The sequence below is a fragment of the Anopheles moucheti genome, chromosome 3 (genome assembly GCF_943734755.1).
Source record: "Anopheles moucheti chromosome 3, idAnoMoucSN_F20_07, whole genome shotgun sequence".
Classification (NCBI taxonomy): Eukaryota; Metazoa; Arthropoda; class Insecta; order Diptera; family Culicidae; genus Anopheles; species Anopheles moucheti.
In genome coordinates this window covers 37,004,152-37,132,185 of record NC_069141.1, presented here as the reverse complement: position 1 = coordinate 37,132,185, position 128,034 = coordinate 37,004,152, and the positions used below count along the sequence as shown (strand labels likewise).

Below are 128,034 nucleotides of genomic sequence, written 5' to 3'. Positions count from 1 at the left end.
GAGGTCCATTAATATCTGTCAACGGGTGGAGTCTCGTTAGACCTCTGCAGGAACCGCTAGTCAACCGCAGTCAACCGAAGGAGTGACAACTTACCAAGCCCATTTTCATCAAATTAACAATCCCATCCCCAGTGGCCAGCCCGCTTCCGCCCGATGCCAGATGCCAGTGAGTGCGACAAACAACAACACTACAGACAGAAATATCACGCAGTCCTGTATGACGCATCGAAAGCTTACACATTAAACACACCTAAGAGGTGTTGTTTCGTGGACCTAACAAGATGCCAAACTGCTCGCAAGGAACATTGCTCTCCTCCAGCCCAACAGCGTGCGGTTTGTGTTTGCTTTGTAAAGGTCTTTGACAGAAGGGGAATGGCAGAGGGAAAGAATGGCACCGGTGTGTACCTTGTACACACAACATGACCCGTGGGTTCCAAACTTTCCTTACCCACACACCCGTGGGCAATGTGTAAGCCTACCAGAAAACAATCCCCGAAAAGGTGTGATCTCCTTCTGCGGCCACTGCTCCTACTGATGCTGTCTGCCCAGCCCGCTCTGTCTTCCTTTTGTTGCCACCGATCGGCTGGGTCGGTCGGGGTGCCTTTATTTACACTTCAGACCATAAACCACTCACCGGAAAGATTTACGACCACTTCCTTCTCGGTGGCTCCGTAGCGGCAGTGTTTGTAAATGTCGTTTTTTGTTTTTGTTTAGTCAAAACTACGGCGCGCCACGATCGCTCGAACGCAGGGCACAGAAGTTTCTCTAGCTTATTTTCGACTTTTGATGTATCTCGATTCCGATTCACACCCGGCACGAGATTCGTTCGGAGGCAGCCACGTACGTGGATTCCATTTTGTCGTCGAGCCTAAGACACTGTTGCCCGCTACCCTTTGGCTTTGGTTGGCAAAATGGAGAGCAGAGCGAAGGGCAAATCGGCTGGGCAACTTCTTGCGCCGATAAACCTATGCGTACCCGTGCGTACCCGTGAGTCCTAAATGTACAATAAACGGATGAATTAAACTATTTATGATTTTATGCCCGCTTTCCGGTACGTAGCTGTAAAACGTGAACCAACAGAAACATTCTACGAAGATTCCTAGAACCCTTAAGAACGGGGGTTTACTTTATGGAACACCAAATGGGAAAAAGCAACGTGGAAATCCTCAAAATCACGCGCAAGCTTATGACTATTTACAATATTGCCCTCGATTAATCAAAAGAATGGAATGGATGGAAATAAGTTGGAATAAGTTAAGGTAATAATAATAAACCTGATTTGAGCAGTATCGTATTTAACTAAACTAATATCACTATCGATATGAACGAATTTATTACTGTAAGTATAAAGTATTATTAAAGTATATATTTTTTTTTAATTATACAAAGTTCTCATAATCTTTACGATTGGTTTGAGTTTGAATTCTACCGCATGTACATCATGTTCAAACACCTGTAAAATATTCAATTGAATATTGACAATTTTTTAATTTAATTAATTAATGAAGTATTTCAAAATTACTGCGTTCGTCTAGACTAGAAATTATACAGAACATAACAGAAAAAGGACTATTTGAACCAAACCTTCAAACTGCAAGTCGTTCTTTTTTTGCATATTACTCTCATCCAAGAATTTACTGATGACTACGTAATGAATGCATATTCTACGTAGAAACCCTTCCTATAAAAACGATTCTACCCATATCGAACGGAGTTACGAGAGCTCCAAGATTGTGCTTATCTTTTTTCACATAATTTATACATTTTCTTATTGCGATCAACTCTTTTGGGGCATCAAACAGCCTCACCATTTCACTGCGTCGAACAGGAAAAGAATTCATTTCCTCAAACCCAGCTTCCCAGATGGTGGACGTAAAGGAAATAAACGTTCCAACGTTTGCCAGCGCTTCGAGTCGTTAAATACACTCATCATTTTCCGACCGAAGCAGTGAACGCAACAACACCATTTGGTAGCCGCTACGGGATCATTTGATCCCACAGCGGTGTTTGCTTACACGCGTGTGTCTTAACCAATAGACACGAATGGCGCGAGCTGCTTTTGACTACGAGCTCCAAAATTCGACATCAAACCCGGGACTTCACCTCGGCTGAGGAAGCACCATTTAGTAGGACATTTCTTCTTCAAACCCCGTTTTTGCCTCCTTATATTGCACCACGGTGAATGGTGCAGAGCGCACGCCCGATTGTGATGCCGCTCGAGATTAAGCCGCCGCTAAATGCGCTATGGTGCAATATCAATAAAGTCCGGCAACCGCAGGGCCAGCGATGGGCCGAGCAGCAGCAACAAAAAATTCAGCGGAGAAAATAAATAATGCCCCACAGCTGCTTATCGGTAACGACATGGCCACTAAACGCTGGCCACGAATCCAGATGACGTGATTTCCTTTTCCATCCGCTATTTCCGTTTTGCATTGCTAGCTGCCAGCGAAACGGTTTCCTTGGTGTGGAACCTTTTGCCCCCCTCAAAAAAAAAAACCCCGTTGCCTGTTTTCGATCGTTTATCTAAAAACAGAGTGCTTCAGTACCCGACGGCTCATACACGGCCGGGCAACGTTTCTCAAGAACACACTCTACAGCGGCTCAATTCCACTTACGATCCACACCGCCCGACCTGGTGCTGGTTTGTTTTTCCCTCCATAAGCAGCCGCTGACCGGATGGGGTTCGCCTGCGTACACCTCTTGGGCGGCGTGAACACTTCAATCTCCAGATGATTACCATCCCTGACACGAAGCAGCATCTCGGAACACTTACTCGGTGCGCACTCTGAAACGAACCAACGAGCAAAAATGGTTGCCTATAGGCCGAGCGAAATGTTTCCCCTAAACCCTGCACACATAGACACTGACGCAATGGCGCTGGGCGGAGGCTGCTCAATCGATAACAAAATAAATACTCTAGTAGCGTAGCAGTAAACACAACACATCTCGTAAAGGCTGCTATAAATATAGACGCCATCTTAACGCTTTAACGCCACCAAGGGGATCCGAAATGGAAGATAAGAAATTAATTATCTCCCCTTTAGTATATTTATAGTTCCATTCAAAACAGGCTGAATAGTTTCCATGTCCAAACAATTCGATGAATATTTCATTACAAAACTCAGCGATCTTTTTAGACGTGGATTTAAATTAACACAAAACATTTAGTTTACTATCAGCTGAAGGTGAATGATTGAAATAATTTAGAACAATTAAAAATATCTTCTATCTTCTATATATTCTTTTATCTAAAGGATTGTTGTCTTAAGGTTGTCCATGTCCTTCTCAGAACATGATAAACTTAGCTCCTGTGACATAAATAAAGTTTCTGGCTGTCATACAATTTGTCATTTTCAGACAAACGTCAAAAGCTGACGGAGCGAACGAGTTACAAAATCGCACCAAATTTAATTTTAAAAATCATGTATTAAGTGATGGTGTTATGGACTAAATTCTGATATTCAGAGAATTTGTTATAGTTTATTATTATTATTTATTATTATTTCGTTAATTTTATCAATATCATTTATTTTAAATTTGCAAATTTTTCTTAGTTTGTTTTCAGTCATAACACAAAACATTTTCGAATTCGAAATATTTTAGTTTTTCGAATTATTTTTGTTTCTTGATGTTAGGTTGTATCCTTGCCATTGCAATGCCAACAACCTCTCAATAATTTGCTTGATTGAGCACTGCAGCCGTTGCCACTCTGTTAACAAACGCAAATTTAAGTGCATACTTTGGCGAATCTTTAATTTTCCCTTCCACTCGCCTTATGCTGCTTTCGCGATCGCTAGTTTTCCTTCCTGACCTCATCTTATCGGCACCCTTTGAAGAGTGCCGCGGCCGGCACGAAGATGAAAGAGCGTCGATAACATTGCAACTAACGCTGTAAACACCTACAGTTACAGGGCTGCGGGCGATCGGTAAGGGTGGCAAAGGAAAATTGCAAACATCTTCCACGATCGTCATCGTGTAATGGGCTTTTCCCGATCATGATCACCATCAATAGCGTGTAATATGACATGCCAGCTCAATAAAAAGCAATCGATTAGGTTACGTTCCAGAAATTGAAACTATGTTCACTTCTTGCCACCATCCCATCCGCTCCACCACCAATCGTCCCTTCCGATCGCGGCAATAGCTCGAGGACCTTCCGAAGGAAGCGCTGCCAACTAATTACGACTGCGGGCAGGACAGAGGATGACTTACGGATGAAAGTAATGAGCATGCCACATTACTGGAGCGACTGGAAGTGCCGGATGGTCGGAGCTAAGTCGGTTTCTTTTCAACTTGTAACCCTTTCGATGAACGTGTCGCCCACCTCCAAACCCCTTATTGGAAGTGGTGCGAAAATGCGTAAACTCAATCGAATCCACAGTTCGAACGTCGCTTCACAGCTCCGGCATCGTATCGCTTTCGATTGGCTGCGAAAGATGCAATTTCTTCGGCCGGGTAATTTATCATGTTTTCGCATTTAACCTTCATTAGCCATCGTGCGGCCTCCTGCTCCTGCTCTTATTGCGTTCGTTTTTCCCCGATTGAATGGGGAGAGAAACTTTATCTGATGATAAGCCGCTTTCGCTTTCCATCGTTGAGGGTAAGCTTCCTGTGCGGTCTCCAGACCGTATCCTAATCAATTGACGCATGTTCTTCCCGTGATCTATATTCTTCCGGCACCAGCGACCGATGAAGGAGCGTATTATGTGATCCTTCCGGCTACTACTGGCAGTTCTGGGGATGGGGGCATACGTCAATCATCACTATCGCCTGGTTTTGATTGTCGTTCGCTGCACCAAGCTAATTTGCCAACGTCTCTTTTGAGCAGTTTTTAGCACATAGCTTGAGGGGAGTATGCGAAGTGTGAAGAAGTAATGAGCAGGTTTGGTTCCATTAACGTACATGCTATTGTAATCGTGCACTTCATTAACGTTACTCTTACAATTAAGGTGTAACGATAGCTTAGTTTCGATTGCTTTTTTAAATACAAAATTTTTAAATGTGTCATTATTTTTTAAGTTTATTTAAATGATATTTACTATTTCCATAATTACCTTTTTCATTTCAAATTTCATGGAAGTATTATTAACAAATGTTATATAGGTATAAGTCTAGCATTGTGCCATTTTTCCTAAAACCTTTCTCTCTAAGTTTTAAAGAGGAAATAGCAAATACTCAGATTTCATATTATGCTTTACATTGAACATTTTAAGTGTGTTAGCCGTTGAATGCAAACAAATAATTTCCAACAAAACTGATTATTAACCAGCCTCACTGGAGCAATTATAATGAACAAACTGTGAAGGTTTATCTTTGTCGGCAGGTTTATCTTTGTCCACTTCTCTGCGGGTGGCCCATCCCGGAAGCAAACTGATTAAATATTATTAAATAACCACAGCGGCAGTTTTCACGAACAAGACGAAAGACCGAAGTCCGATTCATTCTTCACGCAAGACGGAAATTGGAAATCAAAGAACTAGGGAACGCTACATAATCGTACAAAGGTGCCACTGGTGGACACCTTGTCAAATTATAGGGCACCATTCAGCCGCTACCAATAGACACCGAAGCCGAAAAGACGCACGGAAATTGGAAAGTTGGTCAACGGTGTTACAAGCCCTCTCCGATGTGGCCGTTATGAAAGACTTTCCTTTTGTTTTTTTTTTGCCACCTCGACGATTGTTCAAGTGATCGTTTGTAATTATTTAATTCAGTATTCACTCGCTTTTACGGGACACACATGCGGGACAAACGCGCTGAATACAAAAGGTCGGCTTGCTCTTCTGAAGTATAAAAAGAGCACAGAAAAACTGGCCAGTGCACTTTTTGGTCTGACCTTTAGACAACCTTCTTGATTTGACAATTAAACAACGCCAAGAAGCGAACACCTCCTTTTATTCTGCTTCTTCACAATTTCATCACGCAAAACAAACTTGCGCTTATTTGCCGTTGAATGCCTTCCTGCGCTCCCGGCCAACTAGAAAGTTTCATTTGCACGTGAACAATTGAACAAAACCCTGGATGGCACGAGGACATTTCAGCCTCAGCTGTCCATCGTTCGCTTTGGGAGGCTTTTTTTTACGCACAAAGGCGACAAAAATTGTCCTCGAACCAAAGAAAGAACAAAAAAACAAACTCACCCGAAAACAACTGACCCACGTTCTATTGTGCGTAAAATAGTGGAAAAATAATGTAATTATCCTCTGCACGGGTAGCTTCGGCATTCAAAAGCGGTCCCTGTCGGCATTTCTTTTTGCCATTGTTTCGTACGATTGTTTTCCAACAGCAAAGTCCCAGTCCGGAAATAGAAATCAAATCTTGTTTTGAACCGCAAAAAAAAAAACAACCGTTAGCCTAATTAAAGTACATTCTGTTGAAGGACTTGCCTTTTTTATCCTTGAGGTGGTCCTTTGAGAACTTCGCTTCCTGTCTAACCACAATTGATGCGTTCAAATAGAAGGATGTTAGTTGGTTTATTACGTTTTAGACAACATTTTGAAAGTAGAAATTCGGCTTTAGACTTTTTCTTTGTTAAAAGCTATTAAAGTCATAGTATGGCAACGATTATGTTTATATGACATTTTCCAACATTTCCTCAACTACATAAAAAAAAACAGTAGCACTCACTGTGATAGTGCAACAAACAAGCTGACTCAAACACCTCACTTAAGCACAAACAGGCAAAAAGTAAAACAAAAACAAACCACTTATCCAAACCTGTCTATGGAAGGAAACTATACGAGAGGCCATTTCCATTCGCGTGGGCCATGCACGTTGATTGGTTCATACTTTTTTTTTCGCTATAATCTACTTCTTCCATCCATCCACGCAACTCACGCGCACTTCTACTAGCACGAAAAACGCATAAATAATGCTCACTCGCCAAACTATTAATTACGAATAATTTTTCGAAATTGCAAACCTCATCTCTTCATGGACCCAGCCATGACTGGTGGGCTACCCCGGCTACCTAACACGACAGCAACGCCAATCCGGTCACGATCATGCCCGCACAAACGGCACAAATGTATCAAAAAGTTATCATAAGTGCTCACACATTAACCAACACGGACAAAACGGACGGCCTCGACTGATCGAGATGGAGCGCAAGTATATCATGGGCGCCATTTATGAAGCGCCATTTTGAAGCCGCATGCACTTTTATCGGCTTGTTATCAGCTACCGTTTTGTGGCTGTTTATAAACGAACAACCGAAAGATCCTTCCACACGTTATGCGTTGCACTGTAGGAAGTATTAGACATGCACGAACAGTCTTATTATCGAATGCACCTGAGAATAAAACCCTCCCGACAGTGCACGATAAGCACCGAGCGGCGTTCTTACACGTTCAAAACTCTTCTTGGCAGGAAATACAACTGCTATTAAGTTGCCTTCAAGATCCTTAACTGAAGCTGATCGGAACGAGCTTATCGAAAATAAATGACTGTCAGATTAAGAGTTCATTTGCGGACAATTCCCCGTTGCGTGTTGCATTTATACTTCGAAAAACTGAAGCATTATCTGCTCCAATTTCAAATTTTCCTTAATTTGCGTTAATTCCTGTATTTTCAAAACATTCTCCATTTTATCATTTCGTTAATCATTTCCTCTTAATGATTGAGTTCGGTTCTTCCCAATATATGCAAGATCAACATTTGAGGAAGCATGAACTACAAACTGGCTTCAAATGTGCTCATATGTTATATGTTATATATAATAGAACATATGTTTCATATGTTTCAAATGTTGTTTTGTGAAACATATGCTCTGTTAGCCAAGCACCCGAAAGCATTCATTATTGCAACGCATTCTTCCAATAGTGCCCAGAATATCTTATGGAAGCAGGTCATAATTAAAATTCCAGAACAACAGGTGATGGAATATTTGTACTGACTACAACAGAAATCAATATCAAACATGTCATGTCTCTCCGAAAAGTGCGATAATGAAGAAAGAATAGTTTACCAATTGTTTGTTGTATCTATTTATTTTCTCTTTTTGTCTATTTCCCATTATTTGTCTATTTGTCTTCATTTTTTAAGTTAATAAAGAGAAGTAAAACAGCTCCTTGATCAGTTCCAGAAATAACGAATTCCCTGGAGATATCTTCATTACTTAAAATTTGTATCATTTCAACATAACCATGTATCAATTGCCACCCTCAATGCATCTCTACTCCACACGACCCACTACAAAGAATTAATAATTACGCTGGCTTTGTCCGAACCTTTGCCAACTGGCAATTAGCAGGTCATTTAATTACATTTAATTTGCAAGACGCGCGAATCCAAGCGAATCTTCTACAACCAAAGCCAAACACAGCGCTGCAATCGGGTTCGGCTGGCCAGCCATCTAACAAAACCAATCCGTACGTACTAACAATCCAACCAACCAACCGACCAGCCTGCAGTTATCACAGTCACAGTCGTCAGTCACTAAACGCGGCAAATGGCGCCCGACAAGCACCTTCCCGCATTCCCAGCGATTACTGTCTGATTAAGTTATTAGACAGCGAGGTCCCTGTCCCGCCCGATTCCTTACAGAAAAAAGGTGATTCTACCCGGTTTGGCAAAATTACTGTGTCACACTGTTGATTTGCCCAGCCGTTGGACATAAGTAAAACAGCGGGAACATCTTTTCCTATGTTTCTGGAACTCCACTCGCTACTTCGATCTCCACCCAGAGCTTGCTAACCGTCGGGTTAGGGAACGGCTAGAATAGTGCCCCTTATGGTGCCACCACCTGGATTGGGTCTCAGGCCAAACTTGGGGGCCGAACCATGGATCGGTTTCCGGCCATGCGTTGTTTGTTTTGGAACCGAACCCCGACGGCCGAAACGTGTCATTAGACTAGGCCCTCGACTCGAGCGTATCTGCGTATCTATCGTCTGTTTTCCCCGCTTCGAAACGGGTGGAGTCTCTGTTTGATTACATCCTTGTTTTTCTTTCTATTCTGCAATTCTTCTCTCACTTTTTTCTTCCCAGCTTACCGGCGTAGTAAGAATCAGGTGCGTCCGTCTGGTCCGGTTGTGTTTTTGAATATAGGAAATAATCATGTCTGCATAGGCGTAATGACAGTGTGAATCGCTAAAGAGGGAAAATTGAGACTTCAACCCGAACGTGGGCCACCCGTGCGAGCGAACCCCAAATGACGCCATTTGTAACTTTTCAATCGAATGTTGGCCGGATAGCGAGAGAGAAAAAAAAATCTGGCTCATCACCGAGTGTCGCTGCCTGCGTGTGTGAGACCGTTAACTTTCCATTATCGGTTGCATAATTAAAAGATTAAAGACACTATGTGTGGCTGATTGGAAGACGCACAGGGCGAGTTGGATGATGAGAACTATGGCAGAGTGATATATTATATTTCGAAGTCACCCATTTTGTCTATTTCGAATAAGGCTTGTAATTTTGATGTTAACAATTTGTTTAAGAAAACGTGATTTTACTCTATAATAAAGGCCATCTGGCATGCACGGTGACATAGATAAAAGGGCTAATGATAAGCGACGAACGACACAATGAAAATGAAAAAGATTTTACAGATAATTCTGAAATTAGTCGACGAAAACTAGCTCAAGGATATTCTTACTCTTATCGCTAATAGTATACTTCCATACTTTCTTCCTTTACTTTGAGCAAGAGGCAAGAGGAGGATATTTAGAAGAACCTTAAATATCCTTAAAACCTAAAGCCTTGTTAAAATCTAAAAAGCTTAAAATCACTCAACGACATGCCAATTTCTATTTCACGCCAATCATTTGCCAATCGTTCTTCAAAGTGCCGTTAAATTAGGGGTGCATTAAAATGCTGAACACGTTTCATTGCCGGCCACTTCGGTACCACCGTACCGTTCTGCCGCATTGTAGTAAAGTTGGCCACAAGAACAGCAAAACTGGCCGTAACATACCGCACTGTGCAACAGTATCACTGCAGCTTGCAGCCTTTTATGGGTCACTCAAAGGCGGTAAATAAACAATGCATGTCATAAATAAGGCTTCTTAAATGGAGAGCATTCGGGAGAGTGAAAACGGAAAGAAGTGTTTCGCTTTTCGGAAAGCACCATGGTTACCGGAAACAGGGGCAAATTTCCGTGCCACATAACAGATTCTACGGTACGATCAACCGAGCTGAGGTTCTGTTAAATACGTTCTTAATTACGCAAAAGTTTCCTCACGCTACAGAAGGCTGTTTGCTTACCCTACCCGTAAGGGATCTGTTTTCGTTGATCCTTGCTCTATTGTGCACGGAAACTGGTCCTTCATGGCAGGACCTCGTTTACGGAGCTTACAAGATTGCGGCACCGTGCCCGTCATACCCGTCATCTGGAATGTCAAAACAACGATTGAGGTGAGCGAAAGAACGAGGGAAACCTTCTGGGTCACGATGCTGAGACATCCATTAGCCCTATTGTTCTCCGGTCTGTTCCGATTTCACGAGGATTGTGTGTGAAAAATTCCTTCCCTGACAACAAATCAACACGAGAGCCTCTTTTTCCGCACTCCACACTGCCCGGGAACGGGATCATCAATGCGAGCTGTCAGATCGGTTTGGGTGAGAAAAGGAGTCTCGGAGATACGGAGGGAAAATTCTCGCCCTATAGTTAACAATATCTCAAGTTAACAATTTATCACGCACACGGACAACCCCGCACAGGACCACACCGATCGAACCGATGTTTGACGTTCAAATTAAACCGTTCCGAAGGCAGGACGCAGAACAAAAGCGCAGAACATCAAGAATCGGCAGATATGTGACGTCTGTCATCTGGTCGTCCAATTGTTTTGCCCCCGCGGGGCATACCGCCGATCTTTGCGAGTGGCGATGCGTGAAAATCCGGCCATCGATCGTACATTGCAGACCAGTGATTTAATTTCGCCCCATATCCGAATCTCGGTTAGCCGTAAAATTTAGTGAGTAGAAAAATTAATTAAACAAACCATCAGAAGCGAACACGCGCTAGGAATGGTGCCTTGCGGTTGAAATTCATCACCCATTAAATGAGATTTTTTATATTATTTTTAAATTGAATTGCTCGTGTTTCGCCTGCCAGAAAACGTCGTTTCGCTGGTTAATTTTGAATTTTATTTAAGTTATTTCATTAGAGATAGCTATTTTTGATAGTAGACATGCAACCCAAGATCATTGTATTTTATGTTGGCAAAACGATTTAACAAGCTAAATATCCTTTAATAAATCAACGCTTGGCTTATTGTTTCTTTCAAAATACAAAAATACAATAATTCTTTCTCGATTTGGCATGAATTCCTAAAGAGTTCTTAAAGGCGTTCAATTTCAAGATTCAATACTCTTTCCTTATTTCTTAATTGGATAGACAGTCTGAGGTACAGGAGAATTATTATTGTATGTTATTGTTATTATAATATTTGTGCATACCTCACGCGGTGATTTTACACAATCAATGTCATGATGTAAGAGTCCGCCATTATTCAAAAACAATCAGCCCTACTACAAGTCGTTGCACCATCAAAATGTGGACCTACAATGCCTGCTCTGTTTTTATCGACAGTCTAAAAGGACATCATGACCTGAGTCGTCCGGTGTCATTCTAATGACATGACCAGCCTATCAAAGTCTTGCGCATCTTACTGTTTTTGTAATTACAGGAAAAAGCAATGCTCATTGCTGTTGTTGATCTAGACCTTTACCTAACCTTTAGATCTAAAATATTTCATGACTTATTGCTATATTTAAAACAGGTTGCAATACCAGATTCTGATGAATTAATTAAATTTAAAAAGCAACATAATAAATCATAACCACCAAAAATAATCATACCTACATGCATACCGTTTTGCATATCAAAAAGCAAAAGAAAACCAATTAATTCTCGACAAAGGACGTTTTGCATTAGTTCCCTTATCGATGCACGACTTCGTACATCTCCGGAGTAAACAAATAAATTATCTTCATTGAACAATTAATTCCTAATTTACATTTTTATCATTGTTGAACTTTTTGTGTTTAGTTAAATGCACAACAACTGCGAGGAGGTAATCATCAATCATACTACACAATTTTATCAATAACAAAGTTACATCCTTCCAGCTGAGTGCCCAACCGGTTCGTGTGTGTAAACTCTCACACCAATTAGATGCAAACGATCCTCCATGCTTATTGGAAGGCATGCACGCTGTCGTTGAGCTTTCCACTGCAGCGTGGAAAATGTCGGATCCCCCCAGTAGAGACAGAAAGTTTGCCCTAAAAGTACCACACGGGCACGCAATAAAAACGACCACCGCGACATCCGCAGAAAGCTCGGTGAAGGGAATTAAAATGTAACCGAACAAACCCCCATGCGAGAATGGCGACATATGAACGATTTATATCAAGTTCGCCACCATGTTGGTAGGTGCACAAGCGGACGGATGGTGGTTCGGTTTTGTTCGTCATACAAGCATACACCAGTACCGGAGCGTGCTTGGTCCGTGAAGTTTGGTCCCCCCTTTACCTGCCGGATCCAAACTCAAACTAGCCACCCAATGCGATGGTCTAAAGCGCCAAAGGTAAGAGCAAAGTTTTATGATTTATTTGCCTTCGGGCGAATTTATGTTTCACGCTAAGCGGTGGGGAAACTTTTTCCATGGGGCTCTAATGTTTCAAAACTTTACACTTGCTACTATTGCCGTTATTATTTGTAGGTTTTTTTTTTTCTTCGTTCATGTAGTGTCGTGGTTTTGGTGGATATCATAGAAGCAATGGAAAGTTTTATTTGTACTACATGCTTCTACAAGTTTTTTTTATTTTGTTTTAGAATCCTAGCGAATACAAACTAAGGACAAACTTTGGGCGATTAAAACTTAATTGCAAAAAAGGATAAACAAACCCCCATCGAATGGGCTGCACATGCCGAAACGTTTTCTACATATATAATGCGAAAATAGTGTCCTTGAATAGTTTGTTCGTTTTATAACGACTAAACAATATAATCCAATTATTTCCCAAAATGTTGTCTAAATCATCAAAATGATAAAAGAAAAACAGATGTTTTTGGCATGTGGCATTCTCTGCTCAAAATTATCAGAGTTTGTTATAATAAGTGTAAAAAACCAAAGCATAACTCATTTGACAATATTCTCCTTGTGTACCAACAAATAGTACATGAAACAAATGAAATCGATCCTTCTCCGTATCCCGCTGCCTTCTGATGACAACTACAACAGCGTCCTGCGGGTATGAGGGCTTAGAAAAAGGAACGCCTTGTTTCGTCATTGTACTTTTTGCCCTTCTAAAGAATCGACTTTTAAATCACCATAAATCCTTCGAAACCCCCGTGCCGAACCCAAGGAAGGATGCGTTCCAGCGGAACAAAACAAACCGATGGTTCCTGGTGAGCGATCGCTAGGTGTTGCAGACGATGGGCAACACAAACCTGAAGGAATCGGTTTTCCTGGAGCTCAATTTCACACCTGTAGGTGGTATCGGTACAGTATTCGAACAGGCTGCTTAATCCACCCATTCTCGAAGGGCGTTTCAGTTGTCCGTCCCGGTACAACCGGCAATCGATTTCGTGGCGGTCGGTGACATGCACAAAAATTAACCAAATTGACGGGCCAAAGAAGATGACGCCCAACAGAAAAATGGGACAGGTATTTACATTTATTTACATTCGACAAATCAGGATAATGCCAACCAATTGTTGCCACAACAAACCTCACCAACAATGCGCCCGGTAATGGTTTACCGAACACAAAAACGAAAAGCCCAAAACACCCTGAAAACATATCCCTGCGTGTTTGCGCTTGTGGTGAGGAAGAAAAGCGAACAAAACCTCGAAACGAAACGACCGCAGCGGATGGACTTCTCGACTGCGGTGTACAGCAAAAGGATCTACGAAGAAAGAATTGCAGACGTGAGATTAAGGGCAGGCTTGTTCTTTTTTTTTCCTCCGGCCCTCTGGTGTTACCGTTACGGGAAGGTGTCTTTCGTAGGCGTTAGTTCGTGCCCGGGAAGATGCAGGAATTTGACGGTGACGGTGGATGGAAAAATCTCATTAACCGTCATGTCCTGTACCTTATCCCGAGGTGTTCTTTTCACCGGACACGAATCGGGACAGCACGGGAAAAGGACATGAGGGCTGAATAAATCCGACTCTAAGCCACCTTCGCGCTTGAATGTGCTTCGCGCTGGCGGTAAATGAATGTGAAATGGAGGGAAAAAAACCCACCCCTGGACACGGGCCACGAATGAGTTTCGGAAGTTTTCAAGTCCTTCAACTGCGAGGAAATCCTTTCTTAAACGGTTCTTACTTCGAGCCCCCTTCCACCCATCGTTGCCGTTTGTGTTCACACAGGTTGGAAATCCTTTTTACACCTGCGGTCCGAGATCCGAGAATTGACTTCTTTTTTTTCTAACTCGCAGCACCCGGCACAGCCTGTCGGTACAGATCCTGGGGAAAAAAGGATTTCTTTCGCTTCTGCCCATTAGCCTGGGATGGATGAGGATGCAGCTCATTTTTCTCTCACTTTGGTCTGTCCCTGGACGCTTTCATTGTACGTTTTCCCACTTTCCCCCAGCGAAATAAAGGGATTAGGGTTCGCTGCTTGGTGAATGTTTACAAAACGACAGCTGATTAATTGAGGTCTATTATCAGGCGGGAAAACTTCCAGCCTAACCTTATCTCGCCCTGCCTATCTCGGTTATCTCGATCGCGGTATTTCCCCATGGTGCAGTATGGTGTCTTTGGTTTGAAGCTGCAAACAGGAAGCAGCGCACTACAACCCAGATACCGCTGGTCAAAGAAGGATTTTTCTTTTGTTTGAAGGTGGTTTTTTCTTTTCTTTTCCTTACATCTTGTAATCATCCAGCGATACTCCTGCTGTGGCTGATTTATCTGGGAATAATTTGTTTCTAGCCTTCGGCTTCGGTTAAGCCACCTGAATGCTACTTTACTGCCATCTCGAGTGGCAGCAAAAAATCTGTCACGATAATGCTTCGTGGGCGGTCGAAATTATTATTTCCCGAGATGACATTGCAGTGCTTAAGCATAAACGTTGAGCCACGTGGTAAGTGATAGGAAAAAAAAGCAATTGCTCGTTCATAATAAGGCCGAAAAAATAATCCAGATTGTTTATGAATATAATAAAGATATAATTTGAAACTTCACAGTTATGTGAGGGGTGAAAGCACCCAAAATATGATCATACAGGGTGTGTATTAATAGCAAACTGTTGAACAATTGATATAATTTGTTTTAATTATTTTTTTAGTAATGGATATCATATTGCGATCACCATTTATATTTGTGTAATTTCTCCAAACGGTCCACATGGATATCCTCAACCCACCGTTAAAGGGTGGGTTCAAGGGTTGTATAAGGCAATGTTTCAACCAACCAACCAGTTGTTTATAATGTAATCTATAGTAATGAGCAATATGGTCAGACTGTTTTTATTGTAAAGAAAACGTATTTTCCTGAGCATGAAAGGTAATTGTATTATATTTTTGTTTGTTTCTAATGTGCTAATTTAGTTATACCTTATATTTTGCCATTAGCTCCTAAGTCAATACTAAACTAAAAACGAAAATCTAAAAATAACTATGACCGATATCAAAGATGATAAAGGATATCCGACGGCAAAAAATGTTGATAAGGATTGATTGACGTTTCCTTGCGGATTACCACTAATATTTATTAGTCTTCGACCAGTTATGGACCAGTAGTAAAGAAAAATGTTAGTTATTAGGGATAATCAAGAATAATTAATCTAATTTGCAATTCAAATCCTTTTGAAGACATTTCCGCCTCCAAACAGTTAACGGTCACCTTATTCCGGGTGCACCCGGCCGAAATCGTTATCTGCTATAATGGTGTATTTAGAAATCATTATCATATAAGGCTACTTTTTGCTCATCAGAATACCTCTAATTCGAATAGCTGTTTCCCTTTTTCCAGCTTATGGTGTTTTTATTGCACCTGCTGAGGTTCATTTTTTAATCATATTCTTCTCATAGCCAGAATATGAAGTTAAAATTGATTGATAAAATTGATGACGGTTTAGAGAGTTGTTGGAAGATTTTATGTCAAGAAGCTTCCAGATAGTCTAGATTTCACAAATTAAACAAACAACAAATTCAGATCAACGGAGAAACTATATGAACGAACCTTGGACAACCTAAGGCTGTTATTAATCTTCACATTCATGATACTCTTAAAAGTGGTATGACGGCTTTAAAGTGGACTGCAATCAATTATTATATGATAACTACTAATATATACATTACTCCATAGAATAAATAGAAATATGGAATATGGAATCTCCTTCAGATTAAATCGTTATTGTCTGTAACAGTCCACTAGCCGACCACAAACTGATTGATTTAATGAAGCATCGAACATCCTTTGGTGATTTCCCAACTGTTCCACGAACCTATGCCCCTTCACGTCGTTTATGCGACAGCGAACGACTTCTAATATGCATCATAACAGTTCGTGCTCCGTTATTAGCCCCGAGTGTCTCTCGCGTTAAACTCACATTTTCCAGCCAAACCTTTCGCTACATCGAACCGTTGTCCACAGGAAACTGCGGGACACTCCAATCTGGTCGCCATAAATCACGCAATACACGCAGAAACAGGGCGCAATGCCACCCCGAACGTTGTCCGTGCACCTTTCCGCTCTAATCGCTTGCCTCTCGCTGATAAAAATATAAAAAAACAGCCCCGAACGAATAGCATTATGATTGGTCACCGGATACGATCGCGATCGCGGGCAAAGAAAACCACGCGTCTTGGGCAGTTATTTACTTAACACTTGTAAGCGTCGAGCCAACGACGGAAAGTCAGGGCGTCGGAACCCGTTTGCACCGTTGGTCCGGCGTTCAGGGGCCACGATCGTCTCATGATCGAATTATGATCGCGCCTCGCTAACAGAACGATCTGCGTCGAATGGACGCTCGAAATGGTGCGACAGAAATCAGCAAACGCTGCATCCAACTTCCATTTCTCCCTGCTCCATTGGTAGACCGGGTCGATCGGCTGGTGCTGGGAGCTTTTTGGCTTATGTTTTATTTATGCGACTTGGTTGCAAGCTTGTGATTTTGTCCCATCCTGCAAAAACACGGTTAGACCGGTGTAGTTGGGGATCTGTGTTTCCGCCAATTCCCTGAGACGCGCACTTCTTCGCGGTGGGATGGTTTTAGGTTTTATAATTTAATTAGCACTTCTCACGAAACAATAAATCAATCGCACTGCATCGATCGGTGAGGTGGTGGGTCTTCACGGTGTGAAAATATCGGCTTTCGTGCAATGTCTCGCTGTAACTGCAGAAGGGAATGAAACGTTGACACTGGAAAAAGGTGAGAATACAGTGCGCTTCCAAGCTGAAAATGTAACCACGATCTTTATTTTGCTTATTTAATCACGAAAAATCATTAAAGTAATATTTAAATTAATATTCCTTAATTTAATCTCCTTAATAATCTTTAATTTAAATTAATCTGTAAATTAATAATAATTTAATTAAAAATCATATTCATCATTAGATTTGATTTGCAAACATGTATTTAATTATTCTACTATACGTTATTGTCAAAATATTTGATAATGTTATAAAAAAACCTGTATCATTCATTCGTTTCAGAAAAATGTAAATCATGCTCTTTTCTGGTACCAACTGTACTGTGCAGTAGTGTAAAAGGACCTCACACTGCACGACCAATCGATCGAATGTATTACTACGATTTGATGTTTCCACTCCTTCACCAAGCGCATCTCAGCCTCATTCAGTTTCCCGACACGTTTCAACCCAAACCCAACGCCCATTCGCAGCCACGAGGTTCGATTTCGAAGTTCGATCCTTTGCACCCGGGGGGGGTACACAAACTTCCCCATTTCGATCGCGGAAAAACTCCGCCACGTTTCTCGCGCCGCTCCGACGGGCGTTGCCAGTGGTGGTGGATTTTTCGCGCGCGCAATTCCCTTTGAGCTGACCGACGCTGTATGGCCGGCCGGCCGCTAATGGTAGGTTTGCGAAACGCTGATTACCCTCATTATCAAGATGGATTTCTCCTTTATTACAAGCCGGCCCACGGGGACCGCGGTCTTTGCGCTTGCGCATACGCGAGCCCGGTGCGCCCTTATCTTTCGCACGTTTCGCTTTATTTGTCTGCCTGCTCTGTCTTTTCGGGTTCGAAGATTTGGTTTGAATTAAAAAAAAAATGGGCAAGAAAATGAACGATCTTAAGTGAAAGAACGAGAAACAGGGCCGGTTGTTCTGTTGTCGCGCTAGAATGGTTGCAGTGTTGGCACCCTTTAAGTGTGAGTATTCGTTCGGGTCGGTTTGGAAGATACTTGTACTACGCTTCTGCAATAATTCCACCTTGTAGTGCCGATGCACATCTGGTACTTTTTTATCCACCGAGACTGGGCTAATGTGGCGTGAGAGAATTAGGATAACAGGAAACCGAAACACAACAAAACACAACCTGCGCTACACTTTGTAGACATAATGTTAATCCGAGCATCGGGGAAATGGAACGTGTGGCCTAAGTGGTAGCTATTTAGCAAACGTCGGCTGCCTTCACTCCCTACTTCCGTCCGGCCGTGCTACCACCGGGCCGCAACTGGAACATTTGATGTGGCCATTGCTACCCGCGTTTCACTTCCGATGTGTGCCGAAAATGTAAAATGCAAAAACACGGTGCAACAGTTGTTCAATTGACTAAAGCCCGGAATTCATCGGCCAATCGGTTTTTAGCCGGTCGGCACACCGGAGGTATTAATTTACGATAGCAAATTAAGAGTGATCTCCCTTTGAAGTGTTTGGGCCTGCGAAATGAGCCACCTTTTGCCGTGTCGAGCGTCTCATGGTTCCACGTCCACATGTGGCAAGCCAGGAAGCGGGTGCATTAGAATATTGCGCAAACGGACCGAAAAGAAACCTTTTTCGGTACAGAACGACAGCCGGATTAAGCAGGCTGTTGGGGAATTGTTCGACTTATTTGTATTATTTCCGAGGACTTGCGTACAATGAGCAGCAGGTTCGGCGAAGGATGAAAAGGAAACGTGCCGGCCGGGGCACAGGTTACAGCTCAATTACCACGTTTCGGTGCATGTAATTGGACACGCGATATTTGACGGTGGCTGCAAAAGGGAAGCATTCGGACAAATAGGTAATTTACGAGAAAGCCATGCTGTATCGCTAATTCGACAGCCACAAACGATCGTTCTGACCTCGAGGATCAAAGTTTCATACTATTGCTGTTTGAATTCAATAATGATCCTTTTGTTTATTTTTGATACTTAAAACGGAAATAAGTTTTTGTAATTGATACTGGGAATATTCAATCTAATATGAATTATAAAAATGACCAGTAAATAAATATGAAAAACCACAGTGTAACTTCTTTCATCAAAAGTGTCCTCTCTTTGCTGAACTATCTTTAATCTTGAATATATCTGAAAAATTAAAATCAATTTTCTTTCCTTTTTGACATCATTTTACAGCTTTTTTCCTCCTTCAGGGACTTGTTTGATAATATACTTGAATTCCTGGATCTTTCCTGTTAGTGCAGATTGTTGTTTTGATGGAGTTTATGCAGTATTCTATCTTTTTATTGTTTCTTTAAAATCTTATTTTGTTATAGTTTACTATTTTTTTATTACTCCTTATGACTTTTAATGTTTCATGTTGTTGTTTTTTTTCTTATTTTGATATTATGTTTTGCTTTTTTATATTGAGCTATGTTATGCCCATATCGTATGATTAATTTTTTTTTAATCGTTCCTGTTTTGTTTTCCGTACTTCATTTTTGTTTGAAAGAATCTTCATTTATTAAGAAAATGATTCACCTGTAAGTGTGACTAGTTAATTTGAAATTATAAATTGTAACCCTTCGCGCATGTTGTGGAATAAAGTAGTTCGAATCGTATCGTATCGTATAAATAAATAAATAAATAAATAAATAAATAAATAAATAAATAAATAAATAAATAAATAAATAAATAAATAAATAAATAAATAAATAAATAAATAAATAAATAAATAAATAAATAAATAAATAAATAAATAAATAAATAAATAAATAAATAAATAAATAAATAAATAAATAAATAAATAAATAAATAAATAAATAAATAAATAAATAAATAAATAAATAAATAAATAAATAAATAAATAAATAAATAAATAAATAAATAAATAAATAAATAAATAAATAAATAAATAAATAAATATATAAATAAATAAATAAAATCGAAGCAGTAAATCAACACATCAATGAATAAATGAATATATGTCACGACGCAGTATTGTTGCCATGTGACAACAATTAAAATTTTTCTAACAGTCCTTGTTTTAAACGTTAAGCGGGCGTTTTTACCTTCCAAAAGTTACTATATTTTTGATCGTTTTTATTACACCATATGCTAACGCTAAAACGCTGTATACCAAGTTGCTACGAAGATATCGAGTGCTGTGCCTCAAATTAGCAACCAATCAATTGACACGAACGCAGCTTCGAAGTAGATACAAGTAATCACCTTCCACTGACTGCAACCGTGAACGCTTCATCCCTGGGGACAACCTACCATCAATAGTTGTCACCTGTTGTCACTTGCCACAATTGCGCCAACTTATTGATTCAGCAAGGCGCAATTGATTGTTATGTGACGGAAAAAAACCCCCCGACATGCGATGTGTCGCACCACAGGGAAATAATTTGTGATTCTCTTCCCTTTTGCTAAGCAAGCTAAACTTTCTGTAATTGAATAGAGTTTCCTTTAATTATAATAATTTTCGTTCTTGTCCTTATCTCGCAACATGTCACACCGCAAAAAAAGTATAAAAGAGCTGTTTACTCTTTATCCTGGCAAAAATAGAGATGGTAGTTGTTTGGAGCGTACGCTTCACATATGGCAACCAGTCACACGACATGCCAGAGTTTGTTATGTTTAATGACAAAAATATCTCTTTTTGTATTCTCGTTACCTGTTCTCTTCCTTCAACTCTTTTGTTTTTAATTTACACCATTTGCGTAACCGCGTGCACGCAGTCCTTGAGGCGTTTTGGAACCTGCTGATGAGATTGCATGCCACCAGCTCTGCCCATATGCTAATGATCAGTCATGCCTACCCGAACTGCTAAAGCGCACCACACCATATTTTTCCATACATATCATTAGCGACCAGCCCGAAAAGCTTTAAAATTAGCGCCTGTGGCTGTTGTTAGCCACGGCAACGGGAAGATACTGTTGATAGTTCGTACCATCCGGTAAGACCGTTTCCGGTTTTGGAGCCTCTACCCATCCCGGGTGGTCCGACGGTTCCCAATCCCCAAGGGTCCTTTTTGATTGGATCGGTGGCTCCTCTAAGATGACGGCTCCCAGGTGAAAGCACTGCGCCGTGACCGAACTAATGAAATAGACCTTGCAAAATACACCTTCAAAGGAAGCGAAAGAAACTAGGACATGAAAAGGAAAAAGAAACGCCGGAGCACAAGAACCAAACCACAAAAAGGTTCACCTCGGGCACACGGTAATTGTTCCATCCGAATGACACGCATCGAATGTTGGCACAATGGCGGACGGTTTATTTACGCTTCGAAAACAATTTCATCAAACGAATTAATTCGATAATTTCTTCTCCCCCTTTCCGGTCGATGTCCGTCGCAAGAAGCAGCCACTGTCCACCGATGCTTTTCGGCCGTCTGCGTGCGTGCGCTTTTATTTAACGTGCGTACGCATGGGAGCCTTTTTATGTTATTAGCGTTCGGCGGAGAGCAAACAGCAGCCATCTCGGTAGGGAAAGCAAAGGCGTGCAATAAAATAAAATAAAAACTACATGCTAAACAAAAGCCAAACTCCCAATGGGCTCGACTGTGGGTGCATGGGGAGGAGAAGCACAAATGAACGCAACTCCAATCATCATAAAAGCTTCATGGAACCTGACCGCTCGCTTTCCTCAAGAATTCGCCAGTTTCGTGTGCTTGGCGTCTCCATCTTTTGTGTTCGCTCCTACCCGCCACCGTTCAGTGGATGAGCTGCTTGTTCTACCTCACGGAAAATGCCCCCATTTGTGGTTTGACCAGCGCGTGCCACCCCCCTTGTAGTCGTGCCACCCCCCAGGAGAATGGGACAATGCGTGAAATTCGCTCGGGGAGCAAGACAAGTAGCCATTTTTAAGAACACGCACCGAACCGATGTTCCTGTGATGATTCCTCTGGGAAGTGAGATGGCCGGAAGAGGACACGGTTGCAGACGAGAAAATGCATCAATTTTCTCCCGAAATAGGGGAGACCGTTGGGACGCATCTCGAAAGCTCTGTTGTTCGCCTGAAGTGACCTAGCTTTTAACGAGGTCGATAAAGACAACGACAAAGCTGATTTAATTTGTTTCATATTCATCATTAATTTAGCTATTGTTGTTGTTACGTTTTGTGTTTGGGTTTTTATTTTATTCAAGAAGAACGACCAGGGAATATTGCTGGTATTGTGTTTTCTTTTATGTGGGTATATTTAATTTCACATTCAATTGAAATGAATCTATGTTTGTATTTTATGAAAAACGACTTACTGGTGCCATTTACCTACTCTCATGAAAGAAGATTAAATGAATGTTAATTTGAACAAGCAAATCCTTTGTTATTTAAACCATGTATAGCCAGCCGAGTACATCCGGGATAAGGTGCCCTGTTTGCAGGTCGTAGCAGAAATGTAAATTGTACTTTAAAATAAGATTCCAACAAATTGAAGAAATCATCCGATCATCATGAATAAAAAATAATCAATTACAAGCTTTGTGCTATCATGCCTATCACCATCATGGATTGTTGGTGAGGTGTGAAATGCGTATAGAAATGGGAATAATTACTGGAAGTCGTACGTTTATATTTGCAAGAGTCCGTATGAATTAGCAAAACCTAGGTAAGTAAGTAAGTAAGTAAGTAAGTAAGTAAGTAAGTAAGTAAGTAAGTAAGTAAGTAAGTAAGTAATTAAGTAAGTAAGTAAGTAAGTAAGTAAGTAAGTAAGTAAGTAAGTAAGTAAGTAAGTAAGTAAGTAAGTAATTAAGTAAGTAAGTGAGTAAGTAAGTAAGTAAGTAAGTAAGTAAGTAAGTAAGTAAGTAAGTAAGTAAGTAAGTAAGTAAGTAAGTAAGTAAGTAAGTAAGTAAGTAAGTAAGTAAGTAAGTAAGTAAGTAAGTAAGTAAGTAAGTAAGTAAGTAAGTAAGTAAGTAAGTAAGTAAGTAAGTAAGTAAGTAAATACGTAAATAGAAGTAAGTTGATAGATAAATAAATAAGTAAATAAGTAAGAAAGTAAGTTTGTTATAGTTAAAAGAACATCAGCAATGGAAAAGCCATAAATGTGCAGTGACTAAAGCAACAAAAAGAAATGAAAAGAAAAGCAGAAAAACGTTAACATTTCTTATATACAAACGCATATATTTTGTTTGGGTTTTAGATCAAGAGAACGGTCAGTTCATATTGCTACATAGATTTTGTTATTATATAACCAATTATCTATTTTTCAAATATGAAAAACCAGCTTTCCATCGCATCATTTCCGTCAACATTATTCCACACTTGTTGAGGTTGATAGATTTGCTTGCAGCAACAAATTTTCCTAATCTAATCTCTAGTTATCATCCCCGGCATGACAAAAAGAGAGAAAATGTTTTTCATATTCATAGTACCGCACGGTAATCCATCTTTCTTTTAACTAAATTTGATAAACATTTGCATCCCTTTCCCATCTCCCAGATGAAAACACGTTCATTTATTATCCCACATTTTTACTGCTCTTAACAAAAAGCATCAAACAAATCTCCCATTTTGTGCCGATGTCCCCTGAGGAACGGGTGCCTGCCCTTGTGTATCCCTTTCATTCGTCAGTTATATTTAGCCAACCCATATCAACCACGCGCATTGCTTACTCAGCAAGTTTCACCAAGTACTTGGTCCGGATTGCCGAACTTCAGAACGCCAAACCGCTTAACAAAATTAGCATAAATTTTACAAGTCTAATCGTATTTTTCATCATTCAGATTGGGAAAAGCAATGCCATCCGACCGGCCAGGTCTGTTTTATCCCGAAAAACCGGACCAACATTGACCTCCCATTCCAGATTTGCTGGTGCTTTCCGTTTTGTCCACCAGCTCATAAAAAGCAAAAGGGAAAAAAGATCCAACGATATATGAATAAATACATCTAGACATTGGATCTACCGCACAGCACTGTAATGGAGGGAAGCGGATAGACCAAAGCCAGAAACCGTCCTCCTTTTTCGACCGAATGTCCCGTCCCGATCATGGAAACTCAAGAATGTCCAGCTTAATTTGCAAAAATATCCACAACGCCATACACGGCTGGTCGCTTTTCCAGTGGAAAACCCTTTTGCAAATAAATAAATAAAAACGCAAATAAAAAGGTATGGAATTGTATGGTATGAGCGCACAGCAACAAAAAGAAGCAACCGCACAAAAACCAGCAAATCTCCAAAAGATCCGATATCTTCTTCATCATCATTCACCCTTATTTGAATGTGTGGACCACCATTCCTGTGGTCAATCTTTTCGCCTTTTCCATGCAATCTGTTTCGATTCAAAAAGTCCTTGCCGAAAATACTTGCCCCAACCCCGAACAATATTCCCCCCCCCAGAAGAATGCCGAGAATCCGAAGATAAAACATTTATGCCAATAATGTATGCATAAATTGTGTCTTGTCCAGCATGTTTCGGGTCCCGTGCCATTGGTTTTGTTTGAATAAAGGAATGAATTCGCAATAGGAGGCGATCGGTTGGTGGTGATATTGGAAATCCTGAAAAATTGACCTTCGTGCCAGAGCAGGAACTGTTTATGTGGAAACATTTTCCCTTCCATCGCGCGCCTGGTGCAAAATTGTTTCAGTTGACCGTGTATTGCATTATTGATTCGATAGGTAGTTATGTATGGAAATTTATTAAATAATCGAATCGATAGAAGCACAGTTTTTACGTGGATTTTAGTACAAGATTATGTGTTTGTTTTACATTAATTTGTATGTTTTAAACTCTCGATTGGTGTCTCAAATGTGCGCGTCTTTGTAAACACATTCAGTGCCGTGTCAAAATCGTGCACGATGATTTCCATAGATCCATAGACAGGAGCGATTTTCTTCTCATATGTTGTTTGATTAAATTTAGTAATAGTAAGTAGTTATAACAGTACTATAGATTTAAAAATTAAAGATTATAGACTATAGTAATTATAACAGTTTAACCGAGAATAGAAAGACAACAAGTCTTCTGATTAGTTTTTGTATTGTTTATCTGCACAGTTATGTTGCAACTGTGAGTTTTAGCGGACATAAATTACTTCACGTGATCATTTGAATTATTGTGACGCAAAATTGAAGCGTTTTTGAAATATTTCAACACGCTGTGAAACATTTCAAAACTTTGAATTGAAATCTTTTGAAACGATACAAATCGCACAACGGGAAATAAAACTAATGATTTGTCCATTTTTCCTTTTCAACTATCCATCAGGTTTGCAGAAGCATCTTAAAAATAAATTTAGGTTAATTTTCTTTTAAATTACTCTAGTGCATGTTGACAACGCTGTAGCCACATTAGCTCTACATAAAATATTTATTGGATTACATTCTGATAGGACAAAAAAGATATAAATTTAATGTTTCAAGAATAAGTTAACGTTTTATTTCACATTTTTAATACTTCATACAATGTTATTTACGGCATTCTTATTATGTGGCTTATTGATCTTACATACACCAACTATACGATTGCTCAATCTCTTCATACTAGTAGGAAAAACAAAACCATTAAATTACACCGAAAATATAATATATAAAATTTAATTATTTGTCAATATTTTGCTACATTGTAAAACTTATTCTAAAAATCCGACGTACTAGAACTTCAATTAAAAAAAATAACACTTATTCAGTAACGAGAAACACAACTTTTCATGCAACATTGATAGATAGATCATGGTGTTCCCACCAAAATTCTTTTTCAAACCTCTCTAATGAATGTCAATAATTAAAAACCACTTTTCGAACAACGCGGGCAGTTTTTCCTTCCAACGTAACCATTGACTCGGTAGCATTGCAGAGAAAAAATGTACAAATAAATGCCTTTACTTGCTCCAGTTGCGTCTTTGTGGCATGGTACGCAAGTCACCGCTCTTTCAACGCGCGTTCATCATTTTAGGAAGTACAGGTTCCAATCCAAACATAACATACCCAGTGCAGGTACGAAGCTACACACTCACTCGGCCATCATCGCTCGTGACACACTGACTCCAAGCAAGGGCGGCCCCCTCCCAGGACGGCCTTGGAAACCATCGACAACGTTACTGCACCTCAACCGTTCCGTGCTCTGCCAACGGTGTACGGTTCGCACCGAGGGTCGTTTGCGTTGCTTTTCGACCGTTTGAAGATCAATGGCAATGGCAAACGAGAGTGAAAATGCATTCACGTAATAACCACCGCACCAACAAACAATACCAGCGAGCCGTTTGCGTTTGATGCGTGCTGTTTGAATGCGTCGAGTTTCGAGGCACGGTAAGAAGTTCATTTCTCAAGGCATTCGTGAACATATTGTTTAGCCCACGGCACAAGGGGACGGTTTTGTAGCTTCACTGTCATGGCAGCTAACATGAGATCACATTAGTTCCACACCATCACGTCCATCCGTGGACACCGGTTTGCAGCGGCGAACACCTTAGACCTCTGGTCGAATAATAAGCCTTTTATTGCCCATTTTACTATTTTCTGTTCCGACATGCGAATTTCTGTGCCCATTCGCGAGGCGCATTAGGCGCAACGAACAGCAGGGAACCCAATTCAAAAGACTCATCGAGAAATCGGTACACATGATCAATTGACGATCGCAACAACAAAATCGCAAAGCAAGATGCTCAATACGGAACCCGCAAAACCCGCCGAACGTAGTATGAACTTGACCTTGGGCGTGTGCATGCAGTTGGTGGTGATCCCATGCAACTCTTCCGTGTCCGCAACTCATGAGGCATGTACGCACTCGATGAGAGTTCCGTGCGGAGCGAACCATGCGTAATCAATAGACCATACAGTTGTAGCAAAAAAAAATATGATTTTAAAAACCATTAAAAGCCATGTTGGAATGACTTCGGTAGTAAAACAAGTGAGATATTTAAATCATCAAACAAAGCCCTCAATCCTAAACATTCTGAAGAAAACGTTCCGCATGTTCTCATTAAAACAGCAGGAAGTAGGAACTTTAGATAATAATGGAAGTGAAGAGTGGCATGTAATGCTGCACGATTATTTTATTAAAGTTGAACAGGTGTTAGGTTCAATAACCAATAAATAGAAGACCGACTGCTTAACATCACCCCTACCATCCATGCAATGGTTTACAACGGACCGGAGCTTACGTCAGCCAATCAGCAGGAGTGTTGAGAGTTCATTATTAAAGTGCGTTCTAAAAAATACGGCACACACACACACTAACTACAAACACTACGCTCATCAGCAAATGAGACGAATTGGAAATCTATAATTTTTGGCTCCGAAGATCGCTGTTTCAAGGTCTCAAGATAGCACGCTTGAAGAAGCTTTCAATCTGGATCTGATGGCGAGCTAATCTCATACCGTCATGCATTGTCACGGTTCTAGCGGGGCTGAGGTTGAAAATAAGGTTAAATCATATTTAATTATGATGACATTGTTGATATGAATCTGTGTGCTACATGTGTTCCGATTTCAGATTTTCACCCCCAACACATCCTCGAATTGTCTACTTCGAAACAATCATTAATCAACCGTTTTGCGTTGCACGATCTGCGTCCTTCGGCGCCTACTAAATTGGGGAAAACACTAAGCTCGAGCGCCGAGTCGCAATGTCTTTGTGACAGTTCACCTATTGTGATCGACCCTCCATGACGATCAGGTGGTAAATATCTCTCCTTGAAACGGTGACAACTGTTACCACCGTATGCATGCTGTTCGATTTGTCTCTACTCGTCCATGCACTCTATCACCATCCAACACCGCCCAAGACCTAAGAAGACCTTCACCTCCCTCTGCACCAGCTAATGGGTGAGTTCGACGTGCCGAGCAGATGGTAATTAAACCGATTATACACCCAATGTAAGCTTCAACCACGTTTCGTTGCTTCGCAAGCAACAGAAGAAACACTGTTTGCATCTGATACCCATTTTAGCACACGATCGACGATGGAATGCTATGCTAGCGCTTTGCACCTGATGGCCCATTCGAGTGGAGATCACTTCTTCAGGGCTCCTCGTCTCGTAGCCGATCAAATGAGTTTGAGGTATTTCTTTTGTTTTTTCTCAGCCAATAAGGCAGAACAATTTGCAGGCCTACGTTGCCACATCGAGCTGCACCTTTTAACGCCACGAAAGTTCGATTGGTCCGAAACGAACGGTGGCAATATGTAATCCATGGATTGTAATCGGCTATTCGAGCTTAATTGATTTTCCGAACATTCGACCACGGGTTGGTGTTACCGCTTGTACAGTGCGTGCCGTAAAACTTATACTACCACTTGTCTTTGAAGGTCGATTTTGGGATATTGAAAAAAAGTTTTGAATAATTAAACTATACTTTTATATGAATTTAATAAATCCTTTTCGAGATTCCAATCACCATTGATAGAATCCATATTTGTACATTCCGCATATATCCAATTGGCAGAAATCCATAGTAATAAAGACCTTTTACACAATATAACGAACAAACAACCGAACGGCCCGGTGGAATGATAGAAATGGCGTCGGTCTTCACACAAACGGACCGGATCAAAATGTCATACTGACCAATCTCCTGTAGCAAGGACTGACTATACGGCTGCGTGGTAAAATAAGTCTAGTAATGCAGAAATAGCAGGTAATGACCTAGTGGGTCGTTACGTCAAGAAGAGGGAGAACGAAGAAACAAATCAAATGTCGCATCAAAATGCTATACTATTACTATACTATTATTGGTGGTGTACCACTACCTAAGATGAGTATGTGATAGCGGCGTTAATCTTTCACAAGACAGGACCTGTTCTAAATCCTATCCCAACTGTTTATCCGAAGGAAGAGTCTGACTATCCGGCAATGTAAAAATTAAATTAAGTGTTTGTAAAATATGGCAACCATGTCCTAGGAGATCGTCACTCCAAGAAGAAATAATATACACTAAAACATACTACGAGACCCTGATAAATTCATGACAGGCACCTCACTTGAAAGATGAAAGTTCATAAATTAATTCTCGGTACTCGAGGAATTTTTCGACTACTAGTATATTGACACGAATATTAAAATTGATTATATATTTTTTTGGTTAGAATGGCCTGACCGTATAGACATTAAATTTAATGAAATTAATTAAATACAAAAATTAAATTAAAATTAAATTATTAAATTATTTTTAAAATTATTAATAAAGTGCTTTCGTAGGTTACAAACAGTAACTTCTCATAACACCTTTAATATTTTTAGCTTATTTGAGCACATTATCATAAATCATCAAGGCGTATTTACTTTGTAATTCATCAAAATATTATGCATTTTCTCCAAATTGTTCTTTACTCTAATAAACGAAGCGAACATATATTAATGCTACTGACTGTAGCTTAGCAGTTTGATCAGCTGTTTTCGACTGGTGTGATGCGATTTATATAATGAACAGATACTAATCAAACCCAATTTATGATTAGCTACATATGACAAGCAATAAAGGCAGCACGTTACAACACAAATCATCGCGAAGTTTTGCTTTATTTAAAAGCATTTGTAACTAATTTCAAGTTAAACAATATAGTTACATCATTGTCTTTTTCTATCGTTTTCCAACAGATCTTCTCTACATAATTTCCACAGCGCACGATGCTGGACTGTTAAATACTACTTATTGTTGAATAATTAAAGTAATAACATATTCCTCTCCAACATCACCTTCCACATCTGCAACCCATAGCCGTGTAGCGTGGGAAAAAATTAATTAATTAATTAGTATGCATCAACCTGACCTTTATCGCGAACACGCTTTAATTCGTTACATCAGCCGGCTACCTGTAACGTTCCAACTTCCTTAACTACCGGTGTTTTTGCTTTGGAAGCTGCATCAAGCTGCATGAACCGCACATTAAACTGTCATGCACTTGGTGGAGAATGAAAGCCAAAATTTGGAAGCCACGCGCCGCTGTCATTCATACACCAAATTTCTCACGATTTAGGCAATTGTTGTTGCTCCCTGCATTGTAAAGCAGTGTAATGTCTCGTGTGTGTGAGCACCTCGAAAGAAAGAAATTAGCTGACAATCCACAAACAGTTAGCAGTTTGTAACATTGAGCAGTAATGAAACAATGCAACAATTTGATCTGAGGTTAAACCCTCCAAATTGAAGATTTTTCGGCAAGTCAACCTCTCATGTTTATGCGTTGTGTGAAGCAGATAACGAAAACAGTCAAACAACAGCCACAATGTTAAGCTGACATCGCGATACGTGTTGCATTTAGTATCGTTTTCAACACGCAACATCACTTCCAACCATCCTTTTATGTAACCGAATTTTAATTAGAAATTTCCTTTTTGCCAACCGCGCTCGGCGCTCGATTTGTTATGAATCAAAGGAACCGAGCTGGCTCGATTTTTGCCAACCTCAATCGAACGGTCGAGAGCTCACGGCAGAGGAGGAGGGTTTTGGTTGTGCTGCCAGCCAACCAGCCAACCCGCAAGAAATGCATCGCCGAGAGCGGATGAATGCGAAACCATTTAAGCTACCCCCGAAACGATTGCAACATTTGCCAGTGTCTTCCAGCAGTTGGTTTAAGTTATCTTTTCTTTATTTTATTTTTTCTCTTTCGTCGAGAGGACAACCACGGTGTTGACACGGTGTTGTCAAAAGCTCCCAGCATGAAGCAGCAAAACACAAAGCGGAGGGAAGCATCTCGTGAAATCCCATCGGCTTCTTAAGGCAATGTGTGCCGAAGTTTGTCTCCGGCACCGGCAATACAAGGCCACGCGGATAAGGTGAAAGGATGGTTGGGCAACATTTAAGAAGAAATCATTTTTAGGCTTAAATACCTGTTTAGTGATGAGTAATTCACTCAAACTCTCTAAATAAGTTTGCGCATTAAATACGACATTAAACATCGTTTATGAAAATTTTTAATATCGTCGTTAACATAACCTTTATCAAGGTCTATGATATCAATTTTTAGTTAAAACGTGTCATTGTTTAACTTTTTTATTTAATATTTAATATTGATTAATCTATCCATGCATCTAACTATTATTTCTACTCTATCGATTATTATTATCCTAATCTAAAATATAAATATAATATAATGAAATTGAAAATAATACAATAATAATAAAAATAAATAAATAAAAATAAATTTATAATTAAAAATATAATAAATATACAAATAAAATAAAATAAAATATAAATATAAATATTTTTTCCAGTAAAGCCCAGGTTTAGGTTTATGAATGATCACATCGAAACGGTATGCGACAGCTGAAGCCCTTCTTTGATTACATACCACCCCGTCCGAAAATGCCGTTATAAAGGTCACGCGAAGTGAAGCACTGTAGCCGAAAAGCACGAGCACTCAACATCGCTAAAGGGCCGCATCAACACCTACCCACCCACCCCCATCGCGTCCACAATGCATATATGCATCAAAAACAACAGTCGTGAAATACTAACCGCACTGTCTCCGCGAACGTGCGCACACACCGACCCAACAAACCCGAGTACCCGACGAGCAGAATTGCGCGCCACGATCGCGGTTCCACCGCAGCCGATCGACTTCAGTTCTACGCTGAGCCTCGTACGGAACGGAAACGGTCGCAACGGTGGTCCGCGCACCGAAAGCCACAAACTTTGCCGAAATACGCTCGCGGTGAACGCAAATGTCCCTAAGCCGCAAGTGCGTGAGATAGGGGGGTTTGTTTGCTTAAGGGGGTTCTGTTTTGCAGTGCGTCGTTTCTTTCTAGAGCAAATCGTGTTTGTGTGTGCGTGCGTGCGGTTGCTTCGGTGCAATTCCGCGCGTCCATGACGTTTCGGACAGTTTGCATCGCATCGGTACGGTGAGACCGCGGTTGGTGCGGATTAACGACCTACTACATCTACTGCGGCGTGTTTGTGTGTTAATAGTGTCACGGATTAAGTGAACTCAATTGGGTAGTCCTTCCTCTGACGCGCCACTAGTGTCGGTCAGTGCGTTTCTTATCGTTAGTGAGCGCCGATTAAAATGCTGATACCGGCCCAACTTGCCCTTTGGGCGCTGGCGCTGATAGGCGTGTGGGGTCTGGCCTGGTGGATGTACGATAATCTAAAATCGTTGGCACAAATCTGTGTCGCCCTGCTGGCACCGTACTTTGCGCCGGCCGAACACAAAACGCTGGTGGAACGGTTTGGAAAATGGGCCGGTACGTATGGGCTAATCGCGCACCGGAAGCAACTAACGCTGACGCTGGACGGCGAATCGTTCCGAACTTGACCTTCGTCCTTAGGTGTGTGCCGTTTCCTACTAATGCTAACTGTTTCTATTATTCTTCTATTCGCCTTCGGTTCACTTTCCGAATCCGCGCGTTTACCGGTGCAGTAATTACCGGATCGACCGATGGCATCGGTAAGCAGTACGCTTTCCAGCTGGCTAGCCGTGGCCTCAACGTGGTGCTAGTCTCACGCTCCACCGACAAGTTGGCCGCCGTGGCGCACGAAATCGAGTCCAAGTACTCGGTGAAGACCAAATGGATAGCGGTCGACTTTAGCAGCGGACGCGAGATTTACGATCACCTGCGGAAGGAACTCGAGTCCGTCCCCGTTGGCATTCTAGGTGAGTCCGTTTAATAGCTCCGTTGCTAATGCTGAATGCGGAGCGGATACCCGACGGTGTGTGTTAGTTTGTTTCCCCTCTACACACATGTTCTGAAAATGTTGCCGCCAATAGCGTGAGCAGCAAGTCGAATGCAAATCTGCCTCCATTCGGCGTCAGATCACTGCGGTGAGCATTATCTACGGAGTTAGCCGGACCCCCGGGCGATGTTGGGTCGGTTATCAAGGTTACGGTTTAGGTCTCGGAAGGTACGCAAACAATCTATCGACTAACCGAAATTTGTTTTCCACCCGAATTCGCCGTCAGTCAACAACGTCGGCGCGAATGTGGACTATCCGGACGATCTTGATCACATTCCCGAGGACAAGCTGTGGCAGCTGATCAACATCAACATCGGTGCGGTAACGATGCTCACGCGCACGGTGTTGCCGGGCATGAAGAAACGCGGCCAGGGTGCGATCGTCAACATCTCGTCCGGTAGCGAACTTCAACCACTACCCTACATGACGGTATATGCGGCAACGAAGGTACGATACCATACCGCATGCCGGTCTTTTATGGACATCTCGTTCGTCTACCATTACTACCGGTGCATTCTAACGCTAACGCTCGCCTTCTTTCGCCCAAACGCAGGCTTACATCCACAACTTTACACTCGCCATGCAGCACGAGCTGGAGCCGTTCGGTATCACCTGCCAGCTGGTGAGCCCAATGTTTGTAACGACCAAGGTAAGCAATCGCTGCAGTTGTGCGCTGTACGCGTCCGGAGTGAATGTCCCCTAGCGTGCGTACCTTCACCCGTGGTGAACGTGGTGCGGGATCGAGTGTCAAGTTCTAGCCTGCTGTGTGGCATGGCCGGTTAGTCTAGGGCGAGTAGTAAAGTGTCAAGTGGAACCACTTGTAAAAGTCGTGAACTTTGCCGGCAAAAAACCGATGCTGCAACATTTTCTGCCGTGCTGTGATGTTTGCATTGATTAGCCTTTTCGCCAAGTGTGTGACTTCCAACCGTTCGTCGTCAGCGGTAGAGATCGTGCGAACGGACGAGTGTTGTGAACCAATTTCTGATGAGTGGTGACTAAGCTGCACAGCCCAACGGCCATGCCGGCATATGATTAAATGTTTTGCAAACCACCGGGTCCACGCGTATCGATGATCGTTGAAAGTGAGAACCGATCGTGTCGTTGGAGAAAATTGAGGATGTTACGACATTCTTACAGGTGCCGTGTAAAGTGCACACCGGGCAACTGTTGCAGCCCTTTAACAGTGTCAATTATTGGCTGTATTAAACGAGTACAAACACTGCCCACAGCAACTGGAAGCTCACAACAGCCATATTGTGAGCGGCAGATACGAGTGTTTAACATTGTCGTGCTCGTCCAAGGGTATTGTGTGTAGCTACCGCGGATAAACATTGAAAGACGTTACTAGATATACGATAATTTGCTATATATCATTACCTTTAAGATCTTCGTGGAAAACACGGTAAATTGGTTCATATTTGTGAAACCCTTCTTGTCGTGTATGAAGTCCTTGAGGTGCTAATAGCTTTTGTAGTCCTTTTTTCCAATATTTGGAATTAGACTACTGGAGGTCGTCGAATCATTCTCAAAAACCTGTCTGATTGCTGTTCTTCAGCGTGAACCGCTCGAACAGCTGTTAATTTGCATAATCTTGAATGGTCTCATATATGTCAACTTTAACGGCAACACCAAACATGCTGTCTCTGCTATATCTTTCAAGAACTCCTTCGCCCACTGGGAAGAACGCTCTTACGCTTGTGGTAGGTCCGGGACATAACCGGATCGCTTTGCTGTGTGCCTTTTTTTGCATTCCAGCATGATCCCGTTTGTATGTAGCGAATCTGCGAAAGGCCACTGTAGCGAAACTAGTTCGTGACAGGTATTCCAACCCGATTCCAACCGATGAAGTAACTGCTCGTTTTCCATACATCTGGAATCAAATCCACCATGCAGGATGTGTGAACTCTCGCTAGTAAACCTTCAAAATTTGTTGGATGAAGGTGAAAAATATATGGTTTTGCAAATCTGGTAATTAAATGTACCTCTTCATGAGAACCTCTTCCAATCAAACCATTAATTAGACATTGTTTTACAACACCTTGTTGTATCAATTGCACAACAAAAAAAAAAGATCGCAAATGTGTGAACGAAGCGGCATTATAAAGGTCACAATATAGTTTATGGCTGCAATAATGGTCCCATTAAACGTACCGATGCGGTAAGTGATTACCGAAGGAAAACTTTGATGAACAATAAAATAGTAATTGTTGGAAATCATCTCTGTGCGATTCGGGCACCGACGGCAACAGTGTGTTAATGTTTGTCGCGTGTTGTTGATATGATCACGCTCAATCTGTTCCGCCTTCTGGTTGAAGAGCTTCACGATATACGCATCCTCTCCACGCTTAATGGAGGTCAATCATACGATCGCTAACATGCATGAACAATATCCAGTCAAGCCTGGTAAAAAATGTTTTTCTGATTTTACGATCGAAAGCGATCACAAGTTTAATGTTTCTTTCAAAGGTCGTTTCCTCCTATCCATAGCTGGCGTTTCATATTTTTATAGTTGTTATGTGTATTGTATTGTTTAACGTTTTTAAAAATAGAACATATCTATTCAATTCGTTTCGAATCGCGTCTTGTTTTGTTTGTAAATGAAGTATTTTTCTCGCTTGTTTATTGAATAGTAAACCAGTCTGACGAAACGCCACTAACCGGTTCAAGTAGATGGCGAAGGCTGTTATACACCCGATAATATTTCAGCCAGACTTGTTTTTCATTTCGACTGCAAACCCGAACGAAGGACGTCAGATTGAATTCGGGTTTTGTGTTCATTTTTTTTTCACAGCGACCGCTTGCGCAACATTTTACAAATATTTGCCACGGTGGTGGTAATTTTTAATGCAAACGAACCCACTGTACACCCGCACCGATTCCAACGCCGAAAGAAGTGAACTCTGGTATGACCATGAAATGAGGATTACATCATCGAAAGGTTTTTTTTTCTTTTCTTAATCTTGTATAGAGCGCGAAAGATGTTGATCGTTGAGAATGATTCGACTTATGCTGTTGCATACATCGATATCCACTGGTCGATAAGTGGATAAACATTGCTGCATAACTGTTTGTAGCGTGTTGTGAGCCCATGTGATCACGCCTTTTGCATAGGAGAAGGGATCGTTTGAAGTTTATTATATTGTATTAAGTTATTAATGTATAATTATTTTCTATTGTTGATCAACCATTATTTATCTTTTAATGAAATTGAAATATTTAACCTTATTTTTGCTCTATTTTGTCGACCGCTCAAATCTGTCGACATTATTTTCAATCTTCCATCCCGTAAATCGCATTATGATCGGTTCGACTGCGGAATCTGGACATCTGGGCAACTTGAACACTGGAAAACTTTACCAGCTGCAAGCAATCGCAAAACTGGTTTTCATGTCCCTGGGAACATGGCGATCGTCTACCGCTTGCCTTTGGGTTTCAATTCTAACATTACCAGTAAGCCCGTAGGCAACGCTCAGTCTCACCGTACAACAACACATCTTCAGGCACGATCTTCAGGCTAGCCCGTCACCAAGAGAAGAGGTTAACCTTTACAGCTGACGGCGAATTCTAACGCCGTTTCTAATTCCATAAATCTAGTGATCATTATGCATTAGCGTTCTTCATGTTGCGAAACGCTACCGAATGAAGAAAACATATTACGTTCGCATCATGTACTTGTTGTCCTTCGCGGTAGTAATTTTAATTTAATAAGGGCTTTCCTATCTCCAAGGTTGAGCAGTAATTTTTCTTTAAAGTATCATCTTTGACAGTTTTTTTAACTAACGTGCCTACAACGACATCTTTAACTGTTTTATTTTATTCTTCACACTTCCAGATGAACAACTTCTCTACGACAATAATGGAGGGTGGACTGTTCATCCCAAACGCAGAAATGTACGCCAAGTTTGCCACATTTACCCTCGGTAAAACGAAGCAAACCACCGGCTACTGGTCGCACGGTATACAGTACGGCGTCATGAAGCTAGTCCCGGAGTGGGTCCGCACCGTGATCGGTGGCATCATGAACAAGCAGTTTCGAAAGGAGTACTACGACCAGCAGAAGCCCACCATACTCGCCCAGGCTAGCTAGGCCCTGTATGCTTACCACGGAGAGCCAGGCTCTTCGATTTATTGGTGCCCTCTGTTGATGCAGTGGGTGTGTTGATGCATTTTTTTAGATTGTTGTGTCGTTATGAGGATTATGCTAAGCTAGTTGCAGGAATTTTTTTGTTAAATACCGAGTAAGTGCTTAAGTGAGTATTAACATTTCATTCGCCGCAAAACAGACTGAGGTATCTGGAGGTACTGTTTGTACTGTTGATATTGTTTTCCACGATGAAAATAAAAAAAAAACATTTCAAATAATAATCGTTTTGGAACAAATCGATTTATTCGTTGCGACGTATCAGAAAAACATTTCCTCCGGAATAACATAGATGGCGCTGGTAGCGTTGTTGAATCGCATTGTTTCCATAGCAACCAATCAATAACAAACATGATTAATTTGAAAAGAAAACGTCACACAAACATTATACAAACATACGGAAGGGTAAAAGCAGATCATGAAACTGTTTAGTTTCTACAGCAAATCGGTTTACATTCAATATCGTAATCAACTATGCTCCACGACGACAATCGTGATCTGTGCACTCACGGTGGCCGCAATCGTCGCACCGTACTATTTGCTATCGTCCATCAGACAAGGCGAACTCTGGGACCAGCAGCGCGCAGTGTACGAGCAGCCCAGGATGAAATTTCTGTACAAATATTTGTTTACGGCAGAAATGGAAGATCCCGACGAACGTTCGTCAACCGTCGTAACATGCAGCTCTTTCGATTCGTACAACTCGCTCACTGAACAGCAACATTCGTGCAATGACGTACAGGTGGTTTCCATCGATGCGGATCACGATCAGCTGCTGGATCATCTTTCGGTCGGGATCAGTTTCAACCCTCCCAACACCGCAACCCGATTGTCGTTTTACACGTTCTATTTCTTCCTAGAAGCGACCGTATCGGTAAGCTTGGTGAATGCTTCCTTAGTCAAACTGTATTTAACGTCCTTTTTATTTCACTCATTCTAGTCACAATGTTTTTTCGTCGTACCGACGTTTGTTTCGTTGGAAAAAGTACCGGCACCGAGACGCAAGTTTGAATCCGGCACAGTCACGCATCATGGGTTCGTGCAAGCTCAACAAACCGCAGCACTCCAGTGTCCGTTTTTCATGCGACATCATAAATCTCACTTCAGCGATCGGTACTATCCGAATGAAAACACAACTCTCGATGAATTTCAGCCGGGCCGAATACTCACGAAGATACAGAGCACTAATCCGGCATACTATGAATATCACACTCATCGTAAGGACTGGACGATGGATGATTCTGGATCGATACGCATACAAATCGAGGTCGATATCGGAGGTGCCGATAGCCGAGCAATGGCCTTTCTCTACAAAAATTCTCTATGGTGGAAGCTGTGTCAGTTCTGGGGAAGCTATTTTCCCCTGCTACTCGTCTCATTGTGGCTGACTGAAAAAATTAAGCAATATCTGTTCGAAAACTTTTATCTGCGCGCAGTAGAAGTAAACCCGTGGAAGGATAAACATAATTAAACAGATGGAAGTTCCTTTCCCACAAACTGGCTGCAGAGTTCGTTTCAATAGTTTTTACAGAAAAGGTTGCGGCAACGTACCGGCTGGCGATCGCAGTGAATCCTGCTGCAGTCTGTTGTCTTCGAGTATTATGGGACTGTGAGGGTTATAATCAAGTTGCACAAATAGATAGCGATATTCATAGCTGCCGGATTCCGTTTTGCGTTTCTCCAGATGGACGGTGCCTCTGTTCCGGAATCCTTGCACGAAGAACTGCATGCGAATGTATTCTACACCGTCTTTAACGTATTGAGTGTGTGCAACACGGGTTCGCCGACCACGCCGGCTTTCCTCACCATAGCCCTTGATTGGTGCGCCGAGCGCATCTTTCACTCTCGGTTCTTCCTTTACCCGTTCCAGTGCCTCTGAGTAGATATTGTTAGGACTGTCTGATGAAAACAGTTCCCAAAATATGACATAGAACAACAGACCGGTTACTCCAACGCCGAGCAAAATTACGCCCATATAGCTGGCTGTTTTCGTGTTTTCCTTCACCCGTTCACCGATTGGCCGTACGTCGGTTGATACGTCTGTACGATCACTTCCTGCTGACAGGGATTTAGAGGAAGATGTTTGTTTTGATGCATTGCTTATTGAACGATGAAGCAAGATGCTTGGGATCGTTGACGAACAGCGCAATAGAGCACTGGAAACGTGGCGTTGTTTGACTAGGAACGAACCGAGTGCCAGAAGCGACATTCTGAAATGATATTCAATTATTCTGTACGATTTAAAAATGTTCGCCCACAGGATGAAATGTTCGCCCAATTGTTCTTTTCTTTAGCAAGATAGATAATTATGTAAACACTACAGCGTTGCACGCGTTTTTGATAAGCACAAGGAATAAATGAACCCTCTTCCTTACCTTGAAATGTGTAATATGGGTAAACTGGTTGAACAGTATTACTTAAAGCATCTATAAATGACTGTAAAATTGATGAAAATTGCAGATAACTTGTAATAAATAAAACTAGCGCCCGGCAATAGTTTTTCTCCAGCCTTGTTTACAATATCAAGCCGTCAAAACACCAAGTTCCCAAACGACAAAAGTCGACATCAAACGTCAACAGGCCTGACAAGTAAAAATCATCGCCTTATTACTGCAGAAATGTCCCTAGCCTGCAACCCAGGCTGCAAAGAACCCGCGAAAACACCGATTCTTTGTGTTTCTACTAATAGTTAGCAATTTCATTTGCTTTAAAATCATCTGTACGCCATATTGAGTGAAAATTCAACGTTAAATTGTACTTAAAGTTGATTTCATAATTTATCGTACAAGTTTTATGCACAATCAGACAATTTTTCAACAATTTTCTATTTTAAGCCAACAACTGTAGGCATTGCTATTGGTGATGTTGGTACCTTGTGTGTTGTTTTGGCTATCATCCCAAGATCCCAAACGGCACATGAACAGACGTCTTTCCGCGGTATTTTCGGGAACGAAAAGACCGCGGAAAGACGTCTTAATAACACCTCATCGGACCAACTGTCATGGCGGCACAAAACATCAACCGCTGTACAAAAAGTTGTGCCGCAGAAAAAATATTTTTCGACTGAGCTGTTTTTGCGACGCTTTTTTCCTTCGGTCATCATTCCCCAGTTAAACCCTACAACAGTCCTAATATGCAAGCTGCTAGCTATTTATAGAATTGAACTTGTGTATGGCTGAATGTGCAAATGTTTCTAGCGCTTTATTGAATTGTCCTATGCGTCTGTGTTGTTTGGAAGACGACTGTAGTGCAAGAAAAGCAACAATGGTGTAATGAAGAGGAAAACGTATTGCTGTTGTATTTCTTCATCAACAAATCGCGTAAAATGCGCATAATTGATGGTGTACAACCCGGTAATCGTTTTGATGTACAGGCAGTCCCCGAGATACGCGGTTCCTCTTATACGCGGATTCGGAGATACGCGGTTTTTGAAAATTTGAGAGATGAGCTAGTTTATAGCACAAAATTTAAGCAAAATGGTAAAAATTGGTCGAAAATACCTTCTAAATCACATAAAACATTTGTTCTTAACTTATTTTAATGTAATGTTTCTAAAAGTCGCCTGATTCGCTGCATAGATTAAGTGCAGAGAAGGAAGTTGACTCTGTGACTTTGAGGTATAAACGAAATCGCACCAGGATTCGACTTACGCGTAAATTCGAGTTACGCGGTTTTTCCCGGATTATAGCGGTCCGCTATAATAGCGTATCTCGGGGAGTGCCTGTATTTATCACCTTTGACCTCGGCCACGGAAAAAGTGTTTTCTTTATATGGTTTATATGGTTTGAGATAAACACAGTGCGATAATTGTGAATCGTTTCAGATACGGTAACCGCTTCCGATGATGCCATTTTACCATCTGACTTTCTCCTTCGAACCTTTCTGGAAAAAATCTTTCTCCTTCGAAAAACTGCATCGAATCGGCAATAGGTTAGAAACATATCCATGATGTGTTATCAACTAACCGAGGATTAGAAAATGTTTAATGTTTTGCAAACCGAAGTAACACAGGTGTGTCATCGTTCCTGTATTACACAAAAAGTCATTTCGTCAAGAATAAGACCAATGGGGACAAATGGAATAATATTATAAAAGAATGCTTGCAATGCTGCACACCCGGTGGAAGAGATACAGCATCATGATTATACCTGCCTGTGTAATAGGGCAGTGCACTCCTTTCTTTCAAGTAAAAGCTTGCCTCGTGCAACCGCAGTGCTAAAACACGCTACCTGAAAAACGTACATGTATTTCATTTCTAACCTATAGCCGATTCGATGCAGTTTTTCGAAGGAGAAAGGTTTTCCAGAAAGGTTCGAAAGAGAAAGTCAGATGGTAAAATGGCATCATCGGAAGCGTTTACCGTATCTGAAACGATTCACAATTATCGCACTGTGTTTATCTCAAACCATATAAACCATATAAAGAAAACACTTTTTCCGTGGCCGAGGTCAAAGGTGATAAATACAGGCACTCCCCGAGATACGCTATTATAGCGGACCGCTATAACCCGGGAAAAACCGCGTAACTCGAATTTACGCGTAAGTCGAATCCTGGTGCGATTTCGTTTATACCTCAAAGTCACAGAGTCAACTTCCTTCTCTGCACTTAATCTATGCAGCGAATCAGGCGATTTTTAGAAACATTACATTACAGTTACAATGTTTTATGTGATATAGTAGGTATTCTGGACCAATTTTTCACCATTTTGCTTAAATTTTGTGCTATAAACTAGCTCATCTCTCAAATTTTCAAAAACCGCGTATCTCCGAATCCGCGTATAAGAGGAACCGCGTATCTCGGGGACTGCCTGTACATCAAAACGATTACCGGGTTGTACACCATCAATTATGCGCATTTTACGCGATTTGTTGATGAAGAAATACAACAGCAATACGTTTTCCACTTCATTACACCATTGTGGCTATTCTTGCTCTACAGTCGTCTTCCAAACAACACAGACGCATAGGACAATTCAATAAAGTGCTAGAAACATTTGCACATTCAGCCATACACAAGTTCAATTCTATAAATAGCTAGCAGCTTTGCATATTCGGACTGTTGTAGGGTTTTAACTGGGGAATGATGACCGAAGGAAAAAAGCGTCGCAAAAACAGCTAAGTCGCAAAATAATTTTTTCAGCGGCACAACTTTTTGTACAGCGGTTGATGTTTTGTGCCGCCATGACAGTTGGTCCGATGAGGTGTTATTAAGACGTCTTTCCGCGGTCTTTTCGTCGCCGAAAATACCGCGGAAAGACGTCTGTTCATGTGCCGTTTGGGAGCTTGGGTCATTACTGTAGAAGTTATTGAATTGTCGTAGAAAATATGCCACAAAACGAAACAAATTTGGAATAGCACGTTAACAGACCTCATTTTTTTAAAAAAGGTTGTAGTATTGTATTTTTCAATCGTAAGACTTTTAATGAATGTCCATAATCCATGTTATGACATTTCCCAAAATAAAATGTTGATTCTACAGCATTTTAGTGCCTTGCCAGATTTCTGGAATATTAACGAGTCTAGAATAATGATAAGAATCAGAATAAAACCTATTGCAATCAAACAGATCTATGGTGTATACGCAAGCTATGGACAAAGCTGTCTGCCACTATGGGTTGTTAATCATTCATAATCACAACTGCAATAATTATGCAGTTATTATTATGCTTTCCATACAACTACCAAAATTAACTCGAAATTACACTGTGATCCTCACATATCTGGGAGAAATGGGAAACTTTTCAGTTCCTTTTTGTCTTCCTTCATCGTGCATTTCATTAAATATTTTGAACTGTTTTCTGACCTATGGGCAGCACAGTTTCCATTCCACGGTCAAATTTACCAGCGAACCTATGACAGCTCGATTTGCTGCTGTCAATAAAACTCACTGCTTTGGCCCGTTGTTTGTTGTCATAGTGCGGCAGTGCGAAGAAGAAGTGGAAGTAAAATACATCAAGCTAAACGTACCACCACGGCCGTGAACAGTGCCGTCGATTGTGGGTAGCAAAAAAAATCGTCCAGTCGCGCGTATTGGCCCACGGATCACATTCGTTATCAGCGAGCTCTTTGTCCCGCTTCGCATCAGATGCTTGCGTAGTGCGGTTGGCAGAGTGTCACTAATCTTTCGCCAGAATGTTTCGCACTGTGATCAGCCTGGGAAGCAAGTGAACGAATATTACTTGAACGTTCGGTGTAATACGCGAATGTTTAGAACTTTTCCCAGAGTTTTCGTATCCCAGCGTAGGAACTTGCTGTTCAAGTAACACAAAACAAGCAATAAAGTTTAAGGTGAAAACACGGCTCGGAAAAGCCATACCCTCGTCATCCATGTCGCGTTGTGTCGGTGTGCTATAAATACGTTCCCGTACTCCGAAAAACCTGTGAGTGATCTTTCCTCCCCTGTGTGTGTCTTTTTTTGGTGTGTTGCCTCACCGTTCCACCGTAGTGAACGTGATTTTCGCTCCGTGAAAGTCGCAGACCGCGTCACTCCGGTGATGATGGACTCGCTTTTCCTTCCCGACGCGTGAAGCAAACACTGACCCACAACCGTGCAACGCTTACAATTCGGCAAATCGGCCAACGAGGAAACGAGGCCAAAGAAAGTCATCCGCACCAAGGCAGGGAAAATGGAGAGTGCCAACGAGGGACGCTGGTACGGTTGCCTCTCGCGGAAAAGATCTGCGAACCATATCGGCAACACTTGCGGGTGCGACTTGGTGTACATTTGAACGTACCGGCATCGATGGTTGTTGGAAAAGTGTTTGATTTCGCGGGGAAAGGGTTCGGTGGAATTGCACCAAGTGTCGGGTTGAAGGCGACGTGGTATTAATCTTGCGTGTTTACTTTTCCTTCTCAGTCTTTGTTTAACGGTCCCGTCCTTACTCACTTGTGTTATCAGTGTTCCGGGAGTGAAGGCTAAAATAGACCGAATGAAGAAAAAGTTTCATAACGCAATCACACTAGTAAGTTTTAAATCCACTGTGAAAAAGTTTGTGTCGTCGGTGAACGAACGAGGACTCTGTCTCAGTGAGACACAGCTCCTATCGCACAAAGGGAAGCGATAGAGTGTCGTCAAGCAACCATGTCAAGGCGGCTCGTGTAATGCTGTCGTACATCATTCCACTGTCTCCATGGGTTGAGCTTGACCACCATCTTCAGCGAACGAACGAACAAAGTAGTCTACGACTTTTCGTTTTATTGTGAAGCGCACGGAAAAACTCATCCGTGTGTCCGTGATCAAGACATCAAACGTAAACAAAATAAAGATAGTGACACAAAATCAAGCCTGTCTTTCCAGTGGGACAACAATTCTTCGTTTCAAAACTTACGTCCTTCTCTTCGTGCCCGCAATCGTCCCCGATAGGAAGCAAGGAAAGGATTTAGCACCTCAAGACACCGGATACGGAGCAGACGATGCAAACGCCCGGAGGCTGTAAAGCGTTTACCAGGGTGCAAGTCCTCCACCAACAGCTTACTGCCTTCGCCAGCCCTTCAATAAAACGTCCTGAGCGGAAAGATACCGGAGCCTGGGCGAAGCTATAATAAATAGCCACCATTCTTTAGCTTCGTAAAGCAACGTCTTCTCAAACATCATCGGAACGCAAATCGAAGGGCGGAAAGATTGTGTTTAGAAGAGACCAGACACAAACCACGGGCAACCCCGGGTACATGGTTGGAGGACGACACTAAAAACAGGCTTCGCGATGGATTGGATTATTAACGATGAGCTTGGGCTCACGGTGGGTCATCTGGTGGGGTGGACGTCTGCATCATTTATGGTCGTCGGAGGAGTGTTGCCGTACATTCCGCAATATCGGCAAATCAAACAGACGCAAGACCCGGAAGGGTTCTCCCTCCACGTTTGCCTTGCACTTCTGGTGGCCAACACACTGCGAATACTCTTCTGGTAAGTAGCCGCTTTAAGTAGTTTCGTTAATCTTTTTCCCATTATAAGTTGTAGGCGGCAGCAATATGTCACCGGGTAAAAACACTCCGACCGGCAAAACGAAACGCTTTTAGCGTACCGTGAGGATTAGCAAATGGGAGCAAACGTATTTGGTGACAATCTTTTTATAATCCCGCCTTACTTTTTGTGTACAACAAATCGATCGATCCCGGCGACGGTTTGTGGCTTCCGGAGAGAATACATAATATTCCTTTAACCTTGCAAGGGCACAAATTTGAAGCACCCAAACGGCACACGCTATCGGAATGCCTGACCTTTCGGGGGGAATAGGTATGAGCTACCCACGAAAAATGGTGCCCGGCCCATTTGTTGTATTAAAATTAGAAAGGTAAAATTCCTTTGGTCCGGGAAAACGTCCGGATGTCCGCCGAAGGAACGATGTGGTTGTGTGGCTTTGGTGTGGTTTAATAAAAAGCGAACGAAATATAGCATCAGATAACAGACAATAGCCCAACCCGAACAGTTCCAACAACCGTTTCGCATATCGTTACGGCTATCTTTCGGACCTAGGATGCTAGCCTGGGCTGAGCTATCATTCGTCTTATCATAGGCATTTCGTTTTGGGTTGGCCTACTCCAAGCCCTTCCAGGATGATCAAATGGAATGTATAGATAGGTGTTTGTATGGTCATCCTATAAGCCGATTCGATTGTTTGCCGTTTGACTAAATGCGTGAGTAAGTAGAGTGAAATCGAATATGGTTTCGATTAATTCTGACTACAAACTGGAGGGAATAATTTTGTTTATTTATTTTTATTTACTTACTGCATCATAACATTTTATACAAACCAAGGATTTGAAACTGGTTGAGGAACTCGTAAATGAGAAGGTTGAATCACAATCTCAACAATCTTTTATTGTATTGACACAACAATCACCATTGTGTTTGATGTTGCTACTCTTAACAGCGGATATTGTCTTTGAGACTTTTTGCTAGAATATAACTATATTTTACTATTTACAGATAGAACGTTTCTGTATTTCCGTTCATAAAAAGCACAGGAAATACAATGAATCAACTGGTTGATCATCAAATATGCTTACTCATACTTTATCGCAATGTCTACTGTGAATCGTGAGAGGGGTCACACGATAGGTACTCGATTGCGAAAGCTGCCACCACACCTCGATAATAGCTGCCGATAAGTTGGAAATGTGCGCGATAAGACCAAGGGACCACAAAAACTAGTCCAACTAACCACCGATAGCGGGCATGTTGGATGGAAAATGCAACAAACAAAAATTCCCTCCCCAATCCCACTCGTGGGAGGTGAGTGGAACGCAAGCAAAAGCAAATATACATCAGTTATACGCTGCCCATGCAATGAGGAGAGGGAGTGGATAGTTGGTACGATCGAACGGTGCGGCAGTACGCACGGTAGGACCGTCGCGGAACGTTGGATTACGAGGTGTTAAAACAAATGGAAACAAACGCAATAAGCACAATTGCGCGCACATCAACATCCAACATGGACGCAAATTACTGCGCCCCGCCGTGTGTGTGCCGACGTAAGTGCGGATGCGAATACCTTCGCCCGGGATCGGCTAAAGATGCAAATAATAGTGCCTGCCAACGTGCAAAACGTGCGAGCAAATTTGCATACTTCTGCTTGCCTACGGCTGGCGAACGCGTTGAAGTTCATTCGGGCCGGAAAAGGGAAAGATCCGATTATTGGTAGTTGGGCCGACAACCTAACGATCGATGGGAGCTTTTGGGGTGTGTAGAATAATTCATGATGCACCACTAATAAGATGAATGATTCAACTTGTTTTGAAACAGTTTGCATTTTGGAAGTTTTAGTAAAGAGTATTCGTTAAATAGGCTACAATTTTGTTGCTTTTAGTCCATTTCGTCTATGAGTTTAAACATTTCTAAATCTCTTATTTAACTTAACAGTCTTCTAGGTCATATAGCATTCTATCGTAAGCTGCGAAGCTAGATCGAACGCTCAGCTTATCGCGATGATCGAAAAAGTAAGTTGGAGCTCTGTGCTACAAATAAGCAACACAATCTGTAGAGAAAAGAAATCCTACCTCAAGCTAGCGTGCGATATGTAAGGTCAGACCAGGTCGAGTTAGTTCTTATTGGTAACTCTCGTGAGTTCGAGCTCGATCTAGCTCCACTGTGAATGTATTCTGATTAGAGTTGGGGGGATCTGACTCAGATTCATGTATCTAAATGTGACTTTGAACTGAATTAATGAATCTCTATTTAAACCTCTATTTAAAGGATTCATGAATCCCGTATGATACGTGAATCATCCAAGATTTATGACCTTCAGCTTGCACGTCATCCGTATACCTCGAAGGAGCACTGCTCTGAGGATTCATAACTCTTTTGAGTGTCGATTTCTTATTTGAATCACTGCTCGCTACAGATCCATATGAATGATTCTTCTCAATGATCTGAAGATTCATGAATGTTTTTAGGGTGGATTTTAGATTGGGATGACTCCTCATAAAAGATTCATATGAGTGACTCTTTTCAAAATATTATATATATCTCCCCTTCTTTCTCGGCCTAATATAATCTATACGTAGGCCAGGTCGAGCAGGGTAATGATTAAGTTATTTTTCTTTAGTTGCTGGAAATCAATTAGACTACAAAAATAGCTCGCGATTCATTCGGAATTTAAAAATAGCTAAAACTAATTGTATCGTATTATCTTCCTTATCAATACCTTTTCACTGCCTCTTGTAACATTAAATCAAAACTAACCTCGATTGAATTTCTCTGACGTTTATTTCGCACAACTTAACTCTTAATTGCACTGACAAACCATTGACGTTGATGATAACCCGTAATGAGTTGCATGAAATGTACGCCCACCTATTTCGCCGATAGCTAGTTTCCCAGCCCGGCAACAGCTGATCGAAATTTTCGACTGCAATCTGCCAGCGAGAGCGGGCCGTGTGGTAGCCAATCGATAATACACAACACCCCCATCCCACGCGTACCGGATGGGTTTGATTTTTGATCGTTTCTCCCAGTCTGGCCTCGAATTACCAATGAAGGTAAAGTGAGGAATGACGTCGGGCAGTGGCAATCCCATGGTGAATAGCTGATTTTGGACGCCGTGAAAACGTGATAATATGCTCAACCTGCCTTACACAGACCGTTTCACCTTATACTTATTCACGCAAAAGCAAAGGCAAAGAGGAATTAGGTATTTCTTTTTTTGCATTCTGTATGTGTGCATACGTCCGGCAGAAAGTGTATTATTCGTCGCTGGCTGAAAAGCTGCAAGACACAGTGTTCAGAAATTGAAGACGGAAAGGTGCATAGCACGTGCTAATGCGTGAATTACCAATACTTGTGGGGGCAATGCTATGATGGGCCAGTATTTCTTGCTTCCGTTTCCTTGCACCCTGCGCTGTGGACCTTCTTTTTCCGAAGGGCTTTTGAATGGTCAGAATGTGGTGTTAGTGCAAAAATCTTACCTTTTCTAGTGCTGTACTGTAGCTTCTATTTTCTACAAGTCACCGTTTTCGTCTTTCTTTAATATGTATTGATTTATTTTTCCCTCCCCTGGCTCACCATGTGACCTTCTGCCGTTTCAGCTTACCTGAAAGTTTGCAAAGTTCTATGCCAGCACAGACGCTTACCAGGACGTGCCTATGGCATGAGCACAAGACCGCGGTAAACTGTCTTGTTTTTCCGGTCGGGCAGGTCGGGAACGTGGTGTTTTGCGAGGAAGACCTTATTCACTGCACGAATGCGGTTGCTAGAGAAGGAGAAACGATACACTTACTTCACTAATGACATTACGGGTTTGGCTTCAAAGCGAAGGAATTTGCACGTGCATTTGTGCATCTTGACAGTAAAGTAGATAAGCGAAAGGATTATTGAGCTTCGTGGCAGATATTCATAATTGTTAGGTAAAAATTATGTTAAATGGTTTTGTGGTATTCTTTCCTATCATACAATCCATTGATCAATTGACGACTAATGTAGGGTTGAAAGCGACTGCTAATGAGACTTCATAGGTGTCAATTGTGGTGGAAGTGATGGGCGTTAATTGTGAAAATCTATATGTTTATTCAATTTTTTACCCTCATGCGAGAACCTCTGATAGATGACGAGAAGTATGGAGCACGCATGAATAAATAATGTTTGCCGGATGCTTTATCATCTGTAATTGTGTTCATCGTTAGGCATGGATTATTATACGCTTGTTTGTTCAACATGTTGGCACTAGTTGGCAACCCGACGATGAGTTGTATTAGAAGTTTAAATGAATGTAAATACTTTTCCGACACGTTCCTCAAAAAATAAAATAATGATACGATGAATCCTTGGTGTCCTTGTTATTTTAACAGAACCATATGTATCTGCCCCGGTTGCAGAATTCGATAAAACACTGTATTTTCAGCTTGTGTTGTACGACCGATGTCGTAAAATATCTGTCCTAAAGCAGGTAAAAGTTTGTGCACGGCGTCTGCTAGTTGAGTGGGACTGAATCATGGCTAGAACAACCTCGAGCACTCCTGTCAAACCAGTTTTCGTGATCTCATCAGCCGTCGCTTCGGTGATCGTGCATCGACCAGAATTCATGGTCAAAGTCAAGATTATGATGAACTCTTCGAACGACTCCGTATCCCGGGTAATGTTGAGAGAGAACACGCTTCCAACAGTTTCCTTTTAAAATCATGAGCGATGTGTTATTTTTGTAGCTTTATTTACAAACTAACTGTTGCCAGCATCGTCTGATGCAGTTGTCATAATGAAACGATGACTCCACGCGAACGATAAAATGCAATAATTTGCATTCTGTATTTGGATCCTCGGCGAAGTTGCATTTTAAAAATTTATGTTCAATTGATTGCCTAAATTTCCGTCAAGTAAGTTTTAAAATTACAGCTATAAGGCAGAACAAATCATATTAAAAGCAAATCTCTATAAAAAAGTCCATTTAGACGGATCAATTCTTCTTAAAAACAAATCTGTGTTATAACAATTGTTTTTGCAGTTCGAAATATGCATCAGTTCTAGTTTTTGTTTTGCTGTTAAAATTTCCGTTTCAATTAGTGAACAACTTTTTCCATTAAAAATTTATAATATGCCTCCTCGGTAGAAGCAAAACAGTAAATAGAATATCCTTTCCCGTCCAAAATACTCACTCAGCCCGGTGCCGCAAAGTTCATTAGTGATTTACTAAGTTTCGCTCGGAATTGAATTTCGCCACAGAGACTGGTCGAAAGTAAATTCAATTGCAGTTTCACCACGGCTACCACGTGACATGCCAATGGGAGAGAGGTTGCAAATTGGGAAAAAATGGCACTACGCTCCCCCGGGGACGGCCGACTGGCAGCAGCACTCCTGTTTGCTTCAAATACATCGATTTCCCCCATGCAGCATCATTCGTGCCGTTTGGTCGGTGCCAAAGCAATTTGTCGTTTAGATGATTTGTAGTACTACGGAAAAGAGGGAAAAAATGTTCGAGCACAGAGACGCCCACTAACAGTTTATTGGAGCGTGCTGCTGTTTAACGTTACTGCAGTTGCTGGCTCTGTTGTGTGCTCTGAGGGGGGGTGGTGTGTCCGTTGGATGGTCGGTCAGCGGTTACAGACGTGTAACACGATGCACGAGCCGAGATGATGGATAAAGTGGCCAGCTGATTGCTACTGAACAGATGAACCAATTAGAAGTTGCTCCGTCCTGTGTTGGGGTTGAAAAGGTGATAAGAGAGGCGTCGGTACGTGGCGCACATCACGCAATGGTCGGAGTTGATACAGACCAGGTACCAATTACAGGTGACATGAGTTGCCATTTGCCAAAAAGACGCTAACATCCGTTGTTGGAACAAGTAACTGGGCTACAGAAAAGAACTCTCCAGGTTCGCTTGATGAGTTAATTCCCAGAAAATTACATAGCATGTGTGTTCTACATTCGTCTAAATACACGCAATTTGCACCGAAAGCCAAATATGTATGATGATTTACATTTTGCATGACGTTTTGTTGGTATCTGATAAAGTACCATCTTCCAAGTGTTGTGGCATGCTAATAAATCGTTCAAAGCGATCTTACTTATCAAAGATTTCGTAAGTCACACTGTGCGGACTCGCTGCGATGTAGGCGCAGCTGTCTGTCTGAATGGTAATTCACCTTCCAGCAACGTAAGTCCACATAAATGTAGACGTCTTCTTTGCTACTTTATTATTCATTACTCCGGCTCTGTCTCGCCTCACGCTGCTTAATATATTCTCAGTCAAGTCCGCCATGCGGCCTACTCCGGGGTCTACTCCCCAGCGCAAGATCCTCTCCCCCCCCGAACCGTTTAAGAATGATTAACTTAGTTTGCTTAGTGCTGCTGGGTTAAATTTTATTGCTCGTTGATATGATAACAGCGTATAATGTCGTTAATATACCCAGGGCACGTATGGAAGACGCTTTGAAGTTCTGCGAATTTCAAATTTAATTCCCAAAGTCAATCGAATTTTTATCTATGAATTGAGCGGTATATACCGCCGTGGGCTATTGATTCATTCATTCGGTTGATTCAATTTATTTGGACAGATATTTTCTTTTTGCGAAGTCAATATTTATTAATGACTGTGACCAGTATAAATGTAAGTTACCAAATGTGTTGGAATGTTCTGAAAATGTCAATAATTTAATGTTAGATTTAATTTTATTGGTAATACATTTATTAACTTGCTCACAGTTAATAAATTTAAATTCACTAAAGACAACAGAATAATTTACTTTTCTATTACATGTTGCAATATTGAGCGCTTGTACACCACACAAGAACCTTGTCATAATTTAATGAAATTTTGAAACTTTTTTCGACTTGTTTTTCATATGCTCACATTGCACAATACTTTCTCTTCCAGGGACAAACAGAATCGTTCAGCTTTATCCTTCCCTTTCCTGGGCACAGTTTTTTATTGGTACGGCAAACAGCCAATAGCCAACCATTGCACTCGATGCGACATTGACCGCGAATCAACAGTCTGTTCGTGCGTGCATTCGTATTTGCCTGGTGGCTCGTTTAGTTCGTTGTTCCGCAGCACCATGACTAGAAATCCTTACATATCATTATTGCTTGGCAAAGTGTCTATCGACTTGTTCGCACCGAAGCGTTCATCTTTCTGTCTCCTTCAATGGGTTTCTCGATTGCAGTTGTTGACGGTTGGTTTAAGTGAAGCTACTACGCTAATCCTCCGTAACGGGGAGAAAGCAACGACGGCACCGGAGGTCACGGAATTAAATCATAAAAACATAACATGGCCTAGCAGTAATTCAGCTCAATTGGATAACAGGAGCACCTCATTTTAGAATGCGGGAGAAGTTGTTTGACGTTTTTTTTTCGTTTATCAAAGTTTAGAACTGGAAAGACTCGTCAAGGTAGAAGTTTTCGTGTGGAGTTTGGTCGACAAAAGTTCGCTCTATTGAGTTTGCAGCATCTTCTCGTTGACTTTCTCTGTGAATTATAGGGAGAACTTCTAATTGGCTTGTTTCAACTGAGCGTTTGTCGGATGACAGTAAGTCAGACGGTAGAAGCTGGCAAAAATGCTTTAAACGAGGTACAGATGAAGTTATCTTTTGCATTTGACCCGTTGACTTGTTGCGCCCAGGACTGATAAAAATTGGGCAGGCGTTATTACCCATCTGACGATGGACTTGACCTACATAAAAATTGAAGGATGGAACAAAAGCAGAAATTGATTCTTTTTCTGCCAGCGACAACGACTGTCATCTGTTCGATATGGTACGGTTATGTACACCCTTCTGCAATGAGGTCTCCTCATTCCATGTGTAGGAAGCGCAAAGGAATCCAAAACTGAGCGAAAATAAAATACACCCAGTAGTGAACGATAAGTTGACCAACCTCTTCAAGAGATGCCTACGGCTTATCGTCTAGTCGCAGTTCTCTCCGCGTTGATTTGCTCAAGTCATCAAGATTTATTATTGATTGTTTGCTCAACCTCGAAATGGTCCATGGAGGCAACCGCGCACGGATACGAATCGTTGTCACTGATAAGCATTACAAACAGACCTTTTGCGGGGATTTGGGAAGACGCTTCCACGACGCCAGCCGTACAGCTGATTGCAAGCGCTTTATAGCGAATTGCTTGCTTTGCCGCAGTATACTACCTTCAATATGCTTATTGGGTGCACTGTGCAGCTTATGAAAGGATATCTAGATGAATAGTTTTGTTATAGAGATTATGTATTTTTGCATAAATATATTGTGACGATTTCACTGCTAAGAATAGCTATATAAATGATCAAGAATACCCTAAAATACTGCACAGTACTGTTCTCAAATAACTCTAACGGTTTGATGTAGTGTAATAATGGTTTGCGGACGCCTTTTATATTTACGTACCACTTCTATAACGCATACCGGGAGCACACGTGATGATACTTTTCTTTATACGATAACCAATTACTACAGATACTATTGATCGTCCAGGCGATCATAAGTACCTCTAGGGGATTCTTCTTGCTGGGAATCGTAGAAGGCATTGAGACCTTACCTTGGGTAGGGAGACACTCAAAGCTCTTATAATGAGAAGACGTTAGGTTTGGTTGAGAAGTATTTATCTCAGACGATCCAAACGGTTCTGTCCCATCTAAGCCGAGGCATCTTCATTTATACTCAGTTTTACATTGTGATTTTTACTTTATTTGTTAAACTATGTTTTGGGAAACGTCCTCAATATAAATCCATATTATTTTCAATCCAATAATAACGAACGTTTGTTGCTGTTGTCGTTCAGCACTGGTGGTCTTGAGTTTACGCATATATGCAAGAATGCTTACTTTGCTTAATGCATCACCTGTGCGTTCTTCAGCGCCTTCATATTGTTTATGTTTGCGTTGGTCGCTAGTTGAGCGCAATTGCTATTTGGTATTTCTTTCAGCCGATTGGCTATAAGTTAGTCACTGTTTCCGAGTGACGTTTTTGTTATTATGATATATCGTTTTACGTCATTTCACCATTTCATATTAAAATCTTTTTTGTATTTTTTGTTGTGTAGTAGCTTACCCAATCTGAAACAAACATATATTCCATTTATTAACATAAATTATATGTGTATTTAACAGTCACAGTATCTAACTTTCACGATCTTTTAAGGTCATTGAAATTATGGTTTTCTGTACACAGCATCTTAATAAAAAATCCAAACTTCTATGAGCTATTTTTCAAAAATGTAAGCAAAATATGTGTACGGGCAACGAGTTTGGCATCATCGATCCAACAAAGGTGAAGCTAAGGGAAGCCTGTAGATTGTTTACCTACGCATTCCTTTTGGATCACAAACATGAGAACCATTCCATGGGAACTATAACTGAAGAGGGAGTGTTGACGATTATAAATAAATTAAATTATAATGCCACTTAAATTATAAATATTCTAATTGTGATTTTTTTTCTTCACAATTAGCACTAGGTCATAATATTCACTAGGTCACTGATGTTTAAATACACAAACAGTAAATGTAGTGACATTTTTGCTGAAATAGAACAGTGCTGGTCGAATTATTTCTTGAGACCCATTAAAAACCCTCAACGATTGTATGCCGTGCTGTGGACGGTGGAAAATCGATATAAATAACTGAGCTAAAAATCCACTGTATGGAATGAAGCGACCATCCAAGGAAAGCAAGGTTAAAACTCATAGTTCACCGTGGCGAAAATATCACGGAGCGGGTGAGTCTTTGCCGGTGTCAACCATCATATGGTTGCCTGTCTAACGTACCTGGCCCCCGTAACCATGCCGTGCGAGAAGTAAAGAGTGTCACTAAGAAAACCGCACCGGCGATGCTGAAACACGGAATCGGAAGCAAAAGTATGTGCAAAATGTATGAAGTGTTTTCGGTGTTTGACTTCCACTTTACAGTGCATTTTTCCTTGCCGTGCCAGGGGCCAGCAGGCCGGTTGATGGTTCTAGATTTTGTTGCTTGTCTTTTTATCTATCTTTCATGAGCTAAAAATAAACTATGACCTAAAATAAAAAAAAAAAATAAAACATCTGCAAATCATAAACGTATGAACTCTAGTGCAGGCTTGTGCCAATCTTCTGCTATAGCTAAAACACGAAAGTCATTACATTTGTACTATGTTTCGGTTACAAGCGTTCTTGAAGCGGCCGTCAGAATATTTTGAGAGACAGATCTCGTATGTACGACCGTGTGACCGTGTTCGCAGGCGAATGTTGTACGGTGTGAAACTGACTCGATGCATTCGAGTGAAATTAGTTGTGATAGCAGTGAGGTAGCAGTGCTGCCGGTGCAATGCATTTTCCACTAGTCAACGTAACGTAATGCATTTTGTATGTTCATGCCAAGTAAGTTGAGTAGCACACTTTCCATGTGTCATTTTGGAAATTGAAGTTCTACATCATCCATTACGATTCTAGTGATGCAAGATAGTAGATGGATTTGTCTTCTATTTACCTGACTTTATGTTAAGTGTATCAAGTTTACAATGTGTTTCATACAAGTTTTTGTTATATCAGAAATTTGATTATTGTTCTCGATGTACCTGTTGGAATTATTTATTTCATTTCCTTTCTATATAAAATTACATAGGATTAGGAGTCAATGTATTTTTTATTTGAGTAGATTTAACCAAAATTATAGTCAATGAATAAGGAACTGTCAAACAAACAGCAAATCAATCGAGAGGTAAAGGTATTTTTTGCAAGAAGATATCACACATTTTCTTCTCATGTCACGTATCCTAAAATATTTCGATTGAGCTTTGGATTAAAACATTTGGCCGAGTTATTTGCGGTTAATTTATTTCGTTTAATTTGAACTTAAATTTAAAGCTCGGTTTTCAAGCTAATCGAAATTGAGCTGTGGGTAGATTGTCCAAGCAAAGTCGGGCAATTTGTACCGATGAATTTACGTTGAGATTACAAGCAAAGGGACTGAATGTAAAAAATATGATTAATTAATCTCTCTGTCTGCAGTATCGTCTCAAGATAAAGCGTCCCAAACACGAAAGAATTATTAATCCCGAAGCAGCATTTCATAAAGCATCAAAAGCGTTTTGAAAACTGTAACTCTATACCGGCATGGTATCGCAAAATCTTTGATTGATAATTAATTATGTTTATTTTACCGGTTCCTTCTTTCTTTCCGCAGGTTTTCCAGCCGCTACGAGCTTCCACTGCTGGTGCAGAGTGTGGTGATGAACATAACCATGTTCCTGATGATACACCTGTGCGTGAAGGTGCGCCGGAACAATGCGATCATGCGTATGCGGGAGCGTGTCTTTTCAGGTCAGTAGTGCAGCGCTAACACAATGCATCGCGCACCTTCTGCATCGCTGCAAGGGCAGCGTCGAACGCAGGCAATGCTTCCCTTTCCTAATATTTCTCCGACTCCTTCCGCTATTCTGCTACGGATGGGGCCGCAGCAGCAGTGGCCCCAGCTTTATCCCAAGGTGGTTTTTCGCTTCAGCGGCGGCGCTATCGTGTACCGCATTACACGCAGCGGTGCTCGAAAGCGGTACCGGTATGAAAGACTACCCCCAGATCCCTGATGAGCAGGAGCTTAGTCGCCGTCGTCTGGTTCCGGTGGAATACCTTGTTAGAGCGGGCAACAAAGCACACACACACGGCGGTGTGGTTGTGCGCTGGAAACGTTCTCCATTTCTTTGGTTTAGTTTTTTTTCCCCCCGAACAGCTTGACAGAAACGGTTTTCAATCGAAGCTTGCAAACACTCTACCCCGTGAGACTAACTCCTGTTACAGGTCACAGTAGAAAGTAGCATTTCGCATTTGCATCAACCAGCATAATTTTGCACTGCTTTGCTAGCTGCACGACGCTTTCGTACAAGGTTAAACGTATTCCAGAGGGGGTTCAATGTGTTTGTTGTTGATTTGGACTAGATTGTCCTTGTGGGAAACGAATTCATTTTTTAGCATTTTTCCCAATCAGTTCTAGCGTCTTGCGCTTAGTACGGTATGTCTGTTATGCTAGTGGATTGAATGAGGTTAGTAGTGCTTCCATTTCAAAGTTGCAACTGGTGCAGATGTAGCTCTCCTTTGAGGGAATTCGCGAAAGATTTTACCAAACAATTTTGTGGCAAAAAATATGATGGAATCTTGAGTATTTTTTTATATTTGGAATAGCTTTCACACAATTAATGTATAAAATATTCATGTCTGGGTGGATAAATTTTGCTGCAAAAGCTTATAAAATAATATGCATGGCTAGGAGCGTTATCAGCCACCCTCAAGTGGAAGAACCTTGAGCAAGAATGGTACTTGAAGATATGAAAGCAGACATCGTGCATAATATCCGTGAACCCACGCCACATATTTATCTAGCCCATGCTTTTGCTAACTTGAGCAAAATCTCATCAATCAGCATTTTGTTTAGCTTTCCTCTTCTGTCAGCTGGATGATCTGCCCCCGTGCCTTGTTAGGGAATCCGCTACAGTCAGAATATCATTAGTTCACATTTCAGCCGTTCGTAGCATTACCCCAAAAGCACTTGACTTGAGCTCCCCAACACATCCTGTAATGGTGCTGCACTCAATTGCTCACTCCACCCTCAATCCGTGCTTTACTAGGGCTTGTAGAATGTCCCTTCCGTAACGGCAAATGCTTCGATAATTCCTGAGAGTGCTTTACGAGTTCTCAAAAACGATGATATACTTTTTCTATTGCAAAAACAAAAAAACCACCACGGTATCAACCACTCTGTCAACAGGAACGGATGGGGTCATTAGCGAGGTGGTCGGCAAGAGTGGTGAAGGTGGTGTAATTAACATTCGCAGATCATCGAGCACCAATCTCACTGCGACGGCCGCCGGTGCCAATGCAACGACCTCGACAACGGTCACGGCCAATCTCAACAACACCACCAGCATCGGTATCGGATCGGCCCTGGTAACGCAACCGTCGGACGTTGGTGGGCAGTCACGAACGCTGAAGAAATCGCGATCTCGTCACTATATCCTGGGTACGTCCGGGGAAGAACCATAGGCATTGATGTTGTTGTACACGTACTCCACTCATTCGATGTGTAAATTTCGCACACATCATCCATACCCAACCTCCGATTGTATGTAGTGCTAAGAAGCTGCACACGAAAACCTACTTCATTACTAACGTACCAAAGTAGATAAGGAATAACATATGATTCATGTTACATGTTAACCTCATCCTTCGAGCGTGTGGGAGAACACAATCTTATCATCAATGTTTTATGTTGACATTAAATGTTTGTCTAATGCGTTGTTTGTCTGTTTGACCGATATTTCAAATTCCAGCTTTTATGCTGTAAATCATATAATTAAAAGTAATATCTAAACTAAGTTAATAGAAATAATATCCAAGACAAAATATGTTAATATCATACAAACTTCATTAATTGTATGCCTGTTCTCGAAAGACTTGAAACCAGGTTGTATGGAACTCACATAAGTTTATGAATTTAAGGTCGATATTTTTCACGTTGTGTAGTTTCGCTTAAAAACAGCTGACGCAGCTACGATTCCCCAAAAGGGAACGAACGTACACGAAACTTTTATTTCAGAGCATACATTTCTAAGCGTCCTTCAATATTGTAAGGACCATTGGACCGCCTTTTGACATAGACTGAAGCACTTTTCGATTAGCTTGCCACCATTAGACCAATGCTTTACAAAGATTTCCAATCAGCTGCGCTTACTTGCTTTCCCTAAGACCACCTTTCTATCAGGGGTGCTTCCAGTGAACGACTTCACATTTCCGAATCGTCAATAGTTGTGAACTCGAAGGAAGGACTCGAAAAAGTATTTTTCCTTATCGTGTCCTTTTCACTAATTTAAGTGTTTCGGCGATTCCCAAGGGCTTTACTAACATTATTAAAGGTCCTTTCGGTAGGTCTCTATTCTTAGCGAAGGACCTTGGGAATGGGAGGAGCAGTAGGTGGATGTAACGAATGGACCCTTCTCCCTTCTCCCTCGGGATTCTAGCGTTGTGTGACGCATTTTCGCGTTGCGTGTACAGTGAGAATATTAATTCCCAACCGTGGTCGTAGTACTGCCTTGGGCTGTTTTTGATAGAAGAATAATAGGAGTAACTTCTAGTTCTAACATCCGTAAGGCAAACGGACGGGTAAGTTCCGTCGAGTTTTTCCAACAGCAAAAAAAAATCACTAAATATACTGACGTCACAGACACGCGTATGTGCGTCTCTCGCTAAACATATACGATGAAGTTTTAGTCTGGTAACTTAATGCCTAGATGGCAAAATCGCACAAGTTTCAGGAGCCAGTTGTGAACGCATTAGCTCTACTAGCTGTTGATTAATGTTCGTTTCATGTTTCTTAACTGTTTCTTAAGTGAGGAATAGCGGTCAGATAGCGAATTGTTTCCTGGCAGTAATTTTCCTCAGTTAGTTGTTTGCAATACCCCAGCTTTGATTAGCTAATTACGCCCTATCCACTGTTTAGTAAAGTGTTGGTAAAAGCTTAACCTCACCCAGGTTCTCCCGTCTGGAGCAATCCAGAGCCTTGATTTAGTTGAAGGTCACGATGAACTTTTCACGGGTACGGTTTCGTCTCCCTGGATGATATTTATTGCTGCACATGAATGCATATACCCTTTAAAGACCATTACGACATGGAATATTCCAATAGTTGTTGAGGTTCCCTGTACATCATGTCCTTTTCAACGAATGTTGGCCGACGTCCAAGGTGAATGTATGCTTTGCGCCACAACATTGTAGGGTGGATATTGAAATATATAACGAATGCAAATGGAGACTTTGTAAATGTGACCAAAACTTCCTCGGTCCCATCATGCTCACCACGTGTGCGAAATCGCGCCACAGTCAGGTGTCCAACCGCGCTGAGCTTTTCGTGACATTTTAGGGTAGGACAAGTCATTTTTTTTTTGTATCAAATGCTCTAGCGCGAAACTGTCCCCGTCCTTGTTGATCCATGTGGTTTTCGCATAAATTTTAAAGAGTTATGTACCTAATGCTTGCTTTGCATTGTCGGTGGTAATGTTTAGCTGTTGTATTTTCGTTCCGCTTACTGTGGATACACAACTCGGGGAAGGATTCCTGTGGTAAATATCCCTGCCAGCTACGGAATAATCACCAGCTGTTATTGTATGGCGTATGGCGTTGTGTACTCTATGATACTAGCTCGTTTGCCACAGGATTGGCTAAGCTACGAACATTGAAATGTTTCAGCAAGCGTTGCCCAGCCGGGTGGAATGATTGAATAAATTTACGATCTCAGGAAAGCAACGCCATTTCACTGCAAAAAAAAAGTTATAATGTTTTCCACAGAATAGTGTAAAAGCTTTGCAGTGTAAAAAGTTTGCTGTGTGCTGTTTGAGGCAACTTCACCTATTCCACAGTCAGCCGGCTCTAAAGGGAAGCCCGAAAAGAAAGCTCCTTTACAGCACTAAGCGACTATCAACAGTTTCTTTTGTATTAACAGCCAAAAGGGCGCTCTTCTATGGCGTTTTGTCGTCTTTTTCTCATTCGCGGTCGCTGTTGAGTCGGACAACGTAAAGCAGTTCGAAAGCAACAATATTTGAATAGGGCTATCCATATACATATTCCATGGGAAGGGTGACTTTATTTTGAACGTTTCGTAACTCGTTGAAGCGCAGTGCACAAAGGCTGACACCGCTATACATTCGCTATAGAATAGGAAAAGCGTTTTCCATACAGTTATTAATAGAATAGATGAGTAAAGTACAATTGCTATGTCGTTTTTTCCCCTAATAGAATGATGTAAAAAGGACTCTTTAACTATTGACTGGTGGGACATTGTATGGAATCGTAGTGTTATTGAACCATTTTGTTAATTGGTTCTTAAGTTATTGTATATTTTTACTTCACATATTCGGTTTATGTTAAGCACTTTTGGGCATCAAATGAAGAAAGCGAAAACATATCCTTTGTGTTATAAAAAAACCCCATTTTATTAATCGGTTACACCCTTACGTGTCCTTTGAATTGGCAGTAAAGGTCACTTTTTCTCAATAAAATCAAGATCAATATACAACAGCACACGCGCGCCCACATGACGATGAAGGAATCATCGATCATTGCAGCAAGCGAGCGTAATCGAAACCCATACATCCTTTCTGAGCACAGGAGTCAGAGGACAGGCCCGGAACAATATGTCCCGAATAATGAAACCGGATGTGGTAACCTTAAAAAAGCTATCAACTTCGCCCAGCACAATGCGGGTTCGGTAAAGGTCGTGAAAGTTTCCTTATAGCACCTTGTTTTCGCTTGGTCTTTTTGGTGGTGTTCAGTGGTCCCGTTGGTTCCGACTGGAAATTTCGATCCAATCGTTGTAAGACAACAAATTGTGCTTAAATCGCTTCGCCCGCGAAGAAAAGCATAAATCCTAAACAAGGAAGGAATCACTTTGTTGGCACAAGAAATCATCACGAATGTGTTGTTGTGTGCCTTTGTTTATGGGCGCGGCCAACTAAATCATTATGCTATGGTTTTGTTGCTAATCCTTGCCCATAACGCTGTTTAGAAGCATCCACGCTAAGAACCGGGCTGACTGCAGGGCAAGCGTAGAACTTTCAGCATTATTCAAAGCTTCAATCAAAGTCTCCCATCGTGGGTTGTGGACGTGTTGCTTAACGCGTGGTAACGATGTTTCGCCATTTCGGTGGTACGTTATTATTTTTCTCTTTCCCACTGTTTATAGCGCATTTTCCACCAATCACGTCAATCAGTTCCGATCGCTGACATAAAACAGGAAGTAGCGCTTTTCTCACGCTTACAGCATTGGTGGTGTGTGCTTTAACTGTAAACCTCATTAGTTTTATTGAATTGGCTAGAAGTTTGTGTGGCGATGGCCACAAATCGGGACCCGTTGGTGGAATGAATATTTTTATTTCCAACATCACCCCAAATGCCATCGATAGAACAAATAAAGGCAGACGCATGTTACCTCGCCGTCATCAATCAAGCATTCGTTTAATGATGTCACCGTGGCTGTGAAGTTGAATGGAAGGTGGGACGGTCAAAATCACAAGTCAAAGCTCGGGGCTAATGATGAGCTGAAAATAGGAAGGTAAAATCAGCAGACAGATAGAACGGTCGGTGTATCTCCCTAATGCTTTTCACTTTCTTACCGGCGTAACACATATTGACAGCTTGATAAAATTAATAGCGTTGGATTTGGGTTTGGCTCGACCGTCCTACTTCTGGGGAAGAGGCTATAAAAGGTCAATTCCATTTCGTGCTATATTTGAGAGCTGTACGTATCTCTATGCCTTATCAGACTGGACTGGGAGTTCCCCAACCGGGGTTCGTGAGTAGTGTGATCCTTTCACTTGGAATGTAATTTTATGTGATCTTGCAATCAGTTTCGATTAAATTGGAATTTATAGGCATTTTTTTCATTTATTTTAGACCACCAGATGAGTATCTTTAACCAATCAAGCGAATTAATATTGTGTGATGGGAATGGCAATCACATATTTGTTGCAATATCCTTATTGGTCTCATCATCTTTCCACGAAAGGATTGAAGAACATTTTAAAAAACTATTAAAGGGTCATAAAACATTAGCAGTGCAATATTGGAATCAATTCCAACATAGGACTTCTCTGCCTTTACGATCTTAAAACATAAATTTTGCAATCTGTGGGATTAGTGCCATTTCCATTTCAATTTATTGCTTGTTATTTTAAACTACTTCATCGAATTTCTGAGCGACGTGGTGTGCCAATACCAAGTATCAATTTCCATCCAGACGATTTCCACGCACGCAAATTCGATTATCCTTTTTTATTAACTTCCGAGATGTTCCGCTATTATCTTACAAGGCTATACTTCATATCTAATATTTCATCGAGATAATTTATTTCTATGAGGTTGGGAGACTATCCTATCTTCATTATTCTGCAAAGAATAAATAAACACCTTCGCCGGAACCCCCGCGCTCTTTGGAGTTTTATCAACTCCAAACGGAAATCTTCTGGTTTTCCCGGCAGCGTCAGCTACAATGGGCGCTATGGCAACACGCCTACCGAAGTTTGCGACATTTTCGCCACGCGCTTTGCCGCTTCCTTCCATCCTGATGACGCGGACCAGAAGCAGACTGCAGACGCCCTGTCTAACATCCCAATGGATGCAATGGTCCCCAATCTTCCGTCGATTGATGCGTCGTTGGTCTTGAGGGCGATTGACCGGCTTAAACCTTCATTTACTCCTGGACCTGACGGGATCCCGCCATCTATGTTGAAACGCTGCGCCACCGCTGTCGCACCCATTTTGGCTGCGATTTTTTGTGAATCGTTGCGACTAGGTGTTTATCCTGCCTGCTGGAAAAACTCGTGGATGGTCCCTATTTACAAAAAGGGTGATAAATCCAACGCATCCAATTATCGTGGCATTACATCGCTTTGTGCCTGCGCCAAGGTATTTGAGCTCTTAATGTATGAACCGCTTCTCGCTACCGCCTCGAACTACATTAGTGAGGCTCAACATGGATTTGTCCCCAAACGCTCAACCACCACTAACCTCTTGGAGTTCGTTAGCCTCTGCCACAGGACCATTGATGCCGGCCTTCAGGTTGATGCCGTATATACGGATATCAAAGCAGCTTTTGACAGCGTGCCACATTCAATTCTTCTCGCTAAGCTTGAAGTCCTTGGTCTTCATGCTAAAATGCTGGCCTGGATGCGGTCTTACCTTTGCGGCCGATCATACCAAGTAAAAATGGGAACCAATACATCGCGATGCATCAACGCTACTTCCGGAGTACCTCAAGGGAGCAACCTTGGTCCGCTGCTCTTTGTCATCTACATCAACGACGTGTCGCGGGTGCTTCCACCAGGCAGTCACTTGCTGTATGCCGATGATGCGAAGCTGTTTTCCCCTATCCGCACCCAAGCAGACCATTCGCTTCTTCAGACGGCTCTGAGCGTGTTCCAGTCCTGGTGTTCCACGAATGGCCTAGAGCTTTGCGCCGACAAGTGTGCTATAATAACGTTCGCTAGAAAACGCAGCCCGCTGTTATTTGAATACACCATTAATGGTTCTGCCCTTGTGCGCCAAAGCTGTGTCAGGGACCTTGGAGTGCTCCTTGATGCTAAGTTGAGCTTCCAGGACCAGCTTGAGCATGTTGTCACTAAGGGCAACCAGCAAATTGGCCTGCTGAAGAAGTTAGCGCGCGACATCACTGATCCGGTCTGTACTAAGGCGCTCTATTGTTCCTTAGTACGTTCGGTGATGGAGTATGCATCTGTGGTGTGGTGGCCTACGGCTGCGCGTCCTCTGGCCCGTCTGGAGTCCGTCCAGCGCAAGTATACGCGGTTTGCTCTGCGTTCCTGGAGCGTCCAAGTCGACTACAATGGACGCTGCGCGTTACTGGGCCTGGAGTCGCTGAAACAGCGAAACTGTAACGCGCAGAGATTATTTGTCACAGGGCTACTTGACCATCGTATCGACTCGCCGGCACTACTATCCAGGCTCAACATCTACGTTCCGGCGAGGTCGCTCCGTGCCAGACTATTACTTGACGTGGAGGAACGTCATAGTCGTTTTGGTTCCTCTGATCCGTTATTGTCCATGTGCCGAGAGTTTAACGCTGTTTGTGATCGTTTTGAACCTGACATGTCGCGTTTATTATTCTTAAATTGTATTCGTTCTGTGCGACCAACTACGTGTTAAATGTACTATTAAACCCAAGCTTCAAAGGGGCCATATGAGGCTCATTGAATAAATAAATTAACAATTAACAATTAACAATTAACCTCTTAAGGTTGTAGTACTTCGATTGCAGAAGACTTAACGTGTGCTGTATTTATATTTAACTCGAAAATACATAATCATTCCTTGGTACGTAGTTCTGGTGGTATTTTGTACCGGTAATCTCGTGTGAAGTCAGACACGAGTACCACTGACGGAAACCACCGAACCACCCTCAGCAATACTAACCGCACGATTAGGCATCGAAACACGTGCCTGATGTGGGTTTTCCTTACTATCATTCATTCGTTTTGACATTCATAAAGTAAATAGTAATAATGTGCGTTACTACCACACCTACATTTTCAGTCTCTACGGTCTCTACTTACGATCTATCACGATGGCAGCCACGTTATGATGGTTCTTGTATATTCTCGAGCGAATAAAGAAGCACTAGTCATAGAAAAATAATCCCATTTTGCAGCAAAACGCCCGTATATTGCGTGAGGGAGTTGTGACGTTACGTTGTGCTTTTTTTTCTATATCTGCAAATGAATATAAGAGAAAAGGGCGAAAATAATCAGTCCCTGCGTTGACGTGCCTGCGCTGTGATTAAAAATTAGCTTCATTTGTCGGCGCGCAGTAGTAAAAGATTGCGCGTGTTTGGCGCGAAAGGAATTTTACGATGCTAGTTTGCATGTTTTGCGCCATCTCCCTGTTCATTCTAGAAGACCCCCGACATTAGTAACTGTCGGCCAGCGACTGTGTGCGTGTGTATGTCTTTCATCATGTTAAATGTATTACTTAGTATTGCGTTTGTTTCGTAATATCTTATTCGTTGCTACGATCATAACATATACGTTCCATCCCCATTGTCACAGCGACCTAATCCATGAGTCCTTTGTCCTCTGTTTCTCATCAGCAAGATGTCATTTAAAGGTTTAAGTGTAACATTACTTATGCTATTTTTTGCATAAAATCATGTTTCATTTATTAAAAAAAAGCTAAACTTAAATATTGAATCTTTTGCTTTACGATTTCATTGATTTTGCTACCTTCACCCATGGATGGAACAGACTTCGATTCGCGTTACTTCTGGCAGTGGACGGATTTCCAGTCGTACCTCGATTTTATGCTCGTCGTATGGGCGGTCGGTGCTGTCATCACGTATCTGATGCTTTCCGTTACCTGGTTCATGGAGACAATCGGCTTCCTAGCCGTCTTTACCGAGGCAATGTTAGGTGAGTGTTGCAATGAGTGAAAAAAGTTGTGCATAATTAAAATGATTTTAATTAATTTTAACATATCCTTGCAGGCCTTCCACAGTTTGTAAGGAACTATAAAAATAAATCTACCCATGGGATGAGCATCTGCATGGTGATCATGTGGACTGCTGGTGATATGTTTAAGACTGGTTACTTTATTTTAAGACATGCACCCACACAATTCTGGATCTGCGGTACGCTGCAGGTAAGCGGTCGCAAAACAAATGGCCAAAAGAATTAAATTTAATGGACAAAAGATTGACATGGTTTTTTATTTTATTTCCATTACAGGTCAGCTTAGATCTCGCTATATTGCTACAGGTCTACATTTATCGTAAGAATCCCGCACCACGTAATGCGCATCGTGGCGATTAGCAGTTTGCCCCCCAAAATATAACTATTCAAGGCAATGTGAATAACAACAACAGTAACAAGAACAGTATCCATTCGCATCGAAATCATTCGTCAATTCGTAGCAGTTGTGGCAGGGCGGTCGAACAGCAACAATCGCTAGGCAGTCCGGGCAATGGCTGTACGCTACTGTCTTCGCCCGATTCGCACGATACAGCCCCCATTCTGCCGGGTCGTCGTGATGTTGGAGTTGGCTGCAATCGACTCCTGGGGCTGGCACCGTTGGCAACGGCATGCACCTCATCAGCCGCGTCTTCCTTCTACAACAGTATGCTTGGAGCGGAGTGTTCCATTTCGTTGCGTTCGCGCGATCGCAGCTCCTTAACACCGGGACGAAACAGTCAGACGACGGTTGGTAAAGGCACCCGGCTCGCCACACGGTTTCAGCACTCCAAATCGCACTCGATTGCATCGTCTCCTCGCGAAACAACACCAGTACGCAATTCGGCAGTAATCAGTGTGCGGGGTGGATCGGAAAAGTTTAGCGATCGTCAAAAAACGGCTTCCCTACCGCTGCCCAAGCGAAGACAACTTAGCCTCAGTGCCCAAGAAACAACCATTTTAGGCGGAGAGGAATGCAACGATCACAATATCAGCGACGAGCATCAACCTCCCTCACACGTGCAGCTGCCAATGGAAGAAACTTACAACGGCAGCTCGTTTGCAGGTGATAATTGTTCGTTCGACACTGCAACCTCCGGTTTATGTGGCCCTCAGCAAGCACGTGACTCAAGTTGCACACTGAACAGCAATAGCTACAAAGAACAGTACATTCTAGGCTGTGGCCATTATCGTAGCAATCTGAAACATTACGATGCACTTTTGGCCGGTGGTGGTTGTGTGACGGAGCAGCTGCGCAAGGACGATGATGTCGACGGCTTGGCTATGGTAGAATTAAGTGAACGGAAGGGACATCACATAAATTCGACGTCCAACAAACAAGAGCCGGAAAGTGCCGATAGAGATGAGATGACCGATGAGAGGATTGCGACCGTACAGCCGAAGACACACCATTACCCGACCAATGATAAATCGCTCCAGGACATCTTATGACGACACGCATCACTGGCCTTCTGGCCAGTGATGAACGTAGATCAAATCCGAAGTCTGGAGCAGCATCACAATCGGTGGCAACAGCCCACTGTATCGACCATATCCACTATAAACAATGAATCTCGCACGATGAGGTCAGTTGAAACGCAAACCGACCAGCTCGATGGTGTAAGCGCTTGTTGTTGCGGCGAGGATGCGGCCAGTGTGTCCGGTATGGTTCCTGATTTGGGTCACGACGATGAGGAGGAAGAAAAGCCATTCGTACCTGCTAAAGGGCGTTCTATCGAAACGGATAATTGTTCGCAACATCATGAAGAAGAAGTGTTCCAGAGAGATGGGCAGGTGGCGATGAATGGTCGTTCGGAGGCTCCGATACAGATCCGCAGCGAACCAGAGCTGAAGTCTATTGCTGTTAGGCTAGACAGTGAACCGGATGAGGAGGATGAGGAAGAAATCGAGCAGGAGGACGATGAAGCTGTGGAGCGATCACGCCGGGTACGGTTGGTCGCAGCAAACAACATGTTCAATTTCAACAAGCTCGAAATTCTGAACGAACGGTCCTGCTCCGCCAGCGGCAGTAGTGAAGGCGGTAGCCAACGTGCCAACATCACCGTTCCCACACTGCTTCGATCATCTTCCGAAGGCGGTACTAGTATGAGCGATAGCAATCGTAACTTGTGCGAAAATGAAGCAACCGTTGCCGTTGACGACGCTTTCGCGGCAGCTGCCAGTGCTAATGAGCAGTTCAAGCAGCGTGACGTAGACGCGGGTCCGACAGCGGTATCTGCCGCGACCGGTATGAAAGGTTTTGGCCAACGGCTTGATTCTCTCGATGCTATCTTCATTCAGGAAAGCCCGGAGGTAATTTTATAGCAGAGGCCGGCGTTAATCTTCCTTCGCTTAACTTCGATGGCCTTATGAAGAGGAGGTATCGACCAAAGAACAAAGTTGTAGAGAAGCTAATGCAAACTGTGTATGCTAACCTACTAATTGCGAACTAGCAACGGAAACACGAAGTAAGCGAATGGTAAAACAATTCATAACCAAAACACCGTAAACTGCACTTGAATAGAATCATATTTTTGGGGGGTTTTTAAACTAACAAACAAACACGTTCAATACAACGTCTGCGGCAGGTTGTTTTCAGCTTTTTCTTTGCGGAAGGAAAGTTGAAATCGACTGTGCTACAGCATTATTTATCGAAACGTGTATACATGAACTACCGTGTAAGAGATTGTATAAAATATTAGCAAAGACAGAGACTTTATTTTTGTAGTAATAGTTTATCAACGGCAAATTGTATCATTAGTCATTAGGTTTAAACTTCTCGAGCGAGTAAATGATAGACCGAGCGAGAAAATGAGTTAGTTTTACGTTTCCTTATCACCACCAAATATTAGCTCCAACAATCAGCAGAATCATTATTGCTTCCGCGTATGACAAAAAAGTGTTCTTTCCATGGTGGCAACATGCAAATTATTCACCTGAATGCGTGAATCATTATTTCTATAGCTGAATTAGTTCTTCTCTCAAGTGTACGGTGTAAAACATCGGACTGTTTTGAAAGGGGAACACTATACTGCACCACACGATGACGTGCGCTAATAGTAGAACAATTTCTAGCTTAGTTGAGAATTAAATAAGATCGGAATAATTACATAGGTTCAAATCCAGAATCCTAATGAAAGGAGCGTAATGTGTCGTTTGTTTCATTTCTTGTGGTCTTTGATTGTCGATTTTGTTTTGAAGTGTTGATTTTGCTTTGAAACATTCAAGCTTTCGGTGGTAGCTTTTTTTGTTTGTGGTTTATTTATTGTGGTTTGTAGAGTGAAGAAAAGAAAAGCCTAAACAGTCGCTAGCCAGTAGGAAAGCAATTACTTTAACCAATCACACAATGAAACCATACTGCACTATAATCAATACTTCGCGGTACACTTAACGCTACTTCCATACGATGGGCAATAAAAGAAGACATAGGAAATAATAATTTAAAACTCGAACTAGCAAAGCATAATCCACACGGGTACGTTGCATCGAAACGTTGAAGTTGTCTAGTAAGGATTAGTGGTATGTGTAATCTAAATCTTCCCTCGCTGTGTACGAAATGCAACGGATACCAACGCAAAACAGTTTCTAAACTAGACATACTCTTTGTTTTTACCCAATTTCTGATATCGCGGAAATGCACCTTACATTCGTAACAGCGATGTGCAATGGCTAGTGGGCATGCAAAGAGTCCTATAATTTACACACTATTTCGTCTTTGAAATGAACGATATATCATTCAATCAACTACAACCATCGGACTTTCGAACTCAAAATAAGCAATCATCATAGGAAAGAAGGTTTGTTTTCAGTGTAAAGCGTTAGACAAACAAACTGTGTACTATCAACATTATCGACAGTATACTAATCGACAGTTAATGGAATGTTGAAGCAATGCAAGAAATCAGCCAAGTGCCATCTGTTTTAATTGTACTATCGTTTCAGTTTCCTATATATATACATATTATATATTTTCAAATCATGGTCCAAGTGGAAGAATGCTAAAGTATGCATAAAGATATAGAAAAATGACAAGAGCCGGGGAATGGGATGAAACTAATACACTTAAAACCACTGCAATGTAACTGATTACATTCTATTGCCTTTTAAACGAAACGATACTAGAAGAGACTTGAGAGTGATGAAGTTAAGCAAGCAAACCAACTATCTACAAACTGTAACTAAGGGGCAAACAAACCCATCGGAGTTGGGCACATGTTTTAGCGTACATTGTGTCGGACCACCGACCACGGTGAATATGCATTTCGGTTCAAAACGAATTAAGCTATCGTGTGGAGCATGTATCTATCAGTTTCGTAAATGAATTAACACTGTTGTGTTTGTTGAAAGTATCTTATTTTGGAGTAGCGTAATTAATACGAAATGACTTTTTTGTTTTCATCGTCATCGTCTGTTCCGTTGGCTGTAAAACTGTAAGCCAAAGTTTAACATCACATGAGTAAGTTTATTAACCTGACCAAAACAATGTTTTTCTTCCTCGAGATCCTAATTCAAATGCATGTGTATAAGGAATACACGTACCAGAAATGTATAGTGATAGCTGACGACGATACACGATAAGATGATAGAGGAACTGGGAAAAAAGAAGCAGAATGTGAATGAAAGTAATGAAATCGTAATAAACGGAAAGCGGATGAATATAATCGAATAAACCAACAACGCTGTTTGTTTTAGAAAGAATTATTCACACGACTGACGTTGATAATTATTATCACTGCAACTTTATAGATAAACACATATGGAAAATGTGTGGTTTTCCCTTCCCAGACAGGCGTTATAGCAGTGCTAATGCAGCGCTAATGGGGCGCTTCTGCAGCCCTAATGCAGCGTTAGAACGACGAAGTTTAAAAAGATCAGCGGTTAATACTGTTGAAGTATCGCGATCACATATTGCTTGTTAAATTATTTCTCATGTTTTTATAAGCATGCCGCACCAATCGCATATTATTAAATCTTTTTCAAGCGGCATGATCAGTAGTTAAGGGACGAATGAAACGGAAAAATGAAAATAAGAGATTTTATTTATTTGTAACTCCCTAATGTCGGAATTCAACGCCATATTCAAGCCATAAGATCGTGAAGTAATCGTGAAGTTAGATATTGCATTATTTATTTTACAAAATATTCTTTTTACGTTAGACTTTTCCTAGTTTGTTACAGGTAACTTTTTACTGTTTCTGAATTCAAATTTTTCAACAGTAATGCCTTTTATCTAGAAAAGCCTTTTAGGGACAAATCCTGATGGAGTCGCCTGGTGTTGGAACTGCTCATCACGTTGTGACGCTTTCTAAGCTTAAAATTTGCTGCCTGGAAAAGGCTTTTGAGAAAAGCTCCCAAGCATTCCAACCTCCATCTCTGTGATATAAGGAAACCCATATGGTCATACATCTGATCAAGTGTGTCTTAAAATGGTTAATATAGCAACGTTGATGTAGATTTTATTTTTAACCCTTATGTTAGTCGTACTTTTATGTTACGCGAAAATATTTTAAACCTCAACAACATCTTGTCTTTATTAGATTTAATAAGTTTTTATTCGTTACGAATATTACATTTCATTCCATCTATCTGAAATATTTTATGTTAAATTAATGATATAAATTAAAAAAAAATAAAACTAACTTATTTTGACGCCCGACCATTGTTCAGCGTTCCCATTGTGGAAATGGTAAACAAACGGATCGATAAAATGCCGTTCGTGGCGGCTGCCATGCTGTCGCTCGGGTCCCGTTTCGATACGAAGTGGCAAACGTTCGCCATTCGCACCGTCCGCGAAGGGTACGGCCATCGCGAATGCACATCGAGCGCACAAGTTTGTGTCGAACTGTGGTCGTGTATGGATCGTCGCGCTGCCGCGGATCAGATCACACGCAGTGTACAGAGCAACGAAACCGTAAACGCGTTTCATGCTGGTTCAAAGGAAGGACGCGTAGTGCAGTGCAAAATAAAACGTGAGTGAATGAATGTGAGTGTGTGTGAGTGGTAGAAAGCAATTACAATATCGAATTGACGACGGTGTAACGGTGCCGTCCATTTTGCACCGGTTTTTTTTTTTTGCAACGCCACCCGTACTAATGTAATTTTATGAATGCAGTGCCGAATCAGTTTCATTGGAGGCTTTTAGTGACGGTGATTTTTGAGTGCGTGATGAAGTGTTACCATTGAATATCGTGTGTTATTTCTTCAGAATTAATTGAGTGCAATGTGCGAGTGATTGTTAATGAAAAGAGCGAGGATCAATTTGAAAAAAGGATGGGCAACGATGGTTCCTCAACGAAATTAATTCCAATAGTCTAGCTAAAGAAATCTTTTACATAAAAAACAATTTTAAAATAGAATTTTCCCAAAACTCATCGATCGAAATGGTGTTTGCAAAAACAAGTGACGCCTCAGTGAGCCCGAACGAAGGTCAGCCAAAAAGCTCTTTTTATCAGGCTGTGGGTATCCATGTCGCGAAAGTTAGACAGCTGATTCGGGTGGCTGACACTTACCAAGGTTACGGGATTATCACTTTTGGTGCATTTTTGTACACTGGCTGAGTGAATCGCTGGAAACGTGGCACAAGGACACTCTTCCGATGGGATCGATCCTTCGACTGGTTCCATTTTTTTTCTTCTACAAGCTATCTCTTACCTCAACAATAACAACAAAGTGTATCGTTCAGTGACCTAATATTGGGGCAGCAAAAATAAAGCTCGATGTACCGGGGGTTGCAGTGTAAACAGTAGGAAATCCCGCTGCCGTTGCAGCCACTGCCACAAGGTGCAATCGTCGGTGCTGTGCCGTGGCTCGGCAGACTGCAAATAAAATAAAACACACAAAATCCCCATCCCCAGTGTGATAGGACGAAGTGCACCGGTTCTCGTTCGCTCTTATCACGGTCGCCAAACGGTGCCCGGAAGTCGCCAGCCGGGTCCGCCGGGTTTAGTTGCCGGTGGCGATTGGAACGGATAATAAGCAGCTGCAATAATTCTCAACTTCTGCCCGGTTTGAGTACCGGTGCTCCATCTTCGTGCTTCGATGCTGTGCTTTAGAGCTTATGAATAGTGGGCACCCATCCCATCCCTCACCTTCCACCGGGGGAAGGTTTGTTATTTTATCCGCCATCGCATTTCTTCCACCGAGGGAAGCATCTGCAAGCAAAAACGGTAAGATTTGCATACGTTTATCTGTGGTTTGAAGAAGAAATCAACCGTTAGAATGGGTTTGCTGTCGGTTAGGAGGTGACCTCCATCGGTACGGGGGTAGCTTTTCCAACGCACGCACGCAAGTCGAAGCCGACGGTGATGAAAGTTTCCTTCCATTCCCGAGCAAGTGCAGTCAAGTGATTAATAAAAATGATCAATAAGACACAATCAGCCGAGAGCGCACTCGATGGGTGCGCTCGTTTTATGACCCGAGGCTACGACCTCGGTGCAATGTAATGTCTATTGATTGGTGCTAAGCGGTCAATTGTGGGGGAAGGCAATTGATTGATGAATGCCTGCCCGATGTGGATCATCAAATAGGTCATCGGTCGCACATGGGATAAGATTCCAACGCGGACAGAAGCGAAAGCGAAATTAAATCATTACAGAATCGTTTTCCTTTTGACTTTTTTTTGCACTATGGATGATTGGAAACAAACAATGTGTAAGCCACCGTAAGGTTTAGCTTATATAAAAATGGCTAAATTGAAGAAGAAAAGGAAGCAAAACCAACGGCGGAACGTGATAGACATCCGTGCAATTATATTTCTTACTGTTTCTATCGTAACATAAATTAAAAATTAATAAAACGTTAATAAACGTTAAAAAAATCACTCAACCCATTAACCTTAGCCCTGGCAGGTGATTTATACTTCCGCTCGCCGCTCTGCTATCCAAAAAACAAAAACCCTAATGCTCGCGTCTCGTCTATTGCGTCTAATAAATTAAACATCAGCTTTAACTTGCGCTTGGTCGCCGCTTCCTTCATCTGGTTCATCATCCAGGGAGGAAAAGAAACATAATTTTGCACCCACTGCGCATAAAATGGTGCGCGACTTTAAAACTGTGATGCGTTGAAACATCTTGTAGACAGCACTAAAGTCGAGAAATGTAAACAGGGTGATATTTCACACTACCGGTTCATCTGTTGTTCGGTGAACTTCCTCAAAACGAGCAACGACCAACAAAGACAGACTGGAACCACCAGCATTAATTTCCGGCATTTCAAGCAGCGCCGAACGAGTCATCGTCGTATCATCTGGCGGACTGGTTAATATTTTGCTTTGTTGATTGGTTGTTGCTTTAGCCTTTATGAAAATGAACCGTTCGTTGAGGAAATGCCACAAACACCCGGTTCAGGTGTGTGCGTGTGCGTGTTTGGTTGAGATTTTGTTTTTGTCCGGCACCGAAGTGTGAACGCTTCAGGGCACAAGGTCGTGAAGATTAAGCTTGGTTTGAACTTTTTTCCCCCTCGTATGTGATCCGCTTTCGTGCGGTGGGCGCAAGCGAGACAGTAACAAATGTGCCGATCAGTAAGCAAAATGGACACGCGTCCGTTGCCACCGTTCGGCATGGTGGGGCATCCGATCCGATCCGATCGTGCGGTACGCGGATGGTACGCGATTTCGCGTTTCGAGTTCACTGAACACAAAGTGGCGGTTGAGCGTCGCATAACGTGACGCATACGAACGATCGTACTGACCCTCGAAGCGTTAATGACCATCGTGGGGGAGACTAAGGTAGACACCAGCTCGCGCACGCACATTTATTTAACACCGCAAGCTTCGACGAGCCGGGGAAGTTGGACAATAAATCGGAACAGTCGCTCTCTCGTCGCTGCGTGTTGCTTTTTTGGCTAGTTGTGTTTAATTTGATCGATTTGAGATGATAAACATCATCCAATTACAGCACATGTGCCAACGTTAAGTTGGTGACTTGTTGTTTAAGCAACGAGTATGATATAAACATCTTTTTTAAAGAGATAAAGTGATAAAGAAATTATTTAGTTTATCTTACTATTATCTAGTGAAGTATGATCATAAGAGCTAGACTCTCGTTTACATCACAGCAGTAACGTTTAACCGGATCAAAGCGAACACTTTATATTGGACCTCTTCTTTACGATTAAATTGCACTACACTGCGTGCGTATTATGCAAGGTTTCAAGAGTGTTGCTAAAGTTACATCACCTCAGCACATCGCACAGCCCTCGGTGAAACTTATCGTTGGGCAAAAAAACAAGGCTGAGAGAGCTTTTGTTTTGTACTTAGGCTGTCATGGTTGAATAATAGTTGGAGAATTTAAAGCTTTGGATTTAAAATTTCAAAAATTTCACTTAAACTTAATTTGAGCAAATTAAATATGCTAATAGCAAAATATAAAAAAATATAAATATAAATATAAAAACTGAAAGCGGGAATTAAACAACAAAAGGATGCTTCAAGAAATATGAAGTGGATAACAAACACGAGCTCGGAAGGAGTTGTTACTGCGGAAACATAAATTTGGATTGCTGGATCCGCCGCCGTAGGTTGACCACGCGAAGATTGGCCTACCCTGAGACTCTCGCGCAAGTCTCGTTCACCTTTCAGATCAGCTCGGATCGGACGTTGGGCTTCGTATCTGGGTTTCCCAGGGTGAGTTTCTAACGCTGAACCTCTGCTTCCACTGGAAGGGCCGTAGAAGTGAAGGCGCTCGGAATTGTTGCCCCCAGTGGCGGGTTTAACGGTGAGCAAACTAAGCAATTGCGGGGGGCCTCGAGCTGACGGGGGTCCCGAGCTGACGGAGGCCGAGAGTTAAGGATTTACCTTTTTCAGGAAGTGGGTTAAGCAAAAATTGGAGCAAACAAGCTACGGGTATGCAGGTAAAATCCAAGATAATTTTATAAGACAAAGTCTACTGATCTACTGTTCTAAGAATGCCCCGATCTTGGGCTAGACCATTCTTCGGCAGGAGGCGAACACAGCAAATGTGTGCACAATTGTTCGAGCCAAGCACCCTTCAGTGCATTGCAGGTGATGAATTACTTACATTTCATGAAAGATAAGGACACAATTCAAAGTTCAGAACTGAACATTCAAGAAATGCATAAAATAACAAGACAAATGTCATGCACTTTCCTAAACGTTGCGATATTATTGAAAATTTTCTTAACCATCCCAATGTAAATGCTTCAGCGGAAAGATCGTTCTCCACTTTAAAACGTGTTAAATCATATTTGAGAAATACACTAGGAGCAGAAAAGCTAAACAATTTAGCACTTTTGTATGTAGAGCACGATTTATTAAATCAACTAAATACAGAGAAAATTATTCAGGGATTCGCCATTAGCAAAGTCAGACGCAAAAATATTTAGCTCATATTTATAGAAAAGTATAATATTTGAAACATAATTAAATACAGTTGCAAATGAACTCCAAAAAGGATAGAATCAAATTTTATTTTAGACTTTAAAAAAATAATATCAATAAGTCTAACCAAAATGGAATACTTGAATTAAATTAAAGAAAAAAATGAACTACAGGTATTTTCCATCTTTTTCAAATAAAACGTAAGATATATTTAATAAGAAAAGCATTTTTATTAGGGGCCCTAAAACTATTGTTGCTCAGGGCCTCCGTACTCCTAAATACGCCACTGGTTGCCCCAACAACTATCCTGTTGTTCTGAATAATCAGAAAAGTTATCTAGTGTGGACCTCCGTTCAATTCGATTGCGAACCCAGCGACTTGAAGATACCGTAGTTAGGTTTGAAGTACAAGTTTGAATCATTCTCCTTACGTTGGCAAATCTTGTATTGAAAAATCGAATTATTCTTCTTACGTTGGTGTCGGGTGTACCCGCGCCCGTTGACGGTCGTAGGGTGTCAGCTTATTTGCGATAATTTTTTCTTAACCGTATCGTTGATCGTATTTGTTTATCATATCAAACGGTGAGGGTTCTTATTGTTTATGCGCTTTTCGAACGGGTCTCCGGACGTTGTTTACTAATGAGTTCGCGATTTTCTCAATTGTTTTGAGAGTTCTTCATGAATTGTTTTCGCGTTCGTAACAGGAGTTGTTGGGCTTTTATTATTATAACAAAATCTTCAAACGATCTTGGGATCCTAAAGGAGTTTCCAAGGTTTTTATTGATTTTAATAAAACTAGATTATTAAGCAAGTTCTAGCTAAAAGGAGCCAAGTGAAAGTAGGTTTATATTATGAAATATTGACAGACTCGCACTACATAACCGCTGCCTAATTGAGGCATGATGACAATACATATTGAGGCCATATTTACCCTAAGTGTGACTTCAAATTTAGCCGTAAATGAGTAAACTTGGATATTCACATTATTTTCCCAATATTAATAAAATATCGAACGAATTTGAAATTTAAATTGATAGCTCAATTGCCGCAGGGGAATGTTGCTTTTTACTCTTCCTTGTGCTTCCTTGACTTTACAAGCTTCCCCATGAAATATCCTACGCTGGCACAAAAACTTGCTATCCTTGACGGAGCGATTCCCCTTCGTTGTCGGATGGGGCGAGGGTGTGCTGAAACCAAACCAACATTATCACCACCATCCGGTCATTATCACTGGATTACGTGGTACGCCCTATCACCGTTACCATGCCGGGAAAGGGAATTGGAAGAAAAAATGGAAAAGCAGAACTACGTCAACGAGAGCAACAACACACATTCACACGGCTCTACTGCTGTGTTTGTGTCCTTCATCCGACTGGGGTGGACAGAACCGTTTAACAGTGTTCTGCACTTTTCTACTCTTGTTCCTTGCTTTCTTGTCTTTTTTCCTTTCATTAGTCTTTGCATCTTTTTGTAGTCTTTTTTATTTTATTTTTTTCGTATTTCCTCCCTTGAAGTTTCGGATTTTCTGCTACCGTGTTTCAGAGGCGTGTTAAGCGCTTTCTAAGTTTCTTCCTAGTGGTAAGAGGGATTTAGTCTTCGGCGTTGCCAATGAAGCTTCTCCCAACTGCCAACTTCACTAAGCGGAAAAGGATTTCCATCAGGTCCGCGTTACACAACGCAAAGAAATCCGTGTAACGCATTGCAAAATTTCCAACAGCTCGGTGTTTGCTTCCGGATGCTGGCACGTTTTGGGAAAAGAATGACAAAACAGGGCGGCCAAAGCAAAAAGATTAGATTACTTAAGCAGCACGGTGCGAATTGGGCGCCTTTTTTTTTTTTGCTTCCGCACCAAAACCTCAACGAAGGTCCCGTTCTGGTGGTTGGGTGGTGGCAAAAATGCTTGCGCGAAGAATGTTGGGTTTGCGGTCAACGGCGAACAATCTGTTCCTGGTGCCGAGGGGAAAGAGGAATGCGTGCGCTCGGTGCAAGGATGGCCGGGAATGGATGGTGCCGGATTTACATCCACTCTTGATAGTGTCGGTCCGCTTGGATCGATCCCTTTGCAGCCTCCATTTCCATCATGGTGGAAAGCGTCAGCATCGTCGGTTTAGCGAAAGATGGTATTGATTATGATAATGACGATCACGATGGGACTGATGATGACACTTAGATTGCAGTGGCGCCCACAGGAGCTCACAAATGGTGCGGAACTCATTATCGTTTTTATTCGGTTTTATTTAGAACCTTTTTCTTTCGGAAAGAGAAGCGGCACTGGGGGAGTGTGATTGATTTATTCAGTTTTATGGATTTAACATAATATTGGGTTGTTTCTTTATTTTATGATGAATCAATTTGAGATTTTGTACATAGTTCTTGGTAATAATTATTGTTCGAGACAGAAAAGGGAAAGGGAAATTGTGTTCCACACGTTATCAAACGACGTTTATCATTTCCTTTAACGCCCATCACGTGTATCATGTATGTGTTCCTGGAACTTATCAATCCAACCGCACGAGGCTGCTCGCGGTGCATTTCCTGAAGCTGCTTTATCGGTTTGGTCATTGCCGTATGTCATCGCAGTTGGTGACTGGTTTTTGTTTTATGTCTCCGTCTACTGCCCCTCCCCACAAAGAACTCGCCTGCGCCCGATGGCCGGCCGTATGCAGCGTGCTTCAACGAGTTTCGTTCGCTTCATCACCTTCGTCAAAACAGCTGAAAACCTTACCAACCGAGCGACCTAAGTCAAAGAACTCAAACTGTGCCCTCGACTCGCATCACCAACACCAACCCAACCTGGGGGTGGTTGCCAACGAGCACCCAAGCGTTCTTTGTCCCAACGAACCGGTAAGACGGAACGCGAGTGCACATTCGCACCCGACCGGCTCGAAGCGGCACCGCTAAACGACACACGGGGCGTTTTGCCCCGATGTTGGCCGGGTAGGTTTTTGAAAACTGGTTTCCATGCCCCATCCACACTCCCGCGCACACACACACATTGCATCGTAATTCTGCATCCAACGCCCGTACTCCGTACATGGACGGTTGTGAGTTGTGTTCCGCATTTCAAACCCGACATCCATCGGATGGGTTGCCTCCGGTCGAGGAAGGTGTAAGGGGAGTCAAACGGAGCAAAACTTGACCAAGTAGGGAAGGAGCTGGAGTCGCTTTCTTCTCGGGGTGGGTCCCTTTTTGCGTGCATCTAGAACCTTGAACCTGCGAGAAATTGTATGCGAAATACGCACCAATACGTGTGCGAACTACTGCTAGAATGCGATACCGCAGCGTCAAGCTACAAACTGCGACCCACTAGACAGCTTCGAGCACTTGGGCACATTTTTAACGAGTTTTAGTGGTTAACCGGATCGGGAAGTGCAAGACACGGTGCGAAAGTGCTTTAAATGAATAATGAAACGGGCAAGTGTCTACTTCCCGAGATGTACTTTCCGCACAAAAGCAGAACAAATGACAAGGTTTTAATGGCACCTTTCTGCGCGATTGAAGCGCAAGAACGAAAGCGAAAGAATAACATGGCGCGCTTGCCACGGGGATGATAGTAATGAAATGAGCGAGTACGTTAATGAGTCCCGGAAGCACAATCAGGCTACCAACTTGGCTCGCATTAAAGCACAAAGCAACCGGTGATATTGCGTTTTGTTTTTCGAATAAAGCATTGCTTTTAGAAATACTGCAGTCTTTTAATTTGCGATTTCTTCGAGTACCTTCCGAGAGTGCTGCTGCCATTTGGGTGGCATGCTATTCTTTGTTTACTTTGTTTGTACAACTTTACATACCCATTGTATAACAAATGATGTTAGGTGTATTACATGTACTACAGTGCATAATAAATATTTAGGGACATTTTTTAGAACAAAAAATAATTTGGAGGTAGCTAATGAATATGTGGGCCTAATTCTCTCGAAGTGCTTATCATGGCAACGATCCAAATAAAGTTTTTGAAATTCAGCGTTTTTGATGAAAAACATGAAAACTCCATAAAAATTCACGAAATTTGATGGACTTGAAATTTGTGATGTGTATTTATATCCTGTGAAGAATATAAGTTGCAGTTCCCGAGATAAGCGGATCCCCTTATACGTGGATTCGGAAATACTCGGTTTTTGGAAATTTGACAGCTGAGCAGGTTTATAATACAAAATCTAAGCAAAAAGGTGAAACTTGGTCGAAAAAACCTTTTTTTGTCACAAAAAACATTTCTTTATAACTTATTTTAATGTAATCTGTCTAAAAATCGCCTGATTCGTTGCATAAATTAAGTGCAGAGAAGCAAGTCGACCCTGTGACTTCGAAGTATTAAAGAAATTGCACCAGGACTCGACCTACGCGGAAATTCGAATTACGCGGATTTTTCTCGGGCTATTGCGGTCCGCTATAATAGCGTATCTCGGGGCTGCCTTTGTGTTATTTTTGTTTGTGATAAAGTATAAAAGCAACGATAAATGGAGCGATGATGATGATTATGAAAATAATTAAGTAACAATAAGAAAGAGTTAGGCGCGCGTGAAATAATTCCGGGTTGTGGTCTACGAAACGATCAGAAATTGGTTGATAAACAGTCTGACCAGTTGATTCGTTGTTCGGAACTATTCCGGAAAAAGAAAACATACAAACTATTTGCATTAAAACATACAAATACATTATATATATATTTTTGAACAAGATGTATAGGAAATTTAAACATTTTGTAGTAAACAACATTTGTATGAAGTACACAAATATCCATCACAAAATTGTTTGTTTTGGTTTAAGTTTTTTTTGGGAATTGCTCAAAAACAAACGCTCTTATAATTATATTACACACTACATAAAGCATACCAATCGCAACTTTAAACTTTTCTGTGCTTTGCAGTACGATTATTATTAGTATAATTATTATCTTAAAAAGATCATTATTTTCTTTCTTCCTTTACCAATCAGATGATTTAATCGTACCGATAAAATGAGGTAAATAAAGAATCTGGAAAATAATTTATTGTTTCAAATTTCTTTATCTTTCCGTTTAGTGACGATACATACAGCATATTATAAAATATACAGTCATAATGGATTTTCATGGTCGCTATGAAAAAAGTATTAATTTCCTGATTAATAGCCTGTTGTATGTAATGATCATTAATTGATCTTATTGTGTTCACAAGTGATATTAACTGGAATTAAATATTCCAATTCCTGGTATACCAAATGATGTCTTAAAGCTATTCGAATGCAGAATTCGAAGCTATCTGATCTTTGAAATAAAATAATTCATCGATTATTTCAATTTGGGTTTATCTTGTTTCTTGTCAGAATGGGAAATAAAAATCTGTTTCACAGAAACTATCATTTCCTCATTCTACAAGCACGAACTAAAATTGCAAAAGAATCTAGGAAGTAACTTTATCTGCTGACTAACTTTAATCCATCAAATGCGGAACCATTCATAGACTGGCCAATAATCACTCCAAATTACAGCAGAATACTAAAATAATAAGCTTTGCCGCTCCCTTCAAACATTCACCATTCCCCTTCCCGTAACATGCGTAACATTTTATCGATCGTGATCACAAACCGTCATCATCTGTGATCATTTTGCTCCCGCGAGCACCGTGCAGCGAAGGGTTAAATGCGCAAGAAATCGCAAGTTCCGGCAGCGTCACTGCGAACCATTTCAAGTTCTTTGCCATCGCGCGTCCTTGAGCCCGTCGAATGCCATTTGCGGTCGTCGGGCGTTCAACGCTTCGATCGTACCAGCATTCATCTTGCTCGGCTGATGGAATGGAGCTTTTTTACCCTGCTCCATGTGCGAAATCCCACCAAACGTCCAGCTTCACGGTGCGAATCCGTTTCTTTGCCCACTTCTGGCCGTCGTTTTTGCGCTTTTGTTCAATCAGAACCCTATTAACAATCGACGGGAGTGTATGTACAACAGTCGGCGACAAGAGTCGATAAACGGCTAATCGGATAATCCGACCGGGATGGATTGGTTACTGTGCGCGAAACGGGCGTCTGCAATGCGTCTGGAATTGGTTACGGCCTTCCACCACCGGCTGAAGGTGAACGTAACGGAGTGACCGCATGCTCAAGGAAGCCCGGGAAGATCCACGCTGGGCGTTTGTGTTAAAACCGTGTAGCGAAACAAAAAAAAAACACCTCGCCCAACACGGTTTAATTGTGTTCGCTGATGAAGCGAGGCGTGCTGCGGTGAATTGTGGCAGGCGAAACCATTTACGACACGCTGACCGCTCGACTGGTCGCGAGGCGTAGCGTACGCGCGTGCATAAATCGCTCCATGTGAGTCTCGTGCGAACGTGAAGCGTCGGCTGGTACGGGTGCTTTGTTGTGGTTTCTGAGCCGTTTAAGACTTTCATTTTTCGTAGCCGTACACGTACACGCTCGTTGGTCGGCGATTCGTTGTGCAAATCGATCTTTGTTCGATGCTATATTTATTCGCTTTTTCAGTCGATTGCGCTGCGCAAGAACATATGGTTAATAAAATGAATCGTTTATAGCAGTAAAAACGAAGAGCAATAAAACACAAAGCATGCGCCACACATGACATGTCATTAAGGGTAAGAAAGCATCAATAATTCTGAACAAACACCAGGATGGAAAGTCTTAGCGTAATATTTGTTGTGACTCTTCACTCGTATGAGAATAACAGTTTTGAACAAAGGAATGCTCTAGAGATGCATGTATTTAAAGAAATCTAACATCAACAATATGATTTATACCAAGGCGTGCTGGTAATTTTAAGAGACTTGTTTAATTGTTTAATTTATGGTAATTGATTTCAGTAATAATGTTGCTGAGATGTACAGGGAGTATCAGGAGAGAGAATGCGAAAATGGTAAAACTTGCATATTAGGTTAAGCTGTAACAATAATAACTAATTTTGGAAAACTTATGAACCAACCATTAATTTAACTTAATAATTCATTTTAATGATAAGAACTTCTGCCGAACATTAAGGTTTGCTTTATTTCAAATTTGCTAAAAACTAAATGCTAAAAACGTAGTTATGAGGGTGCTGATCGTCTAAGAGATACTTCGACGAAATCCTTTGATTGAGGCTGGTGGTAAAATGAATATCAAAGTTTATATATTTGAATACTTTTCAGGGCCACTGTAGTTCTAGCTTCTGGCGTCGTCTTGCGAATGTTGATGATAAAAATAGCAGATATATCGACTCAACTTGTTTTAAATAAAATATTATATCTCTTTACCATATATTTTCCAACTTTTCCCTGCTACACCCAGTAATATTCCAACGAGAATCAAAATTATAACCTAATTATTAATTATTATATTAATTATTAGTAATTATTTTTAATTATTATTAAAATTAATAAGTGCTATTGATTGAATGAATTTCATCTTATGCAAATTAAAACAATAAATTGTGTACTGGACATTTTATGGAGTTTTTTTGTTTTTTTATGGAGTTTTTATCGAGTGTCAAAAATACTTATTTGAAACCCAAGAATAAGATAGCAAAAACACTTATAGAATAGAAAAGAGAATCATTAGGTTTCATTAATGATTGCTCCACGCATACGCATAAAATAGCTTGTGGTATGCAATATTTATATGTTCATACTTTTAGCTGCTTAGTTGGTAAATTTCTATTTTTGTTTTCGTATTGATTTGGTTTGTGGATAATATTAATAATATTTTGTATACAAGCACTATATAACAATCTCATGAATAACAATTGAGATATAACAACATATGGCATTGCTCAAATTTATGGTATTTCAAAATGATTAGATGATTAAATATTAATAATAATTTTGTTCTTATCTTACTAACATCATCTGCATTGTAAAACATGATTCGATTGAGATCATAAATTACCCTCGTGTAGGAGGAATGCAATACATTATCCTGGAAATAGTGATAATTATCAATACACCTGCTCGCCATACACCCACAAACATCCACAACTTTAGCACATCTTTAACACAATTCATGGATTTCTCACACTCGCGTGGGACACCTTGGAGTGATTTCCTCTTGCTACCATCATAATTAAGCACTTTATTGCTCCCACCGGAGAAGACGCAATACCCAACCCGGACATACTCACCCACCATTGGTGTTTGACAAAAGCCAACCCAATGATGACTGTGCGATAGTAAGTGGGTAATGAATATGATCCTAATTAAAGTTAGCTTTTCATTAGTGCTCAGCACATTGTGTTCGTAGTGGCAGGGTTCGATTACTGTAACCCGAGCCGGTAAACTTATGTGCTGGAATTTACCATTCCAGGCCGCTTCCGGTGCCGGCGGCCGACGAATGTTACGAGGTACAAGACAGTGCAAGACATTGGGACACTTTGGGTCGCTTCCGCCCATCGACGGGAAATGGAACGCAGACGCTTTATCGCGCTGCAGTGAAGCATCCGTTGATGGATTTAATTACAGACACTTGCGCCAGAACGGCGAGCTGTAGCTTACGGAGAAATAGTAAAATTTCAACTAAAGATACGGTGCCGTGTGTTATCGTATATTACCGGAATATCAGCAAATGTATGGTGCATTCCGCGAACGACCGGTGTTCTTGCACCGTATGCGGCACCGTAGCATGCTGCACTGTCAGCGAACGACTCGAGAGCACATCGTAGTAAGAGAGAGGAAGATAATGTGGCCTGAATGCGTCGTCAGTGGCCTCGTTATCGGTTTAAAGTGAGGTGATAAGAGGCTGGTTACATTGTTGTACCGACGCCGCGGGGATTGTTTTTCGGCCATGCATGTCGCCTGCAGGCCGATTCTCATCTGTGAAGTATGCGCTGAGCAACGATTGTGAAGGAGCGAGCGCCGTCTTCGAAGGGCAACATAAATTTGCCTCGTGTAAAGAAGATTAATGAGCACATTCTGAGCAATGCACAAGCATGGGAATGAATTTTAAGCTACTAAAACCATTGCTTCCCTTGTCCACATGTCCAATTATGTTGGGAGTTTCATTTGGTTCTAAAGATTTTATGAACCAGCTCGAGGATTATGATTGGCATTTTTGCGGCGCAGTGTAGTAGTGATGGGCTTAGAAACATTTTTCTAAAGATTTGAGCTGCCAGCAAGAGTTTCCCTTTCCCTTTGAGCGCGATAAAGATAAGAACTATCACGACACGAGAAAAATGATTGCCCGCTAGCAAAAGCTTAAACATTCGCTTTTTACTGCACATTTCCCACACAACACGGGCAGGACGAGCTCTACCATAAAAATTAAAACAAAAGTTCGCATTAAAAGTGGAAAAGATTATATGATTCGAGTATTAAACAAAGCTTCCACCACCAAACACACTTCATGTTCGTTGCTTCAGTACACATGCACACATACGCGGACGCGAAGTCTAAGCGCACACACCACTTTCGGGTGGCTTTTTTGCACAAGGTGTATAGAACGTGAAAACGCTTCCATTACGGTGGTTGAGCATTAGAATTAATGCTACACCGGGGCGCTCGGTGCGAGAGCATAAATAGAACGATGAAGCACACGGCTGGCCGTTCCCCTTCATCGAAAGGCGACACTCGAGTTCGACTGCTTGAGATGTCCTTGGCAGGACGGTCCACGGTCCCTGCATACGAATGCACACCATCCAGCGTCGTTGTTGTTCCGGTTTTATGTTGCCAGTAAGCAGAAGTGAAGAGCAAACATATCTTTCTGGTGTCACCATTTCTTATCTGTCGCACCCATTTCGTTCTCGCTACCGTTGAAGACACCACTTTGGAAGGTGTCCTTGGAACAGGCCAGGATGTTTCGTCCTGGGGAAAAAAAAGGATCCCGCCAACACATTGTGTTGGTACGTACAACTGTTGTCCTTTTACCGGTGCTCCTTCCGGTTCCCTTTTACCGAATCCGGCGTTTCACAATTTTCTCGGAAACTTATCACTCCAAAGGAGAAACCCCCGATTCAATTTCACTACACGCCCAAAGCATTGTCGTATTCTGCACGAGCGAGATTGGACGCAGGACCTGTGCGCCTTTACTTCCACACAATTCCCAATTGCAATGAAACAAATCTCGGCCGCCTTCACCCCGAGATAATCAAATCTCGAAGAAGGATAAAGTATAATTTATGATTCCCGATGGAGATATACAGACGAGTGCCTGGGATCGGTGATACATTTATTCGGATGCAACATTTGTTGTGTCTCGTTTCGGTCGTACGGTGGAAGCCATTTTGGGGTTTTGAAAACGGGGTTTCGTTTTAAAAAAACGTCCCTAAGTTATTCAATTGCATCTTCGATTGCTGCTTTATTGAATTAAAATTTACATGTTAAAATAACAAAATAATAAATATTCGAAACATGCAACGAGATATTGATGTAAAAAAAACTCAAACAAGCAGTAAAGATATGTAAATAAGACAATTTCAGGAATTTACTGTTCTAAGAAATTGTTTATTAGAAGCCAAGTAATTAATTATAAACTTTTTATTTATTTATTTTATTTATTTATTTTAAATATACATTATTCATGCAAATACGTTTTTTGTAAACAATTGGAAATGTTTTTTATTTGTGTTCTGTTCTGTTCGTTCTTCTGGTTTATTTTAGTTCACTATTCACTAACGGTGGTATTATTTAGCTTTTATTTTTAAAGGAAAGGGAATGAAGACATAACTTCAGGTTCGGAGTGCTTTGTATACACTTACTCTTTATTTGCGATTAATCATAGCTGATAGTGCAGATTTCGCTCTCGATCTCAAGGTCTCGTTCTCACTCGAATGCTATGTGCTGTGTTTACACCTTCGCTGAAACTTTGAAAACAACGTACAACGTACAACAAAACAACGTAGGGACTGCGAACATGCTGATTTCAGGGTTTGTCGCGTTACCTCGGGGCGCTTTGATGATATTTGAACATAGTTTTGATTTATATTTTCAATAAAAAAAAACTTTTACGTTGTTGTGTTTGAAGTGTTTTAGAAACACTCAAGTGTGCTCGACAAGTTTAATTAATCATGAAATAATTTGACATATGCTGCTTCAGCTTATTTTTTGGCAGTTTGTAATTTGTATGAGCTCCTTTATGTGGATATGTTTATTTAAAATAAATTTGTTTAACTCAAGGCTCGTGAAATTAATCTTTTTCTAAAATTTTATTATGTTATTATATCCTTCATGTACATAAGGGTTATTAAAAATACATCCTTAGAAAAACCAAGTAACGAATCACATTAAAGTTTATAACGATCAATATCAATTTACTAATTCACCGTGTTTAAATATATTACATCCATTTCGTCAATAGCGCCCTGTTTTGCTTGGGTTCCAGTACCAGTATTGGCCATTTGAAAGTAATTCGAAAGCAGTAACGTAAAGCCAACTGTGGCTACCCAGGCGCTTCGTTCTCAGTTTGTTTTTAGAACCTTTCGCAATGAAAATGAAATGGTAAACCGAATGCTATGATGATCAATAAACCAGGTTATAAATAGACCGGTAATTTAGTTGCCACCCCGACGTTTGCTTTCGTTTTCGTACGGCTCCATTGTTTTGTTGAACTTGCTCAGCCGGTCGACGAAAGGACCCAACCGTCCAACCCATGGCACCGACAACAAGGCACACGCTAACATGGGTGCCCAGCTGATGATGGATTCCCTTCCTGTGAAATGCGCTACCGTGGCCCGTACAGTGAGCGGAAAATACTTTGGGGTCGATACATTCCTGTTAACTTAGGTTCAATGGCACAAGTCCTGCGTACTGAGCGAAGTTGACATTGTTATCGCAAAAACGTCTTAGGACTTATTTATAAATACACCTGAACCCTTTTTTTTATCTTCCAATCGCGTGAACTAGTTCGACCCGTAACAATGCAAATTAATGCCACTTTTACGGTGTACCTAATGTTGTTTTATTTATTGTAATAGTACCGTGCACAGCGATGATGACCATCACAAAGGTTAGGCAAGTGCCCAGCGTGCACTGACGTAGAACGAAGTAAAACATTCATTTACGACTGACGTCATAGGAAGCAAGAACAACAACAGTGCATGCGAACCGGGTTCGGTCTGCTGGATGAATTGAACCGGGGGGCCTGAGCCGGACCCCGCGTGCCTAATTTACATACTGGGAATAAGGACATTGCAGGACTGTTATTAACGCTTATTTTCTAACAGTTGAACGCCGTGTTCGGGAGAGATAATTTCAGCGCAGTTAAACCTAAGGCAAGCACGGTAACGGAGCTGTCGACGCTTTCAAGGTTAGAGTTGAGGCAATCATCAAGGTCGGGTTTCTTTGTGTTTAGCTCCCGTGGGTATCAGGTCCTTTATCGGCACGAAGGGTGATCACAAGGAAAATTAAAGTGCTCACCCTTGCACACATATGCGCACGAACGGATCAGGTTTTTGTTGTATTGTGTAGCTCATTGCAAAACGATCCTTTATCACCGTATCAACCATACACTCGGGTTGGCAAGAAGCGCCGAAAACAATAGACAAAAACACTTCACAAAAGGCCACACTCCTCACAGACAATGCCATTACCGTGTTCCGAAAATGAACTGGACCGTGCCGGGTCGTAAGAGTATGTTTGGTACGATCCTTACCATTCCGATAGCCGGGCAGAGGATATGTTTCATGTGTTGCATAATTTATGAAGTAAGTGTGCAATATTGAACCCGGAGACGCCCGGACCAGTAGCCCCAACCAAAACTCTCCAAGGAAACATCCAAAGCATGGGAGAGAGCAAATGACAATTGGTGCTCATATTATCTTGCAGCGGGTGATGGAAACGGAGGAAAAAAGGGGGGACGTTGAGAAAGCAAATGGTTCCTCGAGTTCCGACTGCTGGTCGGTAAATTGGATTACGGAGCCCATCCCGGTGCCGGAGTCGATTATTGTGAGCCATTTAAAACCTGGGAGCTCGCAATAAGTATGATAATTGTGGGATTCGTAGAATTGCTTCCCGGTCTTTGCATATTTGATGGCGATCATTCCACACGAACTGCACGGTACGAGATTCGGGCCGGATTATCTACGACACCTGGTACGTAAGTGTGTGTGTGTGTGTGTGTGTGTGTGGTGAGAATGCATCGTTCTTACCGTTCCATGCATAAGTAAGAGGAGTCGGTGTTGTCCGGGCTGCTGATTGAAGGCATGAGCGGTTTTGCGTGCTGTAAATGTGGTTTTTTAATCGTAGCAGGCTTCTAAACCATCCAGGCAAAAAAGAGCTTTGAAATCAACACACGGAGTTTCAACAGTGATGAATCATGCACGCAGCTATTTTGCGAAGCACATCCATAAATAACACAAAACGCTTTCAATTACCCATCGTTAACATTAAAAGCGGTAATGGAAGCAAATGATGCTCATCTATCCGCGCCATCATAAGCGTGGTAATTAATTGCATCATCTACAAGCCCGATGAAAATATGAAAATTAGAATACCTTTAATTACCGAGTCTAACACAGGAGGGAACACGCTTTCCTGCTCGCCTTTTTTTAAACACTGAATAAAAAAAATACGGTATTACGTTTCGCTGTGTTGATAATTTGCTCAACAGTACGTCCCTTTCTGTGAGTTAACAATGTTAATTTTTTTTATTGAAATTTCCCGTGTTTTACAGCAGTTGACGCCGTTCAGGTTCACTTTAGCCTATTGAAAGGATATCTGGTTATAATAGTAACAGGTGGGCTGATAATTGTTTGGCCTAAGACAGTAAAACATGTTTTTTTGCAAAATTATTTTTTGTATTCAACATACATCCCTTCAAGGGTATTACACCGATTATAGCCGGTTTTCAATTTTTGATTACTATTTTTGTAGTAGCATTTGTCATTTGCCTCAAAAAACGTGTTTGTTTCGGCGATCACCTCTTCTTCCGACGAAATTTTATTCCCAGCGAACATCCCTTAGCAATCTGGGGAATGGAAATAGTCACTGGGAGCCATATCTGGGGAATATGATGGATGGGGAAGCAATTCGTGGCCTAATTCATGAGTTTTTGCCGTTGTTTTCACTGATTTGTGGCACGGTGCGCTGTCTTGATGAAACAAAACTTTTTTTTCTTCAAATGTGGCCGTTTTTTGGCGATTTCGTCCTTCAAACGTTCCAAAAACTTGATTTAGTAGTTGCTGTTAATGGTCTTTTCTTTCTCAAGGTAATCGATGAAGATTATTCCTTGCAAATCCCAAAAAACTGACGCCATAACCTTGCCAACTGATTTTTACTTTTTCCCCGCATTGGAGCAGGTTCATCGCGTCCAGTCCACTCGGATGACTGTCTATTGGACTTTGGAGTGAAATGGAGAAGCCAACACTCATCTACAGTAACATACTGACGCAAAACTTGGATTTATTTCGCTTAAACAGCTCCAATTGTGTAAACCTTTCAACAATCCAGACAAGGCTTTAAGGCTTCTTTTTTTTGGAATCAGAAATTGGTCCATTCCGTTCGTAAAATAAAAGGACAAGCATCTATTATTTGTCTGAAATTCATTATTTGCCAAAAAGATGAGAAATATTTGTAGCTTTTGATAAGCGCTTCGAAACAGTTTTTCAAAATCAATCCTTAAAAATGCTTCATACGTACTTGTACGCCCATTATATGGAGCCAATAATTGACTGAAATTATCAACTACTGACACAACATTATTCCCGACATTTCTCTTCTGGACTTGCGAAACACCAAAACGCGTTCATGATAACAATGAATGTTGTAGCACATAATAATAGTTGCTTTTTTTACGTTCAGTTCCTCCAGTGGATGGAGTGTGTTATCTAAACGACCAGACACTTTCCACACGTACGCCAAGGAAACATTATCTTTCCTTTCAGCACTTGTCATAACGCATTCCTTGAGATGCATTCGCAAACCGAAAATAAGTGCACTCCGTTGGTAAACCTCCACTGGGACTTTGAACGGAACAGGAATGGAATAGAAATAAGGAAAGTTTTGCTTTTCAGTGGAAAAACGTCGGCCACGATATTCAGCCACTTTCCGAGCGGTGGTGCAGGGTAAGCGATTGTGGGAAATGTTCGAAAACTAGCACAACAGCATCTTAAGGATCATTGCGAAGCAGTAAACAACATGGTTGGTGCAATTGTGCCCATTGAATGGAAAGGAACAACACTATTCGCGAAAGAAATGCATTCAATGAAGAGAAGCTTTAGTTTGCTTCTGACATAATTGAGATGTTAAATCATCTAGAATTTGTGATGGTCCGTTTTTATGTTTTATTTTCACCCCCTATTGTAATAGGTACTAATTCATTTGTTGTTTCGGAACTTAAATCCTCCATCCTGTGCTGCAAACAAAACTTTAAGTGGCCCGATTCCAAACTAAACTGTTCACTTGGCGTTGCCGCTGAACGTGATGCTTTGTTATAGCACTATCCGAAAGCGAGCAAGAAGATGCTTGGGATTGAGCGATATAACAAACCGACCCCGAAGAACGGAAGAATGTATGAAAAAAATGAAAAATTCCGCCTGCAATCCATTGCAACTCGCCGATAAACAGGAACGCGAAGGAATTTAAACAATTTCTACCCGTACCCTTTATGTGCGAAGCGTTTCTGCTTTTGCAAATTTATAGTTTTCAGCCAAACGCCTTGGCGATGCACAGCTGCAGTGGACGGGCAGAAATGGACGTTCCAACTATGAAGGTACCCGAAGTGAAGCATGCTCTTAGATAACCGGTCCGGGTAGCAGAATGATGTTTGAGGCAAAGTGTGTTAACTTCAGCGTGTTGGTTCTTTGGTGCCTTTGGTTTTGTTGCTGTAAAGATGTGTTTGATGTGGAAATAAGCTTTGCGCTCCAAATTATTCCCGCAAACGTGACCGACCGCGGGAGGCAATGATTGAGAGGAGTATAATGGGATTTTAGATTTGAATGTTTTACATTAAACATTCGGAAGGCACAGAAATGTGAGGGTTGAATGTTTTCATTTGACTTAACGCATATCTCGTCGGATGACGTTAATTGTTTGCAAAAACTGGGGTGGGTTTTGTAAAAATGCATTTGTATGCAGTAGACATATTAATTTTCTCTCCGGTCATGTAATTGATTGACAAGTATTTCTGCTAAAGTAGTGTTGCGTTGTAGCAGACACATTAGCTCAATGTTCATATGAGCGCCGTAAAACTAATTCGGTTGCACTTTTGTCCAATAACCTAAAGTAACCAGAAAAGTTTTAAAGAATTTGCAAACTGGAACTGTCAAATTCGAAGTCATTTTTTTATTCTATCCAGGTTGAACTAGAATTTGCTGAGGTAAATCTGGCTTAATTCTCATTTTCGGGATCTTTCTTAGTCAATCTTGCCGTAATGCGAGTCTACGAAGAATTCCAGTTCTACTCGTACGTATTCTAGTATATCTTGTATGCGGTGTTCATAATAGTAGCCATGTTTTTTTTGCACAATATTGAATTCACTATACAAAGCTTTACCTTATATTTGATGTTGAACAATTTTGCTTGCTGCCTGAGCTTTTAAACGCATGTTATGTTTGTCATGGATCATATGATATATACTGCACATCTGTATTGGAAAAAACATCAAATCAAACATTGTGATGAATTTTTATGAAAAATAACTGGATCCAAATTTATGATTACAATCAGTCCCCAAGCTACGTTATTATAGCGGGGACCGTTATAACTCGGAAAAAATCCGCGTAAATCGAATGAATATGAATGAATTTACCGACAGTAAAATCATTAAAAGTACATAGTTGACTTTCTTCTCTGCACTTAATTTATTCAGAAAATCTTTCAACTTTTTTACAGAATTAATTAAAATAAATTTAAACGAAATGTTTAAATGAGAAAGGAAGGTATTGTTTAAGGTAGATAAAGCGCCTAGAGGGAAGGCAATAAAATGAGACGGTTAGCGCCACCTAGGAATAAGAATAAGCACTACTGGGACAGGATTACCTTTTGATTAAAAGACAAAATGGCGAATTCAGAATTACCAGGTTCAAATGTCTAACCATCGCTAATACGGCAACACCATGGGTGGTGTCTACCCATGGTATTTGAATAAACGAATTAGTCAACAGCAAGATTTGGAGTTTATCCTTTAACCATTCAGCTGTCAGCTCTATTGCGAGTCCTGGTAACGGGTAGCGGGTAAATTAAAATTAAAATCAAAGCTGTTATTTTGGCCCCCTTGGAGGATTCACCTCTCGAATTCTCAGTCAATCAGTGTAGGGCGCAATCCTACACAGGTATTTTCGACTATTTTTTCATATTGTTGCCTAGATTTTGTTCTATAAACTAACTCAGTTGTCAATTTTTCAAACACGCATGTTAAATAATCGTTAAAGGTGTATTTCAATAGTGAATAATTCTCCATATGTATTTAAATAGTGAATAATTTCCAGAATAAATATAATCCAATTTCAACAGATCATGCCGGGCATGTTGGTAAACTTTATTTCCTGACCAGTATTTTTTGTTTTTGCTACGATTGTTCGTAACGGAACTTCCCGGTATCGTTCACTTGAAAATGATTGAGCTCACTGAGTTTACCAAGAATTTACCACATCTGATGTAATTTCTTCCGCATTACCAAACATCTCTTAACCTTTACATGGTTGGCAGCTACTATGAATTTAATAATCTGGTTCGTTGTACCATGAAATTCTGTAGAACAGTTAAATTAAATATCCACACCACACCACCCTTGCACACAGCATTGTGTGCCGAATGCTTCAATGTAAATAGTGCATAATTAAAACTGTACCATCCATTAACACATCTACCATTTTGTGGACGCACTAAAGTAAACCTCCCAGAAGCATTTCACTCCATTACTTTGCAATTCGCATTGCACATAAAATTTCACATTAAACATCATCACCCACGTTTGCTGGGGGTTTACTCCACTGGGGATTGAACCGAACGGTAGCGAATCAACGCTGTGGGTGCCACCATCAACCAACCGATAGCCAGTCGTTTGGCACTCATAATAGATATGGATGCCGGTCGTTCCGTTTAAGTAGTTTTAGATCATTCGGAAACGTTTGATACAATCTAGATCGTCCATTGCACAAAATTATCTTTTCGAAAATCTTTCGGGAATGTTGGAATGTGAGTGGTGTATGTGTTTTCGGGAAGTTATTTTTAAATTTAAAAAACCTGAGTGTTTCTAAAAACCTTTCTGAATATTCTCCAACAAGTCACTGTTATACGTAAACACTCTGATTTGAGATTTAAAAAAATCGGAACCTTGTGAGGTCTGGTGAAACATTTTACGTGCACCTCTACCACCTTAAATCTTCGACAAACTTATTCAAGAACTTGCTCATCGGTGCAGCACACGTGCGCACAATCTCTTATGCATGCTTGTTACAGCCATGTTTCCGGATGCATGTTGGTAATGCGTTTTTTTATTTCTTCGGGATCCTGATTTATCCTTCATTCTCAGCTTACGCTGTAGTCAAATTCAAATGCAGCACAGCTCTTACCACTGGCTGAGCTCGGGCGAGCTGCTCGTCGGTAGATTTAGAAAAACTTTTACCATAAATCATGCACCGATTGAAGCGAGGCATTAAACTTTCGACAACTCCACCTTGGCCGGTAGTTGGAACACCGAAAACAGGGCTGTGAAAAATGAATAGTTTAAGTGGTAGCTCCCGTTGCACTGCTACCCTAATGGTGCATTTTCACAAATTCTTTTTTATTTTTCACATTAAAAACTCACCATTCACTATCACGATCGATCGGGGATTGTGCAAGGATTTTAAATTGTGCATAAATTTTACAAAGATTTCTCTTCTTTTCGGCCACTGACCATACGCCCAACGCTTCGGTTACAGGGCGAGTTCGATGACCATTGTAGCTTATGGTTTGTGAAAGCGATTTAAATAAAACGCAAAGCCGATGGATTAAGCTTTCCACTCGATTTGGATTTGGCCCCGCAGCCCAGGCTTTATGTCGAGGGCTTTATTGTTGCGATAAAGCTCATGTTCTCGTTTCTCCTCGATAGCCGTTTTGGTGTAATCAAACCTGAGGCTCGAACTGAGACGACCAAAGGAAACGGTATCCGCCCGCCATTCGGCCATCATTCGTGTACACACACACACACATCTTTTTTTATATGTGGTCGTCCATTTTATTGGACTCGGCTCGTGCAAACAAACAAATATACTGACGAGGGCTAACTCCGCAAAGAAGCGCACAGTGAGTGGTGTTTTCAAAAGAATTTCATTTCGATTTGAAAATCCAATCAATACAGGCTTGTCGTAATCCAACAAGCCCGCCCCCCGTACGGTTCGCTTGTTCCATCATTACGCCCCATCGATGGAAACGTGGCACTTCCGTTCCAATCAGGTGAGGTTACGAATCGAGAGCTTCTTTCGCTTTTTTTGTAAGTGTTTTTTCCACCGTTATCGTCCTTGTGCATCGAGCTGATCCCAAAATATCTACCTCACACACACACATACACTTAGACACACATACACACATGCACCGGAGTGTTCTAAATTCATTGATCGTTGATGGATCGTCCGAAAGGAACAGAAGTTCGGAAGCGGCTCCATCTAAATGGTACCGGAAAAGGGAGAAAAACAAACACAACGCTACCACGCTTTTGGATACATTTTCTCGACGTTTTTAGTTCTATTTTGTTTCGCTGCTTTCCCGTCACAGTCAGAGGGGACGCGCAAACGTGGCAGAATGTGGAACTCGTGGGCACATTTATTTCGATACACTAGGACTGGTACTGGTGGGAACGCACGTTGGCGTGTGTGTGTTTGTGTGTGTGCGCGCGGGTTGGCTTATACATGAATTCATGAAATGTTTCCAAAATAAATCACGTTACACGGCCTTGACAGATCATAAGTAGATGCGGGCCGGATGGCTGCAAAAAGGTACCCTGTTTTCCACGACTCAGCGATAAATGGGTCAAGGGAATGGGAACTGTTCCACACGCACACACACACGCACACAAATACAGAACGCACGAAACGGTGCGTAAAATACGCTCGAAAATCATTCAACCCCATCGATCCAGCAAGATAAGAAGGAACCCCAGTGAAAAGGGATGGGTTACATCGTGGCTTGTGTTGCGTGTGGGTGTGTGTGTGTGTGTGCGTTGAATGATAGATTTTCTTGATAGACGCCTGTCGTAGATAGACACGATGACAATGATTAAGTGCTGCGTAAACGTATGCGCTTGTACGTGACGGGTAGCCGGAACAGGAGACGGATTGTAAAATGACTTTTGTGCGTTTGTCGCTCTCGAGGTTTGATATGGATGTGGAAAGTGATTTCCAACGAAATTTGAACACACCGAAAAGATTAATGTAAATGCAAGGGTTGATGTGGTGCTTCTGCGATGAATTTGTTTCATAAAGAAAACAACATTGTAGAAAATATGTCAAAACTCAAATTGAAATATACCACGCGTTGCGTTACTTCAAAACAGGTGTGGCCCTGTTACTTATTTTTTGTAGCTAAAAAATATACAGAATGAAGCTTCATAAGATTTGAACCGTAATTATGAAGCACCGGACAAGATAGATGATTAAATTCCAATATAGATTGAAAGTATCTAAAACTACCAGGCGCCTCCATCTGTTATCTCTCAATATTGTTTTATTTAAAATATTTTACCAATTCTTAATCAGCCCTTGAATTACGTTTACTCCTAATTTATTATAATTGATTGATTGATTGACCCTCATTCAACTGAGCCTCACAAGTCACATATTAAAGAGATTTAACTTATTTGTATTTGCGAATGAGTTTTGAGTAATAATATGTTTAATATTGCGATGTCTCCAACTATTTTAAAAAAATCGTAATTATTGTTATTATCAATCGTAATAATGTTATGTATGTAATATAATGTTAGTATTATAAATATATGATAAATGTACGGTCAATTCGATTTGGCATTCGATCAACAGAGGATCTGGCGATGTATGCTGTTAGGGGACATCAAGATCGCCGTCACACGAGGAGTTTCGATCGCTATTAGGAATTTACGAAAGATCTTGGCGATAAAACAAATCTCTAACGTCGAACCCGGTAGACGATCTAGATGATTTTTTACCTCGCGTAGTAGTGTGTTTGAAAATGTGATATGCTTCGAGTTATTTAGTATTATATTCGGGTGAAAAGAGTCGGCTGTTGCTACCCATTTCTATTATTTTTTTATTAGCAAAAGAACGAAAAGGCTGAATATATGTCATGCAAACTACATACAACTTCTAAAATTGTAACAAATTATATATCACACCTATAGAAAACATCGACCTTGTTGTGACGAAATAGGTTGGGTTTTATTTAGTTAGTTCGCAATTAACCAATGACCACCAGCCTAAATTTCAGCACGTTAGACCTAATTCTGGTCGTCGGCGACAATGCCATCTATCTGTGAATCGTAAGATCCTAAGATGTCAGATTCGATCTGATCGTTATTTTTTATAATGAACAATGTTTTACAATTTTATAAACAATACTAGCATACTTGACTAAAAGACATAGAGAGACATCTCGATGGTATGAAACAAGTTGCGCCAGACTTTAACAGAACAAAACTGCTACAAAGCTCTCGTCTACTCCATGGCAAGAACTTACTATTCGGCTACTCGGCACAAATAAGTCTAGTAATCCAGTTATGGCAGTCATGTCCTGAGAGATCGTTACGCCAAGCAGCCAACGCTGAGAGACTGTAGGGAGGCAACGGATGTTGTACATGGGTCTCTTGCATAAAACATCATGAATTGTTTTTTGCGTATTATCATGTTTGTCGAGCATAAACGGAACCACGGAACACGTAATAGGACAGACAAGTGACAGAGCCACAAACACTGCCACCGTGCACCGTTCGTCGATTCAAGCACATAAAATATGTACACGCTGCCTAACCACAGATTCACCAACAATTGAATAAAGTATAATTAAATGTTTTGTGCAGTGCTTTGCCATTGTCTGATTTGGTACCGGTTTTGTTTTCCGAAATGCTAACAGGGAGCAGTCTTTTTGTATCGTTTTAGTAGCGTAACTGTTTAGCATATCTGATCATTAAATCAATTTTCAATGTGAGCTCACAACAAAGGACACTTTCCATTGCGCATATGTGCCTGTTTTAAGTCCCTTTTTACCCGACATGATGATGATTTATTTTATGAAGCATAAAGTTTTGCTGTGCGTACACGCTGACGCACCGAGGCTCGTTGCTGCAGTCATTAATCTAAATATTTATTACACAGCACCATTGACAGTATCCCGACATGAATTGGGGCCTCGTTGACAAGGCCTTTCAAGCCACCCGGGCCCATTTCCTTCGAGGAAGACTACTCCTTCACCTACCCACCGGCACACAATAAAAGCGCTGAAGGACTGCCATTATTCTTCTCGTCATCGATCTGCCGAACGGTTTGTTAGCTCCTACTCACAAAAACGGGCTGCTTTCAATTGAGCCCGATCTCGAGCAGCGATAAAAACCTGAAAAGAATCACTGCGCACTATGCACTATGTTGCACGATGTTGGTGCGATTGTAAGGATCAGTACTCTTTTTTCCTTCGCTACTTTTTCCGTTGTTGCAATCATATTCTGTTTGTTCGTCGTGCACACATCGCGATACTAGACTACCTACCGTGACCTTTCGTCACGCCTTCCTCCGCTCGGGGGTTGGTGGTGCATCGCATTTCAGCCCTATTTCTGCTGCATACCATCAGTAAATCCGGCACGGTATGAGTTCCATGATGGATGGTTTCCATTAGCTGTCGAGTGTGCCGTTTCTCGAGTGTCTGAGCCCTGTTTTTTATTTTGCTTTATGTTTTTTGTGTAACAAGGTGATGCAGAACCAAGCCCATAAAACAAACACAATTGCGGGGCAGGGCAACACCGGAAAACTGAAGTACGGGCAAGTCCTCACTGCGCACCAGATGAACAAAAAAATATGCAATTTGCTAGCATCCTCCAGTTGCACTAGTGTGCGTGAAGTGTGCTGCAAATGTCAGAGGGTTGAAACACGGTTGCATCACTCGAATGTGACGATCGTTTCCTTTTTATTTGCTAATGGAAATCGGTAAAAGTTTGTTTGAAAGGGTGGGATACCCCCATTTACGGTGTTGGTTTTTAATCCAGTTAGTCATTTGTTTGTTTTTTATCCTGTAACTTTGTACAATGTACGTTTGTTTTTGTTTTGTTGGTCATCTCCATTTTAAAATCACAATATGTGAGGATCTTGTAATGCAATTCTTTAGCTAGTTCTGACGAATTCCACGCCAAATTGCGTAACAGAAAAAACGACTAAAAGAATGATCCATTAGAATTTTGCACTTAAAATTTTGAGCTTAGGAAGTGGCTTACAGTGCTTTTTGACCAACGCCATTTTCTTTTTTAATTTAAATAATATTGGCGTTAAAACGTCGCGAAAAGATTCAGTGCATACACGCTGGAAAATCGCCTCAATACCAGACGAAACCTCATTGTCTCATCATGGATCCGGGACTACTATCCATCACCGCTGTTCTTTAATATGATGTTCCGGAGAAAGTAAGGATGCAGAATATTTCAAAATTTGCCTTAAAATACACGATTTGGTAGATTATATGCTCAAGCAAAGTAGGGTGCGTTTGTTAATTCTTTGGTTAGATTGTCACTACCGGGACTATGAACGGGGAGATTTACTTATCTTATGTAGGAGATGTCCCTAAGGACTGTCTACCAATGCAGCTGCTTTCACTATAGCAGCTATAAAAGAAATCGGTTGGAACTACGTTATTTTATTCTGTGTTTTCTACGTGATGCAATTTAATGTGATTGAAAATAGCATAATAAGTTAACAAGTATTTGTTTTTGTGCTGTGAATTTATTAGTTACCGAGAGTGTCCTTAAAATAATTCGTGAAATCTTGAAACTGTTTAATCATTCGTCGGAGATTAGTTCATTAGAAAGTTCATTTTTTAATTTGTCCTTAAAGTTCATTAATTCGAATAATTAATAGCTGATTTAAAAAAAAATTGATCTATAATTCCCTTTGTTAAAGATTTTGAATACATGTAATGATATACATTATTGATGGAGAGCAGCGAGACTTCTACCAACATTAAATTACCATTTTTTTTTAAATATTAATAATGTAATAAGATTTGTCCTTATACAATAATAAAACATTGAATATAAATTTTTGTAACTTTCTTTCAAATATAATAAATAAATAAATAAATAAATAAATAAATAAATAAATAAATAAATATTGTATATTTACAACTCCTTCACAAAATAACTCTTTAAAGCACATTTTTATTGTTTAAAAATTAATTCAACGCCATTAGATAGCTTCGTCCATAACAAAAGACTTTGAAACTATTTGACTGCAGACACCTCGAAGCTCTCACTTTATCGTTTGAAGTATAAATGCGCACGACGGAATACCGAATTGAGCAATAAAAATGGCAATTTCGACCCTCTAAACGATTCAACGATGTTGATCTTGCCTTTGTTCACTGGTTACAGCGAAACATTAATGGTCATTTTGCCGGCTACGGCGAGTATCGTTAAGCATCAGCCGTCCGTGTCCGCGTTGCGTGCTTAATGGTGGGGAAATAATTTAACCCTATCCGCTTAGCTTGAGCATCTGTTTGCGAATTGCATTTTTTAATGTTCTATTAAAAAGCTAATGACATATCAGCCCGCCTTTCTTGCTTTGTTTTCAGATGCGTCTTTTGATGGTGTTAGAAAGTTTCATTAATCTATTTAATTTAAAAGCAATTTATAGCTTTGCGTTGAATACAAAAAAACACTGTTTTAGCTTACTGCCTGTTATGCTCTTTGTAAAAACCGACAGTGTGTTCACGGAACAAACAGTAGAGCAAAACAACTTGAACGTATATTTGCAAACGAGAGAAACTTGAATACTTTTTCTCTTCATCCCAGTGCAAACATAACGATCCCAAAATGTCTACACTTTAGCTACGGAAGGTTGACCGCATTCGTTAACCTTGTCTCTACCGGCAGACACCGAAGCCCACTAATTTGATATGAAACATGAACGACAACCATGCGAAGGATGTGTTTCATGCCTTCATGTTCGTTCCAGTTTATGTTTGACCGCCATTCCCTCCAACACCTTCCAGTGCCTGGATTGCTGTGTGTGTTTTTTATCCCCCATCGCTTCTGCTGCTCACACGCCACACAGCTACCTGCAAGTTTATTAGTTTTTGCATAAATAGCTTTATTCTTGCCGCATCCAGACATGGGAAGCAAGTGCAGCTGTCACATGACGTTCATCCACGCTCTAACGATACCCAGTACCAGGCGCTTGGCTTTGCACCAGCCTGTCCAGATCGCTCCGGTGTTTTGCAAGCAACGGGATCGTTTTTTGTTGTTGTTGTGCCGCACGGTTCAAGGGGAAAAAACGCTAAAACGTTGCAACTAGGTTCACGCAAACCGGTCCACCGTCCTGTGGAGTGATGTTAGGGTAAAGTTTTCTGGTATTTGTCTACGTCAATCTGATGAGTGATGAATGTGATCATGATCCGGCAAAAAGTTCAACATTGTCGCACGGTACGAATGTGAAACAGAATTTGTCCTATGATATGTTGTGATGGTAAAGCGCAATGCATAGCGGTGTAAGAGTAGTTTGTTGTTTTATAAATAAATCTTACCACACCGTAAACCAATTGTTTGGTAACTTAATTTTCACTCTCATATTATCACGTTAAGCTAAACTTTTTTTTGGAAAAACATAGGGATTGATTTAAAGACTTGTCGCATTCGAGCAATCCTTTTCTTCTTATTAGCTTAATGACCTACTAAGTCATATGGGGGAATGGGTTTTTAAACCATTAGGAAGAATTGTATGTTATCTTGACATTTTTTAAAGTTCATACTATAGAAAAGATGCTCAAAAATTATGCTTCCCTCAAATATGAGGCACATGCTTCTGGTAGTCGAAAGCCTCCCCAGTATGGTTGTTCCGTTTGAATGTGATGAAGGATGAGGAATCTGAGCAAGCATCCAAATGTCCAAAACTAAAGTCCGAAAATTAATGTGAATAGAATTAAAAGTATCAGTTCGGCAATGTCGTTTATAAAGACCGGAACCTACAATAATCCACTGGGCGCCTCCATTGCACAGTGGATACTGACTGAGAATTATTTTTGATTTTATATCTTTTAGCTTTCCGCTTGCGTAGTGTTTTTGGATAAAAAGCTAGGCCGTTCTAACCAAAAAAAAAAGGGGGTTAATAATACATTGAGCATTTTGAGTACATTACACAGAACAAATGAGATGAAAAAACCTTATAATACCGGTGAAAAAAATGTTCAATTTTTGTAAAAAGTTTGTACAATTTAAAAAATGGAAGGATAGTAACAGAATATTTTGAAAAAGGTTATCAAAATATATATAAGACTAGATTAAATATTTTTTCTGGACAAAACTGATGATTCTCTAACTCTAATTATTTATACCAGTATTTGTACAGGCTGCATCCCCTGAGCATGGTTGGACACGGATACAACAAATTTGTCGTACCAATCTGATACTAATAACACGAATGAGAAACATCAAGCGCAGTTTATAACGATAATGCTTATGTTAAACTATCACAATCTAATCATTTCCTCCATCAGACCAGACACACATTCGCCAACTAATCCGTGTGATATCTCTACAACTATTCATTTAAATCAAATCCCGATTAAATTGCGGCCTAATCTAACCGTCCAGTTGCAGTGCAATGTCACTGCTTCCGAGCCCAACCGATACGCACGTAAAACTGGGTCACTGGCCGATCCAATCGTCCACTGAATAATGTATTCCTAGCTGCAACCGTACCGTCCCGGTTATGATTGCAACATTTACTACCTTTAGATGTATTGAATTAAGGTTAATTGGAATCGTAATTTACGACCGCAGCGATATGTTGTCGTTTCGCAAATGGAATGTCCATCTGCCTGTGCAGAGGCATAAGAATGCTTTTGCCTAACTCGGCAAAGGTACCGGTGCTGGACGATGTGATTATGAATGATTTACTGAAAGCAAAACTAAGACCAGACTGGGAAGGAATTTTGCTGCCCCGTAGAAGAAATTGTCATCAAAGATTTATGATAGTTGGCAATTATTTTAATAAATGTATTGTAACACTCTTCTTTTCCATTTTCTTTTCTTTGCAGGAATTGTCATGGCAATCGTGAAGAAATTCTTCTGGGTAGAAGAAGATGCGATAAATAAGCTGTGCTTCCGTTCAGTTTTTTTTAATTGTAGCCGCAAATGTAAATCAGGATATTGTGTTACAGATTCCTAATATTTGACTGGGTATTATTTTAGTGACAGTTTACAGAATATTTTGGAGTTATCTGTCAAAAACCCAGCAAACAATGTACATTTAACATGATTTTTTTTTTACTTACTACTGATACGATACAAACGAATCGTATAAGGATTAAATTTATTAAACACTAACCAGTATATTTTTTATTTTGTAATGCATGAAAACACACCCAAGAAGCTAACCAAAACAGAAATAAACATAAACCTAAGGTTTCGGCTTATGTCCCACCTTCGATTGATGTTTTCGTTGGTTGTAAGAAAGCAACCGAAAAGAACCATTTTTCGTGGTGGGACAGAACCAACATGAAATCCATATCCGTGACAGTAGGACTTTATGGTACTTGTACATCTGCAGGATAAAGCCGGCACCGATCGTCGGCAGTATTGCTCCGTGACGAAAGCTCGCATCGAAACGAGTTGCTGCGGGAAATGTTGAAATAAAGATAACCAAATCAAACAGTTCAAACCGAATCCAGCGCTGAAGGGAGAAAGCGAAAGCGAGTTTTCCTCAGTTCTCGACGCTCAATTCGTCCAATACGTCCTAAACCCACGACCGGCAACGTGGTTGGATGGTGCAGTGCAGAAGCAGAAACGTTTCACTTAAAAGAAAACGGAAAGTTTATAACAATATTTGATCTGAACCAAACACGCAAACACGTACACCGACGCTTGAGTGACGTTCAAAGCGAGATCTTTCGCAGGGGGGGGAGAAAAAAGAGCCGAGCAAAACATTTACGGAAAAGTGTAAAGCTTGTCTTGAGGTGACTTTTGCCCATACCTGCTAGCCATTTCATCTTGCGAGTCACGTCCTCGTCGGCACAGGTTTGGTTCATTTTTTCTCCAAACTTTCCCCAATCCAAACATCACGTCAGCGGTACTGCCCGCACGTCGAACGGACGGCTATAGCGTTACAACGACCGCCTGCCGAAAACTGACACCGGCAAAACAACAACAACAACAACAGCAAAACCTACGGAAGAACCCTGCCCCACAATTGCCTCCCAAAATGTCGTCCAGATCAAAGGAGAAAGTAACGGCCGCCATTAGGAAGTTCTTCAAAAGCTCGGAAAGCAAGAGCAAAGAAAGTAAAGACAAGGATGGTAACGGCACCCACACGGCCGCACCAACAGATGCTACAGATTCGAACCACCTGCACTTACCCCACGGTCACCACCATCACCCGCACCACTCGTCGTCTGTGGCGACCGTACACACCGGTCCGGGGGGCAGCGGGAGCGGTGGACCGAGCGCGGGGAATGTGGCGGGCAGTGGGCCGAACGGTGGAAGCGCAGTGTCGAATGGCAACAGTGGTAGTAATAGTAGCAGCAGCAACAGTAAAGCCACCACCGACAGCCCCATGAGGCGATTACGATGGTGAGTTGTTGGCTTAAGGATTCGGTTTTATTTGTGTATGTTTGTGTGTTTGTGAGTGTGTGTTTTTTTAGTCTTGTTTTATGGTCCAGGTTTGCTAAAGCAATTTTATGGGATTATATTGAAGAAGTTAGTGTTACATGTGCAGGGTTCTTATTGCCTGTGGTCTTTGCTTGTATGTTTATTTTTCTTTTACATTAAAGTAGTTCCTGGTTAGTATAATTTCTTATATTTTCCTGATTTTGGCTTTAGTTTTAAACAATATTAGGACTGTAAAGCAGTTTTCTATATTTATATCCACATATTTGAGGAATTTTAATACATTGACTAATAGAACTGTGTCACCATGAAGACCACCATGCTTTCCACCTGACCCTTTGTAGTAAAGAAAATCAATAAGCTGATCAAATTCATCCTGGAGCAATAACGTTGAAATTCATTTTAAGTAAAAACTAATTTAGTAGTTAACATAACCTTTAGAAAAAGGAGCAATTCTATAACTCAAAATAAATAGTTTAAGGCTCCGGACTGATGTATCGATCATACTATCAGTCGAGAGACCATCGAACGTTATGATATTTAATTTTACAATATGTAGATCCTATATCCTAGAAAGCTTACATATTTACTGTAGAACTACTGCCTAGCTGTACTCATTCGTATTCGTAGTACTCAATTCGCATTCATGCCAATATTATTCATGCAAAATTTAAAATATAATATAAAATATACATAACATAATATAAAATATAATATATAGTTGTACTCTTTTAGAATCAGTCATGCAGTAAAGAGATACAGGAGATTAAAGTTTGAACGTATAGATTGAAGCAATACGTGCAATGAGGTTATCTATTATCTGCAATGAGGTTACTCTATTAATTCTGTATAGGTTCTCTACAACGTAAGCTTCGACCAGTTATCCCTAAGAAAAATTACTTTATTAATTTTGAGACAAAATTTTAAAAAATTTAAAGCTCTACGTTATCCCTAATTGTTTGCATAACTTTTAGAGAAATATAATGTACATAATATTGGAATAGGTCAGTTTGAGAAACATAGGTTCTGAAAATTGTGTCACATTTGATGTGTTTTAATACTAATGTTCTATAATGATTTCCCAATTCAACTATGTTTTGCACGTGTTTTTCTCAATTTTCAGTGTTGTGGCCCCTACCACGACTCCCATGGTGAACGTTCCTGTATCGAAACCTCTCGACACCACCATCCGTTCGAGGCGACTTATGAAGGAGCTGAAGGAAATCGAACGGTTACAGCACTCACGGACGGATCCATGCTTTACGGTGAGTGCAAATAAAATCCATCCCCCGTTTGGCAGGATGCGTTCTAAAACGTTTCCCACGCTAATTCTCATTTTTGCTCGTGGTTTGGCACTCTTCAAAACCCACAGGTAGAGTTGATGAATGATAATCTGTACGAGTGGCACGCACGGTTGTATCGGATCGATCCCGATTCACCGCTGGCCGAAGATTTGGTCGAACTTAACATTCCCTTCATCCTGCTGCATCTGGTGTTCCCGGAGAACTTTCCCTTTGCACCGCCATTTATGCGCGTCGTTGAGCCACGGATCGAGAAGGGTTTCGTGATGGAGGGTGGCGCCATCTGTATGGAGCTGCTGACGCCCCGTGGATGGGCGAGTGCCTACACGGTCGAAGCGATACTGATGCAGTTTGCGGCAAGCTTAGTGAAGGGGCAGGGCCGTGTGTCGAGGAAACCCAAATCAGCCAAGGATTTCAGTCGGTAAGTGCAAATTAATTTAACCACAAAAAGTTTATAATCGTGAAATAAGATCGCAATTGTAATATTTTACTGGTTTTTTTTAATGTTATTCAACTTGCATTGTATTTTTGTGCATCTGCATCCTGCATCTAAGATACGCTCTTCTTGGAATTCATACTATTGGAACGTTGTTTACAATACGCTCCAACTGTTTACAATTTTTTAAACCTCCGACAAGTGACAGTCGGAGGAGCGAATAAGTTCTAAAGTAAAGATGTAGCCCGAACCAAAAGTTCTCGAATTAGGTAATAAATACGGGGCGAAAAGGCTTTTCGCTCTCTCTTCCAACGAAAACTCCACCAACGGCTCGGTAAATATACAGAAAGGAAATTATCCGAAATTCACTCGCCAAAAAACACATACTGATAAGGAGTCAATTGAATCGCTTTTCAACATCAAGAAGATTTTAGAATCTTGAATTATTTTATATTTTAAACATGAAAATGTTTTGATTCAGCAGGACACCTTTTTTTTATATTTGATTAATCTCTGTCAAACCCGGCAAGGCAAGTTATAATACTTGTGGAGTATTGTAAGTGCTGCTAGCCTTTGATTATAAATATCTGTGGTTCTGATTTTTTAACTAAAATTATTCTATAGGAACCACAAATAAAAATCATGTTGAAGAAGATATTAAAAATGTTAAAATAAGCTTATTATTGTTAAAGTGTAATTAACACTTTTTCATGTTAATTATGCAAATAATTCAAATGCCCCAAATCCTATTATTTTCAACTAATTTAAAACTTAATCAATTAACTTCGATCCATCTATATATATTAAGATTTTATTCCAGATTAATGAAATACGGTAAAAAAACATTAATATTTGTTATAAAATTTATCTTTATCTTTTCCAAACAGACGGTCAGCAGAGGAAGCCTTTCGATCGCTGGTGAAAACACATGAAAAGTATGGTTGGGTAACGCCCGCCCTCAACGATGGTTAGAACATTGATTTGAAACACAACAATTGTTCTCCTTACGATGATGTCAGCAAACAAAAGAGAGACCGGTCTGGTCAGATTAACCGTCTCATTGCATGTGACAAACTATACACCTTCTAGCTAATAAACGGCTCATATGTTTCATCATTGCAATAGTAACTTTATACTACAAATTCATTACGGGACACGTCAACCAGTGCTAGCGAAAGGATCTCATGTCAAGCACACAACTAAAAAACCCTCTCCTAAATAACTCTATCCTTCTCATGCTTTAAATCGATTCGAGAAACAATAACGTAAAACAAAAAAAATGACGAATAGAACCATTACATCCGTATATCAAAAACTGGTGATAATTTTCAATATTTAATATGCGGTGCGATTCCCGTGCGTTGTAGAACATTGAAAGGAGTAGTAGTAATGAGAAGAACTATACAACGTTAAGTTTTTAGAGCTTTGATCCGTTTGGGTTGGAAGCATAAAGAAGCCAATTGGAAACACACGCTCCAGTGTGTCTCTGTGTCTCTGTGTGTGTGTGTGCGTGTTGTTTTCAACCCAAACCTCGCCCGTTCCCTCCCGATGCAATGTACAAAAACGATGAATAGTAAACGCAAAACAGATTAATAGTTCGAAAATCAGATAGGGCATACAATGTATTTAACTGTGTCAAGCGATTCGTACCGAGATGTGAAAAAGCATGTGGAAATTAGGAACAGTACAGCGGCAACAAACAACCATTGTAAACAAGTTGGAGTGCTCGCTTCACGGTACGGCGTGGAGTAGCACAATAGGGACAAAGCCGCTAAGCCACACTCTCCAGGCAGATCGGGTGGGCGTAGTCCGTGGCGAAACTATGAAGCTATATGTTCTAAGCGTTTTGGGTGTAAGCACGTGAAATGATGAAAACAAACAGCTACCGACTCGTGTGCTCAAAGTATTATACATATGCAGCAGCAGCAGATCCTTTACAGAAAGCTCTTTCTTCGCTTGTATTGCGTGTTATGGCTGAAGTGAGAAGGGCTCAGAAAATGTGGCTTTGTTTATGAAATTGTTCATCACGTATGGTATAAGATTTTTGTAAATAAACGGCATATTTTAAATGGTACGAGATGTATTCGAACGAACGAACATGAATGTGGTGTTTTGCGAGTTTTGAGACGCTTTTTACTTATCGAAAGAAATTAAATAAACTTCTGTTCATTCGTAGCACATTTTACACCACTGTAAAACGGGCAATAATACACCATTAATGTAGCATTTGTTGGTGTAATTCTAAGCCTGAGCACCGTACGAAATTGGCAAGGATTCGCAAGGATTGCAACATTATTGCACACCACAAAATGTGCAGACTTTCCCACAGCTGCATCTTGTCGAACGTAATAAGTTGTGAGCGAAGAATTTTGTGGCCGGTTTGAAAAAGAACTCTTTGCTGCTGCTCGTTTCATTTTACACAGCAGAATGGTGGTTTTTTCTTCTTCGCTACACCATCTGCATCGTCCCAGTCGTTGAGAAATAATCTCCATCTGTGGCATATGGGCTCTGTGCAGCAGGAACAACGTTCGAAGTGCTATAGATTTTACGGTACTCTCCCCATTGCCAGCACTCCCAGCACCGGTTTTTGCACCTGGCCCACCGTGCTATGCCAACACCGCTAGTCATATGTTACGAGCATAAATTTGTCTCCAACCATCTTACCTTAGCAGATCATCGGCAGCAATTGGCTTGTTTTCATCCCACCGTTTTTTCGTTTTTCTCCTTTCCTTTTCCTTTTCCTTTTGTAACACACAAGATATGGCCAATTTACCTATTTAGGTACCTGGCGCAGGCGGAATCGAACAAAACCCCGGGTAACGACAAGCACCCAAACGGCTGTAAATCCATTTTCACAATTTCTACCGCCCAACAGCTGGAAATGCACCGTAACGAATCTTTTCATCCAAAGTAAAAGCACGCTCGCAGATACCAGTTTTGCTGCATCTTCAACGCGCATGTAGGTGCGCAGGCACATACGTTGCTTGCATGGCTTAACTCGGGCGTCATAATTCAGTTCCTACGGATGCTGATGGCACATTATGTATAGGTGCCGACTAGCACTATCATTCCAACACACAAAAAACCCCTGGAGCCCTTTGTAAGGTGTAAGAGGAAACGTTGCTGTACGTGTGCATACTCATGCATCGGAAAGATGGGATCGTGTAGATGATGGTATTTAATGAATGCCTAATTTTCACGAAATTACCTTTCAGTAGAATGGAAGACATAATTTTCATTTTTTCCCCATTAAAGCTGTAGCGCTTTTGTATAGCGAAGGGAAGGCTGGATCGTTAAACACGATGTAGATTTTTTTATTTGCATTTAGCCTTTGGTAATGGATTTTTACACTAATATTCATCATTTTTTGTATTGCAAAGTGATACTGTAACTCTTTTGTGTATTTTGAACAAAATGTCACACTGAATAAATTGTTTATGAAATCATTTTACAAATGACCAAATTTCGAGTGGTGAGTTGTATAAGTGTTACTATCTTAAATCTATTATTAAATCATAACTGCGATACGATGATTTCCCATTTAATATTTCATTAATAGCATCGCAAATTGATTTTTTTCTTGCCTTTCAATGGTTTGGAGCAGGAAATGTGTACCGTCTAATATAAAATGTGTCATATATTAAGTTATTATTAGTTATGAATAATTAGTCACTAGTGATAACTAATGCCCTGACCGATCCTGATAGTGAAATAGTAATGATATTTCCTTTTAAAATCATAATAAAATTAAGTTCTAAAAAGGGTTGTAAGATTATTATCAAGAATAAATTTATCAATATTAAAATTTGTTATGTTATTTATTACTTGGTACAATAATTACTATTTGAAATCAGTACTATAGTGTTTGGCTAATTTCCAATAGGAATTCTTAAGAACTACTCCAAAAACCCAAATTGATGAAGCTGAAGGACTATTGTTTGGCAGCTAAGAATTATTACCAACACAACATTCGAATGGTCAGCCTGGGACGCATCGATCATTTAAAGATAAAATAATAGATTGCTTTTTCATACAGATTTAGGTTTTATTACAATCGTAGTCCGTTGAATATCTGTTTCGTATCACACCGAAGTTAAAGATTGATCAGCATAAATGCGTCGTTCCACTCAAACCCATATAACAACAGCCCACTAGTGTCCCATGGTATTATCTCAGCTACCAATGGCCATCACCATGGCGAGGAGCTTAATCATCCGTTACGTTTTCGTTTGTAATATTCGCTTGAGTTGTTTGACCCGTTGAGCTGTTGTTTGTAGAGTCCGCATCTATTTGGAATCATAATCTTTAACCGCAGGTCAAAACAAGACGATTATCATATGGTACGTTGAATATTACATGTTAATATCGTCAGTATCGTTTTCCAAAAAATAAGAAGCAATCATCGTCAAACGTTGAATCGCAACAAATGTTGATTTGAGGGACATTCTTCAGTTGTTTAAAGATCTCCAGATAATCGATTAGACCAGGAGTGAAGTTAGTGTATAAACATTGCATACCTTACGGCGCATTGCATTGCAAGTTGGTTGCACAGTTAGTGTATAAACATTGCATACCTTACGGCGCAGTACCAGGAGCTACCTCTTCAGTGGATGCTCTCCTGGTACTATACATTCGGAACTGGTAGTTTTCGAAGAAATTTTACTCGACTAACGGAAAAATTAGTGTTCCTGGTTCTGGTCGATATTCTTCCCTGCATTTAATTTATCACATAGAAACAAATGTTTTATATAACCAAGGAGGATATATTTTATCATGTTTTTACCTTTTAAATTATTTGTTTTGCTATAAATTAACTCTGCTGTAAAATTTTCAAAAAACGCACAATCGGCACAAATTTTTTAGGCCCCCAACACGGCGAGGCCCTACTCCGCCTACCGTTTGATCCGCCGCTGACTCAACGTATTAAAACCGCTCAAATAAATAGGAAGCTTGTATTGAAAAAGCATTTTAATGACTTACTAAACATGCTAAGGACACTGTACCGGAAAACTTAACTAAACCAAACAGTGGCCCTTAAGCTTTCAAATTATTGTTGCTTACGTCCTATTATCACACCTTTCGTTTTTGCCAGCGACCTAAACGAACAATTCCTGCGAGTTGCTCGACATTTTATCACTAATATTTAATAAGCCTCACATCCACACAGCTTATGGTGCACTGCATGTCGTTCCAGGGCTCTTGCAACTCGTTGCAGAAAACGAAAGGCAAAAAATAGCGTGCACGGTTGCTTGAATAAATCATGCAGGCCCCTGTGCGATATGCACTCCACGGTGAAGCATCGCCTTTTCCGAATTAAATTAAATAAAAAATACCACCGACTGCAGAACAAAAACTAACCGTACCAAAACATGCAATTAGATGTAATCGGTCTCACGGAGCTGAACGGAGCACGCAAAAGGTTGTTGTTTTTCCCGGTACGGTGTACAAGCGGGAAACAAATCACAATGCCAAAGGTTGGAAGGTTTCGAAGCGAAAAGCTTACACGAACGCGCGACCATAATGAGCCCCGGAACTTGCCTACTTTGGAAGGCAAATTTTTGTAAACGTGCACAGTTAAGTTACCTGTTGCCATGAGGAATGGTGTCCGTAATAGGGAAACCATTTTTGGGAAAGTTTTCCGGCAATATCACGCTCGCCGTACGCACGCAAACGAAGGGTTTCGGAATGCAGTTTTGCATAACAGGTTAAGAAGCTTATGGTACGGGATGGTAATGAATTGGTTAATTGTTGGAAAATTTGTTACTTCATCCGCAACCGCTGTTTCGCTCTGTATCGCTTTGTAGAACGCTTGCGGCAGTTAAGAGTCGCGTCACAACCAAAATTGTAATGAGCTTGTGGTTTATTAAGCAGCATTTATTAAGCACACTATCACAATATGTAATTAAAAACAATTTGCGATTACTATTTCTAATGATATTTTATGACACTTTCTCCAAGGTGTAATATAGCCGATGATTCAAGATTTTATTCACTAGCTCATTGCATTGCTTGAAAGGCCAGTAATATTTCTGTTTAAGTTAGCACAATATATATTCACTTCTACTCCAATGCTAACCTAAAATTTTGTCTTTCATCAAGAGCATGAAGATGTCAGCTTCCGCCATTATATATTTCCAGGAATATGAATGATTTTGAGCATTTCATCTTTCACCATTCATCAAATGCATCTTGTGCATGCATTCGCATGAAATTCGGAAAAAGAATAAAAAAAAACACTCATAAAGATGAACTTTCATCCAATTTAAAAGCTCATTTATTATGAAAGATGCACCGTCATTCTCGCTTGAACGATATTTTTTGAGCCCCGTTTCCGTTCTGTGGTCAGTTAACTTTGAAGTTTAACGAGCAAAAAACTAGTGACAAAACAGGAAAACGGAAAATAATAACCATGGTTATAAAAATGTTTTCATAATCCCTTTTCAGGCTTGACCTGCGACACCAACGATTTTGCTACATTTCTCGAGCATAAATATTAAAATTGGGTGGGTGGCAGGTTTTGTCTATGCAACAAACCATTGGAACCTTCGGGGTGGTTGCTTTACCTTTAAAAATGTTATTCAATGCTTTATATCTGGCCTCATTTTCTATTTAGCATCACCATTTTGCATTAACTCACCAGAAGATTAATTACGTTTCGGGTTTTGAGCGTACATTTTTTATTACTCTCCGTTTGCCGCTCTAACCTGAGATTCCTTTCTCCGCATTTTACTGTAGTATGAATTTAGGCGAAGTTAAGAAAATTCCGTCCAAGTGTATGGCCTTTATTTTAGCTCTATGATTTTTGCTTCTGCTTATTTTCGGGCAGAGTTTCCCCTTACACGGATATAAATTCTGATCCTGTCTGTTAATCCTTAACCGCTATTTATACCAAAATCCTACCTATCTAACCCTAGCTAATATTATGTATTCCTAATTTTCTTATGCTAACTATTCTAAAGGCTATCCCTATCTTTATGTAACCTATCCTATTCTATCTTATTTCGTTATACAACTACCAATCACGCTCTTCTCTATTAAATACTAACAGACTAACAAATACAAACGAACCTATGTCTAACTATAATTATTTTACTATAATCTAACGTACGTACTATAATAAACGTAGTAAACCATAATCTAATATTCATCTACACCTCCCCCCTTTTTAAAAATGAAAATCGTATAGCGTAGATTTTCATCGTATCACCAATCTATTTTTGTGTACAGTACTTTCCTTTTTACTATGATTATTAATAATCGTACAATTTGGTTGTTCGACTTTAATTACCGTGTATGGGCCTAAATAGATTGGATCTAGTTTCTTTCTATTTTCATTTCTTAAATATACTGCATCTCCTGGCCTAATCGTAATAGGATTTATGTTACAGTTTGTTTCTACCTGTCTTTTTTTCTTTTGCTCAATTAATTTTCTTCGTGCCACTTCATTAGACTTTTGTAATTTAAACCTCAATTCATTATAATATTGTTCATGATTGTATAATGGCTCTACTTTGCTTGTCACTATATCTTGCGGAAGATTTGATTTTCTTCCGAACAACAGTTCAAATGGAGTGTATCCAGTGTCTGTGTGTGGTGTGGTGTTGTATGTAAACTCATAGAACTTCACCCAATCATCCCAATCATCCCCATGCTCGTTGGTAAATGCTCTCAAATACTCATTTAAGGTTCTATGGTTGCGCTCTAAAGCGCCTATAGTTTGAGGGTGGTAAGCAGTCGCAAATGTTTGCTTGATTTTAAGTATTTCCGCCATTTTTTTTAACACTTCGTTGTTATATTCTAGCCCTTGATCCGACCGAATTTCATTAAATTTTCCGTATGTCAATATAAGATTTTCTACAAGCGTTTTTGCTATTGTGTTAGCCTCTTTATTTTGTGTTGGGATCAATACTATGTATTTTGTAAGGTCGCATTGTATAGTAACCGCGTATCTGTTATTTCTGGGTGTTTTTGGTAATGGACCCACCGTGTCTACTGAAACTATTTCGAATGGACTCGCGGGCGTCGTTGTTATTATGGTCGTTTCTTTTGTGTGCCTAGTGACTTTATTTATTTTGCATAATTCGCAATTTTTCACGAAATTCTGAATTTCTTCTTTCATGTTCTTCCACTTGTAATTTTCTCTTATCTTTAAATAAAGACGATATTGGCCAACATGTCCTCCCGAAGGTAACGTGTGGTAATTGGTCAATATTTCTTCTATTTCATTTTTTCTCGTGACCCACTTTGGTGGTTTGAATGCAATGATCTCGCAACCGGAAATGGCTCTGTTTGCGATTTCCTTAATGGTTTGAAACGAGTATTGCTTAAATAGTTCGTCCTCCATAGAGATAGCTAGTTTATTTCTGTTAAACTTTTTCGCAGAACCACATAATTTTAGAAGAGCAGACTCGAGCGCCTGACTTCCATCTTGTTGTACTCTGATCATTTCACTGTCTAACTCCTTATTACATTTGCTATTAACAAGTGAAATTTTGATGAAACCTTGGCTTATTTTCGATTGAATTTTTAGCAACTTATTTACCTCTGATGAATGTTCTGTGTTCCAAAACGATGGTGTGGTTATTTTTTCTCTGCTATCCTTCTGGCTTGTTGGCGCTATTTCCTCTTTATTAGATCTTGCCATTGACCTAGTTTTTACTACTAACGCTTGATTGCTGATAGTTTCATTAGTATGTTCTGACAATGATTTCAGACTATCTGAATTGATTATGATTCTTGATAAGGCGTCAGCACCGACATTGGTTTTACCAGCTACGAATTCTACTTCAAACTCAAACTCTTCCAGGTCCAATCTCATTCGTGTTAGTTTGGAGGTTGGGTTTTTCATGTTAAACAGGAATACCAAAGGTCTATGGTCAGTACGAATCTTAAATTTTCGACCGTAGACATAAGGTTTGAAGTAATTGATAGCCCAATGAATAGCTGTCAACTCTTTTTCTATGGTTGGCTTATTTTTCTCTCCCTTAGTAAAGCTTTTAGAGGCAAAAGCAATGGGATGGTCATTTCCGTTGGTTATTTGTGAAAGTATAGCTCCGCATGCTGTGTCTGATGCATCGGTAGTGATTATGAACTCCTTTGAAAAATCAGGGTATTTTAGGATTATAGGTGACAAAAGTTTCTTGCGTAAAGTGTCAAAAGCGTTTTCGCATTCTTGTGACCAACAGAAGGTTTTTCCTTTTTTCAACAAATTGTTTAAAGGATTTGAGATTTGCGCAAAGTTAGGAATGAATTTGCGGTAATAATTGCAAAATGCAACGAACCTTCTAACTTCGTCGGCGTTACGCGGTTTGGGATAGTTCTTTATTGCTTCGAATTTAGATTCGTCTGGGTATATTCCTTTGTCTGTGATTTTGTGACCCAAGTAAGTGACTTCTGTTTGGAAAAATTTACATTTTTGAGGGTTTAATTTGAGATTGTAATGACGTAGTCTATCAAAAACCCGTTTTAAATTATCGAGATGGTGCCTTTCAGTACATCCTGTTATAATGATATCGTCTATATAAACGAAAGCACTCTCTGGGGTTAATCCTGCCATTGCTATTGTAATCATACGTTGGAAACTATTGGGACTCACATTTAGTCCGAATGGTAATCTTTTAAATTGATAGTGCCCTGAAGCGGTTGAAAACGCAGTATATTTTCTAGATTTTGTATCCAGGGGAATTTGATGGAAACCCGACATGAGGTCCAGTGTTGTGAAATATTTTGCTCTACCAAGTTGGTCTAGTATTTCATCGATTCTGGGCAAAGGAAATTTATCTGCCATTATTTTCTTATTTAGCTGGCGGTAGTCTACTACTAGCCTCCATTTCTTTTCCGTGCTTGATTTTTTTGGTACTAACAGTATTGGAGAATTATAGGATGAAACAGATTGTTCGATAATATCATCCTTTAACATTTTGTCAACCTGTTGTTTAATTTCATCTGCTTGAGCATGAATTTGTTTATAATTCGGAATGTAGCATGGAATGTTATCTTTTAACTGTAGTGACTGCCTATAAAAATTATTTGTGGTGATTTTATCCTCGTTTATGCAAAATATATCTGTATATTGCGATAAAAGTTTCTCTAAATCGTTCTCAATATATGCTGGCACGTTTTTTGTTTCTATTGTATTAATTATTGTTTTAACCCTAGAAGTATCAACGCCTTTGGGGTAGGTTTGCTTGCTTACATTGTAATTTTTTACTAAATCTATTTGAGGTTTAAATGATCTATTACTTACAAATACGTTCTTATCTGTTGTGTTGATAAACTTAACGTATTGAGTTTCTTTAGATATAATTGAATTTCCGCAAAATATTCCGGGCCTGAATTCTTCCGCAAGAACGATAGAGTCTTCTATTATATTAGGTAGATTCACTTTCCGTATAACTTCGCTTCGTATTGGTAGCATAAAACCATCATTTGTGTAATCTTCTATTGGATGGGAGATAGTTAAACCGTTATGGTTGAAATTTAATAACCAGTGCTCGTAATCGATCACACATCTAAATTGGGCAAAAAAATCTCTACCTAATATGCCATCTGCGCCAATATCTAATTCTTTTGGTATCAGATGAAATTGGTGATTGACAGAAGTGTCACCGAAGCTTATAGTTGTATTTGTAGTAGCCAAAGTGTCTATTGAGTGAGTCGTGATACCGGTTAAGTTAATTTTGTTCTGTGCGAATATTTGATGGTTTTGCCTAATCTTATTTATTTTAAACAAAGAAACATCTGCTCCCGTGTCTATTATGAGGTGGCTGTAATCGTCTGTTGACATTTTAACTCTGACTTTTATAATATTATTAGCATTCAAGTTTATAGCTAGGATTGGCCATCGGTATGCTGCGGGTTTTCTTCTAAAAAATTTTCCTGTTCGATGGCGTGTGTCGTGTATACCCTGTTATTGCTTCTGTTCGTGTTTCTAAAAAATCGTCTGTTAGTGTTATTGGAGTAATTATTGTGCTGAAACCTAGTGTTTGTTTGCCTGTTTGGGATAAAATTTCCTCTTTGTTGTGGTCTGTTGAACATATTTCGGGTGTATTGATTGCTATGGCCACTGTTAAAGGAACGAATTGGGGTATCAAATTTTTGTCTAAATGACAGTACTTGTTGCGTAGAGTTTTGTATTCTTTCGCTTTCTAACACCTTTTCTGTTGCATCTAATATGGAAGAATACTGTCCTGCTTGTAATATTATTCTTGTTTCTGGATATTTCACCTTTTCAATTAGTGTTTCGACACCCCGCTTAACTGTCATTTCATTGGCAACCTTCTCCGGAATATTTTGTTTTAAGTACATTATTTTTAATTTCGTGGTTAGTGTTTCTACTTCGTTACATAAACACTTAGTGTCTGTATAACGGATTGCTTTTAACTCTCCTATGAGTTTATCGGGGTTTATTCTTTCCTGGCATCGTTCTTTCACATCATTTATCAGGGTTTCAAAATCAGTAATATTTGGGGCTAGCCCTAGTTGTGCTTTTCCTGTTAACCTGGTTTTGAGAAATTCTACTAATATTTGTTTTGAATCTTTTGGGTAAATTCTTCGCAATAGATTTGCTGATCCTACAAAATTATCCAAACTGTCGGCATTACCGTCGTACAGATGGACTAATGTCGCTGCAGTCTTTATATCAAACTCTTCCATTTTAGGTTTCCAACGTCTGAGCACAATAATAACTTTAGCTAAGGTTTTTAATTTAATATGAACTCTGTTTTGTAGTTGCGATTTAATGTAGGAGAGGATATTATTGTAGCAACTGTTTGCAGATTTGTTAATACTATCTATGTCTGTACCTGGATCTGTGTCCTTTAGTTTTCCTGTTAGGTGTTTAACTTTCACGTATAAGTCATAGGCAGAAGCACTATATTGTTCAATCAAACACCCGCGAAATTTTTTACCACCTGGTTTTAGTTTTTCCTCAATATCTTGCAACCTTTTTATGTATTCACGAATTCTCGATAGCATTTAGGCGAGCATGTGGGTGACGTGACAGTTTTATGAGTGTAGTAGTGTAGTGATAGCAAGTATTTGTGTTAAAAAAGTGTATGTTAATGTAAATGATTTTTGTATGTATTTGAATAGTGGGCACCGAAATATAATTGAGCAATTACAAAATATTAAGCTAGACTATTATTTAAATAATTCAAACTACTTTTGTATGTTCGTTACTATTCTACAATCATTATACAATTACTACAATAGTTTTTTTTTTTTTTTTTTTTTTTTTTTACTCACGAAAGGGGGGAAGTAATACACGCGATTGCTTGTTTCGCATATTCCTGCTGCAATATTGTTACCGCTGTTCTCCGTCGATGCCTCGTTTAGAACTCTGCGTCGAAGTGTTCCGCATGCTCCCGTTGCAATATCGTTACCGCTGCTCACCGTTGTTCACTCACACTGTAGTTCTCGTACAATTCTTCCCGCGTGCTCGCTCTGATTTCCTTACACACTGCTAGTATTGCTCAGATCGTCGCTGATGAAACACTCTTTCGGCCGTCCGCTGCTCTTTGCGATACGCCGTACTTTGTCGCTTTCTCCTTCAGGCCACTATTCTTTGCATTAGGTTCACTAATGTTCCCTCCTTTGGCATACCATTCGTTGCGCTGATCATACCATACTCGTTCGCTCGTTCAATTTACTGTTCATCTTGTAGTGCACGTATTTTGTCATCTCACTGAACATCGCTCCTTTCTCTTTCTCACTTGCGTATGCCTGTTTCGTCCTGCGACACTTTTTTCCCACAGATACACCGCATGGGTATCGGCTGTCGGTCGATGCGATCGTCGGTCGTTGCTCCAGACGTCGGTCGATGCACTTTCATACGAGTTCGGCTAATACCACTATCTCACTTCCGAAATTACACACTTTACCGTTCGACCTTGATTTGATGATTCGGGGAATGACGGTTGGTATTTCCGTGTATATATTCGTAAAGGGATCTTTAATTCAGTTCACTCGCTCAAATTTTAGCTTTAGTTCGCGTCGTCGTAAGTTTCACGATCACGGTCGCCATGTAGTATGAATTTAGGCGAAGTTAAGAAAATTCCGTCCAAGTGTATGGCCTTTATTTTAGCTCTATGATTTTTGCTTCTGCTTATTTTCGGGCAGAGTTTCCCCTTACACGGATATAAATTCTGATCCTGTCTGTTAATCCTTAACCGCTATTTATACCAAAATCCTACCTATCTAACCCTAGCTAATATTATGTATTCCTAATTTTCTTATGCTAACTATTCTAAAGGCTATCCCTATCTTTATGTAACCTATCCTATTCTATCTTATTTCGTTATACAACTACCAATCACGCTCTTCTCTATTAAATACTAACAGACTAACAAATACAAACGAACCTATGTCTAACTATAATTATTTTACTATAATCTAACGTACGTACTATAATAAACGTAGTAAACCATAATCTAATATTCATCTACATTACATTCCTTTATTTATTTTTTTGTCTTTGGTAAGGACACGCTGTGGCACCATGTTCGCACCTACCGACCCAAAGCTTAAGGCCACCGTAACGCGAAAGAGACGGTGTCTCTTACGATGGGGCAGCGTGAAGGCTGGCGGGGCTAAATGCTTTCCACCTTTTTACGCTGTAAAAAGGTTGCCTTTTTAGCCATGTTCTGTTTTCGGCACGCGGGAATAGTCATTAGCGTTGCGGTGCTTTAATTAGCGACAGGCGATCAGTATTTCGGAGCAAACATTTTCTAGCCGGGCGTCCTTTTCGCCGCAGGAGCAAACGGTAATTGACGACGTGTGATGGGATTCTCCAATCCCTTGATGACTAAATGGCATAAGCACTAATGAAAAGAGACTTATGAAATGATCAACGTTATCTGTTTTTTTTTGTTGCCTTCCTTGATTATAATGTCCGTGGTACACAGGATAAAAAAATAGTTACATTGGTGAAATGGTTATTTTTTTCGAGACAACAGTGCTGTTGGCCATTAATCATCAATTCCAAATTTTCATGAGCCGGGCCAATGATGGAGGTAGCCAATCCCATTCCGCAAGTAAAATAAAGTTGTGAAATAAAATCAACTATAAAGTGTTACAGTCCACTTTTTTCCACGCTGATGTTGAGCTAACCCTACCGGAATTTGAACCAACCTGAAGAGTCCAACTATGCAGAAGCTTTGCTCTAGTATTGGTCTAAACTGATGGACTGTTCTTCAATTTCATAATAACGCAACAAACTTGCTGTCTTGTAATTATCCTAATGATAAATTCGTTTTTTTCGTCATCATGGTAATTTGGACTTATGTAATATGAAACAACCAAATCAACTGTAATAAACTAGCCATGCGAATGATGGTGAGGATAAATTCCCAAGTCCCTAGAACATACCGATATAAAGGTAAAATGATCTCTCAAAATTTCATCCGTATCGAAACATACCAATATTTCAACCATTGTGCATGCAATTTTGTGCACCATATCATTCCATTTTGCAATGACGAAATCAAAACGGTAAGCCTGACGGCTTGCAACAGCAACAGAGAAAAAACAAACCGTACCGAAGCAGCAAAAAAAAGGTTTCGAAAATATCTCCAATCACATCGGTAGCAGTTTGGAATATAGTTGACGGTGATGGGGTGTCATTTCCCACGAGGTAGCTACTATGAAGCTACTCCCCGTGCATCTTCCACACCTTTACGGGTGTTATTTGTTCCGATTTTGTACATTTATCGAAAAAAAGGGATTTTTATTTTATTCTCATGCGGATTTTCCTGCACATTAAGCTGACAGTGACATTTATGGACGTTTTTATTTGCATTTTTTTTTTCGTCGGGGATTGTTTCGTTTCCGCTTCCTTTCAGCCCAACCGGACGGATGTACCCCTGCGTAAAGCATCGCATATGCGTAGTGTGAGTGTTGGTCATTTGCAGTACATTTACCACATAACTATTAGATCTGGCTCCACCCCACACTATCAGGAATTATCGCTTTGAGCGTGCGGTGTTGAGGCTTTGATGTTGTTTTATCAGGCAAATGAAAAGCACTGGACAGTTTAATCAGTAACAATCACAACAATTCACCATGCGTACAGGCTGATGTGGCGCATCAAAATGACAGCCAGTAAAGCTTGTTTCTGTTTTTTGTCCAAAAATACATAAATCGAATGCTTTTCTCGACGCTAGATAATGAATACGAAAATAAAAGCAATATTTAACACATTATTGTCATCCCCGAATATCTCTTTTAATTTTTCACAAAAAATCAGACACAACATATCCGCATCCTACATCCAACGCATAACAATGTGCAGAGCTGTCATTTCCAGCCAACAGTTATACAATAAAAAGGACTGGTGAAAATACTACAACCAAAATATCGTATTCTTCCATAGCTTCAACACTAACGGAAACCGATATCCTTTCGTTTTGAGACTGGATTTATGATCCGTCAGCGCGCTTGATAAATGGATTCATTTTCCTCAATGACTTTCGGGCATGATTATCGAAAATTCTTCCAATTTCCAGCGGATCATATTTCCGTACACGCCCATGTACTGTTTCCTTTGTCTTTCATTTCACTCGAACCGCGTTCAATGCCTGGTTTCGATTAAACACCACAAAAGCACATTATATTGGGTGGTGTGGATTTAAATTTGCTCTGTTCAATAGCAACGTTCGTAATTAAATGAATAATTATATCCGTTATTTGAAGCATCAGAATCACACTTTTTTTGGAATTTCCAGTACATTCTTTAAGTTTTTAAAATAGAATGATTTAAGTTTACCGTGCTCCCAAGCACATTTCGCGTGATTTTACATTTTCCCAAACAAAGCACACGGGCGTGATTTTACGACATTATTATTCGAGATATTTTATCAAAATGCCTATTCGCTCAAAAACTGTCAACTCGGTAGGGATGTTCCGATAAACCTAGGTTCAAGTTAAGCACGCGTTTGTTTGAGAAAACGTCTTCCCATCCAGAAACCAACGCGGTGCAATAAAACCGCGAAGAAACGTTAATGCATGATGGCGATGAAAACGTGCCACGTTTACCAAAAAGCGTGCCACAGAAGCTGGTCGTTACTAACCTGTTTTTAGCCATTTTTACCAAAACCACGCTTCGTGATGGGTTGGGAACGATAAGTTATTTGGCAACATGTCAGCTTCGATTATACGCCATCGCCTCGGTGGCCATATGTTGTTGCAGTACATACGTGGGATGGATGTGTGCGCATATTAGCATATTTTGAATCGGAAAACATGGCTCGTGGGGAAGATTAAACGAAAGCATAATTGGTATAAAATATTCAAGCGCGATACGCCGACAAACATTATGATTCAAATGAGTTTAGAAGAAAGTTTTAATGCTCCCCAAGCTTTCTTTAGGTTTCTGACTTTAATACTTGCTACATTTTAGTTCCTAGAGTGATCAAATTAAAATTTGAATTGCTATAAAAGGTTTTATTTTGTTAGAAAAAACTAATATACTAAGTATTGTTTTGTTTTATAAATAATGATAGAAGACGATAATGGATCAATCTTTTCTAAAAATAGAAAAAAAAATACGCGAAAGCTCCACGGCACCGTCAAACTGAAAGAACACTGATTAATAGAGTCTGCTGAGGAGAAACCATCATCAGCAGAAAATTAATCGACTTTTACAAATTACAAACATCCAATATAGCAATCCAAGTGTGAACGAGAAAAATCTCGACATTTCGATCGGCCTGTAAATCGCCGACCAAAGGTCACCTTCATCGCATCGATACCGAATGGCATCATTCGTCCCGTGTCTCGCGTGGTAAAAAAGAAAAGCTTTCCAATCCCTCTCATACGTAACCGCACCACACACACACACACACTGGAGGATGGCGTGCGAATAGCATTAGAAACCCATCAGCCAAAAGGACACGACGCCAAAGTCACTCTTCACTTCCTGCCGATCGATCAGCAGCGACTTCCGGGCATTCCGAGTGATGGTGGCGGTTGTGGACATTATCGCTTTTCTAGCGTTTCTTCCTGCAAAACCATTTGTTTAATTTTCCGCTCGATTTGTACTCGTTTATCATCCGCCATAATACGTACGGACGGTGATTGAAACAAATGGACACATAAACACAATCACAAACAAACACACATACACCGATGCACCGATACAACCGCAACAGCAAAGCGCAAAAATTCGTTCACCACCCATACACAGGAACATAAATACAGGTTCAATTAATTTTCGCTTCTGTTTCACTTACCGACTCGGTGCGAGAGCGACTTTAGCGCCAGACTTGCGGAAGCCAGTGTGGAAAAACCAATATTTGATTACTTTCCATCTTGCGACAAACGATCGCTTTTCACTCGCTCCGTCTCGCTCGCATCCATGATGGCTAGAAGATGGCGTCACCCTGGTAACGATACGGCAGACCGTAGCGCGATGCTGGTGAAATATTTCCCTAGCGCCAACAGCACGCTCGCTCACAAACACACTGGCACGCACAGATAAACCGGATACGATAGTGCCACCGCCGTGGATGAATCAGCTCGTAAATTACCACCATTAAAAATAAAGCACTTTTTTGTAGCTGCCACTCATCATGATGATGCTGCAATGCCGCTCTGCAAAGGAAAAAAAAGGAGTGAACCCATCTCCTCACGAACCTCCACGATACCAAAGCCTACTGCACAGCGGCAGTGTTTTGTAAGGGATCGATAATAATTACTGCGAGACAAATTACCGCAAGTGACGAAGGAAAAGCGCTTCATCGTTTCGCTCTTTCTCCGTACACTACCCGGGCCGTGATTGTTTCTTGGCGGAGCGCTCTAACGAGGACGCGGATATCAAACCAACCCCCTGCCCCGTGACCTCCTTGAGATGGGAAAACTTTGAAGCACTACTTTAATCACGGGTTCCGCCGGATATCAGCGGTCCGGGGCCGTGAGGTTCCGGTTTTTGCACCCTATTGCGATATCTGGGCCACTCGACCGTCCGTGCCGTGTTGTTCATCGGAAACACAATGAACGAGACATCCGCCAAACACAGCGTACCGTGTACATCCGGTTTGGGCCGAAAGTGGTTCGGACTTTCGAGAACGGACGCGGAACTCGATCCATCGGGCACCATAGGGCACCACGAATGTTAATTAATGAACCCTTGAGGAAAGTTTGTTCTTTCGAGTTGTTTCTCCGATTTGCCTACGCGCGGCAATGTGGGAGAAGGTCACTGCGAAACATGAGAAGGTTATGCTTGTGGATATTCACGGTACAAAAAAAAAAACATACCCCTTCGCTGATTCCTTGTCATCCCGAATGCTCTTCATCTTGATAAAATGGTGTATAAAGTTGGCCGTCTTGTCCATTTCCTGTGGGCCGTTATGCCGTTGGTTGGAAGCTGCTCATAAAGATCTGTATCGACGAAGGATGAATGTGGCGTTTGTTCTAGATTTTCTAAATCAGATAGTTTGCAGAATAATTTGATGTTTTTATTATCATAAGTTGGTGGTGGTTTAGAATTGAAAATAAAAAATCAAACTATTCTGAATTGGGAAAATTTTTCACTAACTCCCTCAGGCTTACATTTAAATTAAACTGGGAAGCAACGTCCCACAAATTCGCTCAAATAATTTGGCATCACAATGCAAGAGACTTAAACCTGTACCAAAAAGTCATAGTAGCGAATACCTATTTAACATCTAAATTATGGTTTATTGGATCAGTTCTGTCAATTAACAACAAACTTTTAGCGAATATTACATCTAAGCTAGGTTCATTTATATGGTCTAAAAGTGGACCAAGTATTAGCACCAAGTAGTACCAATCAGCTCTGCCTAAAGAACAAGGAGGTTTAAACCTCATGATCCCCGAAGTAAAGCTCAATGCCTTACTAGTGAATAGACAACTAAAAGAAATTGAAAACACTCCATACAGTAGCAAATTATTAAATCACTTTCAAAATTCACCATACTTTCCACAACAGAATCCGTGTATCAAAACTATTAAAATTGAGATGGCTTATCTATCAGATGAATAAATTAAAAACTCAAGCAGAAAAGCAGTCCAAAAATCCATCAGTAGTACAATTACAATACCACAAATAATACAAAAACATTCCACATTGCAATGGCACAAGATATGGAAAAACATCAATGAAAATAAGCTTAGTTCCAGCGAAAGAAGTATTCTGTATAAGTTGGTTAATGAAAGAATGTACACTCAGGAATTAAAATTTAAATATAAAATGATACAGCATCCTAACTGCGAAAACTGCAAATGTGCGGAAAGTATTGAACACAAACTAAAGGATTGAAAAAGTTAGAAACAAAACTTGGAACTATTTTTGCCAAATCATTAAAGATCACGAAATTAAAATACCTACCGAAATTAAATGAAACCGGAGCTAAAACTGATGAGTACCAAAAAAACGAATTACAATATTATCGATTTTTAGCAAATACGTCCAGTGTGTTTTCAATAATGAATTAAATCAGAACGTTTCAAAAGATGAGCTAAAACAGCTAATAGGGTGTATAACGGCATGGTGCATTAATAGGAAATTAATGTAAGCTTAATAACAGCTTAATAACGAATAAGGTAATAAACTTTGAAGTATTGTTTTATAAAAAAATAAAAAATAAATTGTGAAGTGAGACACTTCTTCACAGTGAGACGTTTTATTCTGCCAACAGCGGATGCAAATGTTTTACTTGATATGTAATTCAATCCCATTATCTCATCGATTTCATTCGTGTAAAATGCAATTAAAATGGATGTTCGGTCTCGTTCAACTCACAATGATTCGACACGATGTGACGTTGTCGACTCACAGTAAATGTGATCCTTTCTACCAACCCCTCAGACCACTATTATCAATTAAATGAACCCACACTTGCTGTAGCCCCCGCATGGCGACATGACGACTCGCCATATTGTTTGATCTCAATTAGTGTGAGCTCACAGAAAACCTTGGTTCTAGGTTCTAGGTGACATGCCGAAATCCCCAAGCCAAACCGGCCCGTCTGACTTTGTCAATATTCCACAGTCTCACTCTCGGTGGGGGTGGAAAGTTGTCGGCAGCGGTTGGGAGAATGCTTGACGGTATAATCCACATACCGGATACTGGAGCGTGGCTGTGTTAAGGTTGAGTCGGCGACATTAACTCAGCAATAATTGCTCGTTCGTTAGCAGGGTGCGGTTCTGCGGTTAAGGAATCATCGTTCCATCCGGTCCCGGTCCCGGCACTTGTACGTAGCTGGAAGGTGACCATACCCGTCTGCAGGATCGGATAGGACACAAAAGCTCATCTAAATGGAGATGGTTGGTATGATAAGATTACCAGCATGTACCAGTAAATTGCTTTTAAACGCTGTTGGACTAGAGACGCAATTGACATATGTGCTCATTTGACGCTTAAAAGGTTCATAGGTGTATTGAATGTTACGGAGAAATAAGAAAATTTTAATTGAAAAACTCATTACACATTTTTTTGCATAAAATTGTGACGCGAATGAAAATTCCCGCAGTTTAAAATCAATGTTCCTTCCATTTAATACGAACCCATTTTAATCTACCATCATGAAGCAAAACAGTCACTTTGCATGCCATTCAACCATTAAACTTCAACTGAGCAGTTCCACGATCTCGGCTCATTTCGCTTCCTTTTGATCGCACTTCAAAAACACAAAATCCGATACACATACCGCTTCGGCATGGCAACGGTGGCATTTGTTTGATTTGTCATTCGCGATTTACCATCCGCAAATGGTCTGAAACCGAAAAAGGGCAGCGAACCATTTTCTCCATCATTACCGGTATGCGATACAGCCGTTGAAGGTATGAAGGTTTTGGCACTGGCAATGGCAGTTGGAACGCATGAAGCAACTTTCTTCTTTCCCCCTTTGTAGCTTTCATTTAAACACGCACACATTTTCGCCCATCTTCCGGATGCAAAGAGTGAAAATGGCGAAGGGAGCACACGTAAGCTTTGGGGAATAATATTTACCCAGCAGATCAAACGTGATTCCGCACGACGCCGGGATGTCGATGATGATGGTGATGATGTCGTTGTAAGCGATAGAGTCGGACTGTTACTGTCGGGCGGTGGCTTGGCATACCCACCAAGGTTGCACCAAGGCAAGGTTGAATGTTTTTGGTTACGCTTGGCTGAAGCGTCGTGGCTTTGTGGCGAAAATGAGCTTAACAATCGTTGCGAGGTGATGATGGAAATGAAAGTTACATTATTCATCGGAATCATTTGTGAATATTTTAGATTAGGATGTGAAATATGTTGTAATGTGCAGCTGGCATTAAATAATATGACGCAAATTTTAGAAGCTGATAACGACATTTCTTACGTTAGAGAAAATTATTTAACTTTTTAGTTGTTCCTTAATAGGAGTAATATAACGTAAATCAAATAGTGTAGTACATAATGTAATACTGAACAACACAAA

At 40.7% G+C, this 128,034-nt stretch overlaps 5 protein-coding genes across 6 annotated transcripts; 4 read left to right on the top strand and 1 right to left on the bottom strand.

Annotated features, from left to right (window-relative positions):
- The first annotated feature begins 32,210 nt into the window (after window positions 1-32,210).
- On the top strand, window positions 32,211-46,257 carry LOC128305659 (inactive hydroxysteroid dehydrogenase-like protein 1). Of its 2 annotated transcripts, XM_053043227.1 has the most exons (6): window positions 32,265-32,388; window positions 32,565-32,798; window positions 33,105-33,325; window positions 33,432-33,527; window positions 36,711-36,919; window positions 46,254-46,257. In XM_053043227.1, exons 1-6 carry the CDS (start codon window positions 32,280-32,282, stop codon window positions 46,255-46,257), a joined length of 873 nt encoding a protein of 290 aa, XP_052899187.1. In that variant the 5' UTR covers window positions 32,265-32,279. The 2 variants fall into 2 exon arrangements, with proteins under 2 accessions (XP_052899186.1, XP_052899187.1); XM_053043226.1 differs by lacking the exon at window positions 46,254-46,257 and having other exon boundaries at window positions 32,211-32,388; window positions 36,711-37,179.
- Window positions 37,438-38,490, top strand: LOC128305660 (uncharacterized). The gene is made up of 2 exons (XM_053043228.1): window positions 37,438-37,893; window positions 37,960-38,490. The coding sequence occupies exons 1-2, from the start codon at window positions 37,438-37,440 to the stop codon at window positions 38,488-38,490; spliced, it is 987 nt and encodes a 328-aa protein (XP_052899188.1).
- On the bottom strand, window positions 37,922-39,526 carry LOC128305661 (mitochondrial import inner membrane translocase subunit Tim21). The gene is made up of 2 exons (XM_053043229.1): window positions 39,395-39,526; window positions 37,922-39,229 (listed from the first exon to the last, which is right to left on the bottom strand). Exon 2 carries the CDS (start codon window positions 39,226-39,228, stop codon window positions 38,545-38,547), a length of 684 nt encoding a protein of 227 aa, XP_052899189.1. The 5' UTR covers window position 39,229; window positions 39,395-39,526; the 3' UTR covers window positions 37,922-38,544.
- On the top strand, window positions 44,232-66,299 carry LOC128305658 (solute carrier family 66 member 2). The gene is made up of 6 exons (XM_053043224.1): window positions 44,232-44,924; window positions 56,092-56,228; window positions 57,667-57,918; window positions 65,702-65,866; window positions 65,941-66,095; window positions 66,182-66,299. The coding sequence occupies exons 1-6, from the start codon at window positions 44,722-44,724 to the stop codon at window positions 66,263-66,265; spliced, it is 996 nt and encodes a 331-aa protein (XP_052899184.1). The 5' UTR covers window positions 44,232-44,721; the 3' UTR covers window positions 66,266-66,299.
- A 5,496-nt stretch (window positions 66,300-71,795) lies between these two features.
- LOC128302049 (ubiquitin-conjugating enzyme E2Q-like protein 1) lies at window positions 71,796-108,703 on the top strand. The gene is made up of 5 exons (XM_053038763.1): window positions 71,796-71,871; window positions 103,824-104,842; window positions 106,002-106,143; window positions 106,251-106,600; window positions 107,503-108,703. Exons 2-5 carry the CDS (start codon window positions 104,475-104,477, stop codon window positions 107,585-107,587), a joined length of 945 nt encoding a protein of 314 aa, XP_052894723.1. The 5' UTR covers window positions 71,796-71,871; window positions 103,824-104,474; the 3' UTR covers window positions 107,588-108,703.
- The last annotated feature ends 19,331 nt before the right edge of the window (window positions 108,704-128,034 follow it).

What these genes read in the sequence shown, in the direction of transcription:
- LOC128305658 (XM_053043224.1), top strand. Translation starts at nt 44,722, where the DNA reads ATGGATTGGATTATTAACGATGAGCTTGGGCTCACGGTGGGTCATCTG. An exon ending in ATCTCGTCACTATATCCTGG is followed by an intron (nt 57,919 to 65,701) that starts GTACGTCCGGGG and finishes TGGATGGAACAG; the next exon opens with ACTTCGATTCGCGTTACTTC. An exon ending in CTTTACCGAGGCAATGTTAG is followed by an intron (nt 65,867 to 65,940) that starts GTGAGTGTTGCA and finishes ATATCCTTGCAG; the next exon opens with GCCTTCCACAGTTTGTAAGG.
- LOC128305659 (XM_053043226.1), top strand. Translation starts at nt 32,211, where the DNA reads ATGCTGATACCGGCCCAACTTGCCCTTTGGGCGCTGGCGCTGATAGGC. An exon ending in ACGGTTTGGAAAATGGGCCG is followed by an intron (nt 32,389 to 32,564) that starts GTACGTATGGGC and finishes TTACCGGTGCAG; the next exon opens with TAATTACCGGATCGACCGAT. An exon ending in CGTCCCCGTTGGCATTCTAG is followed by an intron (nt 32,799 to 33,104) that starts GTGAGTCCGTTT and finishes ATTCGCCGTCAG; the next exon opens with TCAACAACGTCGGCGCGAAT.
- LOC128302049 (XM_053038763.1), top strand. Translation starts at nt 104,475, where the DNA reads ATGTCGTCCAGATCAAAGGAGAAAGTAACGGCCGCCATTAGGAAGTTC. An exon ending in GGACGGATCCATGCTTTACG is followed by an intron (nt 106,144 to 106,250) that starts GTGAGTGCAAAT and finishes CAAAACCCACAG; the next exon opens with GTAGAGTTGATGAATGATAA. An exon ending in TCAGCCAAGGATTTCAGTCG is followed by an intron (nt 106,601 to 107,502) that starts GTAAGTGCAAAT and finishes TTTTCCAAACAG; the next exon opens with ACGGTCAGCAGAGGAAGCCT.
- LOC128305660 (XM_053043228.1), top strand. Translation starts at nt 37,438, where the DNA reads ATGAAACTGTTTAGTTTCTACAGCAAATCGGTTTACATTCAATATCGT. An exon ending in TCCTAGAAGCGACCGTATCG is followed by an intron (nt 37,894 to 37,959) that starts GTAAGCTTGGTG and finishes CACTCATTCTAG; the next exon opens with TCACAATGTTTTTTCGTCGT.
- LOC128305661 (XM_053043229.1), bottom strand. Translation starts at nt 39,228, where the DNA reads ATGTCGCTTCTGGCACTCGGTTCGTTCCTAGTCAAACAACGCCACGTT.